Genomic DNA, 139,320 nt, shown 5'->3' with positions numbered 1-139,320 from the left:
CACCAGGCCTCCCCTCCGGGGACGCCCACCGCAGGTAAGGGGGACCCAAACGCAGGGGCATGCGAGCCGGAGCTCTGGTGGGGAGGTGAGAACTAGGGCTGGAACCCACGCGGAGGAGCAACTCTGCAAGCCAGCGGGGAGCGCCTCGTCCCTCAGCTCACACCGGGACAGGGGGACGGGTTGAGACGGGCGTGGGGGGACAGGAGCTGCGGGGGAAGGGTGGTGGCGCTCCCCCATACTGCCGGGCGGGTGGGCACTGGGTGCTTGGCCTCCAAGTCAGCTGGCCAGGGGGAGGGGGTGAGCAGGGGCAGCCCCCAGCCCCGGGGGACCTGTTGTCGGGGTTTCTCCGCTCAGGAGGCCTGGCAGCCGGCCAGGTATTGATCCTGGTCTATTTCCAGCCTTTCCCCAGCCCCCTTTGTTGTGTCTGCGGATCCTCCTCGGGTTACCCTAACCGTGCTTGGTCACTGCCTCTCCTCTGTTGGGGTTGGGGGGAGGAGGCCCTTGTACATCATTCTCCCCAGGGCTTCTCCAGGGCTTAGAAGAGGGAGGGGGGGTGTCTCGTACCCCCGAGGTGCTCACCTACAGCTCTGCGGGAAGCCGCAGTCTCTCACACCCACCCACAGACACCCAGCACACGCACGCACGCAGCGCTGGGGGAGAGAGAGGCTTCTCCTGGAACAGGCTCCCCACAAAGTTTTACTCACCCCCCAGGATCCGAGCTGCCGCAGCAGCCTCCCCTCTGCCTCTCCTGTGCCCTCTCCAGCAGGCGGGGCCCATGGGCGCAGAGGCCTAGCCGGGGCATGTGCCTTCGTGAAGTGTGAATGGGGGCAGGAGCCTCAGCCAGAGACCACCTGGGACCACCCTTGTGCTCCACTTAAGCTGCCCCATCAGTTCAGGCTTGGGGAAGACAGGGTCAGGGCCAGGCTCTCGGCAGCTCCTTGCAGGGGTCTCCAAAGCCAGGACCCTGTCCTCTGAAGGTGGCCTTGAGGCCTACTTGGCTGAGAGCTTCCTTTTCTTCCCTGCCCCCACCCCAAACCCTGTCTCCCCAGAAGCAGATGCTACGGCGCTGAAGCAGCCAGAGAAACTGCTGGCAGGCCTGGACCTGGGCGGACCCCCGGGCGCCCCCAGACGCAGGGGCAGTATGCCAGTGCCCTACAAACACCAGCTGCGGCGCACCCAGGCCGTGGATGAGCTTGACTGGCCACCCCAGACCCCCTCGTCGGGCTCCTCTGACTCCCTGGGTTCAGGGGAAGCAGGTGCCGCCCCGAAGGATCGTGTCTTCAAGGTCATGCTGGTGGGCGAGAGCGGCGTGGGCAAGAGCACCCTCGCAGGCACTTTTGGCGGTCTCCAGGGAGACAGTGCTCACGAGCCAGAGAACCCAGGTATCTGAGGGGAGGCTCGCAGGGGGTGCTGCTGAAGCCTTAGAGATGGGAAGAGTTAAAGGCAGGAGCAGCCCCTTATAGCCATACCTCAGGGAAGCTTCTCCAGTGCTTCCTGGGGCGGCTTCCCTTGAGGGCAGGTTTCCCCCTTTACCCCCAGGGCACTGGGATGAGATGTCCTGCTTGTCAGGTCTCACAAACATGGGGACCTCCTAACGGGTATATTCCCATCCTCCTTATCCAACAGAGGACACCTATGAGAGACGCATCATCGTAGACCAGGAGGAAGTGACGCTGGTTGTTTATGACATCTGGGAACAGGTGAGAACTTAGATGGGACTGCATGAAAGTCCTGAGATCTGGTGGGGGCAGACAAGGGCAGAATTTGGCTAGTGGACCACTGCTTCTGCATCGATCACCTTTCACATGGGTTGTCTACGACATCGAAGGAGGGCATTACTGTGCTCGTCACACCTGCCATCCACCCAGGAGCTCTTACCTGGAGCAAAGTTAGGATCAGAATTTGACAAGGCCTAAAGATGCTAGCCAGGCTGAACATCCTAAAATTGGTGCCACCCCGATATTTTTCAGCCTGTAAAAGTTGGATGGGATATGAGAAGAGTTCCAGGTTCTGGAATAAGGAGTAGAAAAATAAGGACTTGTGACTATTTGGGGCATAAACTGTATATAGAGCAGTAAGAGGATATTACATGCACTTGAGTAGCATTGACTTTCTAACAAAGAATTGATAAGGGAAGGGTCCAAAAATTGGTACAGGATGCTTTCCTTGCATGTGCTGACCCTAGCCTGTTCGCCCAGCATCACATATGGGTCCCTAAGTTGCCCCAGGAGTGAGCCCTGAGCACTGCTGGGTATAACCAACATGTCCCTCTACACCAAAAACAAAACAAAAAAAGTGTTTAAAGAAATAGGGTGTGTTAACCTAGACTTAAGATCTTATGTCCCCAGTACTCCCTCGTGGGGCTTGCATTACTAGTGTGTGCATACACACACACACACACACACACACACACACACACACACACAACTTTGGGAATGGAGACTGAGCTGTCAGATGCAGGAAGGCTTCTCTGTCATGCTTACACTCCTAGGTCCTGACAAGCTGTGACTTTCCACCCATCTGCAGGAGGACTCAGGCGGGTGGCTGCGGGACCACTGCCTCCAGACGGGGGATGCCTTTCTCATCGTCTTCTCAGTCACTGACCGAAGAAGCTTCTCCAAAGTGCCAGAGACCCTCCTAAAACTCCGGGCTGGAAGGCCCCACCATGACCTGCCTGTCATCATTGTTGGAAACAAGAGCGATCTGGTCCGCTCCAGGGAAGTCTCCGTGGAGGGTGTGTATGAACCTCAACCTAGTACATACGTGCTTCGGGGAGCCCCTCTCCCTCGCGGCTGGCCCCAAAGCCCTTCCCAGGTACGCAAACCCAAATAGCATGTAGCCCGGGAAGCGCAGTCCCGGAGCCCGAGCCCCTGGGCGGTCCTACAACCTGCCCTGCACCTGCTTCGGGACCCCTGGTCTCAGTCGGGGGTGATTGACTTCCCACAGCCGCTTCCCGGGCGCCCGCGGGGGGCTCCCCTGCGCGCTGGCGCCTGAGCCGCTCCCTTCTTGCAGAGGGTCGCCACTTGGCCGGGACCCTGGGCTGCAAGCACATCGAGACGTCGGCCGCGCTGCACCACAACACGCATGAGCTCTTCGAGGGCGCCGTGCGCCAGATCCGGCTGCGGCGGAGCCGGGGCCGCGCGGGCGGCGCCGAGGGGCTGCGGCCGGACTCGGGCAGCCCCGAGGGCCCCGCGCCGCCCGCCCGCCGCGAGAGCCTCACCAAGAAGGCCAAGCGCTTCCTGGCCAACCTCGTGCCGCGCAACGCCAAGTTCTTCAAGCAGCGCTCCAGGTCGTGCCACGACCTCTCCGTGCTCTGAGCTGCCGTCGCCATGGCCACCGCGGTCGCCATGGTCACCACCGCGCCCTCCGCAGGCCCTTGCCCCGCCCCGCCCCCGTCTGGCTTCCTTGGTGAAGTCCAGTCTAGGAAACCAAAAACTCCCAGGGCACCCCCACCCCTCGGCAGGACCGCATGGGGCAAGGTCCCAGGCGGGGGGGACGGGTTCTGGTGGGTCAGGAAGGAAAATAATTCTGCAAGTTTTCTGGCTTGGTTTGGTTTGAATTAATTCATGCTTGATCACCTCTTCTGTAAAGAGATCTTCAAAGCGAGAGGTGAAAATGCGTTTTACAGACTCATTTACAGAGTTTCCACCTTTGTACTCTGCGCAAATATGCCTTACCTTGAAGAGATTCTTAAAGGTAAAGACATAGACACAACTTTAGTGACTTTTCCTAAAACTTTCTGGCTCTTATCTGCTGCACTTGTCCACTTTACCTTTAAGAAGTTCTTAAAGGCAAGTGCCTGCAACTGCAATTTTGGATAACTGAGTCTGTGGTTTGCCATTGCACCCCAGACACTGGCACTTCCCCTTTAAAGCTATTAAGCTTAAGGTGTGGACAGATTTCCTGCCTTCAGATGCACCAGCGGGAAGAGCTGAGCTGGGGGCACTTCCCCTTTGGGCTGTGCCCAGGTGGCCCCAGCAAGGGGGCTACCTTAATCTTTTCAATAAAGAATTTTTCTACTGCACTTGCTCATTTTGACTCTGTTCTCAAAGCACCCCACAGAAGGAATGCATGTAGATGGAAATTACAGAGAAAGCAAAGCCCAGAGGGGACCCCAGCTCTCAGGAGGTTCCAGAGCAGCCTGAGGGCTGGTGGAGTGCAAGACTAGAGGCTTCAGGTCCTTAGAAATAATGAGTCCAGCTCAGCCTTTTGCCCAGGGAAAAGAGCAGGGAGCTGCAAGCTGTGATTAAGAACATTCGTGACACTGAAAGACCAGGTCCTCAGACACCAGGAGACTGGACCTGTGCTGGTTCAAGGTGAGAGCCTCCAGGGAGGTCCGTGAGCCCATGGGGCTAGGTGAGGCTGGCCTGCCCTTTCATTGGCAGCCCTCCACCCAGCTGTCACCTGCAAAGCCCGTGTGAGAACTGAAGCTGTCAGTGCCTCCCCTGAGGACGCCCACGCTGCTGCTGCTTGCTTCACGAGTCTGAACAAAGGGAGCAGAGGCAGCAGCTCCCCTCACCAATTCTCTATCCAGCTAGCTACCTAGGCCCCCAGGGCCTGCTCCCCACCCCAGGTCCCAGCTTGGGTGCGACTGAGAGACCTGAGTCCCCTGTGCTGGTAACTAGGAAGACAGCCAAGGGGGACCTGCCCAGCATGGGTGCTTAGGAGATGGTCAATGGTCAATGAATTAGGGCTCTATCTTTAGGACTCTAACTGGTGATCCTTGTAATTACCTCCCTTGCTGCCAAAGAAACAGTTGGTTTTTTTTTTTTTTTTTTTTGGGTCACACCTGGCGATGCACAGGGGTTACTCCTGGCTCTGCACTCAGGAATTACCTCTGGCGGTGCTCAGGGGACCATATGGGATGCTGGGGTTCGAACCCGGGTCGGCCGCGTGCAAGGCAAAAGCCCTACCCGCTGTGCTATCGCTCCAGCCCCTGCTGAAGAAACAGTTTAATCCACCTGAGGTCCATCCAAGTTGGGCTTGGATTCTCTTCCTTTGCTTGATACTTAGTGGTGATGACTTCCTTTGTTGGAGGGGAGAAGGGCCCAACCCATGGAAGCTACTCCTAAATTGATGCATGGGGAGGAGGGTCATTCCCAGCAAGTGATTAGTGGATCTTGGAATGCTGGGGATGGCGCCCAGGCCCCACATGCAAAATATGCATCTCAGCTATTTTGAGTCATCTCCCCGCCATCTTAAAGGTAGTTTCATCCAGCTTTGCACTTTGAAGGTTCCTTTTCAGTTAGGATGGGGAGGAGGGTGTGAGGATGGGGGGCGGGGGGATAGTAGACGTGCATGATGGGCAGGGCCATGGCAGTGGTGGTGATAAAGAGCCACAGAAGTTAGAGAGCAGGAAACACTCTCTTCAAGTCTGGGAATCGTGAACAGAGGCAGTTTAAATCTTAAATCCAGGAAAACACTCTGGGCCCATTAAGGAACCAGATGGTTCTACAGTTGGGTTGAAACCTCAGGGACATGAAGAGGAGGGGTAAGAAAAGATGAGTATGAAAAAGAAGATTCTCAGCTTTACTGCAAAGGACCTTAAATGCCAGACAAGATTTTATGCCCAACTCTGCTTCTGGCTTTTTGCACGTGTGCCAGGGATCAAACCCAGGGTCTTACACAGGGGACGCATGCGCACTCGGTGCCCAACGAGCAGGCTGCGAAGTGAGTCACTTGTCTTCGTGGAAGTGACACAATCAGAATTGTCCTTTAGATACTGGAAGCTGGATGTGATCCATGCAGATCAGAAAAGCAGAGGCAAGGCGTAAGGGGCTGAGTTCCGACCAGCGAAGGATAATGAAGGGAGACAGCAGTGGGAGAGGAGAAGGGTCATGGGTTTGAGTCAGAGCCAATGAGACTTGGCCCTCCGAGTGGCTGGATATAGAGAAGGAAGAGTTAGAGGTGGGGAGTAGGGTTTAGGGGACTGAGAAAGGTAAAGTAATCTTTGAACATGGAGCCCTGTGTTCTCATGCTGTGTGGGGACCCGCAGATTGAAGTCTTCCAGGGACAGGGGAAGGGAGATAGTGCAGTACAGACGTGGTCCATCACCTCAAACCACACCTGGGTTTGTTTTTGTTTTTTGCTTTTTGGGTCACAGCTGGCAATGCTCAGTGGTTCCTCCTGGCTCTGCACTCAGGAGTTACTCCTGGTGGTGCTTGGGAGACTATATGGGATGTGGGGATCAAACTCGGGTCAGCTGTGTGCAAGGCAAATGCCCTACCCACTGTACTATCGCTCCAGCCCACATCTGGTTTGATTCTTGTGCAATGCTTCAAACAATTTGATCTAGGCATGAGAACAGGGATCAGTCATATCAAATTCCAAAGGGATCTGTGACCCAACTACAAATTACAAATCAGGCTGATACTACTGACTGCTACTGGGAAAAGGTGAAGGAGAGGTGGGAAAGTTTATTATTTATTTTTAATTTTGTTTTCTGAACACACCCAACAGTGCTCAGGGCTTACTCCTGGTTCTGAGCTCAGGAATCACTCCTGGTGGGACTCAAAGGAACCATATATGGTGCCAGAGATCAAATCCAGGTTGACAGCTTACGAAGTGTCTTAACTGCTATACTAGATCTATACTAGCTCTCTGGACCTTATATTTAATTGTATGTCTGTAATACCTATTGAACTCTATCAAATATAGGATTTACTGGATTCCACGGGATGTCAGAAGACCTCGTGGCCGCCCACCAACTAGATGGTCAGATTTCTTCGTCAACTCTCTGAATGAGGGACCGGAGCGATAGCACAGCGGGTAGGGCGTTTGCCTTGCACGCGGCCGACCCGGGTTCGATCCCCGGCATCCTATATGGTTCCCCCAAGCACTGCCAGGAGTAATTCCTGAGTGCAAAGCCAGGAGTAACCCCTGAACATCGCTGGGTGTGACCCCAAAAGCAAAAAAAAAAAAATCTCTGAATGAACGATTTGAGGCTCTTCCTGTACCTGGAGCGAGCAGATATCACTGGGCTGCACTAGCTCGCGACAGGGACAAATGGAGACGTTACTGGCGCCTGCTCGAGCAAATCGAAGATCAACAGGGCTACATGTGAATACCTATTGAATCTTTTGTCTTATTGGTGGGGGGTGCATCTGGAGATATTCAGGGATTATTCCTGGATAAGTGCTCAAAGGTATATCCCAGCAGAGCCCAGAGACCTTTGTGGTGCCGGAGAGAGAACTTGGGATTCCTACATGCAAAGCATGTGCTCTAGTGTTTTGAGATTTTCCTGTACCGTCCCTCCCACTGAACCTGTCACTATGGCATATCTCACCTGTCCAAAAGCTAAACTTAAGGGTACAGTGGGTAGGGCGCTTGCCTTACAAGTGGCTGATCCAGCTTCGATTCCTGAAAACCCATATGGTCCCTGAGCAATGTATAGGAATAATTCCTGAGTGCAGAGCCAGGAGGAAGCCCTGAGCATCACCCAGTATGGCCCCCAAACCAAACCAAAACAAACAAACAAAACCTAAGCTTAAAGCCTTGGTGTTACAGGGGCTGGAGCGATAGCACAGCGGGTAGGGCATTTGCCTTGCACGCGGCCGACCCGGGTTCTAATCTCAGCATCCCATATGGTCCCCTGAGCACCGCCAGGAGTGATTCCTGAGTGAAGAGCCAGGAGTAACCCCTGTGCATCACCGGGTGTGATCCAAAAAGCAAAAAAAAAAAAAAAAAAAAGCCTTGGTGTTCCAGAGGAAGAAGAGAGGCTGAAGGCCGAGGAACAGACTGCTGAGGGTGGATACGCAGCACCAAGAAGGGGAGCATGTTGTGGCTACACTTAGGGGAGGAGGATTTGGGGTCCAGAACGTAGCCAAGTCGAGCACATGTGAAGCCCGTGTTCAGTCCCTGGCCCACCTGCCTAGTGCCCCATTATCACTTGGTCTGGTCCTCACAACAGTAAAAGGAGTCCCCACTCGGGCGGAGAATTCACGGGGTAGCTCAAATGCTTGACATACCAGGTTCCATTCGTGGTACCGCGTGGTCCCTGAACAGCAGCAGGAGCACCCCACGAGCCCCAAATCAAAAGTAGCCCCCCAACACTGCTGGTGTGGCCCCAAAACCAAAAAAGAGGAGGTGTTCTTTTTTTTTTTTTTTTTTTTGCTTTTTGGGTCACACCCAGCGATGCTCAGGGGTTACTCCTGGCTTTGCACTCAGGAATTACTCCTGGCAGTGCTTGGGGGACCATATGGGATGCCGGGGATCGAACCCGAGGAGGTGTTCTTTTTAAACTTATTTTTTAATCTTTTTTTTTAAGAAATTTTATTATTTATTTTTTTGCTTTTTGGGTCACATCCGGCGTTGCACAGGGGTAACTCCCGGCTCATGCACTCAGAAATTACTCCTGGTGGTGCTCAGGGGACCATATGGGATGCTGGGAATCAAACCCGGATCATCCGCGTGCAAGGCAAATGCCCTACCCGCCATGCTATTGCTCCAGCTCCCGAGGTGTTTTACTTTTCCCCCTAGAGAAGTACCGCCGCTGGTCAAACATGGCAAGAAAGATGAGGAACGAGGCCAGCGGCGCTACATGGCAGCAGCTTCAAGTGTGCATCCGAAGATGATGAGGATGTAGAGCTTCCCCCAGGAGGGGCTCACACTCCCTGCAGGCTCGCCTCCCCCCAGCTCAGCCAGTCCCATCAGCCCAACCCATCTGTGTGTTCCCTCAGACGCCTACAGGGAAGAGCTCAGAACAGACGGAAGCTGGAGCCGTGCTCCCGCCAGATGGGGAGAGACGGGGTCTTCTCTGAGCAGCGCCCCTTCTCCGCCCAGGCCATCTGTGGCCATCAGCACAGCACCCTGACACTGGCCCACCAGCGCTCCATTTTGTGTGTGTTTGTGGGGGGGTGTGGGGGTATCTGTGACTCCTACCTCACAAGACAGGAAGCGAGGCCAGCCATGACTCAGGATCCCTCTGCTCTGCACCCCCCCTTTCCTCCAGCTTTGAGCTGGACCTTTACTTACTGATTTGTTGTGATCTGGAGGGCCACATATGGCTGTGCTCAGGAGTGATTTCTAGTGGTGTTTGGGGACCCTATATTGTTGTGCTGGGAAGGGAACTGGGGTCAGCTCTGCTCAAGGCAAGTGCCTTGCCCATTATACTATCCCTCTGGCCCCGCAGCTGGACCTTTTGACCCTGCTATGTTTAACCCTTAAATACTAGAGGGACTGGAGCGAAGTACAGCAGGTAGGGCATTGCCTCACAAGCAACTGACCTGGGTTTGGTCCCCATCAACTCATATGGTCCTCCGAGCATTGCCAGGAGTAATTCCTGAGTGTGGAGCCAGGAGGAACTCCTGAACACCAATGGGTGTGGCTCCAAAACCAAGGAAAGGAGAGTTGAGTTCTCCTCTTCTAAAAGGCTGTGAAAAATCTCAGAAGGTACCCTATCTTAACCCTCATTTGGAAAGCCTACCCAGGTAGTCATATTTTATTTCTGGCTTTGGGGGCCATACCCAGTTGTACTCTGTAACCCCTCCTCACATGGCTTGGGGGAAGACATGATGTGCCAGAGACAGAATTGGGTTGTGTGCTATTCTCTCTCCAACTCAATAGTTAAAGTAGTGTAAAGAAGTTCCAATCCTTATCATTCCAATGAAATTTTCCTAAACTTTGGGCCACTACTGGCCGTGTTCAGGGAAACCTGTGGTGTCAGGGATGGAACCCAGTCCTGCATGCAAGACATGTGCTCCAGTTGTTTGAGTGATCTCCCCAGCCCTTCCTAGGCACTTTTATTTCATCTACAATGGATTATTGTTCCTCTCAAGTAGTATAATATGCCAGTGAGGGTGATGAGCTCTATGGGGAAAACAAATTCAGATTAAGACATTATTCCTGTCTTCAAGAGGCCTCTGATTGAGCTGGAGAGATAGGCCAAGGCAGTGACAATATTACCGTGGTCAAAACAGCTGTAAACCATTAATTACACCATAACTGCACCATGTGCCCTCAAATCTGAATAGGGCCAAAGAGATGGTACAGAACATAAGCACTTGCCTTGCACACAGCTGACCTGGGTTGGATCTTAGCACCACATATGGTCACCGAGTCTATCAGGAGTGACCATGAGCACAAACCTAGGAATAAGTCCTAAGCACAGCTGGCATGGCCCCCAAACAAAAATAATTCTCATAAAGAATTCTGAGAACAGAAAAATGAAAGATATATTATTATTATTATTAATTTGGGGGCATCTGGCTGTGCTCAGGGGCTAACCTGGTTCTGTGCTCAGGAGAGACCCCTGGCAGTGTCAGGAATTGAACCATGGTTGGCTAAAGTGGCCTCATACAAGGGAAATGCCGTATTTCCTATACTATCTCTACAGCTCCAGAAAACATTATTAGAAGGGTACTGGATGATCTGTGTAGGCTACAGCAAGGTGGGGAAATAAGGAAAATATTCCTTGTGGTGAAATAGGTGAACATATGCATGGAGAAATAGTGAGCAGCCTACGTCTCAACCTGATTAAATTGAGAGAATTGTTATAGAGAAGGCAACAGAATTTGGGTTGATGGTTCAGTGACGTTGTCAAGGGGTCCAATAATGAGGTGAGAGCATCCTGCTTCTTAGGCCGTGGCCATCTTGATGACCCTCTTACAGATTTGTTGAAGGACACTTTCCACCTGTGCCAACTTTCATGGTGTTAGCTTGGGGACCTGGTACATTAGCGATGGGGCCTTGCAATTGTTTTAGGTAGGACTCGAGTCCACTAATGTCTTCAGACTTCTCTTGACACTTTTTTGAGGGGTGCTATCAGAGGATCACACCTGGCCGTGCTCAGGGCTTATGCTTGGCTCTGTGTTCAGTGGTCACTTCTGGTGGTGCTCAGAGGACCAAATATCATGCTGGGGTTTTAAGCACTGGTCAGCCGTATGAAGGCAAGCACCCTACCCTCTCTCTGCTTCTCCACCTTTCTGAACCTCATCTCTCCCAAAATGAAATGCAGACAAGGGCTGGAGAACAGTTCAAAGGGCTAAGCACTTGCTTTGCACGGGGGGGTGGGGGGGAGTCCAGGTTCAATCTTTGGTACCTCAATCTCCTCTGAGCACTCCTAGGAGCAATTCCCAAGCACCAAACAAGGAGTAGCACACCATCCCTCCCTCCATCCCAAACTCTACTGGCTGTGTCCTAAAACCAAAAATAAATAAATTGTAGAGGGGCAGAGATAGTACAGGAGGTAAGTTGCTAAGTAACAAAGATAAAAGGGAGGGGGCTCACTTTGGCTGGCTGTAGTCTCATTACAGCGTGTCAAGAATAAAACAAGGGGCTGGAGCAATAGCACAGCGGGTAGGGCGTTTGTCTTGCACGCGGCCGACCCGGGTTCGAATCCCAGCATCCCATATGGTCCCCTGAGCACCGCCAGGGGTAATTCCTGAGTGCAGAGCCAGGAGTAACCCCTGTGCATCGCCAGGTGTGACCCAAAAAGCAAAAAATAAAAAAATAAAAAATAAAATAAAAATTAGACTGGTGGTATGTGACCCAGGATCTTGTGAGCCTTGGACTTTTTTGGGGGGGGGTGGGAGACACCTGGTAGGGTAGGGCTCAGGGCTTACTCCTGCTCTGTACCCAGGGATCACTTGTAGCAGTGCATAGACTATATGGGGTGCTGAGGATTAAACCTAGATTGGCTGCATGTTAGGCGAGCACTTACTTGCTGTACTCCCCTTTTCCCCCCCGACAAATCTTGCACATATTCTAAATTGGGGATAGGAAAGAAGTCAATGGGGGCTGGAGAGATAGTATAGAGATGAGTTAAGGATCATGCCTTGCATGAAACCAACCCAGGTTTGATCCCCATCAATGAATGTGGTCCCCTGAACACTGCCAGGAGTGATCCCTGAGCACAGTGCCAAGAATAAATCCTGAGCACTGCCAGGTAGAGCCCAACCTTCCCCTCTCATCCACCCCCTCCCACTCCCACCTCAAAAATAAATAAATAAATAAATAAATAAAACCAGAAACAAAACCCCAAGGTCAATGGAATGGAGCACATGCTTTATATTTGCATGCAGGAGGCCTGGGTTTGATCCTGGCAGTACACAGTCCCATAAGCATCACTGGAAGCAAATCTGTGAACACTGAGCCAGTAGCCCCTGAAAACTTCTGGGTGTACCCCTTCCCTTCCCCTTTTAAAAAGGATGAAGTCAAATATCAAGTCAAGTAAGAACATATGTAGGCAACCAGAGGAATAGAAAGACAGCAGTAGGGAGTTTTTTTTTCTTTTTTTTTTGCTTCTTTGGGTCACACCTGGTGATGCACAGGGATTCTCCTGGCTTTGCACCCAGGAATTACTTCTGGCGGTGCTCAGGGGACCATATGGGATGCTGGGAATTGAACCCGGGTCAGCCACATGCAAGGCAAATGCCCTACCCACTGTGCTATCACTTCAGCCCTGGGAGAAGTTCCAAACCTTATCTCTACAAACCCTCTGCATGTGTGATTTCATTTAATCCTCATAATTGCTCTAGCACAGGTACCATTGTCTGAGTTAGAGAAGTGAAGTGTCACCTACGCTTACTTACTACCACGCAACTGTTTTGACAAAAGAAGAATCTAAGCCACACAGTGTTATTCCAGAATGTGTCCCTTTTGCTACAGGGTGGAGGGAGATACCCTGGCTTAGGCACAGGAAGGCAACTCCTGGTGCCACCCACTCTAAACAAACAGCCTTTATGAGGCTTGAAAGCTGACTGAAGCATCATCCTTTTGGAATACTGGTAAAAGTTCGACAGGTCTGATTTCCAAGCAAGGTCACTGTTTCCCTTTTCTGCAATCCAGCACTGACTGGCTCTTTTCCAATCTTCAAGCACCTCATCCATCTACCCTTAGCCCTCAAAAATAACTGCTTAATGGTTTTAGAGAAATTTCAGCCAACTCCTTAGGGCTCTTGAGAGCAGATCATCTGGGACAGCAAACAGAACTCATCCAACTTTTAAAACTGATCATTGATCCGATCTTTCCCTTCCTCTATCTTCCCTATGACCCAGGCTTGTTGATTTGCTTCACCTCACACTCAAAGAGATCTCATCAACCAACAGCACACTTGAGAAGCAGATCAAGCCTGGATACAGGGAGCATAAGTTGGGAGGAAGGAATGTTTGAAGTCAGAAGCTCTCTTGAGATACACAGCTTCACAGACCAGAATTCCTTTCTTGTATTCAGCTGATGACTATTGACTTCACCTGGTTGTCATGGAAACATCAGTCTCTGATGGATGGTAAGTAGCACTTCAGACAGAAAGCATCACAGGCTCCATGGCAACACCCAAGAGTAAAGCTTCCTTCCGTCTTGAAGAAATAAAAAACGGATGAGGCTGCCTCGGGAAGGGGCAGCCTTTGGAAAGCCTGGCTCTGATTCTAACAGGGAAGGAACGAATTCAACAGACAGCGAGTAAGTACAATGTGCAAAGCAATAATGAAAAAGACATATCCACGGCTGCCTCATGAGTTATAAATATCTAGGAACAGGAGTTTTAAAGGACTTTATTTATACTTATTTTCGGGAGCAAGGATGGGAAACTGGGTGACACCTATTGGTCCTCAGGGGACCATGTGGTGCTGCTGAAACCAGGTTGGCTACAGGCAAGGCAAAAAGCCTTAACTCCTGCGCTCCTTCACCTTCCTACAGAAGCAGGATAACAGCGACCAATAGGACAAAGAAAACGGAAAAGCAAAGTCAACTGCAAGTAGGAGCTTGAGTACTGCTGTTTTGGCTGTGCTTAGGGCTCTGGCTCTGCCCTCTGGGATCATTCCTGGCAGTGCTTGAGGGACTATACAAGATGCCGGGGATCAGCCACAGGCAAGTACCCTACCCACTGTACTATCATTCCCACCCCAATGGAGCTTGAGTCCTAATGGACAGGATTTTCAGGAAGAGACCGTAAGTCATAGAAGTGGAAAAATTTAGCGTCAACTGAGAACTAATGGCCAACGTTTTAAAATTTATAGGTTCTTCATTTGTAAAGATAATAAAAGGTGGGGGCTAGAGCAATAGTACAGCGGATAGAGCATTTGCCTTGCATTCGGCCAACCCAGGTTCGATTCCCAGCATCCCATATGGTCCTCTGAGCACCGCCAGCAGTGATTCCTGAATGCAGAACCAGGAGTAACCCCTGTGCATCGCCAGATGTGACCCATAAAGCCAAAAAAATAAAAAAATAAAAAAGATAATAGAACGTCTCTCTCAGAGTACTACTGTGAGAATAGTGATCAGAACAATGCCTAACATCCTGTAGATATTGCTATCATTATGCTATGTCCTACCTTACTTTTTAGAACCGGATTTCCAGGTTTTCTGCTTGGTTGTTTTTGGGTCTCCCAAGCAGTGCTCAGGAAGAAGGCTTGAGGAATCTTCTCAATGATTCTCAGTGGAAAGGGTCCAAAAATGCAATGCTGCTGTGGGCCTGCAGCAGAGTTTGAGGGTATTGTCAGTATTCAGGGGGACCATGAGGTACTGGGGATTGGACCAGGTTGGCCACACTCAAGGCAAGTGGGCCAACTACTATCTCTCTGCCCCCTGTACCTGATTCCTACCAGACTCATTCCTTAGCAGAGAAAGTAAGGAATTTTTTCCCCCAGTACTGGGGATAAAACCTAGACCTGTCTTTTACCACTTGTCACATCCCCAGACCCTTTTTAAGTTTTCAACTCATTTCCTTTTTGGGGGGGCGGGGGGCACACTGATGCTAAGGTGCTTGGAGAACCGTGCAATCGCATTGAACCCAGGCTTTCCAGACAAACACATAAACCCCCGCCCTCCCCAATTTCCTTTCATCTTAAGTACCCAATTTCCTTTCATCCTAAGTACCAGGACTAAAAGTTCAAGGTCTTCAGTTTATTGTTTTGAGGCCTTACCATGTGATGCTCAGCGGTTCCTTCTGGCTTTACTCTCAGTAATTACTCCTGACAGTTCTTGGGGGACCATACGATACCAGGCATCAAACCTGCTGTATTACGCCCCAGCCCCTCTGACCTGGTTTCTTTTGTCTAAACAAGGACCCGAGCCAGGGAGACAGCTCAAAGGATTGGAGCACGTTTTGCATGTGGGATCATAGGATTTGATTCTGGCTCCCCGCTTTAGTCCCCTGTGCATTGTTACGAGTGGCCTGAGCAGGGCCCTACAAACATGTGTGTCCAAAACAAATTGAGCCTGGAGATTGTTTACTGCCTCTCCTCTCTACTCCAAAACCCCTTATAAAAGAACGAGAGCAGGAGGCCAGTGAGCCACACAGAAGCAGACACCTTCTATGTGTGAAAGCTACAGGTACTAGATCATCTAAAGAGGGCAGGGGCGCTGAGATGGTGCAGTAGCTAGGACACGTGCCTTGCACAAGGATGACTCCAGGGGCTGGAGCGATTGCACAGCGAGTAGGGCGTTTGCCTTGCATGCAGCCAACCCGGGTTCGATTCCCAGCATCACATATAGTCCCTGAGCACCGCCAGGAGTAATTCCTGAGTGCAGAGCCAAGGGTAACCCTTGAGCATCACCGGGTGTGACCCAAAAAGAAAAAAAAAAAAAAAGGGATGACTCCAGCTTAATCCCCTGTACCACACAGCCCCTTAGCCCCCTGCCCACTGGGTGTTGTGTGGAGGTCCCTGGCACCCCCTGTATAATCCCTGGCACCAAGGGTTCATCCCAGCAGCACATCCTCAGGTCCTTACATTACACTGCACTGCCAGCCTGGCAGGCTAAGAATCACCAGGAAGGGAGGCCAAGTCCCCAGAGCACTGCTTGGGAGCTCCCCCACCCCAATAAACTAAAAATAAAAAGGGCACAGAGGGAAGGCCTGTGGCTATTAATAGTCTGGAGGAGTTCAAGACTGCCACGGGGCAGCCTGGTTCAGAGCCTCAGGATGACTAACAGGAACGGTCAGCACTGTGCTTCTCCGGATACATTAGCAGCCAAATCAATAACTCTGGGGGGCCTGGGCCAGAGCCAGATGCTCCTACCTAAAAATACTGCATCCTCCTTCCCTGCCCCCAGGTGCAGAGTGCAAACTAGGACAGGGAAGAGGTGAGGGGTGGCAGCAAAGCAAACAGCAGCAAGAGCAGGTGAGGCAAAAGCGGCCTGGAAAAGGGAGTTCTGGGTCCCAGTGGCCTTTGACCCCACAAACAGGCTTCAAGTACATAATACTTTAGGGTGAAGAACAGCCCAGGAATCTAACCTTCACTCTCTGCTTAGAAGTCTGAGAGCTGACAAATTAAAACCTAACAGCAATTATCCGTATTTTTAGCATGACAATAAACTCTTAACATCCTGTTGCCATAGAAACCAGTGAAGTGATGGAGCCCCACAGAGCCCGGCCCCCGAAACCTCAGGCCTTCTGGGTTGGTCTCAAGTTGGCAAGCCAGGCACTGGCCCATGACTTGCTCCAAGCCCTACAAAGTCAGCAGAAGAAGGTGTGCCGCTCCTCGAGCAGGGCTGCTCTCCCAGCTCAATGGAATTCACGGCTGGACTGTCCCTGCACAGAGTCCTGTGGGAAGGCAAAGCTGAGGGAACAGACAGGGAAGGGGTCACGGTACATAATGCCCACAACTCTTCCAGATACAGGCCCAGGCAAGCAGAGGAGGGCGGGCAGGGCAGAACGCACCTTTTAGGTAGTTCAGAGGGATAATGGTGAAGAAAGGGGAAGTCTGGGAGGTCCCTCTGGCCCTTTACTGCTCGGGATCACCAAATACCCCAAGGGAAGGTGCATAATGTGCCACTGTCACACTGCCCTCTGCTGGAAAGACATTTGTCTTCAGGCAGAAACAGCTCAGGAGTCTGATCAGGGGGAAAGAAGTTAGAGACTAGGGTCAGAGACTGAGTAGGGGTTAAGGCATCTGTTTTGCCTGGGCTGCAACCATTTGAATGCTAGCACCACTGTGAATGCCGGCACTGCTATGATTTCCTGCCACCTCAGATGTGGCCCCTGAGCAAAGAGCAAGGTGTGGGCTCCCACAGAAAGAAGAAAAAATGGAGATGATGGGACCCAGAGCATTAATTATAATGCAGACAGACGGAACACCACCCGCGTGAGCCTTTGTTCATTTTCCTTCCTACAGAAGGAAGCTAAGACAAAAGTGAAATAAAGAGAGCACATGGCATTACAAATATTTTATATCCCTAGAATCATTCATGGTTTTGGCTCAGAAGTTGACATCAGACAGACACACCAACCGACTGAGACCACACACATATGGACAGCAGCCACTACGGCAGGGGGGCTGCCCTTTGTACGAAGTTCATATATACTATGTACACAGTCACAAGGGTATAAAATCCAGTGAGAAGGGCTCACATGTACTCAGGTAGGGGACAGGTACAGCTTTAAACAACTAGGGCTGAACCCACGGTAGAGGCACATGGGAAGTGGTGGAAAGAGTAGTCGCTTCCCCTCCATCTTCCCTCTTGGACCAAAGGAACGACTATGCAAAGGAAGAAGGGCGATATTGGAAAGGTATTCCACCTTTCGCTAAACTCCTGAGTGCCCCTGAAACACCAAAAATGCCTGGCAGGACAGCTCATTTCCACACCTCCCAGCAAGGTACTGAGAACCCACAGCAGTAGTTGTGGCCCCAAGCTGAGGCCTAAGGCAAGTGTCACAATACATGTCCACGCTACCTTCCAGGGCCCTTGCAGTAGCAAACCAGCACCTTCAAGGTTCACCCGTCAAACGTCAAAGCCCTCTTGGACCAGAAGTCTTAAGGGCTCATCCTTGACAGATTGTCGGGTAAAGGCAGAGAGGAGCAGGGAAGGTTGAATTAATCCTTCCATTAAGCCAGACACAAAGCGACAGCCTATTCCATGTCCTCATAGATTCTGTTTTCTTTGACGAGTGGCTTTGTTCAGTAGAGTCCACTTCCAGTGAAGTCACAGGGAAGAGTTCTTCTTGGTGCCTAAAAATGGCCCCAATTCCCACAGAGTCAATGTCCACACCTGCAAATGGCTTGGTCCACAAAATGGAGAAAGGGCCTTGGAAGGGTAGATTTGGAGAAAGAACTGGCAGGGCCCGGAAACACGGGGAGGCAGTGCACTGCACCACTGGTTTACCTGTAGCAAGGAAAGAGATGAGTGAAAAGCCAAAGAAAGGGGAAAAATCAAGGGCTCAAGTGAGCGGGTCCCTAAGACTCACATAGTCTGGGAGGTAAAAAGGCTGGAAAGCTGGAAGCACTGGGAAGCAATGGCCTGGGAGGCGAGGTTCAGAGCTGGACTCAGAGCTGGAACAAAGAAGAACAGTTTGTTAGTGACACAGATGGTTCGTTTCTTCCTGACCGAACTCTTTTTCCCCCTTCCCAAGTCAAGTTTACCAGTGAGAGCTGCCGGGTTCAAGGCCCCTAAGGGAACTGTTCCATTCAGTTGCAAGGCAGCGGCCTGGGCAGCGGCGGCCTGGGCAGCAGCGGCCTGGGCAGCGGCAGCCTGGGCAGCAGCGGCTGCAACTGCTGTTGTTGGCAGCTGGATTCCAGAACCTAAAAGGAAAAGAAAAGGTGGAGTTAAGTCTCAAGTGTTTTTGTTTGGGGCCACACCTGCCGGTTCTCAGGAAGTACTCCTGGCTCTGCATTCAGGGACCACTCCTGGCAGTGCTCAGGAGACTGTACAGGATGTCGACAATCAAACCCCAGTCAGCCCGGAACAAGGCAAGTGCCCTACATGCTGTACTATTGCCCCAGCCAAAAGTCACAAGTCTTAATCTAAATTCCCACCCCGTGTGCTTTTATTCTGCAGAGAAACTCTACCTTCTGCCAGTTTGGCCATGAGCTGCATACGTCCATTGGCTGAACCCAGATCCAGCTCCTGGTCTCCATCAGGGAAACTGATGTCTGTGCTGCCGTCTGATCGCTCAGTCACATGGCCAACCTTCATTGGTCGGCCAGCAAGTTCAAAACCATTCAACTGCTCCAGGGCCCGCCGGGCGCACTCAGCATCAGCAAACTACAAGAAACGCAGGCAACATCAGTCACTTCCCGATGTCACATCTCAGATATGCTGGCAAAGTCCTGCTCACATTCCCTAGTTCTCTTATTCTAAACTGCATGCTCACTGGAGTTCAAGCGCTTCTTTCCCCGGTAATGTGGCCTATAACCCCCATGTTCCCAAAATGATTCTACGAAAAGGGCATTTTCCAACAGATTCAATGGCAGTTTTTGAGCTTTCAACTCCACAAAGAACTTAACAATGCAAATAAAATTCTATCAGGGACTAGAGAGATCGTAGAGGGGCTGAGATGCATGTGGCCAACCCTGGTCCAATCTCCAGCACCACATGGTCCTCCAAGCACTGCCAGCTGGAGCCCTGGCTGTCCCTGACTACCACGAGGGTAGCCCAGGTAGTCCACAGAACCACAGGCCCCAGTAGATACACCACACGTTCAGGCCCTCTAGCTGAGCAGCCAGCCCAGCTGGTCAGAATCTCTGGGAGGAAGGCGTCCCTGGGTCTCCTGGGCACACGCTCAATAGTCTATTTATGGACCCGAGCCTGACAGAGTATTTAACAAATGGACACAGAAAATGGAAGTGAGACAGACAGAGAATAAAGACTCCTGGGCTTTTCCTTTAACTCTTTGATTCATATATTTTGGTTTTAGGGCCATACCTGGCAATATTCAGGGGTTACTCCTCGCTCCACAATCAGGAATCTCTCCTGGTGGTGCTCAGAGGACCACATGAGATACCAGGAATCGAAACCAGATCTGCTGTACTAGCACTCTGGCCTCATAACTCATTTAGCTAGTAAATTTTAGTTCTCACTTAACATTTAGGAATCGGGTAGGGGGAGTGGGGAGGAAGGGTACGGGCACACCACAGTGACAGCACAGGGGGCAGAGTGCTCATCTTGCACACGGCCAAGCCAGGTTTGATCCCGGTATCCCATATGGTCCCCCAACACTGCCAGGAGTTAATTCCTGAGAGCAGAGCAGGAGTAACCAAAGCACTGTAGGATGTGCCTTAAAAATAAACAAATAAATATTTAGGAATCAGGGCCAGATACAAAAGCTCAACAGGGGGCTGGAGTGATAGCACAGCGGGTAGGGCGTATGCCTTGCACGCGGCCGACCCGGGTTCGAATCCCAGCATCCCATATGGTCCCCTGAGCACTGCCAGGGGTAATTCCTGAGTGCATAAACCAGGAATGACCCCTGTGCATTGCCTGGTGTGACCCAAAAAGCAAAAACAAAAACAAAACAAAAAAAAACCCCAAAAGCTCAACAGTATGAATTATGCTTTACATGCTGGCAGCCTGGTTCAATTCATGGTCCCCATAGTCCCCAAGCACTGCTTGGAACAAGCCTCAAGAATAGCAGAGGGAGTAGCCCCTGAATACTAGTGGGAATGGCTCCCAAACTAGGACTCTTAGGGACAGAAAAATGCTAAAGGGTCAGAGTGCATCCTTTGCATGGGGACTCTTAGTTTAATCCCTGGCACCACTTGGCTCCCAGAATGGGTGAGGGCCCCCTACCAAAAAAAAAAAGAATCAGGAATCCCGAATTCCAGAACCAATCCTCCAGAATAACCGTATTTGCCGTATTTGGGTTTGAGAACAAGAGTGCAGTCCACACCCACACAGAAACAGAGATGCTTAGTGACCAGAAGGCCTCTATTCTCAACCAACCCTGTTTTGGATTATTTGGGGGGCCCACACCCACTGGTACTCAGGGCGTTTCCAGCTCTGGGCTCAGAGGACCAGGTGGTACCAGTGGTACCAGGGATCAAACCCAGGTCTCCTGTATGTGCTCAGTCTGTTGAGCTCTCTCCACACGCCCCCCACTTCTAACAAACATAACAGAGCGGGAATCAAACTCAGGCCTCACTGCCAAGTCCCCCCCGCGCCTATCCTCCAGCCCCTCCGCAGCAACACTAGCAGCAGCCTGGCATAGAATGCTCACTGCCTGCTGTTTACGGGTCATGGGTGTTGACCTAAAGGTGCCACAGAAGGCTTTCTGCACCTAAATCACACAGGGAGCTGAGAAGATACCTGTCACCAGGGACAGCACAGCTGGCTTTGTTTACTGAGTATTACTTGCTCCAGGGCCTGGCACATGGTACTGATAGTTCCCAGGCAGGTGATTGAAGTGGTCTGTGTTTAATGGATGCTTCTAAGGTGAACAATTCGGTGGTACAACATTATCTATCTCCCCTCTGCCTTGCGGGCAATTGTGAAGGCGCAGGTTGAGCCCAGAAATACCAGCTCCTATCAAGGCTTTGTGGCTAGAAGCCAACCCTCAGTCTGGAGATACATGGGGTTAGAAGATCCAGTCATGGGAAGTGGAAACAATTTTGCCAGCATGTCACAGAGAGGTGACACCAGTCTGCTATTAGATGGCCTCCCAACAGTGACCTTTTTTTTTTTTTTGAGGGTTTGGTGGCTGGGCCTACTTGGCTATGTTCAGAGGTCATTTGACTGGTGCTCAGGGAACCAAACTTAGGTCTTTTGCATATGGAGCATATACTTATACTTAGCCCTTTGAGCTACCTCTGACCTTAACGGAGATATTTAAATATATTTCTCAAAAAGAAAACATTTCGACTGAAGTAATGCTACCTTCCCCATCTATATTATGAAAATATACCAATTCCACAAATCATGGCTCAGGGATCACTTTTTTTTTGGGGGGGGGGGTCACACCTGGCAATGCACAGGGGTTACTCCTGGCTCTGAACTCAGGAATTACTCCTGGTGGTGCTCAGGGGACTATATGGGATGCTGGGAATCGAAACCGGGCCAGCCGCGTGGTGGAAGGCAAACGCCCTACCCGCTGTGCACCGCTCCAGCCCTCAAGGATCACTCTTGATGGACTTAGGGGACCCTAGGGGGAGCCAAATACTGAACCAGAATCGGCTGCAAGGCAAGCACCTTGCCTGCTGTACTACCCCTCCCCCCAGCTCCCTAAGTGGCACGTTTCCTACTGAATAACAGTCCTCATGTTCGCAAAGACGTGATCTTAAGTATGGTACTCAGCTCGGGACAGGTTAATCCAATTCAGGTACCAATGCTTACAGTAATTTAGACAGTTCCAAAAAGGGAAGGAGGAAGTTAAGATGTAAAAATCACACAAGCAGAGCCAAGGATGCTCAAGAGGCAGAGCAGATGTCTTGCATGTGTGAGCATACAGATTCAATCCCTGGTACCAAATGACACCACTAGGTGTGGTCTCTGGTGGCAACAGCAGCACAACGGGAATCAGAGGAAAAAAACCAAAGGAAAAAAATTTCTTTACAAAATGTTGTTTTTGGTTTTGGGCCAAACTTGTCTGTGCTCAGGGCTTCCTGACTCTGCACTCAAGAATCACTCCTGGTGGTGCTCGGGGAACATACGGGATGCCGGGATTGAATCCAGGTCAGCCACATGGAAGGCAAGCACCCTACCCAGTGTGCTCTCTCTCTGGCCCTCCAAACTAAAATCTGAAAGTGTAAGAGTAGGCACTCACCGTAATGAAACCATAACCTTTAGAGCGACCTGTATCTGAATCCTTCATCAGGACAATGTTATCAATCTGTAGGAAAAAGAGAAATAAGGTACTCGTAAATCTGCAACTTTGATCTTTCCTACCTAGCTTTTTTTTTCTTTTTTGGTCACACCCGGCAATGCACAGGGTTACTCCTGACGGTGCTCAGGGGACCATATGGGATGCTGGGATTCGAAGCTGGGTCGGCTATGTGCAAGGCAAACACCCTACCCACTGTGCTATCACTACAGCCCCCTTTCCGACCTAGCTTTTAACATCTCTAACTTTCTAGTCAATATTATCATTTGAAAGAACTTTGTTTTGGGCCACACTTGATGATACTCAGGCACACTCCTGGCTCTGCTCTCAACAATCACTCCTGGTGGTGCTTAGAGACCATATGGGGTGCCAGGGATCGAACCCAGATCAGTCATGTGTAAGGTAAGTGACCTACCTGCTGTACTATCACTCCGCTCCCATTTTTCTAACTTATGATTACTTACACACTGTGTTTGATTTCACTCTGTCTCACTCCACTGTCTACTAAGCAGAACAACGAAGTGATGGGAGACATATATGTACAGCTTGGACCCTATACCTGCTACAGCCTAAGTGGTTCAATCTGATCCAACACTCAGGCCGCCCAGTTTTTTCAATTTCTTTGGCAATTTCCCTATTTTCTACTCACTTTTCCAAAGGGCTCAAAGATGCCCCGGAGCATGTCCTCTGTGATGTTGAAATGCAAAGAGCCCACACAGAGGCGTGTTGGTCCACCACTGCCCTTCTGCAAGTTGTTGGCCATAGCTGCCAGCCGGTTTTTCTCAGCCTGGAAAGCAGGAAATGATGCGTCATGCCCCCTATGCCTCCTACCCTCCACTCCTTTTTTTCAGGTCAACTTAACCTGCTCACCTGTGAGGCCTGTACAATGATTGGGACTCCTAAAAGCCGCTGCCCAGTCAGTCCAATGGCCAGGGGCACAGACTGAATTTCACAGAATTCCACATAGGCAATACCCTTTGATCGACGCGAGTTCCGATCAGAGATGATACGTACATCACGAACCTACTCAGGGCAAAAAGAAAACCCCAAGTTAGGCATAAAAAGGGATGGACAGAAAACAGGATACAGGGCTGGAGCGATAGTACACTAACGCAAGGGTGTTTGCCTTGCATGCAGTCAAGCCGGGGATTGGTCAAGCTGGGTTCAGTTTGATCCCCAGCATCCCATACGGTCCCCCAGGCACTAGCAGGAGTAATTCCTGAGTGCAGAGCTGGGTGTAACCCAAAAAGCCAAAATAAACAAAAATAAAATAACCGGGATACTTAGAAAAAACCAAAAGGGTAAAGGCCCCTAGGCAGGGAGATTTACCTTGCCAACAGCAGAGAAAAAGTCCTCCAGGTCCCGAGGGCGAATGCGGGCAGCTAACTGCATACAGAAGACTGTGCGGGCATCACGTTCCTCAGGACTAAGATTATCAACTGGCTCCCTAAAAGAGTTGAATCTGTTGAGATTCACATGATCCCATACCCGACCAATTTTCTGCAGCAACTATCCTCAATACTGGCATTAATTCATACTTCAAATTTCCCCGAAAAAAGAATTATCAACTCACCTGATGGGACTTTTCTCTCGGAAATGAGGACTCTTACTGTGCCCGAACCTACGCCTATAGAACAGAAACAATGAAAAATGATGTCACCCAATTTTATTCACACTGGTCCAATACTAGGTCTTCTCTCAAAAGAAAAACATCCCAGAACGTCATCATACATGTAAATTTAAAAGAAATAATTGTTGTGGGGCCTGGAGCCACTCCCAGCAGTAACTGGGGTATATAAAGCCTTTTTTTTTCTTTTTTTTTACTTTTTGGGTCACACCGGCGATGCACAGGGGTCACTCCTGGCTCTGCACTCAGGAATTACTCCTGGTGGTGCTCAGGGGACCATATGGGATGCTGGGAATCGAATCCGGGTCGGCCGCGTGCAAGGCAAATGCCCTACCCGCTGTGCTATCGCTCCAGCCCCTGTAAAGCCTTTTTTAAAAAATCGTTATTATTCCTGGAAGGTGCTGAGAATCTAAACCAGGGCCACGAAAGACAGCCTCTTGCTTGCTCCCAGCACCTGTATCCTAAACACCACCCCTCCAGAAGCTGGGGTCTCTGGCATATCCCAACTGGTCATAACTACCTTCAGAGGCAAGATATTTAACGTACTCATTGTCTGAAAGGTAATGTGAGCCAGGAAGATGAATCAAGCATAAGAAGTCCTGGTTTGAGTCCCAGCATCACATAGTGTCCAGAGCACTACCAGGTGTGGCCCCAAAATCAATATGAAAGTAATACCCAGGGGCAAGCGGTGGACTCCGGTAGCGCACACGATCTTCACGTCGACGGTCCCGGCTTCGAGACTCACTCCTATGTCGCCGGTCCCAGCTCCTGCTACGGTGTCGCCGCTGCCGATCTCTGCTTCGGCTCCGACTATTTCTCCGCCGATGCCGATCTCGGTCTCTGCTACGGCTACAGATGAAAACGAATATTAGTCTATTAGAGAATAAATATACCTCTGCCTCAATGTTCAACTTTCCTTGGTATCTTTCCATGTATCATGATTCTCTGGGCTGGAGCAATAGCACAGTGGCTAGGGCGTTTGCCTCGCACACAGCCGACCTGGGTTCGATTCCTCCGCCCCTCTTGGAGAGCCCGACAAGCTACCAAGAGTATCTCGCCCGCTCGGCAGAGCCTGGCAAGCTACCCGTGGCATATTTGACATGCCAAAAACAGTAACGGGGGCTGGAGTGATAGCACAGCAGGTAGGGCGTTTGCCTTGCACACAGCCGACCTGGGTTCAGTTCCCAGCATCCCATATGGTCCCCTGAGCACCTCCAAGGGTAATTCCTGAGTGCAGAGCCAGGAGTGACCCCTGTGCATCACTGGGTGTGGCCCCCCCCAAAAAAAACAGTAACAAAAAGTCTCACAATGGAAATGTTACTGGTGCCTGCTCGAGCAAATCAATGAGCAACGGGATGACAGTGACAGTGACAATATATGGTTCTCCAAGTCCAACAGTGCTCAGAATTACTGACCTGCGCTTTCTGTCCTTGCTTTTACTATGGCTCCGACTCCTTTTTTTCCTGTGAAAGAATGCAAATTCTCATTACTGAGAAGATTTCACAAGGAAAAGAAAAATAATAAGGCCAGCGTGAAACAGAAAACCCTAGTAAACCAAAACCCAGAAGATCATTTAGCAGTAGTTCACAACATTACACAACTCCTTACATACAGCTCTGAACACTGTCAGGCACCTAAAGTGACCACTGCCATTGCCCAGAAACTGCTGGTGTTCCCAAGTCAGGGGACCACTCTTTTATTCAACTGAAATATAATGATGCAAGGACTGACCCACAAATCTACAGTGGAGAGCTAGACAATCACTGCTAGGTCACATTTATCCCCAAGATGCAGAGGAGCCATTACTGAAAAGTCAGCAGCCCCGTGAACAAGCAGCCCCTGTTCTGGCTGCTTCTCCAACAGACACAGGTGTTGGCCTTGCCCAAGCTGCCAAGCCAGTCTCTGTGCCATACTCACTTGCTTGCCTCCCCACTGGTACTGCTTCCACTGGTACCACTGCCTCCGTTGCTGGTGCTGCTGGTGCTGCCCGTGGCACTGGAGGTATTGCTAGCACCCTCCTTTTTCATCTCTTTCCTTTGCTGCTCATCCTGAAGGGATCACCAAGAAAGTTGGGTAAAGAAAGAACAATGGAAAAGAAGAAAGCTCATGAGATAAAAACTCTCAATTATCGAGCCTATTTCTCAGCCCCTAACAAAGGGAATAGAGAAAAGGAAGAAACTACCTAAAGACAAGAAATCCAAGAAACATATTTTAATGCTTGAACTTCAGCTATTAGAGGCTTTCCCTTTGAAGCCGTCCATGTTCTCTTTTAAGTATGCATCTTTCCCCTCACGCTTCTAAAGGTAAATAATGTCTTTCAATAAAAATTCTTTTACGGGGCTGGTGCAATAGTACAGCAGGTAGGGCGTTTGCCTTGCACACGGCTGACCTGGATTTGATCCCCAGCATCCCATATGGTCCCCCCGAGCACTGCCAGGAGTAATTCCTGAGTGCAGAGTCAGGAGTAACCCCTGTGCATCGCCAAGTGTGACCCCCCCAAAAAAAAAAAAGCTATTTTACTTAAAACAAAAAAATACAATCTTAACTACCAGAACTATCAGTTCCACTGACATTTACTATCCAGGAGAATGAGACTAGAGTTAGGTCTGAAGTACACAGACTATGTACAGTGTAACTGACAGCTATGAGCAAGGCACTGATTCTCTCCCACCAGCAAATTATATGCCTACTCACTTGTACCCCACTCCATCTAAAAGTAATGTCCTTATTAGCACAAGCCTCTAGAAAAGCTTACTAAAAGAATATGCATGCCGGGGCCAGAATGACAGCACAGCGGGTAGGGCATTTGCCTGGCAGCAGCCAACCCAGGTTCAATCCCCGGCATCCCATATGGTCCCCCAAGCACCGCCAGGAGTAATTCCTGAGTGCAAAGCCAGGAGTAACCCCTTGAGCATCGCTAGGTATGACCCAAAAAGCAAAAAAAAAAAAAAAAGGGAACAAGCATGCCTTTTTTGAGTATATTAAAAAAAAAAACACAGCAGGAAAAGGATTTAAAAAATGTTGAGGGGCTGGAGACACAATACAGTGGGTAGGATGTTTGCCTTGCATCCGGGTTCAATCGCCAGCATTCAGTATGGTTCCCCGAGCACCATTAGGAGTAATTCTTTTTTTTTTTTTTGGGGGGGTCACACCCGGCGATGCACAAGGGTCACTCCTGGTTGGGCACTCTAGCACCGCCAGGAGTAATTCAAGTGTAGAGCCAGGAATAACCCCTAAGCGTCACTGGGTATGACCCAACAAGCAAAAAAAATAAGTTGAGGCCCAGAGAAAACAGTACAGGTGCTAGCCCTTCACGCAGCTGACAAAGGTTTTTGGTACATATGATCCTCAAGCCCTGCCAGGAGTGATCCCAGAACTCAGAAACAGGAGTAAGCTCTGAGCACTGCTGAATGTAGCTTAAACAGAACCAGAAATGTTGAAACTGATAATCCACAACTGCTTTTGCTTACTAAATCAATTCCAGGAGTAAGATGGTGAATATTACCTCTTCCTTTTTATAGGGAGCCTCCAACATGGCCTCAATCACTATATCGAAGTCATCAGACGCCATTGTGACAAATCTGAGGAGAGGAGAATACATTAAGAATCCTTCTGAGGGGCTAGAATGATAGCACAGCGATTAGGGCATTTGCCTTGCATGCGGACGACCCAGGTTCAATTCCCAGCATCCCATATGGTCCCCTGAGCACCACGAGGCGTAATTCCTGAGTGCAGAGCCAGGAGTAACCCCTGTGCATTGCTGGGTATGACCCAAAATGAAAAAAAAAAAAAATCCTTCCGAATCCCACAATCCCTTCCATTTCTTCCCTTCCATTTCTAAGAAACAGACTTCAAACTACATAGTTCTTCTTTCTCAAACTCCAAAGGGACCTTACCAACTGTTAAGGTTTGATTTCTATTTGCAACTTACAAATCTAAACTAGTTCTGTTCTGTAGCTTAGCAAAAATTAAGGATCCAGAAGGAAAGTTGTAGGATAACATGGGGTCTGTCCTTTTAGCCTTGCCTTAGGGAACATAGTTTACCTTAAAGCAATGTCCTTTCTGTATGGACACAGGAAGACAATATGGTGCTTGTAACTTGGGAGCTGATTGACTCCAATAATATTTACTCCTGGGCATCTGCTTTCCTAGCACCCCAAAAGCAGGATCCCGACGAGGGACAGGACGGATCCAGGGCAAGCGGTGAGTTATGTGCTACCCTGGCATCAAAATGGGCCAGGCCAAAGCGCCCCAATACTCAACTAAAAGTTGAGGGCATGATCATGGACAATGCTGTCATGATCCAAAAGTAACGACGAGATTAGGACCCTGCTGGGGTTAGGAAGACTAACTTAGCCTGAGGACTGTGGTCTGTATTATACAGTGAATGTCCTCAGGAAGAACCAAACTTTAAGGTTATAATCTCTTACTGTGCTCATATAGAATGACATTGCTAGAAATATTAGAAGTAGATTTACTAGACTATTTAAGTAGTTTACTAGCTCACACCCTGATACACCCTTGTTTGGACCCCCACCCTTGAGTGGATCTCCTTAGATTAGATTTCCTTAGATGAGATTTTGTTAATCTCCTCGAGAAATGGTTTTATCCTTCTTTGTTAATGTTAAACCCACCTTTGTGTCACCACCCTATGTAATTTGCTATATAAACTAAGACTGTGGGGCACTGAGGGGAGATAGAAGAGACGGGGAGAGAAAGAAGACAAGGGGGACAGAGACAGAAGGGGCAGAAGAAGACAGAGGAAGAAGACACAAGACACAGAAGACGCAGAGAGACAGACGCAGAGGAAGATCCAGAGAGAGATCCAGAACCGGGAGAGAAGCAGAGAGAGAGAATGAAATAAACTGATCGAGCAAACAGTTTGGCCTTCTTCCTTCGCCTGCCTCATCATCGCCATCAACCTCCCCCAGGGTGGGGAAGCAGCGTGAGGCTACTGAACGCGGTCAGCGGAGAGAGAGAGCCCCGCTTGGGCCTCCTTTTTTCTTTTGTGTTTTTACACAGAAAGTGATTTCCTAGATAGATAAAGACAAAATAAAATTCAATCCATGTCCTATAAAAAAGAAAACCAGGAGCTGGAGAAACCACAGCAGGTAGGGCACTTATCTTGTACATGGCCAACCCCGGTTTGATTCCTCACATCCCTTATGGTCCCCTGAATAGGGATAAGAGTACTTCCTAAGCACAAAGACAGGAGTAACCCCTGAGCACACCAGATATGGCCCCAAAACAGAAACAAAGGGGCTGGAGCGATAGCACAGTGGGTAGGGCATCTGCCTTGCATACCACTGTCCTGGGTTCGATCCCCAGCATCCCATATGGTCCCCTGAGTGCAAAGCCAGGAGTAACCCCTGTGCATTGCCGGGTGTGACCCAAAAAGCAAAAAAAAAAAAAAAAACAGAAACAAAAAAGCTGGGCATCAGAGAAATGACAAAGGGTAGGCACATATGCTTTGCATGGAGAGAGCCCCTAATCCAATCCCTAGCGCAAGAGACCCCCCCAGTACCATGGGAGTGATCCTTGAGAACTGCATCAGAAGTAACCCGCAGCACCACTAGCTGTATCTCCAAGGCTTGCTAGAACATGTGAGGGAGACGGAGAGGATTGGGTCTCAAAATTTATGATTACTTGAAAATGACTTTCAGGAAACCACTATTATAATTATATAACAGAACTAGACATTCTTATTTATCTTTGGGTCTCCCCAGTGGTGCTCAGGGGCCACTCCTGCAGCAGCAGCCTGGCAGTGCGCCATATGGTCCAGTGATACAGTGTTTCTAGGGCCCAGCAATGCCAGGGGCAGAGATCTTAAGATACAGGCACACATTCTTTTAAAAGAACAAGCTGCTGACTGAAAACAGGAGCGAGACAAAGGAGCATATGAATAATGCAGACCTGCAACACTGGGGAGAACCGACACTTCCAATCCAAACACCAATAATTAGGGACTTCCTCATTAAGCCTCTTATAATATCAACTAAAGACTGGTCTTCAACCACCAATCCAAGGTTGGTGCAGGTCCTCAGGGATAAAACGGTGGGAAAGTTGGGGCGAGGAAAACAGCTCAAAGGACCAGAGCACATGCCTTGCAGACAGGAGCCCCAGGTTCAATCCCTGGCATCACCAGATGCAACTCCAAGCACCACTGTGGGAGCACCCCCCAAAAAAAACTGAAAAATCACTTAACACTTTAGGTAACTCAAAAAGATTTTGCTTTGAAAAGGCTTAGAGCTGGAGATAACTATGCAGAAGGCCTGAACACTGCTGGGAGCCACCCTGGGGTACAAAGCCAGGAGTAGCTCCCACCCCTCTCTCTGTACCATTGGGTGTAACCCCCAAACAACAAAACAGTCAGGCTTAACCAAGCCCTCTCTGAGGGCTTTCTGTTCAAGCAAGCAGGTAAGACTTCTCACCTCCCCCAGTTCTTATATCTAGCAACTGTTCTTTCCAAGTCTGTCCAAAACACTTCCCTTATAAAATAGGAGAAACCAAACAAATCAATGATAAATAATTTAAAAAATTATTGATCTGAAAAATTATCAATATACCCAACATGGATGAGTCTCAAAATAATTATGCTGAGTAAAAAAATACCTGAAACCACCACCAGCAAACACCGCCCCTCAAAAAAACAGGAATATACTTTATTGTAGGATAACATAGCCTCAGGTAGTTTAGGTTTATTGGGTTACTCCCGTCAAGGTGCTCCCATTCCTCTTTGTTTATTTTAGCTTCTTTCTTAGTGTTCTGTTGACTTGTAAATACTGTTTTTCTCTTCTCCTTGAGTCCTTTGCATAGTTTATTCAGAACCATGTCCTTTTTGTTTGGACACAGGAAGACTTAGCAAATACTATGCTTTTATAACCTGGGAGTCACTTGACTCTACATGATATTTTCCTCCTGGGCATCTGTTCTCTCAAGGTGGGAGAGAGAAGTAGGAGGAGAGACAGAGAAGCCAGAGAGGCTGCAGTTGATCCAGAGAGAGGCCGGAGCTGGGAGTGCGGGAGATGAGAAAGATGGAAGATTGAATAAACGGTAACTAATCAGCAACCAGCTTGGTCCTCATTCTTCCTTCGCCTGTCCTTGACCACCGGCCGTCCCGATCCAGTCCACACACTGCGGTTCCAGAGCACCGAACGCGGGTGGTGAGACAGAGCTGCCCGGAGAGCCTGAGAGTGCACGCGCCCCTCGGCGTGCTTTAGTTTTTTACACTTTATGATTCTTTTTACATAGAATCCTAAAAAAAATGTAATCTAATCCATAATGATAGAAAGCTGATGAGCATTTGTCTAGGGAAAGGAGTATGTGAGGTGGTGTGAAGGGGAAGAATTAGAAGAGGGAAACGACAGGTAATTGAAAGGATTTCTATAGAGAAGGCGCATCACTATCAACTTTTTTTTTTTTTTTTTTTTGCTTTTTGGGTCATACCCGGCGATGCACAGGGGTTACTCCTGGCTCTGCACTCAGGAATTACCCCTGGCCATGCTCAGGGGACCATATGGGACGCTGGGATTAGAACCCGGGTCGGCCGCGTGCAAGGCAAACGCCCTACCCGCTGTGCTATCTCTCCAGCCCCATCACTATCAACTTTTGACACCAATGAGATCTGTCCTCCTTAAAGCAGTTAATGTACGATCCATTACTGCTATTTGTCTTCCAAACCAGACTGTTTTGGTAATAAAAATAACAATATTTACAAGTACGATTTGTAGTACCTACTGCTATGAGACACTATGCTAAGCGTATTACTGACATAGGATTCTTTGAAAGATAAAGAAACAAGAAAAATTACTTGGAGGCTGAGGGAATGCTTTGAATGCGTGAGGCCTGCGTCTGACCCAGAGCACTGCATGGTTCAGAGCCAGCAGGATATGGTTCCCCACCCCACCCCGCAAAAAAAAAAATCACTTAGAGTCAAATTCAAGAATTAAAATCATGGCCTGAAGAAATGGTATGAGTCAGTGCTTGCCGTGCATGTGGCCGACCCGGGCTTGCTCCCCACTGTCCTGTATCTCCAAGCACTGCCAGTAGTAATTCTTGATCCCAGAGCAAGGAATAACCCAGCATCGAAGGTGTGCCCCCAAAACAAAACAAACAAAAAATACAAGTCAGCTGTATCAAAACCACAAAACCAAAGAATTTGGTTTCTTAACACCTTACAATTTTAACTAGCAACGCAAGGTAGCATATGCTATAGGGAGATTTTTAATCCAATGCACAAATGAAAGAACTGAGACTTAGAGAACTGCCTAAAGCAAAAAAGTTCTAATGGAGGGGGATGGAGCGATCCTCCAGTAGGTTTAAGGTGCTTGTCTTCAGAGCTCACCCAGATACAGCCTCTAGCATCCCATATGATCCCCAGCACACATCCCCAACAGTGATTCCTGAGCCCTAAGTACCACCTACTGTGACCCAAAAAGCAGGGGAAAAAAATTAAGTTCTGATGGGTGACAAATTCATAGTATAGCAGGAGAGCAGGTATGATGCTCGCCTTGCACACATCAACCCAGGTTCCATTCCAGGCACCACATATGGTCCTCCAAGCTCCACCAGGAGTGTATCCCTGAGCACCCCCTGGAGTGACCCCCAAACACACAAAAAAGTTCTAATGGAGAAGCAGAGGTCTTCTGATTCTTAAATGTGAGTTTATCAGGTTATAGCACTCATGTGGTTTATAGCTTAATCACAATGAGAACTTAGTAAAGCACCCAGGAAAACCCAGATGTCTTTGATGGGGCTAAGGATGGAGGCAACATACCCAGCAGTGCTAGGGAGTACTCCTGGAAACATATTCAGATGTCACTCCTGATGACGTGGAGGGTTACAGATTACCTGGGATTTAACCAGCGTCTGCAGAACTCAAGGAGAGTACCTTACTTGCAATATTATCTCTCCAGCTCCAATGTCTATTGCTAAGTATACATCCATCCAGAGGTTAATACAAAGATAAAGTTTACCGAGGGATCAGTAAACTACTGGACTATTATGCACAGTTCCCTGATGTAAGGGATGTACACTGTATGCTTTATAGAGTTTGGAAACCGGGGGCCATAGAGATAGTACAGATGTAGGTACTTGCCTTGCACGTGGCAAATACAGTCATGGCACCAAATATAGTCATGGAGCCCTGCCAGGTGTGATTCCTGAGCACTGAGTCAAGAGTAAGCCCTGAGCACCAAGGGGTGTGTTCCAAAATAAATAAAGATTCCCAAAACTGCACTAACTGCAATGTACACTTAACATAAGCTAGCTGACATAAAGAAACGGGGAAATTAGGTCCTAGGAAGAGAAAGTTTGTCTTTCTTCTGGGCAAATTAAGCACCCTACCAATTGCACTATCTCTATCTCCCTACCCCTAACAATTCTCTTAACTAGCGATGCCTTTTCCTCTTGAAACAAAGACACCTGAAAACTGAAGTCGCCACAAAAACCCACCTCCAGCCTCCAATTTTCAGACTCGGAAACTGAGTGAGTCGACTTCGGCAGACAACACAGAACAGGAATCAGCCAGGTCTTTCCTGGCGACTCTCAATGGTTTTCAACTTGGCCGCTTTCGAACTCTCCCAGTCCTCACTGGGGGCCGGGGGCCGGGGGCCCTGCGCTCTAGGCACGAGGGCACTCCCAGCTTCAGTCGATCGAGCCACTGGGGCGCACAACCGTAGCAGCGCCCGCGCCCCACCCGGGCCCGAGAGCACTGCGGGGAGGGGAGGGGCAAAGGGAGCGAGAGGCGCCGCGGCCGTGCCTCCACTGCTCCCCACCCCGGCGCAGTGACCAGACGCGGGAGCCCCGGGGCCAGGCGTGCGTAAGCCATACAAGCTGGTCCCAGACAAACGCGGTCCCGGGAAGAAGCGCCTCTGCGAGCCCCGCACAAGGTGCTTCCAGGGCTGGGCCGGCGGCCGGGCCCGGGCAGGGACTCACGCCGAGATGCTCCCGGCGTCTCCGGGGCCAAAGAAGATGCAGGAAACTCGGAAGTCAAATCGGTGAACACCGATCCCCCGGCGCCCACCTCCCTCCATCTCTATCTCTGAGCAGCGGCTGGAGCGGGGGGTGGGGGGAACACTGAAAACGCACCCTACGTGCCCCGGAGGCCGGCGAGGGGCTGAGACCCTCCCAACCCACCCCCCTCCCCGTCCCCCAAGTAAGGACTCCCTTCAGCGTGGCGGCTGGACCGAGCTCGGTCCTGGGAAGCTGGACACAAGGGTCTCCACGGGGAAAGGACGCGCCACAAGGGCGCCAATCTCGTAAACCCGGCGGACACTTTCGAATCAAAGCAGACAAAAATTTCTTTTAATTCTCAAAGTTTGCTTGAGCAGGCTCTTGACGCCAGATCCACTGGTGACGTCAGGGGGAGGCGCCGTGCGGTCACGTCACGCAGCGGTGACGTCGCGGGGGACCAGGTTTCGGGGTTGCTCACCAGTTCCGGGTCCCCGCAGGGGGATCCCGGTAGTCTCCGTTCCTTTGCGTGTGTTGGGGGGGCGCGACGTACGGCTCTTCTCCGGAGTCTCGGCAGTAAAAGCGGCCACCGCAAACGGAGCTAATCCAGCCCGCGCAAAATGGCGGCAGCTGTGCTGTCTTCCAGAACTTTCCTCAATCTGCGCAGGCGCCGAAACATTCAGGCGCTGGAACCCAGCTCCCAGGTTTCGCGGCAACAGTGCGAAGTGCCGAGTTTCATTGGCTAATATACCAAGCATGGGCGGAGCCAGGCGCAAAGGTCTCTTAGCAACTGCCAACTTCCCACTGATTGGCTAGCGTCTACGAGACTCCGGAAGAATGGAAAGGCCTGTGATGGGCGCGCGTCTCTGTCATTGGCTAAGTAGATTGAGGAAGGCGGGGGAACCGGGCCGAGAATGAGAAGGCGGGACCTTCCTACTCCGCTCGGCGCTTCGGTTGGCCAGGCCGAGCCCATAGGCGGAGCCAACAAGGCCGTCCCAGCTTCCTTCGTTTGCATAGGGAATCTCGTCGGGTCGGCCTTGGGGTAGCGTCCTGGAGAGCCAGTGTTTGCTCCCAGTGGGAGAGCTTGGCTCCGTGGGCCTCTTCTGAGCGACCCAGTCTACCTCCTCCTTCCACCCTCTCCAGAGCTTGGCACCTGGAAAACCAAGTCACATCTCTAGATGTTTTCTCTCACGCACCACTGACTGGTCCACTGACTGGACATCTTTAGTTTGAATCAGTGCCCCATATTCCTTTTAACCAGAAAAGCACTTGACGTCCACTGCAACGTTCCAAGGGCTTCCAGAAGCCAGAGAGATTTCAGCAGCCTAATACAGCCAAATATAGTTGATAAGGAGAGAGCTGGACTCAGGGCCTGTGTTGCAGTCATTGGCTGATTACCAATTTTGTCACTGCTCTAATTTCAAATTCCTCCATTATAGTGAGAGATGAACTAAATGACGTATTAATTTTTTATTTTTGCTTTTTGGGTCAACCTGGTGATGCACAGGGGTTACTCCTGGCTCATGCACTCAGAAATTACTCCTGGCAGTGCTCAGGGGACCATATGGGATGCTGGGAATAGAACCCCGGTTGGCTGCAAGCTAGGCAAACTCCCTACCCGCTGTGCTATCGCTCCAGCCCCTGACGTATTAATTTTTGTTTGGTTTTGGGGGCCACACCCGGCGGTGCTCAGGACTTACTCCTGGCTCTGCACTCAGGATCAATCATATGGGGTTCCGGGGATCAAACCCTGGTCAGCTGCATGCCCTACCTTTTGTACTACCATTACAGACCCAATAAATATTTCATTAAAACTTCAAACTAGTCCTGTTATTTTATTGAATTCAGATAGGTGGCCTGCTGGAGAGACCATACAGTGGGTAAGGCATTTGCCTTGCCTGAGACTGACCTTGGTTGTATCCCTATCCTCAGCAGCCTTTATCGTCTCCTGAATACAGAGCCAGGAGTAAACGCTAAGAACCAATGGGTGTGGCAATAAATAAATAAAATCGGTGGCTTCCTGCTGGAGATACCTGTGTGGCTTCCAGATTCTCTCCTAACTGGTAACAAAGAAGCTGGCAGTTCTGTAGCTCAGCAAGTGGAAGAGAAGCTGGCTTTACTCACTAACCAACTTTTCCCCCATGACTACAAACAGATGCTTCATCCCAGATAACAGATCTCAACGGACAAGGCCTCTCTAACTCAAGACAGCATCCAGAGTTCCAGATTTATCATAAGCTGCCTACATAGATTAGGTTTCTTTGAGTCTTGACTATGGCACAAGTCTGAATATATCTAAATTTAAATAAGGTGTGGGGAAGCAGAGCGGGCAGCAGGACTGGAGTAGGAAAGGTCATATTAACCTCACTTTATTTGTATTTCCTTCCGCACAAAACCTTCAAAACAGAACAGAGATGGGCAGGGAAAGGGAAAAATTTTGTCAATCCACGTGTTTTCAGGGCCATTCCAGGGAGTGCTGAATGCCTGTCGAGTAGCTTCAGATGCAGCACTAATTCCTCATGCCCCGGCCTGATGTCTTCACAGATTGGTGCCTTGACCTTGAAAGTAAGTCTCATCCTTTGTCCACCTTGATGTAAGGCAGAAAAGCTCCTCTCTGATGTGCAAGGGGAACCACAGACCCAGATGTATTGCACCTTCTGTGTTATGGGAGCAGAACCTGAAGCTGCTACCAAGGCTTGAGACTTTTGCAGGCTAGAGGCCGATGGTGTACGAGCGGCCTGTGGGGTTGTGAATAGCAGAACAGACTGGTGCTGTCACAGCCCACTCATACCACACCTTCTTGGAGTTGCTGCATCGCCAGAAACGTACACAGATGGTCTGACCCTCCCGCACAGTTATCGGTTGCTGTAGAAGAAAAATGGGTAGGTTTAGGGTAGGCTGTGCGTTATATTATAATTAATTATAATATTCATTAATAATGAATTATGTGTGACAAAATAATCCTATTTACAAAATAATCCTGTTTATAAGCACCCTAAGGGCCAAAGGCTCAATGGACCGAAGTACACGCTTTACAGGCCCAGGTTCAACTTTTGGGGGGGAGGGGGCTGAGCCATAGTGACCATGGATGACTCCTGTCTGTGTTGTCCACCCGGGTTTGCAAGGTAAACGCCCTAACCACTGTACTATCTCTCTGGCCCCCCAGGTTTGATTTAATCCCAGCACCTTTATGGTCCCCCCAGTACCACAGGTATGATCCAAAAATGAAACAAAACGTAAAAACACCCTTAGGTAGACTTCCACAGTGACACATTGAGGACAGTAGTGCTGAGTGTTTGGGGTGCAGGGAGCAAGGTTCCTCACTGGAACATCTTGCTTAAGCAAGAGAGCAAACCTGCTTTACATCCTAGCCCAGAATTTCCAATTTCCCCTCTCATTCTTAGGTCTGCTAAATTCTCAGGGCCTCAGTTTCAGTCTGAACAGCAGTTTAAGGAGACCTGATGATAGATAAGTTAGCTAGGTAAAGAAATGAGCAAATATTGGGGCTGGAGCAATAGCACAGCGGGTAGGGTGTTTGCCTTGCACGCGGTCGACCCAGGTTCAATTCCCAGCATCCCATATGGTCCCCTAAGCACCGCCAGGGGTAATTCCTGAGTGCAGAGCCAGGTGTAACCCCTGTGCATCGCTGGGTGTGACCCAAAAAGAAAAAAAAAAGAAATGAGCAAATACTTTTCCAAGCAAATAAAAAGGGTGTAAAAGCATAAGGCAGGAAAGAAGTTGAGACTTCAGTTTTTTGTTTTTTTTTGGGTTACACCCGGCAATGCACAGGGGTTACTCCTGGCTCTGCACTCAGGAATCACTCCTGGCGGTGCTCAGGGGACCATCTGGGATGCTGGGAATCGAACCCGGGTCGGCCACGTGCAAGGCAAACGCCCTACCCGCTGTGCTATTGCTCCAGCCCCGAGAGACTTCAGTTTTTATTTTTTGGGTTTGGGGGCCACACCCAGCTGTCCCCAAGGACTGTACCTGGCTTGATGCTCAGTGTCCAGCACCAAAGTTATCAAATATCAAATATATGAGTTATCAAAAGAGGGTCCAGGAGCTGGAGCAACAGTATAGCAGGGTAGAGTGTTTGCCTTGCATGCAGCCAACCCAGGTTTGAACCCTGGCACTCCATATAGTTGGTCTCCTGAGTACTGCTAGGAGTAATTCCTGAGTGCAGAGCCAGGAGTAACCCCTAAGCACTGCTGTGTATGGCCCAAAAACAAAAAAAAAGAAGATTCATCAGCCTTAGCAATGTAAATAGCAGGACAGTAGGTGAAAAGACAGCTAAAATTAGATCATACCAAATTGTTTAAGCAATAGGCTGAATTCTTTTTTGGTTTGGGCCACATGTGGCAATACTCAGGGACTGCACAAGGGTGCGAAGAATTGAACCAGAGATGGCCATATGGAAGGCAAGCACCTTATCCCCTGTACTAACCCTCCAGCACAATAGTTAGGATTTTACCCTCTATCATCAGAGCAGTGATAGGGTATTGAGGGTGTTTGCTTGATTTGTGGGTCTGGTGTAAAACCCAGAAGTGCTCAATGGCTATTCCAAGAGATGCTCTGGGGATCACGCAACCCTTTGGATCAAATCTAGGACTTCTGTGTGCAATGCACATGTTCCAGCTTTGTGCCACCTCCCAAAGCTCAGCATTGAAGGATTTTAAGGAGGAGAGAGAGATGAACAGATTTGAGTTTTCCAAAGCTGACTCTTGCATCAGGTAGAGTAGAGAGAAGATGCAGATAAGATGAAGTCAAGACGAAGGCTAAAGCATATAGCAAGTATCCCAAGATCCACAACAAGAATCCACCTACATGGGGGCTGGAGCGATAGCACAGCGGGCAGGGCGTTTGCCTTGCACTCGGGTGACCCAGGTTTAATTCCCAGCACCCCATATAGTCTCCCAGCACCGCCTGGAGTAATTCCTGAGTGCAGAGCCAAGAGTAACCCCTGTGCACTGCTGGGTGTGACCCAAAAAGAAAAAAAAAAAGAATCCACCTACACATACTCGAGGACAACAGAACACAGGGCATAAGCAAGAATCAACCCAGGAGAAGGGAGAACACTAATGGCCCAAGTTACTCCCTCAACCACTAAGTGTTTAAGGTAATTCCTACCTTAATGGGGAAGAGGATGGGAAACCATGAGAACATCCCAGGAGAGTGAGTCTCTGGACGGATGCCTGTGGAGACAAAGGAAAGAAAGAAGCTGAGGTCCCATACCACGGTGGTTCTAGAATCCTAAGTTAAGGAGTTTCTCCCGTGAACGCAAAAACAGGTACTCCAAGAACCCCTCGTTCTCTGACTGCTAGGACTCTAGGAGAAATAGTGGTACGCTGCCCAGGTAGCACAGTCACACGGGTGCCCAGGTAGCACCCTGGATACTTACTCAGAGTGATGTCTTGGTACAGCACAGTTTCAAAGTAGCCGGCAAAGCCATGCAGTACTGTATTCACCTCCACAGGAAATTCCAAGGTACAGTAGCGATTGTTATCAATCACAGGATCTGTCAGGGAAGGTAGTAGGGGTGATGAGGGCCCAGAAGCACCAGACAACTTGGGAAGCACCAGACAACTTGGGAAAGTATGAGCAAGAACCAGGAAGGGAAGCCCAGACAGGGTAGACCCCAGATGGCCAGGGACTGGGAGGGCAAGTTCTCGAGCCTCCAGATGGAGGCCAGCCATGCAGGAACCCACCTTTGTTGGGGTGGCTGAAGGTGAAACAGGGCTGGGGCGCAGAGAGCTGGTGAAAGTTGTGCAGCCGAACCACATAAGGCATCTCAAACTGGGCCTGTCACAAGAGAGGGGAGAGCAGAGCTTGCAAAGGTGGGCAAGGTACCTCCTTCCTCGGGGACAGGAGCTCAAGCCACAGGAAAAGAAACATTTTCCTTTTTGCTTCCAGCACCTTCCCATACATTCAACTCCTCCATCTCCTCCCCTTCTTCTGTGGTGAGGTTCACAGAGAATAAGAAAAGGGCTCAGAGAGCAGGGTCCTCCAGAAGAGAGGGGTTCTTTACCTCAGGGTCACGGTCCTTTTCCCGACAGGCTCGAACCTCATTGTACAGCTTGGAGGAGGAGATGGGAGCCAAAAAGGAGGTATATTCCCCAGGGATGCTCACACCGTCATCTGCAGGTCAGAGCAGACAGGTCACGTTGGTTCCCAGGGGACGGAGTGCTATGTCTATATTAACCGAAGGCTCCAACTCCCTCATCAAAACAGACCAAGACACCTCCATGTTGCCCTTCCCAAGCCAACCTACACCCAAGTCCTGTTATGGGGATTCCATTTTGTGATTCCTTTACAGTCACACAAGATTCAATTTGTGGAAGGAGGGACCAAAGCGATAGTACAGTAGGGAGGGCATTTGACGGTTAATACTTCTCCCTTACTCAGTACACTCCTAGCTGGACACACCTTTTAGGAAGTGCTGGGCTCCATCCAGGCATTCAGGTGACAGTTCATTATCAGCAAAGGAGCCCAGGAGCTCACTGACAATGATGTCTGCTTTCTCTGGAGCCACCCATTCCCGCATGTCCGAGGAGACTACTGTCACTTGGCTTCCCCATTCCTCAAACTGCCAGTTCTCCAGCCTAAGGTAGATAGGATGCAAATGAAGATACTTGGAAGAAAAACTGGCCCTGGGGACAAATTTTCCAATGAGGAGGTTGCCACTCACGTCACCACAGCATTTGGGTTCTTCTCCACAGCATAGAGCTTTATCCGCCGGTCAGCCTGCTTGGCTGCCCGCAGGGAAGCATTCACCAGAGGGCCCCGACCTGCCCCCAGCACCATAAGCACCCTAAGACAGAATGGGGACGAGTCAGAGGGACCAGGCATCTAGAGAAGGTGGCACACTAAGCCTAGGGTTGCGGGGAGAGCACTCACTGGACGTTGGTGTCTTTCTCTTCATCTGGCACTCGGTCTAACAGACACTTATAGATAGCCTGGGAGGGGGCATGGGCAGAAAAGACCTGGTGTGATCCCAACCCCGGGCCACCCCACCTGATGCTAGACCCAGTGTGCGATCCATACTGTACCTGCTGGTATTGAGAGTATTTGATGGGGTCCTTCTCAAACACCTCATATGTCTGAGATTCCAGATTGTCCATCAGTGGCTGAAAAATGAGAAAAAAGTCAAAGCACAGGGCCAAGGAGCAGGCGCAAAGGGCCCGAGCACATGCTTTGTCTGCAGGAGCCCCAGGTTGGATGCCCGGCACGACCTGGTCCCCTGAGCACAACTGAAAGTAGCCCCTAGCACATCCTAGGGTGTGCTCCACGCTCTTCCCCGAAAAGGAAAGTACATAAGCCACTTTTTTTTTTTTTTTGCTTTTTGGGTCACACCTGGCGATGCACAGGGGTTACTCCTGGCTCTGCACTCAGGAATTACCCCTGACGCTGCTCAGGGGACCATATGGGATGCTGGGATTTGAACCTGGGTTGGCCGAGTGCAAGGCAAACGCCCTACCCGCTGTGCTATCTCTCCAGCCCCCATAAGCCACTTTTTAATGAGGAACTGTACTAGGATACCAAAACCTTCCCACAATCTCTTGAATTCTGGTGAACATTAGGGTCCTGTTCTCAAAAGACAACTCTAGCTGCCCCCGCCCCACCACCCCAACTTCTTTCCTCTCAGTGCGCTTCAGACCCACCTGGAGAGGGGACTGCAGATAGTCTTCATAGCCTTTGGCAAATAGCTCATAGGCATTGGGTGGAGGGCGGTTCTGGCTCAAGTATTCCAAGTACTGGAGGTAGGAACAGAACTCCTTCTCTGAGTGGTGGTTGGTGCCTGTAATGATGAACTGCACCTCCAACTGTAAGAAGTCAAACCACAGATACAATCCTTGAACAGGGATACTAAAGGTCTTTGAGAAGGAGTCCTAGAGTAAAATCCATCCAAGCACCAGCCCTAATGTTAACTAAAGCAGGAAAAGGCTGCAATGATTTTTTTAATTAGTGAATCACCATGAGGTACAGTTACAAATTTACGAATTTTCTTGTTTGCATTTCAGTCATACAGTGATTGTTTAACCATCCCTCCACCAGTGCCCATTCTCTTCCACCAGTGTTTCCAGTATCCCTCCCTCCCCGCCATTCCCCCACCACCACTAGGCCTCTGGGGCAGGGCATTCCCTTTTGTTCTCTCTCCTTTTGGGTGTTGTAGTTTGCAAAAGAGGTATTGAGTGGCCATCATGTTCGGTCTTTAATCTACTTTTGGCACGCATCTTTCAACCCGAATGGGTCCTCCCAACATCCTCTACTTGGTGTTTCCTTCTCTATCTCAGCTGCCTTTTCCCCAGCATGTGAGGCCAGTTTCCAAAAGCAAGCTAGTTTTCATTGAACTAATTTAGAAAGATGTAAGAGGAAAGGAAGCAAAAGTGTGAGTTCAAGAGAATACGCAGGCTTCTCCAGAGTGGAAAGGGACAGGCAAAGAAACATAAACAAATAAGCAAGATACATGTTCAAGGAAGGACACAGGCTTGAGGAACAAACCAAGGCTTCAGTGAATTTACAAAGCCCTTTCATGCAACATGAACATTATCTTGGCTATAAGGGTGCCATAGGTCTTTAGTTTAATTTTGTTTTGGGGGGGTCTGGGGGGGGGCAACACCACACCTGGCAGAGCTGAGGACTTACTCCTGGCTCTGCACTTAGGGATCACTACTGGTAAGGCTTGGGGAACCATAAAGGGTGCCAGGAATCAAACTGATCTGCTACATGCAAGGAAAAGCACCCTACCCACCGTACTATCACTCCTGCCCCTTCTTTTTAACTTCTTTAATTGGAGGGCCAACCCCAGCAAATGCTCAGATGTTACTCCTGGCTCTACACTGAGAAATTACTCCTGTCAGTCCCATACAAGGCAAACTGCCTTATCTGCAGTACTATTTCTTGGCCCCCTAATTTTTTAAATGAAGCCTTCAGCAAAGTTCTTTTGAAATGTTTCCATGGTTCCTGCTGCCATTTGTCTTTTCATTCTCAAGATCCCCAACTGATTGAAATTACTCTCCAGAAGCCAAAGAGTCAATTTCACAAGAAAAAAGTATAACAGGTGAGACAAGCAAGAGGCTTAACTGGAGTATTGTTGGAACTCATCCATCACCCACCTTGAGGAGCCGGAAGATCAGTCTCTGGTGCATTTTGGAAAGAACTGGAAATCCCTTCTTATTGGTCAGGAAAATGCTGGTGGGGAGAATAGCTGCTTTGATGGGCTCCCCAAGCCAACGATCAATGACGTGATTAGATGGAAGGTCTGCCCCAATTTCAAGAGCTACAAAGCGGAGAAAGAAAGATTTGTCAATTATTGCTAGACAAGAAATCTTGCTTTGTTTCTGTGCAGGATCAGTTTACTCCTTAGGGCTGGAGCAATTGTACAGCGGGTGAGGCGCTTGCCTTGCATGTGGTCCCTGGCATCCCATATGATCCCCCATGCACTGCCAGGAGTAATTCCTCAGTGCAGAGCCAGGAGTAACCCCTGAGCATCAAAAGGTGCTGACCTCCCAAAGAAACAGAAAACACAGTATCTGTTTTCTCCTAAGGCAAGGCAGTCTTTGGCAGAGAGAAAAGAATAAAACAGCTAAGTGTGCATCAAACTCCTGATTATTATTCAGAGGAAGGACAGCTACACCAGGATCCTTGTGTACTTACCTACTGCAATCCGTTTGCTGTAGTCACACAAAGTCCGGAAGTTATGCCACCTGCCCAGAAGCAAATACAGAAAAATGAAGTCCTATGACTTACTAATTACCATAGTTCAAGGGGGTCCTCCTAAAGGTTCCACTAAGTCCTCTCATCTTACCCTTTACCCTAAGGCAGCACAAAAGGAGACATACCACATCCATGTCTTTTCCTCTCCACTGTACTCCTCTGTGTGTGTAGTTGGTGCGTTCTCAATTATATCATCTCTCAGGTCCTCTGGTGCCACTAATGGTACCCGCATCCAAAACTGCACAAGGACAAGCACTCGACTTAACACTGGGTCCAGAACATACACTTCTCCCAACTAAGATTCTGGGCAAGGGATGTAGCTGAAGAGTACAGCACACACTATACATGCAAGAGGCTCTATTTGAATCCAAGCACCAAAAATAAAACGAACAAAATCTTTTGAGGCAAACTGCAAATCCCTGTATATGATTTTCTGAATCTGTGATTATCTGAATATGTACATGTGTCCTCTGTCCCTCTCGAAGAGCCCGGCAAGCTATCCATGGCATATTCGATATGCCAAAACCAGTAACAAGTCTCACAATGGAGACGTTACTGGTGCCTGCTCGAGCTAATCAATGAGCAATGGTTGACAGTGCTACAGTGCAGTGCAGTTCATGTGTATCTTGTACAAACCCTTTTGTAAATGTCTGCCTAGGCCTCGATTTCGATTAGTAAATGTCTAGAAGTAATCCCACATAAATTCTCTAACACTCAACTTACCACTTTCAGACAGGCAATAAAAACATTTCATCCCTGCCAAATGTACCTTTACTGAATGGTTTGGAACAAGAAGACACTTAGTACAAACTACCGTCCTATATAGAAGGAAAGGAAGCTGTCAGCCATACCATAGAGGAGTGGTGACCAGTGTGGATGTGGTTGGTTAACACCCTGGCGAGGTTTGTGTTATCTTCTTGATTTAGGGGCAGCAGGAAAGCAGGAAGACCCAAATATGCCCCAAAATTCAGCTCCTGTAACATGGCCTGCAATGAAGATCAAGAAGAAATGGTCAAGGGGCTGGAGCAATAGCACAGCAGGTAGGGAGTTTGCCTTACACATGGCCAATCCAGGTTTGATCCCCGACATCCCATATGGTCCCCCAGCACCGCCAGGAGTATTCCTGAGTGAAGAGCCAGGAGTAAACCTTGAGCATCACTGGGTATGGCCCAAAAAGAAAAAAAAAAAAAGAAGAAATGGTCAAGAGGTAGCAATATAAGAAACTTTAACTCCATTATTTCAAAAAAATTGGAGGTGGGGTGGTAGTTGGGGGGCCTCACACCCTGCAGTGTTCATGTGCTCAGGTAGGGCTCATGCATCCCGTTGGGACTGGGGATCAGTTGCAGCGCTAGGAATCAAACCTGGGTTGGCTGCCATGAAAAGCAAGCGTCCTGCCCACTGTACTATTGCTCTGGTCCCCCTCAAATTTACTTAAGTTATAGGAGACAGAAACTATTCTTTGACCCACTGTAGCTACAAGTCGGACAGAAAGATGCCAGGAAGAGGTCAAAATGTCATACCGCCTCAGAGTTCCTGCGGATCTTCTCCACTTTCGAGTCTGGACGAATCCACGGAGATAACTTTCCCACAATCAGCGTGTTCCAGTCTGCAATCCAGAGGGCAAGAAAGACAAAGACTGAATGAGGTTTAGCACTCTGTCTACTCATTCAATCTCTAGCTTTTAGCAGGGAATAAAAGAGACACAGGACAAAAAGAAAAATCTTTTCATATGGAGTATGGGGATGTCCGATGTAGACTGGGAAATACAGGTAAGTTAGGAGCAGACTCCTAATCCCAAGGAGCAAACAATATTCACAAGTCAAGAAAGAAGGTGAAGAAGGGCACTGATAAAGCAAAAGTCACTACTGCGTAGTAATTCAGGGGCACATCCGATGGTCCCTACCCCTTCCTGACAGCAGTAGGTCTGATCGAGTCTGGGGGCCCGGCCGATTCTTAGCAGGCTCCTGAGTGAACTCCCTCTTGAATCGCGGGTGGAAGACAGGCATGCAGAGGAAGTCAAACCTACAACCGTGACAGACCCAAAAATCATCAAGTACTGACAGCAGCAGTGCTCAGAGATCCAGGCCACAAGATGAAGCTCCCTCGATTCTGCACCATCCTTTCAGCTGCTACCCAACCGGATGGGATACTTCTCTCTTCCCCTACATGGAGCCTCGACTTCATCCCCCCGAAATACCGGCATGGCAAAGATGAGCTGCAAATCCTCACTGGGCAGGATTCTTTCTACTCTGCTGTTACTGGGCGGTCCAGGACTGTCCCAGTCTGTCTCCCGCCTGAGGCTTACTCTCCGCTGCCCCGACACCTCCTCCCACTCTCACACAATAGCTCGCTCTCCAGGGCCCTGGAGTTCTGAAGGTTCCCCCCGTCCTTTTTTTGTTCCACTTTTCCTGACAACTCCCACCAACTTTCGGGTTCCGTGACGACACGCCGCAGTTAAGTTTTCCCTCCGTATGTTTCAGGGCCCGAGGCTTCTGCCCACCCAGTAAGTCATGATTCCTCCTGCCCTCATCTTACACACTCGGCTCCTCTCACCCCTGCCTCACCGAGATGACTCGTCTGCCCCCCCTTTTTTTTTTGTCCCCAAGTTCGGACCCCGCTTTCCGCTCGCAGAGCTGCGGGCCCTCACCCCTGCTTGGCCACAGCCCCCAATGTGTCAGCTATTTCGGGGACGCAATTCAGGTCCCTCCCGCTGGACACGCGGCTCCCACCGGCAGCTCCGACCGCCATAGCCGCCATCTTTTCCCTCGCGCCGTCCACGCCGGGATTCCTTGCAACCAGCAGCCAATCACAAAGCCAGATAAAAAGCCCCCAGAAGGCGGGACGAGTTGCTCTGACAACCAGCGCGTCCTCCACGGCTCCCGAGCCCGAGGCGGAGGAGGTGAGGAGTGGCTCTTCCCGCCAATCCGCGGACGGAAAGGTGACGTAGCGCGAGGCCCCGCGAGATCCACCAATCGGCGCCCGGCTCCCTGCGAACTTTGGTCTCCCATGATGCCTCGTGGATTGGTGGAGGCGCGTACGGGGACTACACGTCCCATGAAACCCTGCAGTACGAGCTTGAAGTGTCGTCGTTGAGACCAGCGTAATTGTCTCAGGGCCAGTGGCGCAATGGATAACGCGTCTGACTACGGATCAGAAGATTCCAGGTTCGACTCCTGGCTGGCTCGGTGGGACCAGTGACTCTTTATTGCACCCCTGCGTATGTCTGTACTAGGGCGATTGGTAGCAGTTTAATTTTTATGGTCTGGGTTCACTTTTCAACTTTCTTCGTTATTCTCTCGCCACCCGTTTTTGCCCCCAGTTTGGGTTTAGCCTCTGACTTTTGCAAGATTTCCCGCTTTCTAAATTTAAAGTGATTGTTGTATCACTGTGAAGCTCTCCTGGAACCTGAAAAAAGTGATCTTAAGGCCTTCATAGGTCGTTATTTTTCTCCCCAGTAAATTGTAACAATGAGCCACGTGATTGTAAATGGGCTACGTGAACAGTGCCCAGCTAAAGACACTCACACGCTCTCCAGGAATCTCCAAGAAGGGCTTTGAGGATGAGGCAGTGGGCTCGAAAGTTAGGGAGCAGCTGGCTGGGAGTCTGCGTCCTTTTTTCTGACTAACTGCTGGAAGGACCCAGGAAGGAGAAGATGGAGAAGCCCCGAGCAGGTGGAGGCCCGAGCAGGGATGAAGGACGCGGTGCAAGGCCGCAGCTCGGGGCACTGGCAGAGCGGAGGGACCGAGTCAATGGCAGGCGCAGGAGACAGGGAAGGTGGGAGTGAGGGGCGCGACGCCACGCTGGCGGGTGCCCGGACCCTTGGCATCTGTCTCTAGGGATAACGGGGGAGGAACGCGCCAAGAATCCCAACCTGGGAGTGCCGGGGTGGGCCTCCAGGGGGCGCCGTGAAACAGCGAGTTGCAGGAACGGTTGCCTGCTGGACAGGACCGGGCAATCCTGCAGACTGAAGGGGCTAGCCCGCCCGTGGGGCTCCGAGAGAAGGAGGGGGGAGGTAAGGTCAACGGAGCCCGGGCTCTAAGGGAAGTGCCCTAAAAGGAGGGGAGAAAGTCTTCACGCAAAAGAACCAAGAAAATACCCATGTAGACGAAAAGCGCTGGAGGTACTTTCCTACCAACTTAATCCTCATTTCATTCCTGCAGGTATTATTTACTACTATACTACTACTACTGGATCATTATTTATAGCAGTTTTAGATTTACAAAAAAAAAAAAAAGCCCTGAGCGGAGAGGGACCGAGTATCCATATGCCTCCTGGTATATATAAATATAGTGCATATGAAACAATTCATCAATCAATATTGATACACCATTACTAATTTTATGCTAATTTTAAAACATAGCTTATTTAGATTTATTTAGATTTTCTTAGTTTTTACGTAATGTCTTTTACCTACTATTTGCAGTGTGATTCCATCGGGACTGAGGTGTTGGTAGAATAGCAGAGCACTTGCCTGCGTTCAATTTCTGGCTCCACAAATAAAGAAAAGCACCAACCAGGGGTTGGAGCAACAGTACAGTGGGTAGGGCTCCTGCCTTGCACTCTGGCAACCCGGGTTTCATACCCAAACCCCGGTGCCACATATGGTTCCCTTACCCCTGCCAGGAGTGGTGCCTCAGCACAAAGCCCGAAGTAAGCCCTGCAGCTGTGGCCCCCAAACCAAACCAAACCAAAATCCAGCTATCATCTCTCCCTGGGCTCTTTTTTTGATTGTTTTATTTTGGAGCCATACCCAGCATGGTACTCAGGGCCTATTCCTGACTCTGTACTCAGGATTCACTCCTGGTGGGCTCCAGGGACCTTATGGGATGTCAGGGATCAATCTAGGGTCATCTATGTGCAAGGCAAACGCCCTACCTGCTATAACTATCTCCCCAGATCCTCCTGGGCTTTTCTTGAGTGAGTTCCTTAGATGTTTCTTGCACCTGGCAATTTTCAGGGGTTATTCCTGGCTCTAAACTCAGGAATTACTCCTGGTGGTGCTGGGGGACCATATGGAATGCTGGGGACTGAACCCAGGTAGACCACGTGCAAGGCAAGTATCCTACCCGCTGTACTATTATTCCAGCCCCTCAGCTTAGCTTTTGATATCTATGTTGAACTTGAGCACTTGGCAGAAGTAGCGTTTTTCAGGCCTTCACTATGAGTTACTGCTCCCTACCACCTCCCCAGCCCTGTACTCTTTGGAGGTCACTACATTCACCCCACCCTTCAGGAGTGTGGAATTATACTCCCCTCCTTTGTGGTGTCTCTACAATGTATTGGGGTTCCTTCCTGCAAGTGTTTGGATAGGCGCCTGTCCACAGGAAGTAGGTAAGTACTTGGCCACGTTTCGCTGAAGAAACCCGCTGTCCTCTGCCCCAGCTGTGTCCAACCAAACTCCATTCACAGAAGACTTATGAGATGTTGCTCCTTCTTCGGAAGCTAATTATCTGGGTTGTGAACCATCTGTGCTCCTGGCATCTTCCCCCGATGTCAAGCTGGTGGCTGCTCTGCTAGTTGTTAACCACCCATTCATGGGTGAGAGGAAGAGAGAAGCTCTCAGAGGCTAATGTCAGTTTACAAGCGTATAAAATACATTTTTTAAATGTTTGTGTAAAAAGAATCCTAAAATTCCTGACTGACCTTAAAGTAAGTTTGAAAGGGATGAATTTCATTAGTGTGGGGTTATTTTTTGGTATGTGTGTTGTAGGTTGGTTTTGTTTCTGGTTTTTGGGGAGATCACAACTGGCAGTACTGGGGCCAGGGCTCAGTGTTTAGCTCCTAGAAGTGCTCAGTACTGGGGACTAAACAGGATAAATGGAGTGGAAGCTGGATGATGGGGGTCTGCAGCCCTTTGACCTATTTTTCTGGCCTGTTGGGGTTTTTTCATTTTATTTGTTTTGTTGTTGTTGTTGCTTTGCTTTTTGTGCCACATCCGGCAATGCTCAGGGGTTACTCCTGGCTCTGCACTCGGAGTAGTTTCACACGGCCAACCCAGGTTCGATTTCCAGCATCCCATATGGTCCCCTGAGCACTGCCAGGAGTAATTCCTGAGTACAGAGCCAGGAATAACCCCTGTGCAACGCTGGGTGTGACCCCCCTAAAAAAAAAAGCCCCCCAAAAAATTACTCCTGGCAGTGCTCAGGAGACCATATGGGATGCCAGGGGTTGAACCTGGGTCAGCCATGTGCAAGGCAAACGCCCTACCTGCTGTACTATGGCTCCAGCCCGTAACTTGTTCATTTTTAATTCGTAATGACCTCTGCTTTGTGGTATGCAGATGCTGAGCAGTTCCTGGTAATTCCTCACTAAAATTGCTCCTGTCTATCCTGCAGCACTTTCCTACAACCTAAAAAAATCAATGTTGGGCTCAGTAGGTGGGAGACCCAGGTTCTCAGGAGCACCAGGCTGGCAGCAGCTCGGAACACCCCTGGACATTGCCCCAAAATAAACAAACTGAAATTAGCATGTAGAAGGTCTGTCCACATGAAAAGAGCTGTGCACAAGCAGAAAGGGAAGGAATGAAAAAGGAATAGAATAGTGAGCGAAGTGGACACTGGTGGAGGGCATGGTACTGAAGTGATTCATGCCAGATAGCCTTCTATTAACAGTATTGTAAACCACAGTGCCTAGACTAAAATTTAAGTAAATAAATAAAATCAGCAAACATTTATGTTTAAAAAAAAAAAGGACTAGAGAATGTAGTAAAGAGCATGGTTGCAAACAAAGTGGCTGCAGTCTGTCTTTTGTTCTTCCTTCTGCGCTCAATCACCATTGTAGGTCTGCACTGGATTTAGGCGTTCACTTGGCTGAAGATAGAATGAAGACAGGAGAACAAGGACTCCCTGAGAAATAATGTTACTTTCTCCAACATAAGCCAGAGACCAGTAAGCCCTAGGAGGTCTTTTTTTTCTCCTTTTTTTTTTGATTTTTGGGTCATACCTGGCCATGCTCAGGAATTACTCCTGGGTCTGTACTCAAGAATCACTCCTGGGGGTGCTCTGGGGACCATATGGGATGCCAGGGATCAAACCCTGGTCAGCAACGGGCAAGGCAAATACCCTACCTGCTGTGCTATTGCTCCGACCCCAGGAGGTCTATTTTTCTGGAGGGAAGGAGGATCCATGCCCAGACGAACCTGCCATTGGTCCCTCCAGCATTCTGCACCTGCAGGCCCAGTTCTTCTCTCTGGTCCTGTTTTATGTCCTTGTTTAAACATCTGCAGCCTAATGTGAGCCCTCCTGTCATCGCTGGACATGCTCCCCTCCTGACACTCACCTCCCTCCCCAGGACCACCTTCACTCACCTCTGTGCCTGCGCAGCCAGCCGCACTCTCTCTCCTACACCGGAATAACAGCCTGTTTGACCCTCCTACTGCTCCAAATTGCTTCTTCACAATCAAGGCTGTCCTCTAGCTACAAAAGTGGCAGAGTTACTGAGGCAAAATAATCTACGCCGATTTGCATTCTCTTCCTTGTCATCTCTATTATACGGTATTTATCTGTCAGAATGAATAGAAAGTAGAATCTGTCCTGGAACATAGAAAAAAGATGGAAAACTACCCAATTTGTTTATGAAGCCAGAATATACATAATATCAAAATCTGTCAGAAGTAGCTTTTCCCCACCACCACCAAATCTATTGACCAAACTCACTTATGAATATTAATGTAAGAATACAAAAATATTTCAGATTGACACATGAAACTAAAGAGTACAAGGGGGTTGGGGACGGAGAGATAATACAGCGGATAAGGCGCTTGCCCTGCATGCACCCAACCTGGGTTCGATCCCATATGATCCCTCAAGCATGACAGAAGTGATTCCTGAGTATAGAGCCAGAAGTAACCACTAAGCATCACCAACTGTGGCCCAAACCCCCCACCACCACCACCACCAAAAAAAGGAGCACAGGGGGACTTGAGAGGTAGTACAGTAGGACCAGGTTTGATCTCCAGCTTCTCATATGGTCCCCTGAGCCCTGTCAGGACTGATTCTTGATCACAGAGCCAGAAGAAACTCCTGAGCATCACCAGATGTGGCCCAAAAAACAAAACAACAAAAAAAATTAAAGAGTATATTACCATAATTATTACATACCACAACAAATTGGGGGTTATCCCAAGAGTTAATCCAAGGTATTATAAATTTTATATAATAGATTTTTTAAATAAGCTAATTAGGGGTTGGAGATATGGTACAGTAGGTAAGGTACTTGCCTTGCATACAGCTAACCCAGGTTCAATCCCAGCATCCCGTATGATCCCCTGAGCACTACCAGTAGTAACCCCTGAGTGCTGAGCCAGGAGTAAGTATAAATCCTAAGTGCCATTGGGCATGGCCCAGCACCGCCCCAAATTTTTGATAAGAGGCTGGAGAGATAATCCATCAGTAGAGTGGGGGCTTGCCTTGCACATGTTGAAAAATTCTATCCTCGTACCACATATGGTTTCCTGAATGATCTCTGAGTGCAGTGCTATGAGTAAGCCTTGAAAACTGCTGGGTAGGGGCTGGAGCAATAGCACAGCAAGTAGGGTGCTTGCCTTGCATGCGGCTGACCTGGGTTCGATTCCCAGCATCCCATATGGTCCCCCTGAGCACTGCCAGGAGTAATTCCTGAGTGAAGAGCCAGGAGTAACCCCTGTGCATCGCCAGGTGTGACCCAAAAAGCAAAAAACAAAGCAAAAAAAAAACTGCTGGGTATAGCTCAAAAACAAAAAAAAAAACATAAAATACATAAATAAAAATAAACCAATCAACATTTGATCATTTTAGTAGTTATAAGTCAATTCCATTTTTTTAAATTCCATTTTTATAAATGTTTATAATAGTCATAATAATGTATATATCTGAAGTATCTTTACAATTTATGCAAAGATAAGATAAAAACAAGAATGTCTAGTCTCATCACTAAGCTATTTAATATTATTCTGAAAAATCCAATACAGTAAGTCTGGAAATTTAAAGAAAAAAGGAGGCAATAACTTTTGGGAAAAGACAGACAAATTCATCAATGTTTGCAGATGATATGATTGTATACCTAGAAAATCTATGAGAATCAATTTTAAAGTTAAGATAATTAATAATAGAATTTGGAGAAGTCACTTGATACAGGGCAAATATGAAACAAATCTGTAGTCTTCTAGATACTAATAATCAGTTAGAAGACATAATTAATAAAAATATCACAATAACATGATTCTTAGGATCATGGCCTGGGTCATAGATATGACTCAACCGTGGACTCATATCACATGGCCCCCCAGCACCGCCAAGAATGACCCCAAGCACCAACGAGTAAGATCCAAAACCAGACAGATTTATAGCCTGAAAACCAGAGGGCAACATATCAGAACTCTGTTCATTCATTTGTTGACCATGAGAACTGGAGCCCTCTGGCCTCAGTTTCCCCTGAAGGAAATGGGCCTGTAATTGTTTCTGTTCATGAAGCTGGTTTGCAGAGCAGATTAGTAACTATAGTAAAGTATTTACAGCCTACCCTGCACACAGCAAGACTTCCTCATACACGAGCTGTTTTGATTAGCAGTTTCCCTATTCACAGGAATAACTTCACCACCCCCCAAAACACTTAATCATAGTGAAGACTGGGGGAGCGGACTCAAAGGACTGGAACACAGCTTTGCGTGCTGGAGCCCAAGGTTTGGTACTCCAAGCAATCTCTGACCTTTGAGCACTGAGCTGGGAATAATCCTTGAGCATTGCCAATGTATGACCCCCAAACAAGAATGCAACCCAAAAAATAAGAGTACAGGGCCAGGGGATAGTACAGCGGGTAGGGCATTTGCCTTGCATGCAGCTGATCTGGGTGTGAGCACTGCATTCCTGAATGCAGAGCCAGGAGTAACCCTTGAGCATTGCCTTGGGTGTGACCCAAAAGGCCGAGAGAGAGAGAGAGAGAGAGAGAGAGAGAGAGAGAGAGAGAGAGAGAGAGAATAAAGTACAAGAGCTAAACCAGTAGCTCAGAAACAAACCAGCTGTGTGTGTGTACAGTAAATGATTAAATACCTGACTTAGTGATTAGTGATAATAGTAATTTCTAACCTTTATTGAGCTCATTGAGCTCAAGTTTGTTTTAGGGTCAGTGAACAAGATACCCTGTGAGGTAGATACTGGCTTCTCTATGGGTGAATAAGTTAAGTCTTAGAGAGGCTAAGTGGTTTACTTCTCTAAGAAGGTCTAGATGAGGTACAAACCTAGGTCAACTGACTCTACAGCCTTTGATATTAACCTTAAAACATTCATCTCTAATTTCCCTTCTAGAAAGCTCTCCCAGACAGTCTTCACAAACTAGGACAAAGGTTAATTAAGAGAAATGCTTAGTATTGCAATTTTTTAATGACGAGAAAAAAATGTAAAACAACAAGTTGGCTGTCTATAGGGATATGGTTAAATAAATCATCCATGTAATGAAATCTTAAGCAGCCATTAAAATCAATGTTGTCAGAGAAAATTTAATCATATGGAGAAATGCTTATGATATGCCGTTAAGTGACACATTACAAATTGTACGTGCAGAATGACCTCAATGTGTGTAAGGGGGGTGGGGGGAGCAGAGAACAGTATTTTTCTAGAATTATGCTTTATTCTATAATATAGAAAACTTCCTTGCTTCTTTCTTTATAGGGGTTACCCCTAACAGTGGCCAGGTACGGGCCACTCTGACAATCAGTGACGGCTCAGTGCTAAACCTGGCAGGGGACCATGCAGTGCCAGGGATCAAACTCAGGGCTGCACTCGTGCAAAGGATGTGCTCTACCATTTCAGCCTATCTCCCTAGCCCAGAATTTGTGGGGAGTGGCGGGGGCCTCCCAAGCGATGCTCAGCAGACCTTGGGTACCCTCCTAGTGATCTCAGTCAACTGGGCCTGGTTCTATGTGAGGGTCAGGCCGGGAGAGGCTGCTGAGATGCTGCTACGGGGCTGGGGATTCCCTTGCACACAGTGATGCTGGGGACCATGTGGTGCCAGGGACTGAATGTGTGTAAGAACTGTGAGCTGATCTCCCTGTTTGTTTTGCTCCTTCCTTTAAAGTCTGGCCTTCTGTTTGTTTGTTTTTCCCCCGGGCACTGCCAGGAGTGGTTCCTGAGTGCAGAGCCAGGAGTAACCCCTGAGCATTGCTGGGTGTGACCCAAAAAAAAAAAAAAAAATCACTGTGTCACTCTCATCCTGTTGTTCATTGATTTGCTCAAGCGGGCACCAGTAACATTTCCATTCATCCCTGTCACGTGCTAGTGTAGCTCAATGGCGTATTGGGGGCTCTTTCAGGGTCAGGGGAATGAGGACTGTCATTGTTACTATTTTTGGCATATCGAGTATGCCATGGGTAGCTTGCCTGGCTCTGCCGTGCGGGTGGGATACTCTCACTGATACATACATATTAGTACATAATAATACATACATAATAATAATATAATTATGTATATAATAATACAGAATACATACATAATATATACATGTTAGATACATACACTAACTATGTATCTAATATAATGAAAACATTGTCAAGACACTCAAAAATCTTTGTTCACTACATGATCAAAAGTGGCTGTATGGGGAATCTGACAAACAACAAGGGTAAAATCATACTTCAATTAAATGGAAGACCCAGAGTAAGATTCCAGTTGTGATTTCCAATTCACTGGTTTTTCTTTTACAATCTTGTTTTCCATAATATGGTCTAAGGGCCTTGGGGGCTCCTTCCTGAGACCCTCCTAGGAGGTTCATGAGGACTCCTACATGTCTTTGTGAAGGCAGATTTCCTTTATTCCAAGGCTACAGATAACTCCCAAACGCCAGGGCTGTGGAGAGCTCAACAGGCTGGAGCGCAAGCATCGCATGCAGGAGACTCCAGAGATCGCTGCCCCTCCTCCAGGAACACTATGCCACCCCCCCACCCCCACGAAGCTCTGCCAGATGTGACCTGAAAACCAAAAACCAAAAGAGTCTTCTTGTACTAAGCCAGACATTAAGGAGATTTGCAAAGTAGATGTGTCATGTTTTTTTGTTTTGATAAATATGGTTATTTTATTTGGTGGTGCCAGGGATTGAACCTCACAGGTCAAGCAAATGCATCACCACCCAAAGGATGCTCAAGGGTCCCAGGGCCACTTCCGGTGACACCCAGCCAGCAGTGGTTCTGTTCTAGGATGCCATGCTGCAGTGCCTGAGAGCACCATGGCCACCCAGGGGCTCAGGGCCTCCAGTGCCGCACCTCAAAACATTTGATGCTTTGGGGGTCATGTGATGCTGAGTCATACATATGCAAATTATGAGCCCCTGCCTTTTTTTTCTTTTTGGGTCACACCCGGCAATGCACAGGGGGTGCTCAGGGGACCATATGGGATGCTGGGAATTGAACCCGGGTCACAAATGCCCTACCCGCTGTGCTATCACTCCAGCCCCCCCACCTGCATTTTTTTTTTTTTTTTGCTTTTTGGGTCACACCTGGCGATGCACAGGGGTTACTCCTGGCTATGCACTCAGGAATCACCCCTGGCCGTGCTCAGGGGACCATATGGGATGCTGGGATTTGAACCCGGGTCGGCCGCGTGCAAGGCAAACGCCCTACCCGCTGTGCTATCTCTCCAGCCCCCCCACCTGCATTTTTAAGGAGGGTTTTGAGCCACATCAAACATCGTTCAGGGGCTACTCTCAGCTCTGCTCAGGGGACCATACAGTGTCAGGGATTGAGCAAGAGTTGTCTGCTCAATCTTAACACCTTAACCTTTGTACTATCTCTCAACCCCTGTTTTAAGCTTTTTGATGGAAAATAAATTGAGTTTATTTAAGATTATGAATGTAGACTATTAGATATATGATCTCAATATGTAAATATTAAATCATATTTTAAAATCAAATTTAGATAACCTGATCTTTGCTTTGATCTAATAAGCACAAATATTGGGAGTAGGAACATAGCTTAAACCAGAGCACTTGCCTGGCATATGTGAGGCCTGGGTTCAATATCTGGTACTACTCACACACCCACACCCACACTCACATGCACGCACACACACACAGTCATCCTCACAAGTAAGTTTATTCTGTTATATTAATTTCTCCAAAGCAAAGCCCAGAGGGGGCTGGAGTGATAGCACAGCAGGGAGGGCATTTGCCTTGCACACGGCCGACCTGGGTTCGATTCCCAGTATCCCATATGGTCCCCTGAGCACCGCCAGGGGTAATTCCTGAAGTAACCCCTGTGCATCGCCGGGTGTGACCCAAAAAGTGGGAAAAAAAAAAGCCCAGAGAGATTGCTCAAAGAGCTGGGGTGCATGCTTTGCACGCTGAGAGGCCAGGGTTGGATCCCCAGCACCACATGGTCTCTGAAGCACCTTGCGGAAGTAGCTCCTAAGCACTGCTGAGTTTGGCCCCTAAATAAAAACAAAACAAACATCAAGTAGTTGTCATTGAATATATTCAGAGCTTTGATACTTCATGTTGGGAAAGGATTCAAGAAACATTCATGTGGGGCTGGAGAGATAGTACAGTGGGTAGGGTGTTTGTCTTACATGTGTCTGACCCAGCTCTGATCCCTGACATATGGTTCCCAGGGTGCTGCCAGGAGGAATTCCTGAGTGCAGAGCAGGAGTAACCCCTGAGCTGGGTGTGACCAAAAAAACAAACAAACAAACAAAAAGGAAAAAGAAACATGGTCCTGAGTCTGGAGTCCCACTAAGAATGGTCCCTGAGTGCACCACCAGGAGTAAGCCTGAGATAGTGATAGTGGGGTGATTCAAAAATCAAAAAGGGAAAAAAAGAGGGGCTGAAGTGATAGTAGAGCAGGTAGAGCGTTTGCCTTGCACGGGATTTGCCTTGAATGTGGCCAACCTGGGTTCAATCCTTGGCATCCCATATGGTCCCCTGAGCACTGCCAGGAGTAATTCCTGAGTGCAGAGCTAGGAGTAACTCCTGAGCATCGCTAGATATGACCAAAAAGAAAAAAAAAAAGAGAGAGAGAAAAAAAAAAGTAGGAAAGGAAGGAAGGAAGGAAGGAAGGAAGGAAGGAAGGAAGGAAGGAAGGAAGGAAGGAAAGAAGGAAGGAAGGAAGGAAGGAAGGAAGGAAGGAAGGAAGGAAGGAAGGAAGGAAGGAAGGAAGGAAAGAAAAACATTCATGTTTAATAATATTAAAAGAATATTTTTTTCTGGAGCTAGAGAGGCAACAGGCTGGAGTACAAGTTTTGTTTTCCATGTGGGAGATCTGGGTTCAATCCTTGGTACTACATGGTCCCTGAACAGTGCCAAGTGCAACCCCTAAGTTCTGAGCCTGAAAAAAAAATTTTTGTTTTTTCTTATTTCCTTTAGAAAAGACCATTTATAGCGTCTCAATTTTTAAACTTCAGGGATACGGATGCAGGTGAGCAGAAGAACGCTTTTCATGCATGTGAAGCACCTGGGTTCAATCCCTGGAACTGCACCAGAAGGAAAAAAGAGGTAAAATAAATTTTAATGTAAGGGCCAAGGGATGATGCAAAGAACTTGAATACACACTTGGCATATTGGAGTCCTAGATTCAATCTCCAGCACCACATGTTCTCCTGAGAACCAGCAGAAGTGGCCCCCAGCACTGAAGCAGTAATTACCCCTGACTGTGTTCCCCACCCCCTCCGCCTCCGCCTAAAGCATTGCTATTAAAGGAATTCCTTTAATAGCAATAGGAGGAGGGAAATAAATAAAGGAATCCTGAGCCAGAAGCAGTTGAGGCCACATGCTTTACCACTGCTGCCCGCCAGGAGCCGCTGACAGTTACGGACAGGATTCAGAATACTTCCCGGTGTCGTGAGGGCAGGCTACTCTGCGTGACCAGTACTTGAAGAATTTGTGACAGGGTGCTGGAAGGATTTAAGTGAACCCTTCTCTACCTACAACAGTAATGGAGAACCCAACTACTTTGAGTAGAACTTTGGAGATGAAGGAATTATTAAAAATTGCTGTTATTCCGATGACTTTCCCCTTCTCTTTGTTGCAGTGAGTAGGCATTGCACAAGCTTGATTGTATATTCACTGAGAATCAAGTGCTTCAGTTATTTGATTGTTTATTTGGGGGCCATACCCGGTGGTGCACAGTGATTGCTCCTAGTTCAGTGCTCAGGGTACCATATGGGGTGCTGGGGATAAAAACCTGGTCATCAATCATGTACCGGGCAAGTGCCCTACCAGCTGCACAATCTCTCCATCATGTTGCTGAAATGCTTTTATAAAGCTTTTTCATTTGTTTGGTTTAGATTTGGGTTTTTGGGCCACACCCTACAATGCCCAGGGGTTGATTACTCCTGGCTCTGCACTCAGGAATCACTCCTGGAGTGCTCTGGGGACCATATGGGATGCCAGGGATTGAACCCAGGTTGGCCACGTTCAAGGTAAATGCCCTACCTGCTATACTATTGCTCTGGCCCCCCACAGAGCATTTTTTTTTTTGGTTTACATCATAAAGATTTTTTTTTCTTTCCAGGTGGGGGCAGGGCGGGAGGGTGCCTTCCAGGCAGTGTTTAGCGGGGACTAGGGCCACTCACAGCAATACTCAGTTCACCAGACTGGCCCATTCAATGCTTGAACCCAGTGGTGTGTTGCTACTCAGGTCCAGAGATAACAGGGGCCACTAGGCTCACCCCAGTGCTGCTCAGGGATTACCAGGGCTATACCCCGCAATACTCATGGGAACGATGCAGTGCTGAGGATGGAACTCAGGTCCCTCTCAGATCCCTGTGTATACAAGGCATGATCCTTCCCTGCCCTCTCCCCCCTCTCCCACTCTACCCCATCTCCCTAAGTCATAAAGATTTTTTTTGGGGGGGGGGTGGTCACACCTGGCGATGCACAGGGGTTACTCCTGGCTCTGCACTCAGGAATTATTCCTGGCAGTGCTCAGGGGACCATATGGGATGCTGGGAATCGAACCCAGGTCGGCTGCATGCAAGGCAAACACCCTACCCATTGTGCTGTTGCTCCAGCCCCAAGATTGTTTTTTGTTTGTTTGTTTTGTTTTGTTTTAAGTAGTTTGTGCAGCACTGTTGTGGGCAAATGTTCTATTTTATTTATTTATTTTTTTTTTAGGCCTTTAGAAACACAAAAAGCAGCAAGTAGTCCCTTCTTGGGCTGTTTCGGGAAGCGGATCTGGGAACCACTGCCTCAGAAGTCATTTTGCTTTCTCAGGCAGTTGGAAATCTAAACATTTCTCAGACTCCCGCTCTCTAGAGTCTTGACTGAGGCCATGAGCTATTTTTCTCAAGTTTTGGTCATTTAAGATGAAGATTTTCCTTGGTGCTACATTTGCTCATTCATAACTCTGAACCTTCACACACTGCTCCTTCCCTTTCCTCTCTGTTGCTTTTTCTGACATTCTATTCCAAACTCCCTTCTATCAAGTAAAAATCAAATCTGACTTCCCTGCCTTCTAACTCCTAATTCATTTCTCTTGGTTTATAACCGCATTTATCTACACGTCCTGTTACTTTATGTTTATTGACTCTTTTTTTGTGTATGTGCCATTGCCTTGATGTTACAAATACTGAAAACACAGTACCTTTTTCTTTATTATTATTATTTCAAGTGCTGAAATCTGGCATGGTTCAAGATGGGCACCTAATTAAATGAGGAAATGCTGAATGTCATAATAAATATCAGGAAGAGCCATTTTGAGATTCTTGGTGATCATTTCCTATGGTACTAATTACAAAGGGGAAATGTGTCTCTTTATGCAGCAGTCTGCATGCAGCTACTGCCTCAACCAAGCAATCAAACTCGGCATAATGAACAGTGAGACCGTCTGACCCGGCGCAGCAAGAGTGATGGATGTCAACTACACAATGCCATCTATTATGTATTCTTCACAAAAATGTTTAACCCAAATCTAACAAAACCTATGGACCTATGTCCGTCCAGTTTAGAGGAAATGGAGCCTTTTAGGAATTCCAACTTTTTACAAAGATGTCAATGTTGTGGATATCTGCATTAAAACAGTAACCACTATCTCCCCGGCCCTTCTGAGCCAATTTATAGTAAGTTACAGCTATGAGATTTCATTCTCTAAATACTTAAATAAATGGGGTCACACAGATAAGTCAATGGGATGAACACCTGAATTGCATAGGAGAGACCCAGGTTTGATCCCTGGCACTTGTATGGTCCCCCTTGCACTACTAAAGGTCACCCTCAAGCAGAGCTGGGAGTAGTCCCTAAACATTGCTGAGTGTAGTAATAATAATAATAAATGGTCTGGAGAGCTGGAAAGATGCCTCTAAGGGCTAAACGGAGTCTGATCTCCATTATCCTGTGGCCCCCAATTCCTGGCCTGGTGGCCCCTGCTGGACGTGAGCACGGAGTCAACAGCCCTGGGAGGGGCTGGAGCGATAGCACAGCGGGTAGGGCGTTTGCTTTGCACGCGGCTGACCGGGTTCGATTCCCAGCATCCCATATGGTCCCCTGAGCACCGCCAGGAGTAATTCCTGAGTGCAGAGCCAGGAATAACCCCTGTGCATTGCCAGGTGTGACCCAAAAAGCAAAAAATAAATAAATAGAGTAGTCACTTTGGGGCTGGAGTCATAGCATAGCAGGTAGGGCGTTTGCCTTGCACGCGGCCGACCCGGGTTCAAATCCCAGCATCCCATATGGTCCCCTGAGCAACGCCAGGAGTAATTCCTGAGTGCAGAGCCAGGAGTAACCCCTGTGCATCGCCGGGTGTGACCCAAAAACCAAAAAAAAAAAAAAACAAAAAAAAAACAAACAGCCCTGGGAACATTACTGAGAGTGGTCCCTGGACCTTAGAGCCCTGCTTGGGAAGCCAGCCCCTCCAAAAGATGAATCTGGGTCACACTTCAGTCCTACATACAAACATTAATTCAAATGTATTAAAGATCAGAAGCCAGAGCTGGAGAGATAGTAAAAGGGTTAAGGTGCTTGTCTTACATGCAGCTGAGCCTGGTTTGACCAAGCCCTGAGCACATATGGTTCCCCAAGCCCCATTAGGAGTGATTCTGGAGCACAGAGCCAAGAGTAAGCCCTGAGCACAGCTGTGTATGGACCCCCTGTCCCTCTTTCCCTGCCACAAAAAAAAAAAAAAGATTCAGGGACTGAGGATGTGACTCAGTGGTAAAGTGCATGTCTTGAGTGGAAGAGACCTGAGTTCAATCCCCAATGTTGAAAACGTTACATAAACATAATTTTTAACAAATTCACGGTTCAGGGACTGCAGAGATTGTAAAGCAGGTAAGGCATTTGCAAACGACCAATTAGGGTTGGACCCCAGGCATTCCATATGGTTCCCTGATATTTGAACACTTCCTGGAGTAATTCATGAGTGAAGAAGAGCCAGGAATCACACCTGAGCATTGCTGGGTGTGGCTGAGCATTTTTTTTTTTTTTTTTTTTGCTTTTTGGGTCACACCTGGCAATGCACAGGGGTTACTCCTGGCTCTTCACTCAGGAATTACCCCTGGCGGTGCTCAGGGGACCATATGGGGTGCTGGGATTAGAACCCGGGTCGGCCGCATGCAAGGCAAACGCCATACCGGCTGTGCTATCGCTCCAGCCCCTGGCTGAGCATTTTTGAGTGTGGCCCAAAACCCATAAATAAGTAAATGGTTCAGGGGCTGGAGAGATAGTACAGCAGGTAGGGCACTTGCATTGTACAAGGCACTCCTGGGTTTGACCCCTGGCACCTTACATGGTCCTCCAAGTCCATCAGGAGTGATCCCTGAGTGCAGAGACAGGAGTAATTCCTGAGCACTGCTAGATATATTCCCCCCCTCAAAAAAAAAAGTTTTTATTACTGCATCTATAACAGAGGGGAAAAGTAAGAAGAGAGAAAAAAGCAAAATTATACTAATTGTTCAATCTAAGGTTACAAGCACACTGGGGCTTGTGGTGCTATTAACTTTTCCGTAACTTTGGAAAACTTTCCCCAGAACATTTGTAGATTTAAAAAAAAAAACAAAACTATAAAATTAAGCAGTACTGCTGAATATTTCCATAAACAAACACTATTCATTATTGGTTCATTTTGTGTGGGCCAATGCTAATTTTCCCTAGTAATTAATCTGAGACCATCATTATTTCATCTCAGCAGAAGAAAGCTTAAAGTTCGTCTTCTTGGAAGGTGTCTGGACAGTGGAGCAAGTCCCTCTTAACTAAGAGTGGCGGTGTTTTGCTTCCACACCCCAGGCCCTCACTGAGTCCCTCACTGACACCAGCCAGGGTCCTGCCTCTTTCTAAACGAGTAGACAGTGGAACTCGGCTCCTCTGCGCCATCCCCTCTCACCCACTGCTTTCAGACAAAGGCACCCTAAAGCCCCACCGGGGCAATCAGGAGTACAAGTGGCTTGTGTTGGTCCTGAAATAGAGCCGAGTGCCAAGCTCCATTGTCATAACTGCCCCACTGACAGCACAGTGGCACAACAGCCGCCTCTGCCCTTAGTTTCTACTTCTCATCTGGGGAGGACTTTTTCCAAAGCAAGTCCAGACGGCACAGACTGCATCCACTTCTACCCTTTAAGATTCCTGAGTCCCCAAGTATGCAGGCCGGTACTTCTACCTCAACCCTTGGCACGAGCATTACAGCTCTGTCTCTCTGCAGCCACTCAATCCTCCTCCTTACCCACAGAGCTTTCAATGTTCTTTCTCTGTCACCAGTGAAAGGAAAATGACAAGGGCTAGAGCAATAGTGCAGCAGGCAGGGTGCTTGCCTTTCACATGACTAACCCAGGTTTGATCCCTGGCATTCCATTTGGTCCCCCGAGACCCACCAGAAGGGATCCCTGTGTGCAGAGCCAGGAGTAAGCCCGGGGCACCACTGGGTGTGCTAAAAAAAAAAAAACACAAAACTAAAATGATAAGACACAGAAACATCATTTTATTCTTTATCCGAGAAATAATCGACTATGACGGGGCAACCACTGACAATTTGTTCCATATAAAACTACATCATCTGGCTGTATTGTTCAGAAGAGAAAAAGCAAATTTTAGTTCACTGTGAAAATTGAAGAAAAATCAAGAAGGTACTAAACGCTTGCCGCGTTTCATACACGGCCGCCCACACGTTCTCCAGTGAAGGTGGCCTCAGACAGAGGTGGTCCCGTTACAGGAAGAGGAACAGGTGCCTCCCCTGGCTGCTCCGTGCTCAGCGGCAGGCCCTGTTGAACTCCTGAAGTGCCCAGCGCCTGTTCTCCGTTGTCTGCTTGAGCTGTGTGTACTCTTTCACCAGCCTGTCAAACTCCTCCCCAAGGACCTCATAGGTGTTCAGGACCTGTCGGGACTTCTCCATGTCCTGCTCCTGTAGGCAAATGGCCCCCTCCAAACGGTCCCTAAAAGCCCAGGCACAGAAGGTCTACCATGAGGATCTGGCTCCTCCCCAAGCAGAGAAGAGGAACGTGTTAAACTGAGCCAGTCGGGAGATGCAGCAATAGTACAGCGGAGAGAGCACCTGCTTTGCATGTGAGCACCTCGGGTTTGGTCCCTGGCACCCAATATGGTTCCCCGAGCTCACCAGGAGTGATCCCTGAGTGCAGAGCCAGGAGTAAGCCCTGAGCACCATGGGTGTGCCTCCCGCCCTCCCCACTACCTGGAAAAAAAAAAGGGGGCCAGTCTGCAGAGCACAGGAACTGGCTTGGAATAATTGTACCAGGCTTCACAATTCTCACCTAATGAGACGATGAACTTCCACTTTCTCAGCAGTGTAAGTGTCAGACAAAATCTTTAGCATCTCCATCCTGACAGAGAGAAGAAGGAAATGTCCAGCTGAGAATCTCCATAGAAGCAGTTAGTATTGAGGCACTGTGCCTGCCCACATCAGGGTGGACACTACTTTGGGGAGAAGAAACATGACCATGCTGACCCTTGAAAAATCGCTATTTCTGGAGGCTCTGAATGAAATATCCAGGAAGAGAAAGTTAGCTCAAGTGGCAGAAAGTATGTCTAGCAGGCTCAGTCCCAAGCACAATGTCCCCAGCCCCACCTCCAAGCATGGCCAGATGTGACCCTGGTAGCTGCCAAGCACCTCTGGGGGTGGACTCTATATAAAATAAATAGGGGTAAGACATAGCTCCTCGGCTGAGTGCACATTTTGCACACAGGAGCCCCCGGTTTGATCCTGGGTACCACATGGTCCCCCAAGCACTGCCAGAAGCAACCCTGAAGCACCGAGCAGCAAGTAGCCCCCAAGCACTACTTGATGTATCTCCAAACCATTTAAGTAAATATTGAGTGGGATGGAGCTCAACACTACAGCACATGCCTTGCATGTGTAAGGCCCTAGATCTGATCCCCAGCATTAGAAAAACATTTTTTTTTTAAAAAAAGGTAAAATAAAAGACCCTGAAGGCTTTCTGAATGATCTAAAGGCCATACTGCTACATGACCTTTACTGAACACCCATAAGGACCTGGCAGATGGAGAGAAAGAAGGTGGGAAGGTGGGAAGGGGGCTCCCGGGCTAGAATGTGGAACCCGGCTCGGAGGGCTTGAATACACAGGGAGCCTCAGGGTCAGTCCCCTGCACAGACTGCCCCAGTGCACTGCCACATGAGGCTCTCAAACCAAAGACCCCCCCCATCAAATGAGGCAATGGCGGGGCGGGGGGAGGGGGGAGTCTTCGGAGGGGAGTTAGATCTACGTGAGACATGAGATAGCGTCCCTTGGGTCCAGAAGTCAGCGCTCACCTCAGCTTGAGCACCATGGCACTGCACTTGATCTCCAGGTACTGGGCGTTGACACGGTCTAGCTCAGACTGCGCCTGTAGCCGGTGCTCCTGAAGTAGCCTCTGCAGCAAGGCCAGGCAGCGGAGAAGCACCTGGGGCAGCCCCAAGCGGAGAAGAGCACAGGAAGATGGGGTGAACAACGGCAAAGAGGGCCAGGCAGATCCAAAACCCAGGCCCTCCCCAGGCGCCCCTGCCTGGCACACCTGCGAGTAGGCAGCACTCCTCTTCTCCAGCAGCACCTGCAGCTCCTGCTGCTGGCTCCGCCCGTCCTCGTACTGCTGCTTCTCACCTGCCAGGACCTCGGCCAGCTTCCACACCTTGGCTGCCTTCAGCGTCTCACTGTCTGAATCTGGGCAAAGACACAGAACACTGGACCAAAGAGCCCGTCAGTGCCCCTAGCCAGCGTGGAGCTGAGGGGATTCTGTCTTCTGCCAGGTTTCCTGCCTACAGCTTGTCAGAGATGGCCCAATTCTCATAACGAAGTCCTCTTCACTCTTACCTTGAATTCCATTTTGCTCTTTAATGTGTTTATAAATTATATTATTAAAGTGAAGCAAGATCTTACTTTTTTTTTTCTTTCTGGGTCAAACCCGGCAATGCTTAGGGGTTATTCCTAGCTCTGCACTCCGGAATTACTCCTGGCAGTGCTTGAGGGACCATATGGAATGCCAGGGATCGAACCTAGTGGGTCACGTGCGAGGAAAGCACCCTACCAGCTGTACTATCGCTCTGGTCACCAAAGCAAAATAGCTTCATTAAAGGAAACTTGCTTAGAAAGATGTGAGAGAGGGGCTGGAGTGATAGCACAGCGGGTAGGGTGTTTGCCTTGGATACAGCCAACCCGGGTTTGAATTCCAGCAGCCCATAGGGTCCCCTGAGCACCGCCAGGAGTAATTCCTGAGTGCAGAGCCTGAAGAAACCCCCAAGCATTGCCGGGGAAAGGAAGGAAAGAAGGAAGGAAGGAAGGAAGGAAGGAAGGAAGGAAGGAAGGAAGGAAGGAAGGAAGGAAGGAAGGAAGGAGAGGAAGGAGAGGAAGGAAGGAAGGAAGGAAGGAAGGAAGGAAGGAAGGAAGGAAGGAAGGAAGGAAGGAAGGAAGGAAGGAAGGAAGGAAGGAAGGAAGGAAGGAAGGAAGGAAGGAAGGAAGGAAGGAAGGAAGGCCGGAGAGATTGAACAACAGGTAAAGTACTTGCCTTGTATTTGGCCAACGTGGGTTGGATCTCCCAGTATCCCATATATGGTCCCCTGAGCACCACCAGGAGTGATCCTGGGTGCAGAGCCAGGAATAACCCCTGAACAGCACTGGGTGCAGCCCAAAACCAAACCAAAAAGAGTGAGAGGAGAGAAAGAGAGGGAATTCCTGTTCACAAGACAGCATAGGCTTCTCCAGAGTGGAAAAAAAAAAAAAAGCAAAGAGACAGAGACAAACAGGCGAGATACGTGTTTAAGAAAGAACACAGGCTTGAAGAGCAAGCCTGGTCCTTCATTATTAAATCACGGGAATAAAGATAAGTGGGATTCTATTAGCCTAAACTCTTCACTATTCCATCTGACTCTCCTGAGACAACCTTATCCTTCCCTGCAGCAACGGGACAATCCCACCTGGTACCCCGCTGATTAAAGCATCCTGACGAAATTCACTGCTTTTTTCCTGCCAGCAAGGAAACAAAGAGCATCGCATCACTCAGGCTCTCCAGCTTTGGCTCCAAATCTAAAAATCCAAATTCTTTGGGGCTGGAATGATAGTACAGCGGGTAGGGCACTTACCTTGCATGTGGCCAACCCAGGTTCAATCCCTGGCAGCCCATATGGTCCCCCAAGCAACACCAGGAGTAATTCCTGAGTGCAGAAGCAGGAGTAAATTCTGAGCACAGCAGGGTGTGGCCCAAAAATGAAAAAAATAAATAAAATAAAATAAAATAAAACTCAAAGTACTTTTTTCTCAGAACAGGCTGGGCACACAGTAGGTCAGCTGCGAATAAAAGACCTCGAGAGCTGCCCTCACCTGCACTGGGGTTGTGGTAGCAGAGCAAAGTGAAGCATTTCTTCTTGAGCTGTTCCTCCACTTCAAGCAGAAGCTGAGCTCTCATCCACGAGAAATTCTACAGCCGCAGCCAAGAGAGATACAAACGAACCCTTAGGACAGGAAGATCCAGGGCCAAGAGATGGTTCAGGGGTTAAGGCGCTCGCCTTGTACATGCTGATCCTGGTTTAGTCCCCAGCACTACTTGAGATCCTCCGAACCCCACCAGGCATGAGCAAAGAGCCCAAAGTTGCCCCTGAGTACTACTGGGTTGTGGCCAAAATGCCCCTCTTCCCTGAATAAAGAACCAGAAAATAGTCAATGAATGCATGATGACCACAATTTCAGTGATAGCCAAAGAAAATGCACCCAGGGGCCAGAGCAATAGTACAGTGGATAGGACATTTGCCTTGCACACAGCCAACTGGGTTCAATCCCACATCCCATTTGGTGCCCTGAGCACCGCCAGGAGTGATTCTTGAGTGCAGAGCCAGGAATACCTTCTGAGCATCACCAGGAGTGACCCAAAAAGAAAAAAACCAACCAAACAAACAAACATTGGAACTAATTATAAAAGAGCAAAGATGGACATGACATTATACTACTATCTGTGTGTGTTACTTCTCTCATTTTGGGTTTCAGGGCCATACCTGGCAGTACTCAGGGTCGACTCCCCATTCATTGCTTAGGGGACAAAGAGGAACTGATAGGAAAAGGAGACAGACTCCCGGCCTTCTACATGCAAAGAATACACAACAGCCCCTTTGAACTGTCTCTCCAGCTCCTCAGTGTAGTTTGTAACAGTAAAAATGTGTAAATAATCTTATTTATTTATTTATTTATTTTGCTTTTTGGGTCACACCCAGCGATACTCAGGGGTCACTCCTGGCTCTGCACTCAGGAATTACCCCTGGCCGTGCTCAGGGGACATATGGGATGCTGGAATCGAACCCGGGTCAGCCGCATGCAAGGCAAACGCAATAGCTCCAGCCCCTAAATAATCTTAATATCAACAAGGGTAAGTGAATCACACCATGTCCATATAATAGAATCCTAGTGGTGATTTAAAGTAAGATGTTTCAATACCGAATGCTTTAGGAGAAATCATCTAATTCTATTATTTTGTTTTTCTTTTTGAGTCACACCCGGAGATGCACAGGGGTCACTCCTGGCTCTACACTCAGGAAGCACCCTGGTGGTGCTCTGGAAACTTTACGGGATGCTGGGAATCGAACCTGGGTCTGCCACGTGCAAGGCAAAATGCCCTACCCGCTGTGCTATTGCTCTAGCCCCAAAACTTCTAATTTTAGGTTTATTGACTTAAAAAGAAGTCCAAAGCGTATTAAGCAAAAATACATCACCCTTTCTATACACTATGAGGGTGTGTATCATTATTCCAAGCTGGATATGGTAATATGTCTGTATGTAGTAAATTTGAGTATAAACACCATAAATGCATATAATTTTTACAAAAGCAATAAAGCTTTTTTGGGGGGATGTGGGGAATGAGGCAGGGCCAGGGGTGGTTTCAGGCTAACTGGGCTCAGGGGATCTGTGGTGCCAGGGACTGAACCTGGGTCAGCTGAGGACAAGGCAAACAAAAGCAACAAAGCTTAACCAAAAAAGCCTCAACACATGGGCAGATTCATCTACGCACATATGCATAAACACATGAGCGCACACAGGCGGGCCCACCTCTGAGGGGGGCGTGAGCTCCAGCAGGTCTGCTCTCTGCAATCCGAGCAGGGGCGGCCTCTCCTTCTCCTGGCTCGGGTCTAGGAGTCGGGTCAGTTCCGTTACAAGCAGCCTTTGCTCAAGGACTTCATGAAACTGAGACAAAATAAAAAATCAGAGGTCACCATGCAACTCCTCACACTCCATTCTTCACACATTCGCAGTGTCTTCAGCCATGTCATCCCCTTCAGGTGACCTCTCAGCTGTCAGTGCCCTCTCCCGGCAAGTCTCTCCCAAACCCTGACAACCCACCACCGCCTTCCGCGACGACTTGGGTTGGGACGACCATAACCGGAACTGAAGCGCCCATTCCCCTGGATCAGAGAATCAGAGCTGGCCTGACGAGGCCTCACCTTTCTGTCCTCGGAAGTAAAATGTGTGTCTTGTGACTTCACATAATAGTCTACCAGCAGCTCTTGAACGACTCTCTGTAAAATCTCAGACCGCAGCCACGCCGTCTTATGCAGTCGAAGTTCCTTCCATGCCTAGCAAACAAAACAAATCCCAGGGGAGAATTCACCTCACCCTCTCTCGTGCTCTCATTCTCCTTCTGCCTGTGCCAGCCCTCTCCCCAGGGCCTTACCTGAGCCTGCTCCTTGGCGAGGGTGAGGCTGAGGCCACTCTCATCCACGTGCTGTGAGAGCCCCAGCAGCAGTTTGCTGAAGTGTGGGTTCTGTAACAGGTCCTCTTCACTCAGGTTACAAGGAGGAAGCTGTTTGCTGCACACTTGAGGGCACATCCCCCATGGGGGACAAAAAGGGAAAAGGAGGTATGGACCCTTACTTTATAGAACAGAGCTTTTTTTTTTTTTTTCTTTTTGGGTCACACCTGGCAATGCACAGGGGTTACTCCTGGCTCTGCACTCAGGAATCACCCCTGGTGGTGCTCAGAGGCCCATATGGGATGCTAGGAATTGAACCCGGGTCGGCCGCATGCAGGCAAATGCCCTACCTGCTGTGCTATCGCTCCAGCCCCAAGCTTTTTTTTTTCTTTTAACCCTCACATTTCCAAAAGAACCTTAAGTTTTTGGTTGAGATGCTTAATCTACTGGAAAAATATGTATCTTTAATATTTAAAAATGAACTCTATAGCTGATATTCAAAGTAATGAGTATCTGTATTACAGAAGAGGCTATAGGATCTGGGATGTGGTAGAATGTATGCCTTGCATGTGTGAGGTTTGATTCACCAGCAGCACACGAATCACGAAATCCCGTTGATTGTCGAATTTCTCGAGCGGTCTCAGTAACCTCTCCTTCGTGCTATCCCTGAGATTTTTGAAGCCTCTCTCTACTCAGCCTTCCCAACGATGCCGCATTGGAGGCTCTTTCAGGGTCAGGGGAATGAGATCCAGCTTGTTACTGGCTTTGGCATATAAATACACCATGGGAAGCTTTCGAGGCTCTCCCAGAGTTTCTGAGGAAACTCTCAGTAACTTGCTAGTTTTTCCCAGAGGGAGAAGTAGGTTATAACATATAACCACAAAAATAAATAAAAATATGTGGCTGACTGGGGGGCCGGAGTGATAGTACAATAGTTAGGGTGTTTGCCTTGTGTGTGGCTGACCCGGCATCACATATGGTCCCCTGAGCACAGCCAAGAGTAATTCTTGAGTGCAGATGACTCAAAAAACAAAACAAAAAACAAACAAAAGTGACTGGAGAGAGTACAGAAGGTAAAGTGCTTGCCTTGCATGCAGTCAACCGATTTCTATCTCTGGCACTGCATATGGTCCCCAGAGCACTGCCAAGAGTGATTCCTGTGGGGCTGGAGCAATAGCACAGCGGGTAGGGCGTTTGCCTTGCACAAGGCCGACCCGGGTTCGATTCCCAGCATCCCATATGGTCCCCTGAGCACCGCCAGGGGTGATTCCTGAGTGCAGAGCCAGGAGTAACCTCTGTGCATTGCCGGGTGTGACCCAAAAAGCAGAAAAAAAAAAAAGAGTGATTCCTGAGTGCAGAGCCAAGAGTAACCTCTGAGCACTGCTGGGTGTGGCCCCAAAACTAAATAAATAAAAATTAAAAGGAAGAGGTGGATAGAGAGATAGCTCAATAGGATGAGTGTATGCTTTGCATGCAGGAAGCACAGGTTCAATTCCTGGCCTCCCATCACACACACACACACACACACACATAGGCCAAGAGCACATGAGCTTGCCCAAAGCTCCCAATTCTGATCCCCAGCACCACACTACATGCCTTCCCCACTCCAACACTGCCTAGTACAGCCCTGGTGGTCCTGACATCACTGGGTGCACTCCTAATGGCCACCAGTACCCCTTCACCTCAGATCTGATGGGCTCTACCTCTGCACTGCCAGGTCTGAAACCCCGCTAGAAACCCTGCCCAGAAGAAAAGAATATGGGATGAGGCTGAAGCAACAGTATAACAGGCAGGGCGTTTGCTTTGCATGCAGCTGACCTTGGTTCAGTCCCCAGCATCCTATACAGTCCCCTGTTCACCACCGGGGGGATTCCTGAGACCACAGCCAGGAGCAAACCCTGAGTACCACCGGGTATGGACCCCAAAATAAACAAAAAAATGGAACCCTTCAGTAGGAATCACCACAGTATCCAGAATGCCTCCTTAGTATCATCATAAGATACCAGAGTTCCTGAGGGAAGGAGGGAAAAACATACACAAAGTGGCAACTTCAGATGCACTCTCTAGTTGCATACACAGAGAAAGTGTACCCCTAACAGAAGAACAAAATGTTCTCATTCTGTAAGAACAAAATGAACTGGCCAGGGTCAGGGATGTGGCTCAGCAGTGAACTCGCTTTATGAGCACGAGACCTGGTTTCATCCCCAGCACTGAAAAAAAAAAGAAAGAAAGAAAGAAATTTTGGGGCTGGAGCAATAGCACAGCGGGTAGGGCATTTGCCTTGCACGTGGCCGACCCGGGTTCTATTCCCAGCATCCCATATGGTCCCCTGAGCACCGCCAAGGGTAATTCCTGAGTGCAGAGCCAGGAGTAACCCCTGAGCATCGCTGGGTGTGACCCAAAAAGAAAAAAAAAAAAAAGAAAGAAAGAAATTTTTTTCAGAATAAGCCAAATTCTCCTTATTATAAACAGAATCAAGTAAACCCATGCTGATGCAGAAGATACATTAAAAAAAGTAAGGGCAAACTGGGATTCTCTGGGTATTTCATATACTTGGGGAACTTTCTTTTCATCTCTTTTTCTATGTGCATTATTAGGCTGAGGTCTTGCTTTCGCTACACAAACAAAAATTTACATTTGTTAAACTATGATAAAAGTCCTTTTTGTTTTGTTTGATTGAGGTCCATGCCTCAGAAGTGTTTGAGCGCTATTACCCTATCTCCAGTGCCCAAGACAGTCCTTTTATAGAAAAAAGATACTGCTTTATTTGTCCCTAACGCTGACGGAGCAGTATGAAATGGCCAAAATAAAGGAGATGCCTATAATTTTCTCCCCCACTTTAATTACTGTGGGGGCCACTCTTGGTGCATGCCAGAGACTGAATCCAAGGCCTCACATACAAGTCATGTGCTCTACCACTTGAACCAGATTCCCAGTCCTAAAAGATCAAGTTCTTGAATGATTCAAGATACAGAAAGGGTTTCTGGTATGAAAAGAGTTCAAGATAAGGAAGTATTCAAGATATGGAAGGAGCTGAGATTTTGGAGACAAGATAGCAGGAACCTTCAGTGGGGGATGCTGGTTACCCTTATCTTCAGGCCTGGGAATCTCTTGAGTTTTCAGTACACAGTGTACAGACAGATACCAAACAGAAGTCTGTGCTATTTTTCCAATGAAAGAGTGCTTAAGACACTTCATACACAGAGTCAGATAGATAGCACAGCAGCTAAAGTGCTTGCCTTGCATGTAGTCAACCAATTCGATGTGGGGCACCAAATATAGTACCCTGAACACTGCCAGAAGTGGCCCCTGAGCCCCATCAAATGTGTCCCTAAACCCATCCCACCAAAAAAAGAATCTTCACATAGAGCCAGAGAGATAATACAGAAGTTAAGGTACATGATTTTCATGCCCTGCATACAACTTCCTGAGCATCATGGAAGGTGGCCTAGGTAATCTGGGCACTGCCTGAGCAGCCCGGCAACCAAGGACCCTTGATTGAAGTGCCAGCCAATTGGCCGAGAATCTCCAGAAGGGGCCCACGGGCCTCCAGACAGCACTTGGGGGCTTTCCTCAAAAAAATATTAAACTTCATTGGGTCAGAGATGTGGCTCAGCTGTAGAGCACTTGCCTTGCATGTGATACCTGGCGTTTGTTCTTTAATAAGACACACACACACTCCACATATATACACCCTTTCACCTATTCTCCAGAAAGCTTCTGTGAAAAATCACACTAGTGAACATTCTAATATTTTTTTGTTTTGTTTTTAGGCCACACCTGAAGGTGCTCATGGATCATTCCTAGAGGGGCTCAGCGGACCATACAGGGTGCAGGGGACTGTGCCTGGGTTGGCCACATGCAAAGCAAATACCCTTCCCACTGTAGTATGGCTCCAGCCCCACGGTGAGTGTTCTCAATCCTTTTTTTATCATAGAAGGCTAGAATCCCGATTAGATTTCATCAGATCTCTTTCCAATAGCCACCCTTACCTTGTTGAAGTATTTCCATCCCTTCCCCAGGCAGGCAGAAATCCCCAGATGCCATTTATTTTCTTGAGTCTTATCTGTGGACCAAATGAAAGAAAGCAAAATGATGGAAACATTTTGGGACCAGAGCAATAATACAGCGAGTAGGGTGTTATTTGCCTTGCTTTTTCTTTTTGTTTTTTGAGCCATAGCAGTAACTCCTGATGCTGCTTGGGGACCCATATGGGATGCTGGAGATAGAACCAAGGTTGGCCACATGCAAGGCAAGCACCCTAACCACTGTACTGTCTCTCCAGGCCCCTTATTTGCCTTGCATGCAGCTAACTTTGGTTCAATACCTGGCACCCCATATGGTTCCCTGAGTCTGAATCCCACCAGGAGTAATTCTTGAGCCAGAGCCAGATGTAAGCCCTGAGCACCACCTGGTGTGGCCCAAAACCAAGCAATGAGCCATCCAGCCCATTTGGCCAGGTTTGAGGGAAGGATCCCCAGGCCCTCTGAACACTGCTTAGGAGCCCTCCCTCTTCTCCTAAGTAAAAATATTTCTGTTGTTTACAAGCTGGGGACAAACCTCAGGCATTATTCCCCCTACAGGAAGGAAATATGTCACACATCCTGGGTTGGGTAAGATCTTCATTTGTTTATGGGCTAGGCCCTGGATCTGTGCTCTGGGATCACACCTGGAGGGCTCAGAGGACCATACGGGGTGCCAGGGATTGACTCTAGGTTGGCCATGTTCAAGATAAGCACTCTCCTCACTGTACTATCTTTTCTGCCCACCTAGATTTTCATACATGTATTATGGGTCGACTTACTAGTGGCAAAACACTTTGCATTCCAAGCATATGAATGTTTTCACTTGTTCCAAGATATCTAAAATGAAGCTGCCTGGGCCGGAGCGATAGCACAGCAGGTAGGGCGTTTGCTTTGCATGCAGCCGACCCGGGTTCGATCCCCGGCATCCCATATGGTCCCCCAAGCACCGCCAGGAGTAATTCCTGAGTGCAGAGCCAGGAGTAACCCCTGAGCATCGCTGGGTGTGGCCCAAAAAGCAAAAAATAAATAAATTAATTAAATTAAATGAAGCTGCCTGGGGGGGGAACCAGGATTTTACAAGTGACTAATTTAAACAGAACACTGCTTGCCACCCCCTACCCCCTTCCTCCCATGCATAAACTAAGTTAAAACCAAGCTGTTGCGGGGCTGGAGTGATAGCACAGCGGGTAGGGCGTTTGCCTTGCACGCGGCCGACCCGGGTTCGATTCCCAGCATCCCATATGGTCCCCTGAGCACCGCCAGGGGTAATTCCTGAGTGCAGAGCCAGGAGTGACCCTTGTGCATCGCCAGGTGTGACCCAAAAAAAAAAAGCAAAAAAAAACAAACAAAAAAAAAAAAAAAAAACCAAGCTGTTGCTTCACAGTTATGAATGAACTGGGGAAAGGGGGTTAAAATGAAAATCTGTCCCCGCACCCCTCCCCAAAGTTTAACTATCAAATTCCCCAATCGCTTCTTGTGTTTCTTGTCCTTTCATCTTAGATCTGTTGGTAGTTTTTTTTTCTTTTTGGGTCACACCCTGCGATGCTCAGGTGCACTCAGGGAATTACTCCTGGGGGTGCTCAGGGGACCATATGGCATGCTGGGAATCGAACCCAGGTCGGCCACGTGCAAAGCAAACGTTCTACCCGCTGTGCTATTGCTCCAGTCCTGTTGGTAGTTTTTGATCATTAACTCTAGAATCATTCCCTCAGGAGTAACAAATCATTCCACACTTCAACAATGACTGGTTTTCACCTAACAGCATTTTGTCAGGAGCACCTGGCAGAAAGAGCCCCAGAGGTTAGCGACAGAAGAGTAACCTAACGGAGTTAAAACCGCTGAAGTCCCGGCTGGAGCTGTCTGGGTTTCCAGCCAGAACAGAGCGCAGTGTAGAGCACAGAATGACATCAACACCAAGGGGCAGTAAAAGACGGGCCCAGCTCAGACTGGAGAGACAAAAATTCTCCCTTGACATCATTTTCCACCTATGCTGCGGCACCCTCTCCTCTCGTGAGGTCTATCAAAGGGCAGCTGAGCCTCCAGGAGCCCAGCAGACAAGGAAGGTTATTAGGATTTAACAATTCATGTTCACAGAACATTTGGTTCACTCCTCCGTTTGATGAGTAACATCAAAGTAACTACTCATTTGTTTTGTAACATGGTCTACAGGGGACGGAGTGGAGGAGTCAGAACCACGGGACTCGATTTGCTGATCATCTCCTAGGGCCTTGGGTGTGAATTCCAGGGACTTGCTATTTTGGTGCCAAACTTATTTTGCTACCTGCGAAACTGAGATAAGGATTCTTGCCTTGGACGAGGCATTAAGAATTAATAGCACCATCGACATGTCAACACAAGGCACCATTTAGCGCAGCCCGGTTTGTTTTTTTTTCTACAGTTCGCTTTATCACGGGTCTAAGCGTGCAAGTGAGTCTGGCAGGTAAATTTCGCAGACGGAAACGAGGACCGACCCGCGTCTCAGAAAAAAGTCACTCTCCAGGCGAACTGCACGTTTAGGTTTTTGAAAGGTGCCGTGTGCTTTTTTATTTTTTCCTCTTTACCCTTTTCAAAAGTGTGAGCGGGGTGGCAATCCAGCTCAGCTCTGCCCCCTCCGCACTCAGACGTGTTAAAACGCGGCTACGCGGGACCCAACCATTTAAACGTTCTGACTCAGGCGTCTTTTAAATTCCTCGGAGCTGTCTTTACACGCTGCGCTGGACGTTAAATTGATTTTACAGGTATTTTCACAAGATGTGACCCTGACAGGGCCCGAGATGAATCAAAATGCGGAGCGGGCTCCCGGCGCCGCCGCCTTCCCCCTCAGTCTCGGCGGCCAAGGATCCCCCAAGGGCGAGGGCGGCCGCCCGGCCCCCGCCCGCGCCCCTCCCCCGCGCCGCGCCGCCCGCCGCCCCCTCGGAAGCAAACCTGCACACACGCAACACACGAGCGCACGGCGGCCCGGCAGCGCCTGCACCCGGGGCCCCGTCGCGCCCGCGCTCCGGAACGTCTCACCCGGCCCGCCGCAAGGGGCGGGGGGGAAACAGACGCGGCGGGACCGCGCGGGAAGGTCCGGCCTGGGCGCCCGGCGGACGCGCGGGAAGGGGCGTGGTCAAGATGGGCGTGGTCCCGAAGTGGGCGTGGTCTTGGTGGTGGGCGTGGCTTTCCCGGGGCGTGGTCGAGCTAGAGGCGGGAACGCGGGCCCCGCCCCTCGCCGCCCGCGTTTCGGGAGATTCCGAGTCCCCGGCTGCGGGGAGGAGGGACGGGGGTGGGGGGTTGCGGAATATGGCAAAACGTTGGGAAAATGGAAATAATTCCCGATTTTTTAATTGGGGGGCCTCCGATGAGGCAGGCACCGTGCTGAAAGTTTTTATTTGCCCAAGTCACTGTCCTACCCATTGTTGCACCGCGTGGGAAAACTGGGGCGCAAAGGCAAAAAGTGGCTCCCAGGTATAAAACCTGCGGCGCCAGTGGCCGTCCGCGCTCCCCCGCCCAGCCTGCCTGCCCGGTGGTCCCAGAGGGCACGGCCCCCGCGCAGCCTCACCTCTATTTTGTCTGCGCGGCCAATCTGGAGCTGGGGCCCAGGGCGTCGCAGTGGAATCTGAGGAACAAGCCCTAGCAAGCAGGAAAGAAGGGGAAAGAGCCTCTTCCTCCGACGGGCAAGAAAGCCCTGCCCAAAGGCACCCTGCAGACAGTGCCACACGTTTTTAGCTGGGATGACCTGCTCACCTCCACGGAGCTGGATGTCTCACATTTGCCCTGCAGACCTATATTCTTACTCCGATTTCTAAGTCTATACTCTCTGACCCGTATTCTAATCCGGTGTGGGCTGCAGACTCCATGGACTAGGGGGCTCCCTGCCAGGAGACTGCATGGAGAGTCTTTTGGGGTTGTTTTATTTAGGGGGAAGGATGTTTAGGGGCTACTCCTGACTCTTTGCTCTGGTTTTCACCCTAAACCCTTGTACAATCTTTTTTGCCCTAGTTCTAGTCATCAAATCTTCCTTTCAAGGTGGTAAACTAGCTTTTTTGGGGAGGCCAGACGTAGAGGTGCTAGGGATTACTCCTGGTGGGGCTCAGGGGACCACATAGGGTGCCAGGATCAAACCCCCATCAGCCTCATGCAAGGCAAGGGCCTTACCAGCTTTACTATCTCTCACTCCTTTCCCCTTTTTCAAAGCTCTGTTTTAACCCCACTCCTGTCCTCTTGAAAATTCTATAATCAGGCCAGAGAGATAGTACAGTGGAGAAGGCACTTTGCCTTGCAAGCAGCTGTTTGGCATCCCTATGTCCCCCTGCATGCAGCCGACCTGGGCTCGATTCCCAGCATCCTATATGGTCCCCCGAGCACCTCCAGGAGTAATTCCTGAGTGCATCAGCCAGGAGTAACCCCTGAGCATCGCTAGGTGTGACCCAAAAAGAAAGAAAGTAAAAAAAGTAATCCCTGAGCTTCACTGGATATAACCCAAACCTCGCCCCAAATGTTCACTAGAATCTAGTTAGCTAAATTATTTTTTAAAAATACTTGATGGGGAGACCAGAGTGATAATACCGCAGCTAAGGCCTTTGCCTTACATGTAGCCAACCGGGGTTTGATCCCTAGGATCCCATATGGTTCCCTAAGCACCCCCAGGAGTGATCCCTGAGTGCAGAGCCAGGAATTACCCTTGAGCACCACTGAGTGTGAGCCAAAAACCAAAATAAATAAATAAAGATGCCTTGTGCTAAGTCAATGCACTAATATCAAATCTGTGTCAGAGAACTGGGGTGTTAGGAAAGGAGCCTCACAGCTAAGTGCGCCGGGAGCTGGAAAAATAGCTTTTTCTTTAGCACAAACTAGAGATTATAGAGAAGAATTCAATGTGAGCCAGTGCAGAAATTTTATGTCCCTGGTCATCTCATCAGCTGCCACCTTTCATGCTTACAATGAAAGTGCTGTCATTTTTTAAGGCTTTTAAAAATCATTTATGCTTCCTCAGTTCTGTAGTGCAGCATCATTAAATACCAGGCATAATATCCCTAACAAACAGCACTGGGAACAAAATAGCAAGCATGCTTTGGTGACTCAGAGCTTATCAGAAATCTACTGAAATTTTCTGTCTCGGATTTGTCAAGTTTTCTACTGTGGTACTACAAAGCTTTCACTAAACAGCTTTAAACCGCCCCAGGGGAAGTGGATTCAAGGGGGCCTAGGCATAAGGGAGAAGAGGCACTGAAAGAAAGAAGAATGTGGATTAGAGACAACCTTCCTAGGCAATTGTCTGTTCCTGCTCAGTCTCAGACAAACTGTGACCTTGAGCTTCAGGTCCCTTATCTGTCAAAGGGAAGCATTAACATATTTCTAGCTCCTCCAATCTCACCTTGTTGATGTAATGATCAAATGAGATAATGGCTGAGAATGGACTTTGGAAAGACTATCAAAGTGAGGTGTTTTTAAATTGACACTTATTAAGTACTTATTAAATATCTCTGGATAGACACAAAGATAAAGATGACCCAGTCCTGAAGAATTTCATAATCTAGTTGAGAAGACATGAACATGAGAAGTAAGTCATATAAACAAGAAAGTATATATAAAAGAAAGTTTAGATTATTATGCTAAAGAAACTTGAGATCTATAGAGTTTTCTGGAAGAATTCACAGAAAACACAGATAAATGAAATAAGTCTTATTTGGATGGACCCCAAAGGAGAGAAAATTGGGGTCGGAGTGATAGTACAATGGGGAGGGCTTTTGTTAGCCTTGCACACAGACACCAGGTTTGATCTGGCATCCCATATGGTCCCCCAAGCACTGCCTGGAATTATTCCTGAGTGCAGAGCCAGGAGTAGTAACCCTTGAGCATCGCTGGGTGTGATTCAAACCCCTCCCTACCAAAAAAAGGAGAAAAAAATTGTGTTGTTTAAAATGGATTAAACAGGGCCAAGGAGAATATAGTGGGTAAGGTGCTTGCTATACATTTGACTTGAGTTCTGTACCCATCACCTCATGTGGTCCCCCAAGCTCCACTAACAGTGACCTCTGAGTGCAGGAGTAAGAACTGCTGCTGGGTTCAACCCAGAAAATAAAAACAAAAAGGAGTAAACAAGGCTGAGAGAGGCTGAGAGAACAGTACAAGATTTAAGGTGGCATTTGCCTTGCACACAACTGACCCCAGTTTGATATTGGTACCCCAGTTCTGCATATGGTACCCCAGAGGGTGGACAGGAGTAGCCCCTGAGTGCAGAGCCGGGAGTGGCTCTGAGTACTGCCTTGTGTGCCATTCCCCACACCCTGGCCCCACACACACACACACACACACACACACACACACACACACACACACACTGCAGCAAAGTGCTAGAAAAAAAAAGATTTTACAATAAAACACCATCTGGTGTCCTTGCAAGAGAGAATTACAAGAGAGGCCTTAGAAATCATTCTTTTTCTCTCTTCTCCTCTGCTTTTTTTTTTTCTTTTTGGGTCAGACCCCGTGATACACAGGGGTTACTCCTGGCGGTGCTCAAGGGACCATATCTGATGCTGGGAATCGAACCTGGGTCGGCCGCGTTCAAGGCAAACGCCCTGCCTGCTGTGCTATTACTCCATCCCCCTCCTCTCCTTTTTATCACCTTTTGCCTCCCTTTTTTTCCCCTGGGTTAAAAATTTTAGTGTGGGGGAGGGCAGCGGCAGCAATGCACAGGGATTACTCCTGGCTCTGCACTCAGGAATTACCCCTGGCAGTGCTCAGGGGACCATATGGGATGCTGGGAATCGAACCCGGGTCAGCCGCATGCAAGGCAAATGCCCTGCTCCCTGTGCTATCGCTCCAGCCCTAACAAGTGGTCAACATGGGTTTGAGCCCTGGCATCTTATATGATCCTCTGAGCACTGCCAGAACAATTCTGGAGTGCAGAGCCAGGAGTAACACTTGAGCATCACCAGGTGTGGCCTAAGAAAAAAATTAGGGCCAAAAGAGATAGTACAGGGGGTAGGGCATTTGCCTTGCCTTGCACACAGCCAGCCCCATATTTAATCCCTGCAATCCCATTGGTCCCCTGGGCCCACCAGGAGTGACCCCTGAGTGCAGAGCCAGGAGTAAGGCCTGAGCACTACTGGGTGTGGACCCAAAACAAAACAAAACAAAATGAAACTAAATCTTCCTTTAAAAAAAAAATTATCCTGCAGAGAACTAAACATGGGCAGGGAAAATCTAGGGAAAGAGGCAAGTGGAATGTTTCAGCTGGAAGGAATTGGGTGTGCTAAATCTAGTGGAGGAACAGAGAGACCAATTGCTTCAGGCTTAGGAGTATGAGCTGATTGCAACATGGTGAGCTGTCAGCTATGAAGAGAGAAGCACTCTGGGATTGGGATTGGAAGCATATAGCTTCTATTTCTAAACATATGTGTATTAAGACATGTGTATTAAGACATATTTGAAACATACAATTCAGGGACTGGAGTCATAGTACAGCTGATTAGGCACTTGCCTTGCATGCAGTCGAACAGGTTTCAATCCCCAGCATCCTGTATGGTCCCCTGAGTCCACCAGGAGTGATTCCTGAGTGCAGAGCCAGGAGTAACCCCTAAGCATCACTGGGTGTGGCCCAAAAAAACAAAAACAAAAAGGAAAAAACAGTTCAACTCAGGGGCTGGAGCAATAGTAAAATAGGTTAGATACTTTCCTTGTATGTAGCCAACTGAGTTTAATCCCCCAGCTCCTTATATGGTCCCCCAAGTTCCACCAAGAGTGCACTTGAGTGCAGGGCTGGGTGTGGCCTCAAAACAAAATAAACGAACAATTCAGGGCCAGAGAAATAGTACAGTGGGTAAAGTGCTTGCCTAAGATGTGCAAGTCCTAGGCACCCCAATTCCAGGAGTCCCCTAAGTCCCACCAAGAGTGATCCCTAAGCACCAAGCCAGGAGTAAGCCCTGAGCACTACAGGGTAAGGATAAAAAAAAAAACAAGAGAGGGGCTGGGGCGATAGCACAGCGGGTAGGGCGTTTGCCTTGCACGTGGCCGACCCAGCATCCCATATGGTCCCCTGAGCACCGCCAGGAGTAATTCCTGAGCGCAGAGCCAGGAATAACCCCTGTGCATCGCCAGGTGTGACCCAAAAAGCAAAAAGAGAGAGAGAGAGAGAGAGAGAGAGAGAGAGAGAGAGAGAGATAATATGTACAATTCAGAGTTTCAAATTAATCAGACATCTGTAAAGCCACCTCAAAAAACAGGATAGTGAATATATGCCTGACCCCTAAGAGTGTCTTATGTTCCTTGTCTGAGCTACACCCAGTCACACTCCCTGGCTCCATGCCCAGGGGACCATGGGTTGCCAGGGGTCAAACCCAGGCTTCTCACATGCAGAGCATGTACTCAGCCTAATAATTCTTCTCTCTGATCCTTGCTAACCACTGGTGATAGACTTCTGGTCATTATAGCCTGGTTTGCTCTTTCTGGAATTCCATATAAATGGAATAAAATTAAACATATTACTTTTGGTCTGGCATCTTTCACTTAGCATAGTTAATCTTGAGATTTTGTATATGTTGCTAATATCAGGAACTCATGTTTTTAGTTTATGTCCTTATTGCTGAGAGATAATCCTTTTTTTTGCTTTTTGGGTCACATCCAGTGATGCTCAGGGGTTATTCCTGGCTCTGCATTCATGAATTACTCCTGGCTGTGCTTAGGAGACCATATGGCATGCCAGGAATTGAGCCTGGGTCCACTGCATGCATGGAAAATACCCGACCCGCTGTACTCTAGCCCCCTTTTATTTAATTTTTGAGATAAAGATAATATTCTTTAAAACTTTGAGATTGGAGCGATAGCGCAGCGGGTAAGGTGTTTGCCTTGTACCTGGCCGACCTGGGTTCGATGTCCAGCACCCCATACGGTCCCCCGAGCACTACTAAGGGGAATTCCTGAGTGCATGAGCCAGGAGTAACCCCTGTGCATCGCCAAGTGTAACCCAAAAAGAAAGAAAAAAAATAACCCTTTAATTTGCTTGGGTTTGCATTTTAGGGAGGTGCTCCTAGCAAGATTCTAAGATGCCTATTTCAGCGTTTGGCATGTAGAGGAACTTGAAAGAAGAGATTTCTGACCACCCTTCAGTGCTAATACCTTATATAGTTTTGTTTGTTCTGTGGAATGCTTGGCCTTTATAGGCCTGTCTCTTCATCAGTGTTGTTCATCTCACCTTCTGCTATGCCATATGCAAAATACAGTCACTCACTTAAATGTTCTTTAATGATAACGCCAAGAACATGCTCAAATATTCCTGAGCTAAACTCCTACAGGGAGTTGGAGGGGGGTGTAGAAAGATAAATTAGATACAACTTCTGCCCACACCCTAGCTCTACTCTTTGAAGGCATTGTTCTTGATCAAGTATTCAAAAAAAGTCATGTAGACTTTTTTAAGTTTATAAATGTAAACTGGAGTCTGAGAAAGGTCCATTCAGACTTGGGCGTTGCTGTGTTGCATTGTTTCAAGTTAGTGAGAAGACTAGAGATTCGCTTGGACATTTGTGAGAACTTTTGTGCTCATGGGAACTGCCTCCCCCACACGCTAGCCTGGAAACAAAATGATGCTCCAGAGGTGAAGATTCCAGGGCAGTGGTACCCTGCTGGTCAAACTAAGAAAAACTTTTGAGCAGATAGTGTTCTAGCACTGAAAAACTGGGGTTGAAATAACTAAATTAAAAAATTCCAAAGCAAAGATGTTAAAAGAGCTGTTGGAACTTGGAAGTCTAACTAAACGACTGTTTAGAAACGTTTTGAAAAAATAAGCCACACCTCTATGTAAGTAGCTGAAATAAGTAGCAGGAATATATTATGGTATTATAAATCCAGAAACTTGTTTCAGGAATAAAAAGAAACCATACAGGCACTCAAGAGATTTTAGAGTTATTTTTGAGGTTCACTCGAAAATGAAGGTATTCAGAGCCACAAACTGTTGATGATTAGGCTAGAAAATTTCATGCGTATTGTAAGTCCATGATTTCAGAAGAAAACAAGTGGATAAAGAAAATATGTAATCAACCTATGACATCAAATGAAAAGTTTAGACTGAATGTTCATAATGTGCCATTTAAGTAATTGCTTAACCCTTCCAAGGGTATTTCAGACCCAACCCCTTTGCAGTTTCAAAGGTTGCCTGTCTGTTGATGGAAACTTTTGTTATACAAACCAGTAAGGGAATCTGGTTTTACTTTGAAACACTCTGTGAATTAATATATAAACAAAGCCTGATAGGACATTTTGGATCTCAAAGGAAAACTGAGCGATTTGGCTCAAAAATGGAACAGATTGAAATAATATGTACTAAAGAAATGAGACAGTAAAAGAAACTGATTCAGAAGAAGGCTAGTATCGTTCTAAAAAGCTAGACATGCACGAAGCAGGGCATGTACAGTTCTTGTTATAACTGATTTGAATGAATGGCAGTAATGCAACAAACATGTACCAGACTGATCAAACAATTTCTCTGGGATTGATTTTATTATTTGGGAGAAAGGTTATTTGTGGTATCAGGGATAGAAATGGGGTCACCACATACAAACGCAAGCACCTTTTGTTGTTTGGGGCTTCTCCTGACAGTGCTCAGGACTTACTCGTGGCCCTGAGGACCATTCCTGGCAGGGCTTGGGGGACCATATGGGGTGCCAGGTCAGCCACATGCAAGGCAAGTTGCCTTATGCATTGTACTGATGCTCCAGCCCCAAAGCAAGCATCATAATCCTTGTACTGTCTCTCTGGTCCCTGTCCTTAATATTTTTTTAACTTTTATTTATGGGGTGAGTAGTGGCCATGACTGGCAGTGCTCAGGGGCTGTTCCTGCTTCTGAGCTATGTAGTGCCAGGGATTGAACAAGGGTTGCTCGGTCTCATGCAAGGGAAGTATCTTGCCCCTGCCCCCGTGCTATCTCTCTGGCACCCTTCCCCTAGATTTTAAACTGATGGTAGGGTAATAGGGTGGGAGAGATAGTGCAGGGGATAAGGTGCAGCCTTGCATCTGGCTGACCCCAGCTCAATCAGCAGCAGCAAATATGATTCCCCAAGCACTGCCAGGAGTAACCCCTAGGTACAGAGCCTGAAAAACCCCTGAGTACTAGTGAGTATACCCCCCCCATCACATTGATTGAGGTGACATTGATGTTTTGTTTTGATGGTCTTGTTTGTTTTGTGTTTTTGAACCACACCCATTGCTACTCTGAGGCTACTCCATTAGTACTAAGGAATCATGTAAGAGATCATGTGCTGAAAGATATAGTACACTGTCTTTCAGGCGATGCTCAGGGGTTACTCCTGACTCTGCACCCAGGAATTAATCCTGGAGGTGCTTGGAGGACCTTATGGCATGCCGGGGATTGAACCCAGGTTGGCCACGTGCAAGGCAAAAAACACCCTACTGTCACTCTGGCCCACAGTGACTCTGTCTATATTGAGCTGCACATGGATGAGATTTTTCTACTTAAAACACTGTCAAGGGGCTAACGAGATAGAACAGCAGGTAGGGCACTTGCCTTGCATGCAGCCAACCCAGTTTGGTCTCATATGGTCCCCTAAGTACTATTAGAAGTGACCTCTGAGCACAGAGCCATGAGTAAGCCCCGAGCACAGCTGAGTATGGCACATACAACCTCTCCCACAAACCACCCTCCAAAAATAACCAGAGCCCAAAACTGTATCAGTCAGGGCTGGATAGTACAACTGCTAGGGCACTTGCCTTGCATACAGTCAACCCAAGTCTGATCCCCGGCATTCCATATGGTTCTCTGAGCACTGCCAGGAGTAATTCCTGAGTATAGAGTCAGGAGTAACTCCTGAGAATTGGCAGGTGTGGTCCAAAACACGGGGGGAAAATACTGTATAAGGGGCTGGAAAGGGTAAGGCACTTGCCTTGAATGTAGCTGACACAAGTTTGATCCCTGGCACCCTGTATGGTCCCTGAGTACCACCAGCATGATCCCTGAGCACAGAGCCGAGAGACATCCCTGGGTATTGCTGAAAACCAGGAAAAAAAAGAAAAGAAAAGAAAAGAAAAGAAATTACAGGCTATAGGCCAATACATGTTCTCACCACTCAGAGATCACCACTGTAATACCTCAGTGCATAACCTTTCACAACTTCCCCACTAAAAATAGACATTTCCCTCTATACATAGCTCTCTATATAACTCTATATATAGCTTTGGAACTGGATTTTTGTTCATGGCTTTTTTTTTTGCTTTTTTTTTGGGGGGGTCACACCCAGTGATGCACAGGAGTTACTCCTGGCTCTGCACTCAGGAATCACCCCTGGTGGTTCTTGGGGACCATATGGGATGCTGGGAATCGAACCCGGGTCAGCCGTGTGCAAGGCAAACGCCCTACCGCTGAGCTATCGCTCCAGCCCCAGTGTTCATGGCTTTTTTGAAGCGGGGGGTGGGGGGGGTGTTAGGCCACACCTAGCAGTGATCAGTGGCTACTTCCAATCCAGTGCTCAGAGGTCACTCCTGGTGGTACTCAAGGGACCAGGGACCCAACCCAGACCTCCAGCATACAAAATATGTTCTCAACCCATTGAGCCATCTCTCTGGCCCTATAGCAATGTAGGAAAAACAGAACCATGCATAGAATTATTATTATCATGTTATTTATTTATTTTGCTTTTTGGGTCACAGCCGGCGACACTCAGGGGTTACTCCTGGCTCTGCATCTCAGGAATTACTCCTGGCAGTGCTCGGGGGACTATATGGGATGCTGGGAATCAAACCCCGGTCAGCTGCATGCAAGGCAAATGCCCTACCCTCTGTGCTATTGCTTATTGCTCCAGCCCCCTATTATTGTGTTATATTATATAGTCTTTCTGATTTGGCAGTTTTGACTCTGTGTGTGTGTGTGTGTGTGTGTGTGTTAAAACAGTTTTACCTAGAAAATAAGAGAAGATAGTAGAGTGGGTAGGGCATTCGCCTTGCATGCAGCTGACCCAGATTTGATCCCCAGCACCCTGTACGGTTTCCCAAGCCCACCAGAGGTGATCCCTGAGTGTAGGGCCAAAAGTAAACCCTGAAAACAGCTGAGTGTGTCCCTCTGTCCCCCAAAATAAGAAAGAAAAAGAAAAAGAAAATAAGGGAGAGGAGGGAGCCCTATAAATTAGAAAAAAGGAATTGCATACCACAAGTTGATATGTAGGCAATTTTAAAATGGAATGTGCTGTTTTGACCTTTTTGTTTTATTTGTTTTGGGACTACACCTAACAGTGCTGAGAGGCTACTTTGACAGAGGCTCAGGGGTCACTCCTGACAGTGCTCAGCAGATCATTCCATATTGGGACTTGAACCCAGGCCTGCTATATACAGAGTATGTGCTCTCACCCATTGGGCTTTCTCTAGGCCCAGTTTTGACCTTATTGTTTATTTCGTTCTTTTGGCCATTCCCTACAATTCTCAGCAATTCCTCCTGGCTCTGCACTCAGCGGCAGTACTTGGAAGACCATATTGGATGCTAGGGATCAAAAACGGGTCATCTGCATGCAGACACCCTATCTGCTATGCTATCTATCATTCCAGCCCTTATTTGTTTGCTTGTTTGATTTTTTAGGGCCATGCCTCGAGGTGCTCAGGGCTCACTCCTGGCAGAGCTAGGGGGACGATATGGGGTGTTAGGGATGGAACCCAGATCAACCATGTGCAAAGCAAGCACTCTACCTGCTGTACTATCACGTTAGCCCCCAGTCTTTGGGGGCCTTTGACTTTTAAAGAAAGGATCCTGACAGCTGTCTTACCCATTTGTATTTCTGGCCTCAAGACTGTCCTAATGGGGGTCGGAGTGATAGTACAGCAGGTAGGGCGTTTGCCTTGCACACAGCTGACCTGGGTTCTATCCTCAGCATCTCATATAGTCCCCCAAGCACTGCCAGGAATAATTTCTAAGTGCAGAGTCAGGAGTAACCCCGGAGCACTGAGAGGTACGGCCCAAATAAAAGACTGTTCTAATGGTGTCTCTTCATAAGGTAAGAATACTCAGCTGGGGGTTGGAGTGATAATACAGCGTGTGGGACAATTGCTTTGCACGAAGCTGACCCAGGTTTGATCCCCAGCATCCCATGTGGGTCCTTGAGCACCACCAGAAATAATTCCTGAGTTCAGAGCCAGGAATTGAGCATTGCTGGGTGTGGCCCCAAAACAAAAAACAAGCAAAAAGAATGTCCCCTGGGCCAGAGAGTGATTGGAGTTAAGGAGCTTGCCTTGCACATGCTGACCCTGGTTTGATCCCCAGCACCATCTAGGGTTCTATCCACAAACCATTTTCACCTGTTTTTTAAAACACCAGTCATTTTTACTGAAATTGATCATTTTATGAAGTTCACAGAATGCTGGTTTATTTTTCAATTCTTTCATTTTTTTTCTTTCTTCTAGATCATTTTTTTCTACATTTTCTATTCTTCTCCCTTCAAATAGTGTTCTTTTTTTTTTGCTTTTTGGGTCACACCCAGCGATGCTCAGGGGTTACTCCTGGCTTTGCACTCAGGAATTACTCCTGGCAGTGCTTGGGGGACCATATGGGATGCCGGGGATCGAACCCGGGTCGGCCGCGTGCAAGGCAAACGCCCTACCCGCCTGTGCTATCGTTCCAGCCCCTCAAATAGTGTTCTAATTAGTACTACTGAAAATAACTCCTGGAGGGGCTGGAGCGATAGCTTAGCGGGTAGGGCTTTTGCCTTGCACGCGGCCAAACTGAGTTCGATTCCCAGCATCCCATATAGTCCCCTGAGCACAGCCAGGGGCAATTCCTGAGTGCAGAGCCAGGAGTAACCCTTGTGCACCGCCAGGTGTGACCCAAAAAGAAAAAAAAAAATACCGGAGGGCCTGGAGTGATAGCACAGCGGGTAGGGCTTTTGCCTTGCATGCAGCCGATCCGGGTTCGATTCCCAGAATCCCATATGGTCCCCCGAACACTGGCAGGAGAAATTCCTGAGTGCAGAGCCAGGAGTAACCCTTGAGCATCTCTGGGTGTGATCCAAAAAGCAAAAAAGAAAGCAAGAAAGGAAGGAAGGAAGGAAGGAAGGAAGGAAGGAAGGAAGGAAGGAAGGAAGGAAGGAAGGAAGGAAGGAAGGAAGGAAGGAAGGAAGGAAGGAAGGAAGGAAGAAAAGAAAAGAAAAACTCTCCAGCTCTCCCAGGAGGAAGAGTGGAATAGTCGAGTGTAAGGCACTTGCCTTGCATGTGGCTAACCCCACTTTGATCTGCAGCACTGTACATGATCCTCTGAGCACTACCAGGGGTCTGAGCTCTGTGAAGTATAGCCAAAATGATCCTGTTTCAGCCCCTGGCACTACGTGGTCCCCCTAAGCATTTCCTGGTATGGGCCTGGAGATCCCCACCCATCCCCTACCCCACTGGGGTGTGGTAATTCCTGGCACTGTAGAGCCCAATAAGCACCATATCCTCAGGCCCTCACATAGAACCACCAACCTGGTTGACTGAGAGGGGTTCTTGGGCCTTTTGAGCACTACTTGGGGGGATCCCCCCCAAAAAAATACAATTTTCATGGCCCAAATCGAATGCAGTTGCGGGCAGGTTGCAACCTAAGGACTGTTCCCTTCTCATCTAACAATCTAAGTCAGGCGAAGCCTCACCTGTCAGTTGTGTTTTTCACATTAGGTCTTTTGTTTATGATACACAATTACTTTGCACTTGTTGACATGTTGCTTGTAATCTTCTCAAGGCATTTTATGTGTGTATTTGTCTCTCTGGCTAGACTGTGACCTCCTCAAGGGCAGAAACTCTCCTGCAGAATATTTTCTTTGCTTCTCCAATGTGATTTTCAAGGCACCTGGGTGACTGCTAATTCTCATTAACAATAAAAACTAGTAAAGAGGGGGCTAGGCGGGGGTGCTGGAGTGATAGCACAGCGGGTAGGGCGTTTGCCTTGCACATGGCCGACCCGGGTTCAATTCCCAGCATCCCATATGGTCCCCTGAGTACCATATGGGAGGCTCTGCACTCAGGGATCACACCGCCAGGAGTGATCCCTGAGTGCAGAGCCAGGAGTAACCCCTGGGCATCGCCGGGTGTGACCCAAAAAGCAAAAAAGGAAAAAAAGGAGGGGGCTGGAGTGATAGTACACTGAGTAGAGCATTTGCCTTGCACGTAGTCAACCTGGGTTCAATCCCTAGTGCTACATATGGTCTCCTGAGCAACGCCAGGAGTGATCCCTGAGCACAAAGCCAGGAGTAAGCCCTGAACACTGCCAGGTGTGGCCCCCAAACAAACAAAAGCACTAGTAAAAAGCCAAAAGCTTTCATTATCGTCTTGTGTTCCTAGAATTTTCCCTCATCATCTATCACAATTTCATGGAAAGTTTACTGAGCTCCCCCCCGACACCACCCCCTGCCCCAGCCTCTCTGTGACTGGGAGTAGGAGGGAATGAATAGGGAGGAAAAGGCAAAATAAGATCTTTAGGGGTCAGAGACAGAGAGACTACGGGGTTAAGATGCTTGCTTTTTTTTTTTTTTGCTTTTTTTGGGTCACACCCAGCGATGCTCAGGTTTACTCCTGGCTTTGCACTCAGGAATTACTCCTGGCGGTGCTTGGGGGACCATATGGGATGCCGGGGATGGAACCCGGGTTGGCCGCATGCAAGGCAAAAGCCCTACCCGCTGTGCTATCGCTCCAACCCAAGATGCTTGCTTTTCATGTGGTCAACCTCGGTTTGATTCCCAGTGCTACATGGTCCTGGTGTATCCCCAGAATGATCCCCAAACACAGATCTGGGATCCCTGAGCACAAAGTTGGGAGTAGCCCCTGAGAACCACCGGGCCAGGTGGTGGCTCAAAAACTCAAAATAAAGTAAGGTTTTTATTAGTCTTCAAATGGTGGAAAGTCATAACCTTAGTCCCATTATTGCTCCTGCTATTTCTTCATGCAGTAAAATGAGGTGGCTGAGTTATCTTTCAAATTATAGTTTGCTTCTAACTCTCCAGCGTCTAAGTTTTGCTAGCCTTTTAGTAGATATTCATCCTAAACCGTTTTTCCCTGCTCGGATGGCAGCTTGTGCCCTTCATTATCCTTTCTCAGCATAGGAGAAATAATACCCAGGGTGAACAGGACTAGTCTCTGTGGACTCTCCGACCACCACGATCGGACACCAAAAAAATAAAACATCCTGGAGACCACTTACTCCTATTTCTAAGGTCAGCCCTTAGTCCTATATGGCCACGGTCAAGTGTGGATGTTCCAAGGGCCCCACACAACAAGTCACATGGCAGGGGCCCAGTCTGCGTCATTCTTGTTGACACAGGAGAGGACGGCAAGGCCTGGGCTTTGCCAGTCCTGTGTCCTTGTGGTGGAGCCTTGCCGTTAGGGCTTTGCATGATGCCAGCTGACTTTGAGGTAGGGCATCCTCTGAAAATCAAAACTGGGACAAAACCCTGGAGATACCTGCCTGGCATATGTGTGTGAGACCCTTGACTTGTGTCCTGATACAACTGAAGTGATAGCGCAGCGGGTAGGGCGTTTGCTTTGCATATAGCCGACCTGGGTTTGATTCCTCTGTCCCTCTCGGAGAGCCTGGCAAGCTACTGAGAGTATCTTGCACACACAGCAGAGCTTGACAAGCTACCTGTGGCGTATTCAATATGCCAAAAACAGTAACAATAAATCTCACAATGGAGACATTACTGGGGCCCACTCGAACAACAATGAACAATGGGACAACAGTGCTACAACCACACACACACACACACACACACACACACACACACACAGAGTAAAAGTGCTTTAGCTCACATTTGGTTTTTGGCAGTACCAGAAATCAAACCCAGGGCCTCATATATGCAAGGAGTTATGCATATATGCAAGGTATTCCTACCAGTGTCTCACATCCCCGACCTCACCTGTTTTTCTTTTTCTTTTTTTTTTCTTTTTGGGTCACACCCGGCGATGCACAGGGGTTATTCCTGGCTCATGCACTCAGGAATTACTCCTGGTGCTCAGGGGACCATATGGAATGCTGGGAATCGAACCTGGGTTGGCTGCATGCAAGGCAAACACCCTACCCGCTGTGTTATTGCTCCAGCCCGTTTTTCCTTTTTCAATTATTTCTCTCCTTTTCATTTTCTTTCCCTCTTTCATTCCTTTTTTTTGAAAAAAATAGGGTTACACCCCTTAGCGCTGGTGATGTGGTGATATAGTAGGGGTTGAATGATGGGCCTTGCCTAAGCTTTACCACTTGACCTATCTTCATGGCCCCTTATTCCCTTGTTTTTTTTTTCCCTCCCCCTTCTTTATAGGCATAGTCCAGTCTCAATTGTAGGGACTGGAGGGTATTTCATATGGGCAATATGTACATAGTACTATATACACTTATCTTGCATATAGCTGACTTAGATTCAATCTCTGGTGCCAATCTCTGAGCACAGGACCAGCCCTGAGCACTGCTGGGTATGGCTCAAAAGACAAAAATAAAAGATCGTATAAAGGGACTGGAGTAATAGTACAGTGGGTAGGACTGAATGTGGCTGACCTGGGTTCAATCCCTGGCATCCCATGTGGCCCCCAGCACACTGCCAGGACCTGCATTCCTGAGTGCAGAGTCAGGAGTAAACCCTTAGCATTGTTGAGTGTGGCTCCAAAACCAAAAGAATCAAAATAAAGATAGGAGAGATACAGTCTCCTCCATGGATTTACAGCCTTGATATCATGAGAAGGTGGAGTTGCCTTCTCAGAGGACAGTCTGGTAGTGCATGGAACAGTCTTTCCCTGACCTTGAGAGCTTCAGGTGACGAAGAAAGAAAGGCAGGTCTCTAAGGAGTCAGGCAGAGAGCCACCACTAGTCACTCGCTTCATAACTCACTTTTGGGCCTGTAGCACACTGGGTTGGCCCAGCAAATAGTGGTGTGTGCTGTTAAAGCCTGCCCTTTCCCTGTGACTCTCATTTACAGACACAAAGTCAGTCTACCCGTCATCCTTCCACTGTCATTTTTCTCCATCTCAGGACTAGTGGCTAAGATGAAAATCTGGGGGCAGGCTGGCTAAATGAGACCCACCTGTGGCTATATCCTTGGAAGCACCTCATGGATCTCCCATTCACTGTATCACTATCATCCCGTTGTTCATCAATTTACTCGAGCGGGCACCAGTAAAGTCTCTATTCCTCCCAGCCCTGAGATTTTAGCAGCCTCTCCTTACTCGTCTTTCCCAACAATTGGAGGCTTTTTCAGGATAAGGGGAATGAGAGCCATCATTACTATTTTTGGCATATCGAATACGCCATGGGTAGCTTGCCAGGCTCTGCCCGTGTGGGCGGGATACTCTTGGTAGCTTGATGGATAGGGAGGGTTCTCACAGCCTGGCGTGGAGTCCTGGATCTCCCATTATCAACCGTAAATACTAAATAAAGCAACTAAGGAAGAGAAGTTTTCCCCTAAACGGGAACGGGGAAATGCTTGCCCTGCAGTGTATAGTGGGGTCTCTCAGATTAAAGTGGGGTGTGAGGGCTGCTTTTCTGCCCTGGCCTGTCTGTTTTCCCAGAACCTATACATAGGGCTTGATTTTCCTCAGAAAGGGAGAGAGAAGTCTCAGTGGCAAGCAAAGAGTCTTGGGAGAGTCCCAGGGCTGGGACAGCTGAGCACATACCTAGAAGGGAGCCAGCCAGCCAGTACCAGATGGAGGCCAAAATCAGAGAAAGCTGAAGGGCTGAGTGATAGAATGGAAAGGACTCTCAAGAGTGGAAGGCAGAACTGAAGGGATGGGTGAGTAAAATTTATTCATGCTGACCTGGATTCCTCAAGCCAGGACATCCTACTAAAGTCATTGTATTTACTTGCTGAACAGTAGCTATTTAGGGGTTGGGAGATGGCTCAAAGGGTTGGGGTGCACACTTTGCATATGGGAGGCCTCGATTGACACCCCTCTCCCCCACCCCACACCACACACATGGTCCTGAGCACTGCCAGGTATGGCCCCAAAACAAAAAAGAGAATAATTGGAGCTGGAAAGATAGTACAGCAGCTATGACACTTGCCTTGCACCCGGCAAACCTGGGTTGGAACCCTGTCATTCCATATGGTCCCCTGAACACAGACAGGACGATTCCTGCGATTCCTGCGTGCAGAGCCTGGAGTAACCTGATCATCACTGGGTGTGGCCCCCAAACAAACAAAAACAGGAATCAATTTTCAAAAGCAGCTACCCTACCCCATTGGTGCTCAAACATTGTATGCCTGAAACCCAATCATGAAGAACTATAATTTCAGTAACTAAAAAAAAATAATAATTAAAGAAAAAAAGAAAAAAGCAAACCCTTGTGTGCCAGAGAATGCAAATAGCAGGGCACTTACCTTCACACAGCTAACCTGGGTTCAGTCCCTGGTACCCGTTATGGTTCCCCGAGCCCTTTGGGAGTGACCCCTGAGCTCAGAGTCAAGAGTCAGCCCCGAGCAAGCCAGGATAGTACCCCCAAACCCAAAAAGAATTAGAAGAAACTCCAGCTATCAAACAGGCAATATATCTGGTTTCAAGAAACCAGATTTCAGGATATTTATCCTTAAAAGAAAAAGCGCATCTGTCTCTTTGGTCCTCAGCAGTATGAATCTGAATGCTCACTTTTACACATATTCCCTGAGGCCACTTCTGTGTGATTCCCAGTGACTGGAAGGAGTCACCCCTAAATGTAGAATTCATTCTCAGAAGCTATCAGTTTCAGCATGAAACTCTGTGACACAGTGACAGAGAACGAAGACTAAGGATCAAAGATAATCAAATTAACTCGGCGAAAACCAACTCACCTAGACACAATCTAAATATTTATCAAATCTGCAGCATTTAAAAGATTTAGCAGATTCACCCTTTCATTTTTGTTGCCATTGTCTGAATAACCTTTGTTAGTCATCGACTGACTATTCCACATGTCTTGTTTAGAGTATTTTGGCATTTTAATAGTAGGAATGTAGAAGTTAGATGAAAGCATAAAAGTCACATTGAGCTCCATTATATTTTCCAAGACATTTACTTTGTAAAAGAATATTGGAGTAAAAAACAAGAGAGAGAGAAAAAAAAGATACACAGAATATCTGTACCAATCATATTTATTGCTAGGAACTTTAAACTTTTTTAAAAAAGTGTTTGAAAAGTAAATAACATAGAAAAAGATATCCACAAAGGCAGGAGAAGCAATCTCATCATTTACAAAGTGCTGCAAATTTGATAAATTTATGTTGCTGATAATTCAGAAATATTCTTCGATGGATAGATATAAATCCTTGAAATACCCAAAGCATGACAAAAACAAAACAAAACAAAACAAAAATAAGGTCATCTAAATGGATAGAAGAACAACCAAAAAAGGAATGAAGCATTTGGCAATGGGTCATTAAGGGAACTAAACTTATAAGCAAATGAATTTTCCACAGTGAATTGTTATAAGGGATCTAGTGTTGGGTGAAGTAATTGCAGCCAAACTGCCCCAAACCAGCTCGCTGTGATCCCTGTCGGTCCCTGGCCCTGGGGAGCTACACGGGATTCGGTGCTCGATACCTCTGTGGTGCCAGACCTAGCACTGGTGCGGGAGAGCCAGGTGTCAGGGTGCTGCCACCTGAGACGGAGTGTGAGTGCGAGTGTATGCGTGAGTGTGCCCAGGCGGCTCTCCCCTCACAGCAGGCGCAGTGCTCGCAGACTGCCCACCCGGAGACCCACTCCTCACTTGCCCCATCTGAGAAGAGGGACCAAGTACAGGCACCCACCTCCCTCCTAGGCCCACTTGAGTCCCTGAGAAACAGATCATGTAGGCAGGTAGGCAGAGACCCCCCCTCCCATCACCGAGCTGAGGGGCACACAACAGCCCTCCCAATCCACAGAGAGAGGCAACCAAGAAATAACTCACTTAGGGGCCAGAGAGCTGGCTCAGTGGGGCTGGAGTCACATGCTTTGCATGCTGGAGGCCCTGATTCAACCTGGGGGGCGGGGGGTGGGTGGGTACAGCCTGGTCTCCCAAACACAGTGGGGAATCTCCTCCAAGCATCTCCGGGTGTGACCCCTGAGCACCAGTGGGAGTGGCCCAAAAATCAGGGGGAAAAAAAAAAAAGAAATGACACATTTAATAAGGTCCAGAGTTTCCACCACTTCATCCAGATACAGAGATAAGTTACCGGTGTCAGAACCTCGCTGACCCTGCATGCCTGATGCCGGACGTGGGGCCCAAGGGTGAGGAGCACCCACACTTTCCTCTCTGCTGTAATCCAGACCCCGAATACTGCTTGACTCGCGCGCACAAGGATGCCGGACAGTCTAGAATCAGCACCCCAGGAGGCGCTGGGCCCTGCCTGTGTGCGCCTGCCCTGCACGACACGGGGAGATGGCCGGACACTTCGCCCCGGCCACTGCGCGCTCCTCCTCCACAGTCCATTTGGAATGTCATGATCTTTGGGTCTCTGGCCCCTGGGGGCTCCCCAGAGGACTCCTCCGCCAGGCCCGCAGCACCTTCCTCGCCTGGCTCCTGGGAAAGGCCCCCCCGGCCAGAGGGGTTTGTCAAGGGTGGCGACAGCAGCTACGAGGACTGCAGTTCAGATATAGTTGGTTGGGGGCTGTCGGGCACTGAGCCGCTGCATGTGGCAGCCGTGGCAAAGCAAGTGCCCGTCCAGAGGGAAGCAGCAGCAGCCCTCCTCGTCGCTCAGCTGCATCCGGCAGTCCTAGGGAAGGAGGACACCCAGTTCATCCCAGCACGGGTGCCCTGGATACAGGGGGGTGGGGGGGCCTTGGGAGTCTGCCCAGTAAATGCCAACCCCTAAGAGGTGACTGGAAGAAAGAAAGGGCAGAAGGAGGAGGGGGGTGGGGGTGGTTGGGGAACTGACTCCCAGAAAAAAAAACAGAGAAAATGCCTCTCCTGGGCGCCAGGTGTCGCTGCGGCAGCAGAAATAACAAGGCAGCTCCCCACCGCCCGTAGGTCACCAACAGCTCCTAGCTGGAGTCTAGCCTGCCGGGAAGGCAGACTCAAGAAGGACGGACCAAAGAGCCCGACAGACAGACTGGAGACAGGTTTGAGCACTCCCTGCCTTTCCACGGCCCCCGACCGCCCCCTCCTAAAGACACAGCCCCGGAGGCCTGGCCCAACACTCACCTCACAGTGGTAGCACTCGAAGTGGTAATCTCGGTCCATAGAAATCACCCTCACAATGTCCTCAGAGCCCTGAAATGTAATGTAAGGGCCCCATGGAGAGGAACACCGCAGGACACCCCCAGGCCCTGCCTCCCCACGGAGCAGCTCCCATGGAAAACTCCAGAGCCTCCCCACGGCTCTGAGATGACCTTTGCAAATCCCACTGGAGCCTTCCCGTTCCCGGCCGTCCACAGGGGCCCTGCTGGCAGGGAAGTGAAGGGGCCGATCAGTGGAGCAGGCTCGGCTCCGGACCCGGGGGCATGAGAAGGCACTAGCCTCACGGGCTTCTCTCTCCGACACCTCCCTGATACACCAGCAAAATTCTTGTTTAATTATCTTTCTTCTGTGTTTGAGGCCACACTTGGGAACACTCAGAGGCTACGCCTGGCTTGGTGCTCCAGGCCCTTGCCAGGAGTGTTTGGGGAACTGCAGGATTGGGCCAGGGCCTCCTGCCTGCGAAACGTGTGCTTTGCCCAGTAAGCTACTTCTCCTGCCCACCAGCATGAGTCATTTCCACCCCATTTCTACCAGCCCGAGGGATTCTTCCCCACCTTTTCCCAGGCCCTACATTTGGGATCTGGTGATCTTAACCCCAAAGAAAGTGTCCCCCTCTGGAACGGACAGAGGAGAGGGAGCGGGGGCCCCCGGAGGCTGTCAGACATGTCCGGGCCCGGATGCTGAGGTCAGGGTAGTGACCCCGAGAGCGGAGTCACACGGGAATCTGCAGAGCACATTCCTCAGCAGCCCTGCTTCCCGGGGAGGACAGTCCCCTCCCCAGAGGCATGCCACTGGATGCCCTGCAGAGACCAGACATACTGACCTCGGAGGGGAGGATGGGCTGGCCGCATGCCGCACACTTGGGGGCGTAATTCCTACAAGAGAGAGGGCAGAGATGAAGCAGAGGTTGGGTCCCCTGCCCCCCGCCCAGTCCTGCCCTGCACACTCACTTGTGGTAGTCGGTGACGCAGTACACCTGGTTGGAGAAGTCCACGGTGAAGGGGATGCCATCCAGGCACTTGTTGCAGACGACACACCGGAAGCAGCCTGGGTGGTAGGACTTCCCCATGGCCTGGAGGATCTGGCTCAAGGCACCAGGAGGATCAGTTTCCCTCAGCCCTGGCTCTCCAGTAGCTTCTGGTATTACTGGCTGCCCCCACTGTCCCCTCCCCCGACCCTAACGACCTCCCCTCCAGCCCTTCTCCCCACCATACTAGTAATCTGAGGTGACTGAGCAGAAACTCTGAACAAGATCGCAGAAGCATCCAGTCCAGTGCTGCTCAGACGGGTCTCAAATTAGGGCTATCTGGGGAGCTTGCCAGGCACCCAGGCCCTCCCCCATTCCCTGCCCCTCCCCCCCCGCCCCGAGCCACTGTCCCACCGGAAGTATGCTTCAATCTCTGGCCATGACCCAGACATGGGTATTTTTGGTCCTTCTTCTCAAGTGATCGACTAGGCTGCCAGGACTGAGAACCACCAAACTAATGCAATCCCCCTTCTTTTAGTAAAGAACACGGAGTTCCAACTGATTGCAGGCAGAAGCAGGAAAGGGACAGGGACTAAGACCCAGAGCCTCACACTCCTAGCTCGGCTCAGCCGAGGCTCTGACTGCAGATCACAGGGGCCTGTGGGTAGCAGGGAGGGGGAGTCTAGAGGGAAGCCACTGGGGACGGACGGTGGCCAGGGAGGAACAGGGTGGAAGTGAATCACCTGACCCTGGCTTTCCTCCCCACACCTTCTCTCTACACCTACCGAGTCCCCAGGCCCGGCCCTGAGCCTCCCAGACTCTGCTGAAGACCCTTGGCTCACTCACCTTCTCTAAAATCAAGTGACCACAGACACAGCACTTCTCAGCTGCCTCCTGAAACCCTGAAAACTGGAGAGAGAAACACGACCACGGGCGCCGTTACAAACTGAGAGTGAGCCCTGATGGGTGGAATCCCAAAGGGCCACTGAGAGTTCGAACGCGCACGCACACACACACACACACATGACCAGCGCAGCCCCAGGAGCCTCACTCACCAGATAGTCTTCCTCACAGTACACGGAGCCGTGGACGCTGTAGAAAGCCTTGCAGCGCAGAGTTCTCCCTAGGAGCAGCAGAGAAGGGCTGAGGTTGACCCCGGAGCCAGGCCCAAGGCTTCCCCCGCTCTGGGGCCGCTGCGCCCCAGTGATGCATGCTGTATTTAAGTCTGGGCCTTGGTACGCGCCTGTCCTCCCCCTGCTGTCTGTTCTTCCTCACAAAATCCATCTGATGTCATTTCAATCCACTTTCAGAATCTGCTCTGGTTGCTTTCCTGCCAACTTCCTTCTCCTCTCCTCCCTTGCCCTGCTCCTCGGTTCCTGCCCTGACCATTCCCCGTGCCCACCCCCGCCCCGCCAGCCTTCCTCACAAGGGCCTAGGCCGGAGCCTCCTGGGGAAGCAGAGTCAACCCGAGGCTGGAGGACATGGTCCAGGAGCTCTGAACAAGGTGCTGTGCTCGGTCACAGAGACCAGCAGCACATTGTCACCGGCCTTACCCTCGGGGGCCTTTCAAGCGAGGAGCGGCTGCCGGAGCGTGGCAATCCTGCTCTCCTAGCCGGCTCTGGCCCCTGCCAGGGCTCGGACATTCAGAGTAACCACGAGGGACAGAGTCAGTCTCCTTCCCACTGTACATGCGTCCCAAAGTCTGGAGGCTCTGGGGTGAGCAGACATGGCCGGCCCTGCCCCCACCCCCAGAACCCACCCTGGCTGCTGTGGGGAGGGAACAGGGCGGGGGACAGCAGGCTTCCTACCACGGCCTCCGTGCATCAAAATCTCCACTTCTCCCTCTGCCCAGTGGTTTAGAAAAGCTGACTCAGACACTCATGAGACCCAGGGGCACGGAGAGGGCAAGAGACACCCTCAGGAGCGGCCCTGGGACGCGAGGCAGGAAGAACAGACAGGGAAACCCAGAGAGCAGAGGCAGGCGCAGGGGCTGGGGGGCTGGAGTCAGACAGGCCGAGAGAGGAGATTAAAGGTTTAGCAGACGAATCAGAGTGGGTGAGCAGTGGGGACAGGGGACAGCAGGCCAGGGAAGGGCTAGGGCGTTGAGGGCGAGGGGAGCACCCCCCCACACACAGGCGGGCCTCCTGAGCTAACAGAGCAGCGGGCATTCCTGCGGCGTGATGTCATCAGCTTGGCATGGCCTGGTGGCCTGCACTCTAGCGAGGTGGCTGAACTCTGACCAGCCAAGAGAAAACCCCCCTCTCCGCCCCCCCATGGCTCCCCACTCCCCCAGCCCACCCCGCCCTTCCCACATTCCAGCCTTTCACTGTCGCCCCAGGCAACTTGCTGCCCAAGACCAAACCCCACCAAGGAGAGGCCGGAGGGCCGGGCTGGAGTCCAGGCAGGGCAGACAGGGAGGCAGAAGAAAGAGGGAGGCAGAGAGGGGCGGAAAGAGGCCGGAGAGGAGGAGGAGCGGGACGGCAGCCAGCAGACCCTCCGTGGGGCAGGGAGGCAAGGAGAGGCCAGAGGTGACTGCACAGAGGCACGGTGGGGACATGTCGGGGAGCCGGGAGTGTGTGGAGATATAAAGGGGGAGAGCGGGGAGTGATGAGTGTTTGTGTGCGAGAGGGTGTGTAAGTGTGTGAATGGGAGAGCCTGTGAAGGTGTACAGGAGGGTTGTGAGTGTGTGAATGAGAGTGTAAATGTGGGAGAGTGTGTGTATGAAAGTGTGTGAAGATACAGGGGAGGGCCTATGAAGGTGAGAATGGAAGAGATGGAAGAGAGTGTGTGTGTGTGTGTGTGTGTGTGTGTGTGCGTGCGCGCGCAGTGTTTAGATGTGTTTGTGTGAATATGTGTGAGAAGGTGTGTGAGAGTATGTGTTTATGTGAGTGTGTGTGTGAAGGTGTATGGGTGTGTCTGTGTTAGTATGTGTTACAGGGTGTGTGAGAGTATGTGCTTGTGTGCATGTGTGTGTGAAGGTATATGGGTGTGTTTGTGTATGTGTCAGAGTGTGTTTATGTATGTGTTAGAGGGTGTGTGAGAACGTGTGTTTGTGTGAGTGTGAAGACATATAGGTGTGTGTGTGAGAAAGAGGGTGTGTGAGTGTGAGTGTGAGTGTGTGTGTATATGTGAGGGGGCACACTCACCACAGGAGCAGCAGACAAAGCACTGGGTGTGGTATAGGCTGTCCAGGGCCTGGCAGGCGTTGCTCTGCCCGTAGATGCCTTTGTTGCACTTGATACAGGTGCCTGAGGGGAGAGATGAGGCTGTCAGCATCACACCCCACTCCCCAGCTCAAAACCAGGGATTCCGGATCTCTCAGGACCACCAGTCCCAGCCTGCCTTTAATGGGTTCCCTTAGGGGAAGGACGAGAGGGGAAGGAGAAATAGGCTGGAGTGAGTAAAGTCTTGGCCGGGCAGATCCATTCTTGTTTACTAACTCATCGACAGAGAATATTTTCTGAGCATCTATTTTGTGCTTGGCAAAAATTACGGAGTGCGATACTGTGGACAGTCAGAGAAAGTCAGAGATCTGTTCTCTGGCCTGGGTCGCTGAGCTTCTGGTGGAGAGAAAGGCCTGGCCAGGCAGGGTCTGCAAGCCCCCTGGCACTGTGTGGGAACAGACAGATGCCAATCCAGCTGGAGGGGGGGCCCCACAGGCCAGGGTGTGAGTGACTGCAGCCTCAGTTCCAACAGTGGCTTCCGAGGACTGACCAGAAGAGAGGGTGGCCCAGTAGGGAGTGTGTGAGCCTGACTCCTGGGGGGGTGCTGGGGGTTCGCTGCCGGGAAGTGCAGGGTGCATTCCAGGATTGAGGTGGGGTGGGGGGATGTTGCAGAACCCCTTGGTGCCTTCCTGCCATCCTCTGCCAGGCCAGGCCAGGCGCAGCACTTCCCCCCCACAAACACACCTGGCTCCTGCACTCTCCTTTCCTGGGTGTGTTCTTCCCTCCCTCCACTCCCCAATTCCAGGCCCATGAGTGAGGGCCAGGGCCTGTCTTTAGGGAGCAGATCCCAACGGGCCCGCCTCACCCGGCCCACCACTCCCCCTCGGCACGCTGCCATGCTGCCTGCCTGTTGGGGCCCATCCCGGTCTCTGCCCAGGGGCTCGGGAGCCCGTGCAGCAGCTGCAGCGCCTGATGGGCCCGGGCCTGTTCTGCTCCCACCCTCTGGCAGCTGGCAAGGCTGCAGCTGAGGAAGAGGCCCCCACAAGGGGCAGGGGCGGGAGGGGGGCACCCCCAGGCTGGGGTGCTGTCAGGGGGCAAACCCACCTCAGACAGGTCCCTCACTGGGGTCAAAAATGTGGCCTCCTGCGGGAGGGGAGCTGGCCAGAGGGCCCTGCTGGAGCCCTGCACTTTATGGGAAGACAAGATCAAACTGCTAAGGCGTGTCTGCCTCACCTCCTCTAACCCGGCAAATCCACACCTAGGCGCTTCCTGCCATTTTATTGCACCCCCCTGAGCGCCTTCCTTTTGGCTCTGGGGGTTTAGATAAAAGACAAACAACCACTTCTCCTGGGCCTCCAGAGGAAGCTGCTAAAAAAGGGCCCTGGCACTTGGTCTCCCTTGACCCAAGTGTCACCTGCTCTGGGCTTTCCTCGCTGGGGCAGGGGGGCTGGAGAGGACCCCCAAAGCCCTTCCAGCCGGCCTCTACCCTAGGCACTTCCCCCAGAGCCTTCCTTTGATTGTCCCTCTTCCCACTCACATTTCCAGCTGCAGAGGTCTGGGGCGGGGGTGGTGGTGTCAGGACAGGAACTGGGGAGAGAGGTGTGAAGGAGGGGCTTGGAAAACTGAAGGGGCCCACAGGTGAGGCTGTGCTGAGCACCCCCCCCCCCGTTTTCCACCCTCTCTATCTCAGTCAGAGGAACCTTTTCCTAGTGAAGGGGGCTGTGGGGTGTCTTGGTTCAAAACTGATACAAGCCCCCCCTGCCTGCAGCCGAGCCCTCCCACGAAAGCGTCTTAAAGCCAAGCACGTGGGGTTTACTACGACCAGGTCTCCTGGACAGGCGCCCAACAGAAGGGGCTACTCGGGGCGGAGTTCAGGCAGGTGACCCGCACCAACTGAATGTCATTTCTCACAGCTACACAGTCGTTATCCATTGCAGGGTGTGGGGCGCGGGTAGGGGGACGGTGACCCAGCGGTCAGTGGCGTCTGCCCCGACTTCCCGAGGATGCGGTGCCAGGGGCGGGCACTCCCGTGCTTCTGACATCGGCGGCGGGGTCCCTGTTTCTCGTCCTCGGGCGCTTCACCACCCCCCACCCGGTTTCCCAGGCCGTGGCCGCCGCCCCGCGCGTGTTAGGAAGCGCCCCCGCACCCCACCCCCGAGCCCCCCTCCGCCCTGCGCCGCGCTGCGGCCCCGCCCGCGGGCACCTGGAGCGCCCGGGCAGGAGCCGGCACGCACGCGGCGCGCCCGCCGCCCCCCCACCCGCGCATTCCCCGAATTCCTGCGGGCGGAGCCTGGGCCCCGGTGGGGGCGCGGCGCGCACGAGCCTGCAGGGGCACCGCCGCCACGGGGTGGGGGGGTGGCGGGTGGGGGATGCTCTCACGGCCCCGCTTGGGCCCCTCCCTAAGAAGGCTCCTCACGGCGGAGAGCCGAGGCTCTGGAGCTTGGGGCATGGGGATTCCCGGGGCTGGGGGTGGGGGGTTCCAGTTCACCGGAAAGAGGCGCCCTCGGTCCCCCGGACACCCCGGGCAATAGGAAAGCCCCCCTTGCCCCCTTTCCAGCGCCCCCCGCGTCTCCGCCGCGCACCTCCGAGCGCCTGCGCTTCGGGCCGTCGGGGCCCGGGGGGCAGCGGACCGCAGCGGTCCTGCCCACCCGTCTCACTCACCGAAATAGTCCTCTCTGGCCTCCGGCTCCCGCATCCGCACCCGGCTGGCCTCGGGCACGAACGCCCCCGGCGGCTCCTCGAGACCCGACGGCTCGATCCCGGACAGCTCCCCGCGGGCGCCGGCTTCTCGCGCCCCCGTGGCCGCCGTCAGGCGCAGCAACGCCGACAGCTCGTCCTGGTAGCGGGCGCCCGCGGCGCAGTCCCCGTAGCCGGTCACCGAGTGTCGCCCGGGTTGCGCCCCTCGTCTCTCCAAAGGCCCTGCCGCTCCCACTCCGGCCCCGGCCAGCGCGCCGGGGCTGCCCAGGGCGGGCGGGTACGAGTGGCGGCTCTCCTGGCAGCCGAAGCCCGCGGGCCGATGCGCGCACAGTCTGTCCAGGGCCGCGTGCAGCTCGGGATAGGCGGACGGGACCCCTCCAGGGGAATAGCCGGCCGGAGCCCCCGCCAGCGGTGGGCCGAACAGGCACGGGCCGGCGGGCAGGGGGCTGCCGTGGCGCTGGTCGTAGCCCATGCTGATGCCGCTGGTCCGATTGCTGCAGGGCCGGCTGCCTCCCGCGCCCCCGGCCCCCGCCCCGTCCAGCAGCAGGCTGCCCCGCGGGCTGGACGGCTTGCTCGCGTCGCTGGCCGAGCTGCTGGCAAAACTGGAGCGGGGGCTCAAGGCGGGGGCTGAGGTCTCCAGCCGAAAGTCGGGGGGCAGTGACTGAGGTAGCGGCAGGGCCCGGGTGGGAGGCGGCCCCCCGGGGAAGGAGCCTTCGTAGCGCGGCGCCTCGAAGGAGCCGCGCGGGTTCCGCTCCGCGTCTAGGGGGCCTTGCTCGCGGGCTGGTTCCAGCGGCTCATCCCCGGCTCCCCCGGTAGCTCCACGGGGCCCCGATTTCCTAGGTGCCCCCAACCCACCGTGGCGCCCCTTGCCCGGCCCGGGGGTCCCGTCAGACCCAGACCGGCTCGATTCACCCTTCCTGCGGCCGAACTTGGCGCTGCCGGAGTCCGAGAGCCTTAACTTCTCAAACAGGCGGCTGGCTTTCTCTCCTAAACGCTCCATGCCCGCGCGCCAGGGGCCCGCAGCGCCCTCCCCTCCCGGCGCTCGCGTCCCGCTCCCGGCCGTCCGGCTCCCGGGTCCCCAGGGGCACTGGGTGGGCACAGGGGGTTAGAGGGCAGCCCGGATGCCCGGCGCCAGGAATCCCACAGCATCCCCCGGCGGCAGAGGCTGCGTCCCCCTGCGCACCAGGGGCCCAGCGGGGCTGGGAAGGCCCACGGCCACGGCTGTCGGGCCCGCAGGTCCGCGTCCACGCGCCCGCCCGCCCGCTCGGCCCGCTCGCGGCCCCCGCCCCCTCGCCCCGCACTCAGCAGCGACCCAACTTCTCTCCCAAACTTTTGTCTGCCCGGCCGGATCTACTTTCCCGGAGGGGCGGAGCGCCGGGCGCGGGGCGGAGCGGATGGGGGGGGGGGCTGCGTAGGGATCTGGTGCGGCGGTTGGGGTGCCCGCGGGGCTCCCCGTCCTGGAGCTGGGGGACCCGCGCACTGAAAGCCAGAGGAAAGCTCCTGGGCACTGTGGGCCCCTGCAACCCTAGCACTGGAGAACTGGGATCGGGAGACGTAGGGGAACGGGGGGCGGGACTCTTTGTTTGCAGCTGGAATGCGCGGAGGGGCACGTTGGAATGCCGTGCAGTTGCCTGCAGGTCCTGCGCAAACACCGAGACTTTGTTCCCAGTGTGGGGACTGCGGCCGAGATGCCGAGTGGCTGATAGTAGGAATGGGCGAGGCTGGCAGGGAGAGACGGGAGAGGGTGAGAAGCGCGCACGTAAAGAGCCCCGAGGGGCGAGGTGGTTTGGGGACCTGGGGGGAAGGGAGGCGAACAGGTAGCGCAAGGGTGAGCGGATTAGGGGAGGTGGGTGGCACGGTCCTGGAAGACGACAAAAGTGGAAAAGGCGAATGTGTGCAAACCCTAGAGAGGAGGGACAGAAGCTGCAGCAGCAGGACGAGGCCACTTTCTGAAGCCCAAGCTCTGTGATGGGAAGGGGTGGTGTCTAAGTGAAAGGGAGGGAATGGTTTGGGATTGAGATCCACGTTCAGGGAAGGACCGATGGAGGGATGGACAGATACCCCCTGGTGTTGGGAAAGGAGATTTTTAGCCAGTATTTCAGGTGACCAGTATTTCAGGACAGAGGGCCTGGTTGTAACGCTAAGGAACTATCTCCCCCTCAGGAGATGAGTGATACGAAATAACAACTTGGAGGAGCGGGGGAGAAATGTCCTTTAGAGAAGATAGCAAATGCAAATGATCAGAGTAGAAAAGGGAAAGAGGCCGATATTGGCCATACTGGAAGGATCAAGCAAGAAGAAGAAAAAGAAAGTGAAGCTGAGCAAGCTTATTAAATAACAGCCAACTGATGCTCACTCAGACTAGCACCTTGAGGGGCAAGAGGCTGAGGAAGCAGGAAACAGAAAGAAAATGACTCCTTTGTACTTGGATAGTAAATGAGTATGAAAATTATATGCAGGCAAGCCATGCCTACTACTTTCTTCTCAACATTTTGAACATCTTCTATCATATCACGGTAGCCTTAGGGGATAGGGAAGGAAGGGAGGTTAATATCTTTGGGGAAATTAATTTGGCACAAACTACTTGGCTTCTTTGTCCTCACTGCATTGTCTTCCTGACCTCATCTCTCCTGTGGATCAGCTTCTGTTTCCCCCTTCAGGCCTAAGGCTTCTATCAGACGGGAAGCAGGGAGGACTGCAAGCATTAGTAAGGGAGGAAAGCGATCAGGTTGCATCCAGAATCTGCTGGAAACCACATCTTCGAATTAGCCTTAGACTCTTCTCTGGGGCTGGAGTGATTGCACAGGGGTTAAGGCACTTACTTGGCTTGTAAGCAGTCATCCAGGATTTGATCTTCAGCATCCTATATGGTCCCCCAACTACCACAAGGAGTAATTCCTGAGTGTAGAGCCAGGAGTAAGCCCTGAGCATCACTAGGTGCGGCTCAAACATGAGGATTAAAAAAAAAAAAAAAAAAAGACTCTTCCCTTCCTGTCTCCAGATGGAGACCCTGGCTTCTTCCTCCTAATTACTTACACTCCAGATAGCCACACAGCTTCTAATGTGTAGAAGCTTTACTCATCCGCAGTGAGGTGGAGAGTTAAATTTTTTGGGGTGAGGGGGCACACTCGAAGATTCTCAGGGGACCATATGGCTGCCAGGATCAAATCTGGGTTGGCTGCATGCAAAGTAAGTGTCCTATCTTCTGTGCCATGGCTCCGATCCCAAGAGGGTTAAATCTTTTTTTTTTTTCTTTTAGCTTTTTGGGTTGCACCCAGCAATGCTCAGGGGTTACTCCTGGCTCTGCACTCAGGAATTCCTCCTGCCGGTGCTCAGGGGACCATATGGATGCTGGGAATCGAACCGGGTTGGCTGCGTGCAAGGCAAATGCCCTACCTGATGTGCTATCGCTCCAGCCCCAAGGCTTAAATCTTTAACCCTCTTTTAGTTGAGGTCACTAAGGAGGGCCCTAGTAGAGTCAGAGATGGGCTCATTTGGAGTCAGTAACCAGTGTCTGAGGCCACATCTATTAGGAGGAGTGCTCGTAGCATTGCAGTCTGAGCTGGGGTCTCCACTCCCCACATCAGTCCCTTGTCTGTGACATGGTTGACCTCTAAACCCAAATCTATGTCCCCTTAGATTTAAAATTCAGCTGATCGGCTTAAGGAATGGTTGGGAAAATGGAGACTGGTAGAGGAAAGGTGACAGTAGTGGTGGGATTGGTGTTAGAACTGAATGCCTGTAACAACTCATCATGAACAACTTGGTAAACCACGGTTAAATAAAGTGTGTGTGGGGGAAACAAATGAAGTTCAGCTGATGACTATCATCTCTGCTTGGTTGTCTGAAGCACTCACATGTAAAACACCCTGCTCGGACTTCATCATTCCGAGTCAGTGACCCCACTGGGCTGCCTAAACCGGATACCTGCTCGTCAACCATCCTTCCTTAACCTCAAATCCAACGCGGTCCTCCCTGTTCTCCCTGAACAGCTCTCAGGCCTGACTCTCCTCATGGTCTCTAAGGATAGCAGGCCCCATCTTCTCTCTCCTGAGACACTGCAAAATCTTCACTCCAATGCATCTTATTCGGAGGGCAAGCGGTTCTTCAAAAACAAAACATCATCTTGTTTCCTTGTCTCAAGCCTTTCAGTAGGTGGTGTGGCTCAGAAGAACAGCAAATGAGTCACAGTCAAGGTCCTGGGCTTGATCCCAGCACCGCAAAATAGAATAATAATAAAACCTTTTTGCTGCCCTTGAAATAAAGTTTATTCTCTACATAACGTTTCTCTACCTCTATAGTCTCATCCCTTCCCCTAAAGTGCTTTGCAATACAATTGTGCATTGTGTTCTCACTCAACTCTGAGGGTATTTTTTGGGGGGGAGGGGACGTGCCACACCCAGTGATGCTCAGGGCTTATTCCTGGCTCTGCACTCAGGGATCACTCCTAACTTGCTCAGGGAGCCATATGGGGTGCTGAGGATTGAATCCATGCCAGTCATGTGCAAAGGAAGTGCCCTACCCCCTGTACTATCACTCTGGCTCCTCATCTCTGGACTTTTTTTTTTTGCTTTCTGGGTCACACCCCAGCAATCCTCAGGGGTTATTCCTGGCTCTGCACTCAGGAATTACTCCTGGTGGTGCTCAGGGGACCATATGGGATGCTTCGAATCGAACCCAGGTTGGCCACATGCAAGGCAAACACCCTACCTGCTGTGCTATTGCTCCAGCCCTCATCTCTGGACTTTTATACTTGCTGTTGCCCATGTATAGAATGCTCACCTGACTTCCCTTTCCTACTTGTTTGTTAACCCTTCCCCACCTGTCAGGTATCACTTTCTTTTTGTTTGGGGGCTACATCCAGTGGTGCTCAGGGATCACTCCTGGTGCTTGGGGGTCAAAATGCAGTGCTGGGGATCAGCCTCATACAAGACAAGCAGTTTAGCCCCTGTACTCTTTCTGGCTTTCAGGTTTTACTTTGGTTTTTCAGGCATCATTTTCAACACTGCTCTCTCCAGGGAACCTTTCCAGACCACCAGGGTAGGTTAGTAAGCCCTGCTGGAGCTCGCACAGTAAGTAGTGGTTCCCTAGCTGCACCCACCATCACCCCAATCCCAAGTCATTTCACTGCCTACTTAACTGCCTGGCTCCTTGACTCAAGAATAACACCTCTTCCCACAGTAGAACTGATTAGAACTGAGTAGAACTGATCAATATCCATTGCACCTAGCTATGGTGACTCTGATATCTAGCAAGCAATTAGTATTTGTTTTAGGAATGAAATAGGAAGTCAGTTTCACTTATCAATCCAGTATGTGGTGTGCGTGAGTGCGTGCATGAGTGCGTGCGTGTGCTCACAAAGCTCTTCCGCCTCACAGTACAGTTTGGCTAAGCAGAACTTAGAGCTGCAAAGCTCTGCATATGGCGTGGTCACATGGTAGGAGAGCCACTTCAGGTGAGATGTGGGAACTCTATGCCTTAATTTCCTTCATGTGTAATACAGAAACAATAAAATCTGCCTTATGTAATTCAATAAACAATAGCGATTATTTTTCTAGACCCTCCCAATTCCCACATCGGGATGGAGCCTGCTTTCTGCCCTGAAGAACTGAGCCCGTCACCAAACTGCCCGCCAGGTGGCAGTGTTATCCTGGGCTGCACCTCAGCGGCGGCCACTGCAGAACAAGACCCACAGTCACGGGCAAGCAGAAGGTATCACCAAGGCTGCTTCCCTAGAGCTTTTTATGAAACTGGGGGAAAAAAGGCCAAATTCAGAGACCAGAGCATGTGTTTAAAAGGCCTCCTGCTTCTTAGACTCATCTTCTTCCTTTTCTCATGTCAGGCTCCTCTGAGGCACTGTTTATTTATTTATTTTTTGCTTTTTGGGTCACACCCAGCAATGCACAGGGGTCACTCCTGGCTCATGCACTCAGGAGTCACCCCTGGCGGTGCTCAGGGAACCATATGGGATGCTGGGATTTAAACCCGGGTCGGCCATGTGCAAGGCAAATGCCCTACCCGCTGTGCTATCACTCCAGCCCTGGCACTGTTTATTCTTAAGAATAAGAAGCATTTTCTGGTTTGTCATTCACAGCAGGGGGAGTTTTCTCTCTTCCAGATAAATCCTTTATTTTCTCCTTTTTTTTTTTTTCAAATCCCCCTTTCATCCCACCAGCACTGCCGGCTCCCACCTGCATGGGGTATGAGGAGAGGCAGAGCTCCTTTCTCAGACCACAGCAGCCACCATGTGAGGCCAGGACGGCACGCCACTGGGTGGGGTCACAGGTCTCACTCGTCCTTCTCCACCTTGATTTCAATGAAGGAGTTCAAGTCGGGACAGCAGGTTTTGTGGGGGGAGTCAAAAGATGGGGAGATGGGTACGTTCTCTTCACCTCCCTCATCTTCTTCTTCTTGGAAATTAGGATTATAGAGTTCTGGTGGGAGAAGCTGGGCCTCAGCCGAAGGCAGTCGGTCTGAGGGAGGCCCGTACACGCGGTTGGCCTTCGTGCCGTGTTTCGAGTTGGCGTCCAGGTGGTAGCAGAGCTCTGTGAGGCGCTGGGCCCGGAATCGGGGCGGCCGCGCCACCCACACTCCTGGCTCATTCAGACTGTCCTCCTCGTCCGACATCAGCTCTTCCGTCACGTCCTTCCACAGGCGCTGGTCCTCGGGTCCGAAATGCCTCATGATACTGGACCGGTTGGCAAAGAGCTTGGATAGGAGAGAGATTGGGACAAGAAACAATCCAGGGGTTAGGTCTGAGGCAAGGGCTTAGGTGGGAGGAAAGCTGTGTAAAGTCTGTGCTGAGAGAGCCCAGACTCCAAGTCCTGAAACCCGCCCACCCACCTCTTCCTCCTCCCGCTTCTCTGCTATGTTCCTAGCTTGTAACCTTATTTTCGGATGGCATATGCTTTGGCCCTGGTACTATGGGTTCCCAGGGCTAGGAGTGTGGATTGTTCTTATCCTTCCTGGCGGAGCCCAAAGAGTGGGGCTATGGGGACCACCTTGGTGCACACGGTGGAATAAGAGACTGAGCTCACAGCTCTCACTGACCCTTAATCTTTTTTGTTTGTTTTGGGGCCATACCCAGAGGTGCTCAGGGATCATATGTAGTTCTGGGGATAGAACTTGGGTCCACTTTGTGCAAGGCAAATGCTACCCAGTGTACCGCCCCAGAGGTGTTTAGGACTTACTCCTGACTCCATACTCAGGGATCATTCCTGGCAGTACTCAGGGGACCCTATGGGGTACTGGGGATCGAACTGTGTACACTGCAAGCGCCCAAGTACCCACTCTACTACAAGCCTGCCCTCTCCCCATAACTCAACCATCTTCCAACCCTTTCATGTCAGAATCCTATACCATGGGACTGTCAAGATCACCCCAGTACAGCACAAGGGTTCAAATTTCAACACCTTTAGGGAGAGAGCTCAATGGGCTAAGCATGGGCTTTGCACGCTGAAGGTCTGGATTCAACCCCCAGAACGGCATTGGTCCCCCAAGCACTCTTGGGAGCATCCCTCAGCACTGAGCTGAGAGTAACTCTGGAGCACCACACACGGTAGTCTCCCAGACAAGAATTAAATTACAAAAGAAAATAAAGTTTTTTTAAAAAAAAAAATAAAGCCAGGCCGGAGTGACAGCACAGCAGGTAGGGTACCTGCCTCGCACACAGCAGACCCAGTTCAACCCGCAGCATCCCCTGGTGTGCTGAGCACCGCCAGGAGTGATTCCTGAGTGCAGCGTCAGGAGTACTCTCTAAGCATCACTAGGTGTGGTCCAAATAGTAAAAAGAAAAAAAGTAAACCCCAGAGGAGAGAGAGAGAGTGCAGGTCAGGGCACTTGCTTGCAGACCCAACACTGCAGGCCCAAGCAGCAACCACATCCTCTGGCCCGTGCACAGAACTGTCCGCCTGGTCAGTCGAGAATTGTTGGCAGGACCTCACTGGTCCCCTAAGCACTGCTTAGGGGGGGTTCTCCCCCATTCCTCCCCACCCCCACCCCCCAAAAAAAATCCAAAACCAAATTCCAGGCCTTATACTTCCCAGACAAGTACTTTAAACCAGGCAGCTGACTCTGGCCCTGAGGTTTAGAGTTCAGCATCCAGAAAGGAAAGTCTAGAAACCTACCCGGTATCTGCGACTTCGAAGTTTCTTCTCCTCTTTTTCCTTTAGGCCTTTAAAGGGGTTCAGGGAGTTGCGGTACTCACGCCTCTTGGTAAGGAAGTAGGCGACACAGGCTCCTGGGTGGGAGGGTAAGAATCACTATTTAGATGACAGGCTTTCTGGGTACCCATTACCCACCAACAATGTTCACTCCCCTTTGGCCTGGCTCTCTTTATTCACCTGTCTCCAATTCTTTCTTCCATATCCTTGCCTCTGTAACTGCTCCCCTCCCAGTTAATCCTACCCCTTTCTACTCTGTTAATACTGAATTACAAGTATCAGAAGCTTGACTTCCTTCCTCCCTTTCCTTCCTTCCTTCCTTCCTTCCTTCCTTCCTTCCTTCCTTCCTTCCTTCCTTCCTTCCTTCCTTCCTTCCTTCCTTCCTTCCTTATGTTCCTTCCTTCCTTCTTCTTTTTTTTTTTTTTTTTTGGTTTTTGGGTCACACCTGGCGATGCACAGGGTTACTCCTGGCTCTGCACTCAGGAATTACTCCTGGAAGTGCTCAGGGGACCATATGGGATGCTGGGATTTGAACCCCGGTTGGCCGCGTGCAAGGCAAACGCTCTACCCGCTATGCTATCACTCCAGCCCCTCCTTCCTTCCTTCTTATGTTCCTTCCTTCCTTTTATCTTTCCCTCCTTCCTTCCTTCCTTATGGTGCAAGGCTCAAATCCAGGGCCTTACACATGCAAGACAAGTATTTTACCATTGAGCAACATTCCTGGCCCAACAGAAACTTTATCAGTGCTTCAGAGTGTGCTACATATAGTCATCACTGTCATCCCGTTGCTCATCAATTTGATCGAGCAGGCATCAGTAACGTCTCCATTGTGAGACTTGTTACGGTTTTTGGCATATTGAATACACCACAGGTAGCTTGCCAGGCTCTGCCGTGTGGGTGGGATACTCTTGGTAGCTTGCCGGGCTCTCTGAGAGGGACGGAGGAATCAAACCTGCTCAGCCGCGTGCAAGGCAAATGCCCATATGGCAGCAGGGAAAAGAGTAGAAATGAAGGATCTAATATTTTGGCACAAAAGGGCAGCTTGTATTAGTATTCTGACCTTCTTTTCAGAATACCCTAGATGCAGGCTCTGAAGGAACGTCACATGTGATACTATCCTAGCCTTTCCCCCTCCCATTTCCATTTTGGATCTGAGTAGGGAAATAAAAGCCAATTAGAGATAATCCTGATAATCCTGTGACTACAGTAGGTGAAAACAGCCAAAAGATTTTTTTTTTTAAGTGCACTATTTTCAAAACCACCTAAATCATCATTATTCCTCCCCTGTGGCCAAGAGCAGGGAGCGGAGAAAGGCTGTGATGGGAGCTGGCTTCGTTTTCTCACCTTTCAGCTCCTTATCAGTGTAATTGTGGGGACTGGTCACCAGCTCCTGCTTGAGCTTCTCCAGAAGGAACTTCACTACTGAAATATTCCAAGAGGACTTGATGCTGACGCAAAGAGGAAAAAAGTGAATAAAGGCGGTCAACATTTAAAGAGCGAGACAAACAGATTCCCAGCACTAATCATCTCGGCAGGAATTCCTCCATGGCCTATGAGAAGACATGAGGGGCGGCCTGAGATCAGTGTCTTGACAGCCCCCTCTGCTTCCTTCTCTTAGGTAAGGTCCCTCGGGATCCGGCCATACCTTTCAGACCCATTGAATCGCTTGTCATTGGTGATGTGGTTATGCACATTGTGGACCAATTTCTAGGGGGGAAAAAAACAAACACAGAATCAAGCCAGGAGTGGAGAAGAGGGAACCTGCCTAGGCCTGACCGAACTGCCTGAGCTATGCCCCAAGAACCTAGCACCATTCCTATCAATCACCTTTCTTGGCCAGAGAGATGAGCCAAGTCAGTGTTTCTAAGGGGGGACTCCCCGTTAATCATGTCACGTCAAGGTTCCAGAATCATTCCTACTTTTACTTGTGTTTCTGGAGATTATGATCACCGGTGAAGAGAGTCTCAAACATATTCCTAAAAGCAAGGGCATATCTAACAGCAAAACAGGTACACGCCAGGGCTTGTGCAAGGGGACATTTAGTGAAGGTCTTAACATTTTCTTTATAATATAGCTACTTTTCTTTCTCTTGTTTTTTTAGTGCCTGGGATCAAACCCTGGCACTAAAGCTACATCCCCTATATTTCTTTTAGTATAAAAATATCCTCCAAAATTTTCTGTCACTGAGCTACATCCCCTATATTTCTTTTAATATAAAAATATCCTCCAAAATTTTCTCGTGACATCGATGACATACATATGTGTGTGTGTATGTGTATTACTTTGCACATTACCACAAATCTCAGGGTTACTTACACCTTTGGGGGTCTGAAAAACACACCCCTAAAACAGAAATATGAAGGAAAAAGCACCTTAGAGTCTCTGGTCCTCCCTCCTGTTCATGTGGTCTAACAGATTGTCAACCTTGCTGACAACCCTTTAACAATGATTCTCACAAGGTTTAGTGAGTTCTGTGGTGCTGGGGATTCAACCCATGGCCACACACATACAAAGTATGTCATTTATCACTGAGCCCCATCCTTGGCTTCTCACTAGTTTTTGCATCAGCTTTTCCTACTGCTAAACCGCGCCAACTGTTCTAAAAGTTACTGAGGCTGGAGAGATAGTAAGTACAGAGGTTAAGGCACTTGCTGACCTTAATTAGAATCCTGGCACCATGTATGACCTCTCCGAGCACTGCCAGGAGTGGTGACCCCTGAGCAAAGAGCCAGAAGTAAGCCCTGAGGACTGCCAGGTGTGGCCCATACCCGCCTGCCCTGCTCCCAATAAAAGTGTCCCTCTGCAGGGCCAGAGCGATAGTACAACAGGTAGGGTGCCTGCCTTGCATAAATCAACCTGGGTTCATCCTCAGCACCTCAAACGGTGCCCCAAGCCCCACCAGGAGTTATCCCTGAGCATAGAGCCAGGAGTGACCCCTGACCACCACATCAGATGTGGCCCAAAAAAGAAAAAAAAAATAGATTTTTCATTTGTCTGATTTTTAAACACTGTGTTTCCTAAAACTGTTACTGGTATGGTTTTGTTGTTTTCTTTTTCTTTTTGGGTCACACCCGACAATGCACAGGGGTTACTCCTGGCTCTGCACTCAGGAACCACCCCTGGCGGTGCTCAGGGGACCGATATGGGATGCTGGGAATCGAACCCGGGTCAGCTACGTGCAAGGCAAATGCCCTACCTGATGTGCTATTGCTCCAGCCCCTGGTATGTTTCTTGCACAAAATTTCCAGCACCATTTTGATCATTTCATACCTGAAATATTTGAAGGCAGTTTTTGTGCACCCCTAAGTGCTCTCCCATCTAAACAACGTGTCCTTCAGGCACCCCTCAGGGGGTTCCAGGCTCCTCACAGAACTGAAGGGAGCTCTGGTCTATCAGGGTCCCTCAAACAAAGTGAGACCTGGGATGGGCCTGATTATCAGCTGGGGTTGGCCAAAGGGAGCATTATACCTCCTAGAGAAACTGGGAGTGGAACCCAAGATGATGTAATGTTTCTTAGCAGTCCTGTCCCAATCCCAATGTCACACTGTTAATACACATGTGAATATGTAGTCCATTTAAATCCATTTTTCACATGAATTACTACGGGCACTGTGCTTCCTTGAACTTTAATTCGGGAGTTTACGTTTTTTCCCGATTATAGATATATTTGTTGTTTCTGACTTTATTTTCAGCTCAAGTTCCCTCAGTCACCAGAAGTTGTCCAGCCTCAAATTGATGGACTCAGACTCGTATTAAGACTTCATCTTCAAAAATCCCCAAATCGACCTTACTCCAATTTCCACCTACCACCATGGCTGACTGAGACTAACCCTATAATGTCGGAAAGTAAGCTTTTCTGATGGGTCTCCACTCTATAAAAAGGACCATTATTATTGTAGCTTCATATTTTATAATTGCTATATTACCTCTGAGAAGTCCAAACTAAAGGAATTACAGTAGAAAGGTTATTGTTCCAGAAAGAATTTGAGTTACAGGGAAAATTTAATAGGAGGTGGGGGGGTGTGAGTGGGGAGACAGGCACAGCTTCCAATTCAAGTGCCTCTGGAGAGATCTGCTGATAAAAATCAAACTGGGCTTGAAGTAGACAGGGAAAATACTCTGGACAATAATAAGTGTTAAGACTGTAAAGGCTGCTGGCTCACCTACCTCCTGAGCGAGCTAAAAATAACTAGACTTCCCCAATGGATAGCTAGAATCAGCAGCATTCCAAGAAATGAAGAGTTTCAGTTTGATCCTTTTGGATCCCAGCTGTAATCCACAGAGGCCTCAGCAGACTGAAGGGCCTCTCAGATTCCTTCCCAGGGCTAAAGGTTGGGTAGTGAAGATCTGCAATGATCCCTCTTCCTCTCAATCCACCGTCAGTTACATGAACATTTTAAACCTTTCTCAGCCCGAACAGCACAATTATCTGCCGGATCCACCACCTCTCCCAAGGTTAGGAGGAACCCGGTCTCCACATGCGACCTCTCACTAAAGTCGGTAAGCAGGAGAGCAATGAAACTGATGAAAAATCTTGATTTTTATGCAAATTATGTTTGCTACCCTGCAGTCATGATTTAAACACTATGATGTTGTAGATATATGTTCTAGGTATATGTCTCAATGAAAGTTAGAAACAAGTTGGCACCGATTACGAATGGTGTCTCCCTTCCTAAGGAAACAAAGAATCCTTCGATGAAAATCCCTCATTTTTTAAAAAAGGAGAGTAAGAGCAGGATCTCTTGGAAAAACAGAAAAGAAAAAGAAAAAAATTAGGGCTGGAGCGATAGCACAGCGGGTAGGGCATTTGCCTTGCACACAGCTGACCCAGGTTCGATCCCCAGCATCCCATATGGTCCCCCAAGCAATGCCAGGAGTAATTCCTGAGTGCAAAGCCAGGAGTAACCCCTGTGCATCACCGGGTATGACCCAAAAGCAAAAAACAAAACAAAACAAAAAAAAAACTAAGTAAAGAATGAATAAGGCTGTAGAGAGAATTCAATAGGCTGAGCACATGCTTGGTGCGCAGGAGGCCCAGGTTTGATCCCTGGCACCATATGGTCCCCTGAGCACCACTGGGGCATATAGTCGGAGGGAGTAACCCCCAGCACTGCAGAGAGTGGCCTCCCCCAAATAAATAAGAGATAAAAGACAGAGAATTAAGGGCTAAGGCATGTGCCCAAGCCCACTTCAATCCCTAGTATGTCATATGGTCCCCGGGTACTTCCAGGAATGATCCCTGAGCGCAGGTCCAGGATTAGCCCCCAAGTGCCTCTAGGTGTGACCACCATAAAAGGGCATATATAAGGTAATCAGTTGACTTAAATATTTACTTAGACTGTAACAAAAACAGTGGGAAGCTGGAGAGATAGTACAGGAGGGGAGGCACTTGCCTTGCATCATGCCAACCCCAGTTCTATCCCCAGCACCACATATAGTTCCCTGAGCACCACCAGGCTTTGGTTTTAGGATGCAACCAGTGGTGCTCAGGAGTATGTCCCCAAAACTAAAACTGTACCACCAAAAACTATGGTACGATGATATTTAGATGATTAAACTCTCAAGTGACTTCATTCACTATATAGCCTGATGATAAATTTAGGTTAAATCCTCAAGTGACTTAATTGATGTAAGCCATTATCTAGAGAATAGAAACCTATAGCATTTATATAAACATTGTTTGGATAAAATACACCCCCATGGTTATCAGAAAGTTATTACCAAGCACCAAGTTGATTTTTTTTTTCTTTTTGGGTCATACCCAGCGATGCTCAGGGATTACTCCTGGCTCTGCACTCAGGAATTACTCCTGGCAGTGCTTGGGGGACCCTATGGGATGCCAGGTATTGAACCCAGATCGGCCGTGTGCAAGACAAACACCCTATCCACTGTATAGGTGAAACACCCTATCACTCCGGCTCCCGCACCAAGTTGATTTGAGGAACTATGACCCCCTTCAGTGAGGATCTCTCACATTATGAACATTGTAGGCTAATGACTGGTGGGGTTTGGGAGGATTCTGTGCTTAGGATGTTCAGTGATGTCCCAACAGTTTCAAGCCACTTGAAGGTTTCTGACAACTGGTTTAGGCCAATACTTTTCTGGTCTAAAACTTTTGGGATCACTGATGTCTCTAAATCTTAGAAACTGAGCTGAGGGTCTTGGTGCATCTTTGGGGATTGGTCTGCCTCCGGACAACCTGACTTTATTTCCAGGGTACCTGGGAAACTGGCTAATAAACTCACTGTTTCCTTAGCACCCCAGGTAGTCAGTCTGCTCAGTCCTTCCAAGATCTTCCAGTCAGGATTATCAGACAAGTGAGGGATGGGGTCTAACTCCCTTCTCTTTAAAAGGAAGATACCAGTCTATGTGGAAAAATCTAGAAGCAGTTCCCCTGAGCGCAAAGCGACTTCCTTCTCCTTCTAGGTCTATGAAATAATCTGTTACCCCACTCCGCACCCCTCCCACTCCAGCAGGACTCAGAGAATTCTATTCACTCAACACTGGAAATTCAAATCAACCCGCACTCCACTCATCCCTCCAGATCAATGATAAGCCTCTTTTTTGGGGGTGGGGGGGGCAACCCAGCAATGCTCAGGGGTTACTCCTGGCTCTGTGCTCAGGAATTACTCCTGGCAGCGCTCAGGGGACCCTATGAGATGCAGAGGACTGAACCTCAGTTGGCTGCATGCAAGGCAAACCCAAGCCGCTGTGCTCTCGCTACAGCCCCCTTTTGAGAAACTGATAGAAACTGGGTTCACTCACAGACAGTACGAGATCCCGCTTGCGCCTGGCGTTCTTCTGCCCACTCACTCTGTTCCTGCAGGGGGACATGGCGAACCCGAGAGAGTGTCTCAGGTCCCCGGGTGCCCCAGGGCCTGACTCTTCCAAGGCACCGTCCAGCACAGCAGCAGCAGTGAGCATGTCCTCGGGGCGAGGCACCACCAGCTTGGCGCCATTTTCGGGCCCCGTCTCTGAGGTGGCCCGCTGGATGGCCAGCTGGGTGGCCGGCGAGAGCTGCTTGGCATAAGCAGGGACCAGCACTCGCTGCACTGTGCCCTCAGAGGCCACATAGTCATCCACCAACTGAGAATGTAAAAGAGAACAGCCCATTAGCCTCGCCAGGCTGAGGGGAACACCAACCATCATTCTTCGGCTAAAGGCCGTAAGCAGCGCAGAGAGCAGGGGGGGGATCTCTCGAAGTCTCTAGAGGCCGGTGGCTTGTTTAACCTGAGTCTCCTGAGGGAGTCTGGTAAACACTTTGTGTGCACAGGGTTCCTCATGTCGGACGCTTATCCTCAGGAGTGATTACAAGGACAAGGCCTGTTTCTGATGCTCTGTTTATGAGAAGTCGTTTACGGTTTGCTCTCGGGTATAAGAAATGTAGCCAGGTAAGTGTTTTGTCTGAAAGGATTAGGGGAGGAAGCGATGAGAAGGAAAACCGGGCAAGAGAAAGAACAAGAAAATCCAAGGGTAGTGTAGTAAGCAACAGTGGAGAGGTGCCAATGGGAGAAAAATAGGGGACTAAGGAGAGAGATCCAGTCAGGGAGCCTCTAGGGAGGTCAGCACTGCCCGCTGCCCCCTGCCTCTGCGGGCCAGCCCAGCGCCCTCTCACCTTGATCCCAGCCCACCCTGCTCAACCATCAGCTCTGACATCCACTTTGCCTGCCTGTGCCCTCACTCAAGGACATACAGAACAGGGGAAGGAAGGTGGGAGGAAGAGAGAGAGAAGGAAGGTGGGGGTGGGGTTCTGCAGCGAAGAAAACAAAACAGTGAAAGTGGGAAAGAAAAAACACACACACACATATATAGACACACACACACACACACACACACACACACACAGAAGCGGGGGAGGAGACTGAGATTTATAGACCTGCGAGCTGCTTTCTGCGCTGTGAAATCTAATTCCATCCTGTCGGCTTGGAAGCCTTCCCTGCCTGAAAGAACCACAGCTCAGGGCACTGCTATGCCCTGGCACCCTACTGCCTCCCTCCATCGCACTTGCTCCTCTGCCACCCTGGACCACCCCGTCCTGGCCTGCACAGTCTGGGGGACCAACAGTGACATGATCCACTCAGCGGTTGGCTGCAGGGGCCTGGGGAGGCCACACGTTCATTTCTCAGGCTCAGCAGATGGCAAGAAGATACTCCTTGCAGGAACTTAACTCTGGGGTGGGGTGACCCCTGCCCCCTCTGCTCATCACTAGGTGTCTGGCCCTGGCACAGAGAGGACAGAGGGAGGCCGACAGACCTCCCGCCGGCTCTCAAGTGCCAATGTATCTGGTAGTTCCCCATCCCTAGGATCTCTCTCATTGCTCCATCTCCTTTCCATAATTCCATGTGCAATGTTCGGCAGTTTTTCACTCACTCAGGATGTTCCTGCTCACATGGCCCTGAGCAGAAAGGAACTGAAATAGCACAGTGGATTTCTAAGTCTTTTCCTGCTCGCAAAATCTGCTAAGGCCGAGTCCCTCTTCCTGCCTCCATGTCCCTCTCTTACTTGTGACCCCACTGTTCATTCCCTCTCCTCCCTGTCTCCTTCCCTCTCCATCCCTCCCACTCTCCTTCCTGTTCTCACTCTCCCTCCCTTATACATGCTCTTGCCATTGAGAGTCACCTTCCTCCGGGGCCTTTTCTCCTCCCTCAACCCTTCACTCCTGCTGGCCTCCATCCCTCCCTACACCTGCCTTCTGTCATCTTTCTCTGCTCCCTCTCACCTCACCCTTCCCTGTCCCTCCGCACCTCTGTCTGTCTCCCCGACACCCCCCATCTCTCTGTGCTGAGTTCCTCTTGGCAAGCAGAGGGCCCGTGATCAAATATGAATGAGCCGTCTGTGCACAGCAGGCGCTCTCGCCAGGAGAGGCAGAGCCCATGGTGCACGGAGGCAGCTGCGGAGGAGAAGGTGCTGTGCAGAGCGCGGGCGAGGGCGGGAAGGGCCCCCTCTGCCTCTGGCTGCGCACCTCAGAAAGGCCCTCCTGCCAACGGGGCTGACAATGCCAGCAGAAAACCGGGGTGCCTGCTCTGCCCGAGGCTCCAGGAAACTTGAGACTGTTCTGATTTCTCACAAATGCAACCAAAAGAGAGCTTTTTGGGAAGGGAGGAGGGAAGCGAGAGGAGACAGGAAGGCCAGGAACCACATGGGGCAGCTGGACACTGCTCTGGGCGCGCAGCGTAGTACTCACAGAATTGAGCAGTGGGGGTCCGTCGCTGGCAGCCAGAGGGCACCCAGGGAGACGCAGGTCCCTCTGGGCACCGGGGAAGCCCAGAGGTCCTGGCCCTACGGCTGAGGCTGCCCCCAGCTGCCTCAGCTCCTCGATGACCACCTGGACGCCGCTGCCCACACTGTCACACTCCTCCTCCACCGTGGACGCGGCCTTGCAGGGAGCCCCGGGGCTCTCCTTGAGCGGCCCGGGCTCGTCCAGCGGGGATCCATGGTGGGCCCGCTCGTCCCCCTCTTCCTCGGGGGCCGGAGCTTTCCCTTGCTTCAGCTCCCCCACTTCCTCCTGGAGTCTTTTCAACAGTTCGTTGTTGGCCTTGGCCAGACCCAGAGCGGCCTCGGCCAGGCCCACGGCCTTGTCCACGCGCTGGTAGATGATGTGCAGCAGCTGCTCGGAGCTCTGCACGGCGAGGCCGTGTCCCGTGACGGTGATGGGGGTGCCGCCCGGGGGGTTCCCGCCCTGCGACCCCGAGCTGCCCCCGCTGCTGGCCTCGCTCTTGCAAGCACAGCAACAGCACCGGGCCTCGCTGCCGCTGGGCGGGGAGAAGAGGATGGTAGCGCTGAAGGACATGGCTGGGGAGCGCCTGCAGAATGCCGAGACAGGGGTCCTGCTGCTGCTGGATGGCTCCTACGGGGGTCCTCCCCCGCCTGGGCGTCTGGAGTTGGGCGGCAAGCGCTGGTCTGGCTCCCTCACTGGCTTTCTCATGGACGGTGACCACAGGAGCTGGTCAGGGCCAGCAGACGGGCAGGTAGTGAGGGAGCAGGCGGTCCATGGCGGTCTCCCCTCAACCTGCAGGTCCTGCGCCTCCCCAGCACGGCGTGTGGCGAGTGTCACACTCACCCGACTGGAAGCGTGGGTGCCTTTCTGATGAGCAGTCTCAGAGGGCAGAGGGCATTCTCCCTGCCCCCAAGCACGGAACACCCCACCAACGCGGAGACGGGACCCTCAAAACACCCGTCGGCATCTGGAAAGATCAGAAGATTAAGGAAGAAAATGTAGATATCGCTGCCTTTACTGTCAATCACACTATTGCATCTTACGTCCTTGACATCACTCTTGTTTGTTTTGCTGTGTTGTCTGTGGGCCACACCTGGCGGGGCTCAGCACTTACTCCTGGCTCTGCACTCACAGTTCGCCTATGGTGGGGCTCAGGGGACCGAAAGGGGTGCACAGTGCAAGGCCAAAGCCTGGCCCGCTGTAGTATCGCTCCTATTCCTCTCTAGCAATTCTTTAATGAGTTCAGAACACTTCGCTTAGGTTATCTCATGCACACAACAGTTCTAAGAAACACTTATCACTCAGGTCCAGAGAAGAGAATACAGAAAAGTTATCTATCTTTTTCAAGGTCGGAGGAAGACAGTAGATTCCATTCATTGCTACTTTCAATCTAGTGTTTAATCTTTTTTTCCTTTTGACTGATACCACTTTTTGTTGGCCTAAAGAACCGTGGTTCCACCCTCTCTATAATTTCCATGCAGATGCAGTCAAAGGAATACAGCGCTCACTGCTGCCTTCCACGTGTCACCAGTCTCTGTTCCATCAGGAAGGTTCAGGATGGAGAGGGAAAGGAAATGAAATGCTGGGTGGGAGGCCTGAACTTTGGTGAGTTGGGGCTGCACGAACCCCTTGCTCGCTACATTCTGCACCTGGGTCGCCATCTCTGCTGGGAATTCTCTAGCTGGCAACCCAGAGAATCACCTCTGGGCCCTCATCTCCACTCTCAGTCTCCCTGAGGGTGGAGCCAGGCGCAACAGGAATGTCAAAATAGCTGTGTGCTGCCACTTTGTCCACATGGCCAGAATCCAAAAAAGGAAAGGACAGAACACCAGTGGCCAACCAAACTGCTTCTTTTGAATCACTGTAATTAAGCAACCAAACTACTCCAGGGGGAGGAGGGAAGAGGGGTGGGAAGGTTGGTTTATATAACTTCCTATTGTCATTTTCTAAATGATACTTGATTAAAGAAAAAAGGATCCTTCTGCCTGCAGCTCTGTAAGTGACAAACTCCTAAGTGTGTTTATAATTTCCTCAAGAGATAGGTTTCTATCTTATTCTGTAAATTATATCCTAATACCACAATTAAAAGGAGAAAAGAATTTCCTATATATTGAGATTGGGGTGCGTGCGTGAGTGTGTGTTTTTTTAAACCAGCAATCCCATTTCAGAAACAGACAATATCAATGCCTCTAAGGTGCTGAAACATAAATCTGACAATGCACTTTAATTACATTTGGTTATTAAAGAATCGTCTTTAATTTGCTCTTTCTATCCTTATATCTAAGAAATGTTTTTTTTGTGTGTGCTAGATACTCACTTCTTGCAGGAACTTAACTCAAATCCATTTACAGCTTCTCTGTCATTAGAGTCACTGGAAGGCACGGCTAAACCTCAAACTAAAGGTTAAAGCCAAATTAAAACTAAAGGTTAAAGGAAAGCACGAAGCGATTCCTATGTCAATTTATGAATGAATCATTTAAATATCATTTTCCTTCCTAAATAAGGGTCTATACTGCTCCTGCGGGGTTTTAATTTCTCTCTTCCTCCTCCCTCTCTCCCTCTCGCTCTCTCTCTCTTAATGGACATCATGCAAGGAGTTTAGCTTGAAATAGGGATATTGTGAGAAAAACCAAAACAACAGTATTTTGTAGAGAGTGATACACAAACGCTTGCCAGCTGAGCTCAATATCTGCAAACCCAGAAATGAAGAGGCATCGGTTTGATCCCCTGCACTGCAGGCAACCCTCTGAACACCACCAGGAATGATTCCTGAGCACAGAGCCAAGAGCACCATGGGGTGTAGTTCAAACCTCTCATTTGAATAAATGAATAAATACAAGGGCCAAAGAGAGAGTACAGGGGTTAAGCCATGTGCCTCGCTTGCAGCCAACCCCATTTGGAATCCCTAGCACCAGTACCACCTGTGGGGTCCCTAGAGCACTGCCAGATGTTACTCCTGAACACAGAACCAGAAATAGTTCCTGAATACCACTGGGTGTGGCCCAACCCCATCTCCTCAGGAGAAAAATAAATGCATCCAATTGGGATACAGGCTAAGTATCCTTTTGGGTACCAACTACTGCAGTCAGCCTATTCACTACTCTTCCCTACAAAGGCCTTTAGACCTGCCAGTTGTTTCAGTCGAAAATAGCAGTGAATCAGAAGTGGGGAAGAGTGGGGCTCAGAGGGGCTTCTCATTCTGCTGAAACACTTAGTAGCTACATGTACTTGGGCAGTTTATTCACTTATCTCAGTCACATTTGTTTTTGTGCGACTCCTTGGGGGACCACATGGGATTTCAGGGATCAAAACTAGGGTTGGCAGCTTGCAAGGCCAAGTGTCCTACCAGCTGTACAATCTCTCTAATTCTGTGCCCCAATGTTCTGATCTCTGTCTTTGAACATTCTTGAGACAATTCTACATATGTAAAGCACCTACAGAAGACTGGCACACAGATAATGTACTCAAAAAAAACAATTGAATGCTATTACGATTAATCCTGAAAACTTTCTTTCATTCACCCCAATTTCTTGAAGAAAACAACAATGGCTGAAATAGAACTTAGGGCACTCCCCCCCACATTTAATATCAGATTTCCAAGAAATAATAAATTCAAGACTACAAGAAAACATGTAGAGATACAAAATTAAAAAAAAAAAAAAGAAGACCAAACACAACAACCACCTTCTATGATGAAAATTAGACAGGAACTAAGAAAACAGTGTTTGCAACTGACTGAGTTATCATAACCTGTCTGTGAACTAAGGATAATATTTAACCCTGCTAGTTTTTTTTTTTTTTGGGGGGGGGTCACACCCAGCAATGCACAGGGGTTACTCCTGGCTCTGCACTCAGGAATTACTCCCGGCGGTGCTTGAGGGACCATATGGGATGCTGGGAATCGAACCCACTGTGCTATCACTCCAGTCCCAAACCCTGCTAGTTTTTAATGCAAAGCATATTTCACTATTGTGAGTTCGCTTTGCTCCTCAATTTCTTTCTGCTTTGTGCTACATCCATTTATTTATTTATTTATTTATTTTTTAATGCTACATCCATTTTAGAGCATCACATTCAGGGCCAGAAAGATAGCTCAGATTTAGCACATACTTTGCATGCAGGATCCCCATTACTATATTGTTCCCAGGAATGACTCCCCAAGCACACAGAAGCTGCAGTGCACTGCTGGATGTCACAAAAAAAAAATTGAAAATAAAAATAGAATGTCACATTCATTTCACCACAAACAGATGTTTTCTTTTTTTTGCTTTTTGGGTCACACCTGGCGATGCTCAGGGGTTACTCCTGGCTCATGCATTCAGGAATTCCTCCCGGCGGTGCTTGGGGGACCATATGGGATGCTGGAAGTTGAACCTGGGTCAGCCGAATGCACAGCAAACGCCCTACCTGCCGTGCTATCACTCCAGCCGCAAGCAGATGTTTTCTTAAATTATTCTTTTGATTAAAACTGTGAAGTGGACAGTTCAGTGGACAAGAATATTTTTTTTTGTTTTTTATGGACATTATCGCCTTTTTGTGTATTTTATTTGCTTGTTTGGTTTTTGTTTGGAGGCCACCTCCGGCAGTACTCAGGGCTTATTCCTAGCTCTGTGCTAAGGGATCACTCTGGGCAGGGCTCAGGGGAACATATACTGTGTTCCCTATATGTATTGAACTTAGGTCAGACGCATGTAAGGCAAACATCCTACCTCACGGTCCTATCAGTCCAGCTCATGGACATTATTGTTGACAAGATGCCAGCCTCCCATTGTCCACAACAATTCTAAAACAACAATTCTTTTTTTTTTCTTTTGGGGTCACACCTGGCGATGCACAGGGGTTACTCCTGGCTCTGCACTCAGGAATTACCCCTGGCCGTGCTCAGGGGACCATATGGGATGCTGGGATTTGAACCCGGGTCAGCCGAGTGCAAGGCAAACGCCCTACCCCCTGTGCTATCTCTCCAGCTCCTAAAACAACAATTCTAAAACATCGAAATAAAAGGACACAGAAGCTAGAGTCCACAGAAACAAAGAAATATTATTTCACCTTATATTTACCTAAGCATAACAACTTAAATGGTAGATGTGATTAAAAAACAAAACTGATTTTATAAGCTACATATGTCCCCAGTAAAAAAAAAGGTGAACAAGTTTTTTTTTTCCCTTAAAGTTTTCTAAAAATTCTTTATGTGTCAGGCCACGCTTCAGAATGAGTCACCAAAATGGATTGCCACCTCTAAGTACTCAAACAAAAAGAAGACAAAGTTCCTACATGCTAGAAGCTTACAGTGTGCGTAAGAATGGAATGTCTAAAGAACAAAGCAAAATAAACACAAGTGCCTAAAAATATTGTATAGATTGAAAAATTCCTGAGGTGTTAGTTCAAAGTCAAGAAAAATCAACAAAATGAAATCATATGAAAAGGGGGTTGTGTAGAAGAAAAACTTCTAATTGAGTCTTGAGTAACATATAAGATAAAGTTATAGGATAGCTTTTAAAAAAAAGCATGCAAAAACAAACAGTACAGGAATGACAGGGTCCCTATGAAAGGCGAGAGCAAAGGAACTTATCCCAGGATACAAAGAGTTGAGAAAGGACTTTAAAAACCAAGTTAAGAAAACTTTTGGTAAAAAAATCTACAAATCTTTTTATATAAAGAACAATAGAGAAGGGGGCCAGGGATGTAGATCTGATGAGTGCTCGCCTTGCTTGTATGAGACCCAAGGCTCAGTCAATCCTTGGCACTAAATGGTCCCCAGAGCACCACTGGGTGTGGCCCCAAAACCAAAAAAAAAAAAAAAAAAGGGAATAAGTTATTGTGTTTTCTGTCCAACTACTCAACTCTGCCAATATAGCACAAAACAGCCTCAGACAATAGGCAAACAAATGAGCACAGCTAAATCCCACTAAAACTGTACAGGGTCAAGGAGAGCTCACAGGCTGACACACCTGTCTTGCATACAGGAGCCCTGGGTTCCACCTCTGGCACTGTATGCTCCCCTGAGCACCATTTGGGATAATCCCCAAAGACTGAGTCATGATTACCCCGAGTACTGCTGAGGTAGCCCACAAACAAAAACCACATAATCAAAAACTTGATGTATAGGCTTTGGATGTAGCTTAGTGGTAAAGGACTTGCCTTGCAAGTGTGAGGCCCTGGACTTAATCCCAAGCACTTCTTAAAAATTCAAAACAATACAAAATAGCAGTGAAAGGTCAAAATCCCCATAACTTTATTTATGGGCACATTAACGGAACAAAATATTACATTGATTATCTATATTAAAACATCATTCTAGGGGCTGAAGCAATAGCACAGCAGATAGGGCACCTGCCTTGTGCTTGGCCAACCCGGGTTCAAGTCCTGGCATCTCATATGGTCCCCCAAGCACTGCCGGGAGCAATTCCTGAGTGCAGAGCCAGGAGTAAGTCCTGAGCATCACTGAGTCTGGTCCATAAACAAAACAAACAAAATTATAAAACATTATTTTTTTTTGCTTTTTTGGGTCACACCTGGCGATGCACAGGGGTTACCCCTGGCTCTGCACTCAGGAATTAACTCCTGGTGATGCTCAGGGGACCATTTGGGACGCTGGGAATCGAACCCGGGTCGGCCGCGTGCAAGGCAAAGGCCCTACCCGCTGTGCTATCGCTCCAGCCCCTAAAACATCATTCTTGGGGCTGAGTAGATACAACATGGCTAAGGCACTTGCTCTACATGTGGCCAACAGGAGGTTAATCCCCAGCACCACAGATGGTCCCTTAAATATTGCCAGAAGTAAACCCTAAACACAACACAACCATATGTAGCCTCAAAAACAAAAGAAAAGTATGAGCACTGCAGGATGTGGCCCCAAACCTAACAACAAGGCTGAATGCATATGCTTTGAATGCTGAAGGCCCTGGTTCAATCCCCGGCACCACATGGTCCCCTGAGCACAAGCAGGAGTGGCCTCTACCCCCCAGAAACAAAAGGGACAATTTTGTGATTACTGGGCCAGGTTTATAGCTAAGAGATAGAATACATGTTTTGTGTATCACACATTTGAGGCCCTGGGTTCCATCCCCAGCAAAAAAATTATAACCTTAGAGGTCATCTAGGACCACTGACAGAATGACAGAAATGAGGAGGTTGAGAGGAGGCAGCTGCGTGTCAGAGAAGATGTGCATTTATTTCTCACGTCAACCGATGACAGCATCTCTAAATGGAATGTCCTGAAAAAGACTGGCTAGGGCTGACAAACAAAAACAAGAGGACAGTCAAGCTGGAATGAGGGTTTAGCAAAAGTGAATATGCTCCTTAAGAAGTAGTATGGGGGCTGGGGATCTGGCTCCAGTGTTCGAGCCCAGGCTTCGAGTGCACTAAGACCAGAGTCCAGAGTTTTATCCCATATACCACATACCCCCCTACTCCCCACCCCATCTCAAGCACTACCAGGACTGAGGCTAAAACAATAGCCCCAGACTGCTAACTTGTTTTAAAACCATGTTTTTGTTCATGTTTTTTGTTCAAGAAACAAAAGAACAGGAGGGGGCCAGGGACCTAGCTCAGAGGTAGTGCACTGGCCCTGGTAGTGCACGTGTGAGGCTCTTGGGTTCAAACCTCAGCCTGGCAAAAACAAAAAAGCTGGACCAGAGAGATAAAATAAAAGGTTAAGGCACTTGCCTAGCTTGTTCATTTGCTGGCACTGTATATGGTCCCCAAGCACTGCCATGAGTGATCCCTGAATGCACATAGCTAACCAGATTTAAACCCCAGCAAACCAAATGCCCCACCCCCCCAATCCTGCCAAGAGTGATCCCTGAGTGCAGAGCCAGGAATAAGCTCTAAGGACCACCAGGTGTGCCCCCCCCCAACCCCAGCAAAAACAAACTAAGATTGACTAAAAAAAAAACATGCCTAATTACAAAACATCATCAACTTTTGGAACTGAACAATAAAACCATTTTCAGTCTTATGATGCGTTGCCTACACAAACAATGGAAGTTGTAGGACTTAGCGGGTATAAATGTATGTTTGGGGTCATTTCAATATTGGCATAATTTTAATACATGCGAATGAAGAAAGATCGAAAGAAGGAAAGAAAAAGAACGAAAGAAAAAGAGAGGCAGGAAGGAAGAAAAGAATGAGAGAAAGAAATGCATCTTTTTTAGACAGACAGTTCAGGGTGAGACTGTCCATAATCTTAACTATCCCTTTCCTCCCAAGTCATATGATTTTTTAAGAACTAAATATATCATACTCTTGGCAGCTCCCTTGCTAGCTTTCTACCTTTTCTGAGTTTGAATTTTCTGCATGACTGAGTTCACCTCCAAAATATGAAAAATAAAAAGTTTTCTCACTATTTAATAGATGTGTATGATATAGTATCACTGGGATGATATATGTTTTTATAAGAGACCCGTAACTCATGCAGGGTCACGCTAGCAATGGGCTCCCTGAAATGTGACTGCTGAAAGCACAGCGATTCAGACCATAATCTTCACTTTCACAAAAAGAGAAAAGGAAAGTGGCTGCCGGAAGCCCCTGGTCAGCCCTGAATATCCAGGAGCCCGTGCAGGACAGCTCAGGAGGACTTCTCAATCCTGGTCTGAGAAACAAGCTCAGACCAGGTGAACACACCACAGATAACAATTTTCTTTTCCGTTTGGGGGTCATATAGGCGTTGCGGGGGTTACTCTCCACTCAGTGCTCCGTAGATCAGGCAGTGCCAGCACCTATCTGAGGTTCCCACACACAAAATGCGCCCGCTTCAACCCTTATGCCATCCCCCGGGCCCGCTTTACTATTTTTATATTGTTTTGGTTTGGAGGCTACACCCAGCGGTGCTCAGGGCTTACTCCTTGCTCCTCAGGCTCAGGGGACCGAACCCAGGTCAGCCGTATGCAGGGAAAGCGCCTACCCGCAATACCGGTCTCTTCAACTACTTTTCCTACTTGACTTTTTAATTTTTTCCCCCGTTTTCCTACTTTTTAAAGACTGACCCAAGTCACCATCTGCAATTAAAGACCTTGTTTTTAGACAAAAAGAGGTGTGTGTGTGGCGGGGGGGGGGGGGGAGAGGCAGACCCCCCAAGGGCAGAAAGAGGTCCTAAACTGCATTGTCAAAGTGCAAGCGGTTTAAAAGCATGGACACAGCCTTCTAAATACACACTTGCTAAAAACGCGACTTGCTAGGACGAAACGTTGCGGGTGTAGGTTTACATCTAGGCGTGCCTCGCTCGCAAAGAACTTTTCCTAAACTGCTGGGGAAACTGAAGGAGCCCCCCCACCCCCACCCTCACCCCGAGCTTAGCTGCTCAAGCGTCAGACGCCAAAGACAGCAAGCTGGGCACCGGGAGTCGGCACCGGCAGGGCCCCCTCGATGGCGCAGGGGACACAGGGCTCCGCAAGACCCTCGAAGCCGCCCGGGAACACCGGCCGGGGAGCACCCTTCAAGGGTGTGCCCTGGAGGTTCCGGGGTGGAAAGGGGAGATCCCGGAGGGCGCGGCACGGTCGAGCAGGCCTGCCGCGGGGCCCGCTACGTGCCACACAGACATACTCCTGCGGTGCGGGAGCTCCCGCCGCACTGCAGCCGCGGGGTGTTCCACCGCGTGTGCCCCGCGCCGCCGCGCCGGCTGACTCAGCGGCAGGGAGGGCGCGCGGGGGGCCTGAGACGAGCGGCACCGGCCCGTGTACCCCGGCGGCGCGCGCACAAGGGCAGGCACCGCCCCCCGCGCGTCCTATCTCTCGGGGATTGGCGGCCGGACGACGGGGAGGGAGCAGGGCTTGGGACGCTATTGGCTGAAATCCACAGTCACTCAATTAGCAGGGAGGGGAGGGGCCTCTTCAGGGAGGAACACGACCGCGAGGCTTTTTCAAGGCCGCCAGGCGCCATCTTTAGCTTGCTTTTCTGTTGTTGTTGCAGTTCGCTCGGTTTTCAGTTCCCCGCTGTTGACAAAGCGGCGTGTACACGATTATAAGCACAAGAGGCCACAAGAAGGTTTCGTACGTTTGCTGGCGGGCGGCTTTGAGTTCCCGCAGGCCCTGATTCCATACCTTTCAGCTGCCACTAGCACAATTGCAGTTCCCCTCTTCAGAGAAGTGGCATCTCGGGGGTCCACTCAGATTCCCAGGAAAAGCCAACTGAATTTAGGCTTAATTTTGCGTTGGCAGGACGGCCACGCCAGCGACATACTCGCGGGAGGTTTTCTCTGGCTTATCTGTCTACCTATATAATAAATGAGTGCAAGGATCTTGGGCACATGAACCCTGGTAAAAAAAAATGGAATAAGTCGGGCGCAGAGACGGCACCGCTCTGGGAAGAGCGCTCCCTTCTCTGAAACACTGAGCTAACACAGATGAAGGCGCTTCCCGTGCAGGTGCTGCTCTGCAGCGAGGCGGAAAGGGACTGGGGTGAGACGCCCGTCCCGAGTCACCCGCACTGCCGCCATCACGGAGGTCGCTGGCACCCGGCCGTCCCGGAGCCACGCAGGTTCCAACTTGTGGAGGGAGCGATCCACACCTAAGGCAGCACTGGCTCAGCACCCGTCTACCTGCATTGTATGGGAGTAAGGACACTCGCTAGGGGCAGGAAGGCCAGCAGCCTACTTGATGATTAATTTCTGGGCCTTTACAAAATAATTTCAAACCCCCTTGTTTAGGCGTCTAGCTACTGCCCTGGCAGGACCCTAGCTGAGGAATGGAAATGAATTATCATCATCATGCAGAGGTCTTATTGTTGTAATGAAATTTGAACTCTGCAGTAATTCCTTTTTTTAAATCTCCTGCTTGCTACTTTTCTTAACGACATTCCAGTTTCTCCCTCATCACCCCATCTACTTCCTGCGCTTTCAGTCCAGCAAACATTTCAATCTATTTCCCAGTGATTCTTAGTAGGAGATAATAGTACAATGCTGAAATGCGACTACTACTCAAACAGGGGGTCGCTGAGCTTTGAGCCTGGGTCCTCTAGTTCACGGACCTTTCTCTATGACGCTCCAAAACTGCCGCATGACAACTAAAATGCATTTCTTCCCCTTCCAGTTTATTATTTGCTTTTTGCACCCCTTGGTCCCTCCCCCATCACCACCACCAAGAACAGTTTTTGAGAAATGGATTTAACTAGATTATTGTCCTCTTTGCCAGTTGCAGAACTTTTCAAACAAATCCCAACCTAGTACAAACGACCATTTTCTCAATAAAAATGCCAAGGTAGAACTTCCCCTCTAAATTACACCCCAACCAAACCAGACATAAAGGCCAAAATATACACAGCTGTACATAGAAACATGAGACAATTTTTAAAAATAAATAAATAAAAACCACTTAGGCAAAACAGGAAAGAAGGCTTTGAACCACAGATTTTTAAAACTTGCCTACTCTCAGTTGCCACATGGACCGTATAGTCCCCTGGCAATGAATTATTCACACACAGGATCCTTTAGAAGTGAAGAAAAGTACAGCACAAGCACACAGAACAAAAGAACCAAAGTACGCAAGGCACCGGATTTCTTCTAAACTCTCATTTGCACATGAAACTGTTTGGAACACGTTGGGGATCACAAGGGAAAAACAAATTCACATCCTGTCGCTTACTTGGTCCACATCAAAACGACGGTTAATTGCTTTTGAAAACAAAACCTGATATGGTACATATACACACACTGTACACACACATACACAAAGACCAGAACCTCCAGAGAAACCTTGACGAAAATCTTTGCTTCCAGAAACACACACGAAACTAATCTAAGACACACTGCAAGGGCTTTTTACCCGCCTCCCTCCCCAGGGAAAATGAGTGTCTCCGGTAGAACCTCCAAACATTTTTAACCTTCTGGCCTGGGACAACTGCCACCTTCAAGCCACTTGGTTGGGTTTCGGGAGGGAAGGGTGTGTAAAACGCACGCAAACAGCTTTGCGAGGGAGTCTCAAAGATCGCTTCCTTCCACGGTGCCCGTGGCGGATATTCACTCAGGAGAGATAGAAACTTCCCAAGCAGCTACCTTTTAAAATAGCCCTCGACCACAAAAATTCACCAGTTCTTAAAATGGGATCGCAAAAAGAAAAAGAAAAAAAAATACACCTCTATACATCTAGCTTTCAGGAAACTGTTGTACACGGCCATCCGGGCCGCTCAATTTCTTGGTATGTTTAAAACCTTGACCAGGAAAAAAAAAAAAAAAGAAAGAGGAAGGAGAAGACAGAAAAAGAAACGGGGAGGGGAGGGGAAAAGCGCACATCCCCCTTAGCCACAGTTTCCTCACCCCAGCACGGCTACAGATCTCAATTTTTAAAAATTTTTTTGGAAGACACACACAAGATTAAGGAGGAAAAAAATGGAAAAAGGATACCCGAAGGTCGTATGGCTCTTTGTATTCGTGTGTGTGCAAAAAGGAGGACGCGCGGCGCCGCAGCCGGCAAACCCCGCCCCGCCCCGGACGCCCGCCCCGATTGGCCGCCGCCGGCCGCGGGCCGCCCCGCCCGCGAGCACACGCGCCGCGCCCGAGGCTCGGGCCCCGGGGGGCCCCTGGGGGCCGCCCGACGCCCGACCGGACTCGGCCCCGCGTGCTCGCTCGCCCCGCCCGCTCTTCTCCCGGTCCCTAGGTGTTTTCCCTCGGCGAAAAGAGGAGGCCCCAGACACCACCCCAGTATATAAATAACACAGTGAGCGAGTTCCGTCCGACAGTTTGCTCAACTTGGTTAATTAGTAAAATTCTGAAGCCGGCTTAAGCATCAAGGACTAGGTGCGTGAGCCCCAGCTCGTGATTTTCCAGGTGGAGTGTCTCTGGGTCACGTCTGCTGCCCAACACGCCCGCCTTTTAAATAAACACGCACGGAGGGGACGCTACGGGACATGTTTCAGGTGAAAGTAGTTTTACACTTTGGGGCTTGTTTGCTGAGCATGAGTCACAATTTTCCTCTTTGGACTAAGAATATGCTCTCAAGGGCTCTAAAAGGGTTCCCCTTTTCCATTTGAAACCTAGTTTGATCACACTTGAATTTTACAGGATTTTGGTGTGTTTCAGACTTTCGGGGACCACAACTGAGGATGCTGGGGACTTACTCCTGGCCCTGTGCTCAGGGGTGGTACAAAGGAATTCCAGGGTCATGCAAGACAAATGTCTTAACCCCTCTGCTATCTCTCTCACCCCAGTTACACAGGAATGTTTTTGGGGGTGGGAAGGTCACACATCCAGAGATTCTCAGGGCTTGGTCCTGGCTCTGCACTCAGGAATTATGAGTGCTCAGGGGACCATATGGGATGCCTAGGTTTTAATACAGGTGGGGTACTGCAAATGCCCTACCCACTCACTGTACTATTGTTGCTCAGGCCCCTACATATGAATTTTGTTTATTTAGTTAGTTTTTTGAGTCATACCCAGCAATATTCAGGGGTTATTCCTGGCTCTACACTCAGGAATTGCTCCTTTCGGTGTTCAGGGGGACCAAATGAGTTGCTGAGGATCGGATCAGCTGTGTGCAAGGCAAACCACCCAACCCACTATACTAACGCTCCAGCCCCACCTATATATGAATTTTTAATCACTCACCCCTAGCCCTTCAGCTATTTTTCCTCCATCCTCTCCTCATATACAGATATTATTCTTTGGTCAAAGGATCACTCAGGGGTCACTCCTTGTCCTCAGGGAATAATGTCTGTCTCCTCTGGTCAGCCAGTTCAGATCCTACTTCAGTTCAGCCCACACTGTTTGACCACTTCCTTGCTCTTCCAGGGTGGGGGCGGGAACACCGAGCTCCACATTGCCAGGCCTAACCCTACTTCCTTCCCTCTTACTAGCATGCAGTGCTTGGTTTCACATATAAGTAACTTCACACTAGTAAATGGTCTAAACCGTATTTTAGATTACAGCCAAGAATTCATGTCTTTTTTTTTTTTTTTTTTTTTAGTCAAGAACTATTTTGTTTTGTGGTGCAGGAATTTAACCCAGGTCTCATCATGCATGCAAGGTATGTGCTTGCCATTGAGCGACATCTCTGGTAAAGAAATGGGAGTGTGTGTGTGGGGGGAGGGTGCAGAGTGATAGTATAGCAAGTAACGCGTTTGCCTTGAACACCGCTTAGATCCACAGCACCCCATATGGTCCCCTGAGCCCAACCAGAAGTGAGTCCTGAGCACTGCTAGGTGTGGCCCACAAGCAAAAAAAGAACTGTTGCTGGGTTTTTTCACTTTTGGTGCTACATCAGGAAGTGCTCAGAGGCTATTTCTTCTCTAGTGCTTGGAGTGACTCCTAGGTGATGTGCCCAGGAACTGTTCTGCTGGGGCCTAAGCAATAATGCAGTGGGTTGGGGGCTTGCTTTGAATGTTGTGGGTCAGTGACTCAATCCCCAGTACCATAGCGATGCTCAGAAGTGATCCCCGAGGACTGCTGGATGTGCCCCCACAGAAAGAAAAGAACTACTCTGCCTTTTCCCTCTTTTTACAGCAGCTGATGTAATTGTGCTCAGTAATTGTGCTCAGTAAGCAATGAGGAAATACATTTAATAACTAAATGAGGGAAATTGGGCCTGGAGAGAGAGTACAGCTGGTAAGACACTTATTTTACATGTGGTCAAACCAGGGTTCAATCCCCAGCACCACAAAAGGTCCCCTGGGCACTGCTAAAAGTGACCCCTGAGCATAGAGCCAGGGGTAAGCCCTGCGCACCCTCTGGTGTGTCCACCACATCCCCATTTTTTTTGTTTTTGGCCATACCTGGTTGTGCTCAGGGATCACTTCTGGGAGGCTCAGGGACTATATGGGATGACGGGGATTGATCCTGGGTCAGTCAAGTGCAAGGTGAAAGTCTTGCACTTGTACCCCTTGTACCATTACCCTGCCCCATCATTTTTTTTTTGAATGAGAAAGATTTTTTTAATGCATTTTTTTTGAATGAGAAAGATTTTCCCCCCTAGTTAACTACTTGGTCACACTGGTTCAACAGCACAGTTCTTAAAAATACTGTCCAATTTCCAGTTGATACAAGGGCCCGAAAGATTGCTCCATAGCTGGAAGCCTGCCTCATGAGCAGAGGGGAGAAGGCAGCTAGAATAGAGAAGGGATCACTAAGAAAATGATGACTGGAGGAATCGGTCAGGATGGGAGATGCATGCTGAAAGTAGATAATGGACCAAACATGATAAATTCTCAGTATCTGTATTGTAAACCATAATGTCCAAAAGTAGAGAGAGAGTATGGGGAATATTGTCTGCCATGGAGGCAGGCGGAGGGTGGGAAAGGGGGGGGGGTATACCCGGGATATTGGTGGTGGGGAATGTGCACTGGTGGAGGGATGGGTGTTTGATCATTGTGTGATTGTAACCCAAACATGAACGCTTATAACTGTCTCACAGTGATTCAATAAAATGAAAAAAAAAAATACTGTCGAATTTCATCCTCACAACACCCAACAAGACAAATGACCCGAACACTTTCAAAATATCAATATAATGGAGCTACACACTAAGGTGGGAGAACAGTTTCAAATTAAAGGACAAGAAAGAGGCAAGAAGAGCTAAATGCTAAGTGTGATCCTTGATTGGCTCTGGGCCTGGGAAAAAAAGCCTATAATAGATATTAGCAAGATAATTGGGGGAAATTGAACGTGATAACTGAAACATAGGAAATGAGATAATTTGTTTGTACTCGTATTAGAAGGGCAGATGAGCAGCACCTCCATTTCATGAAAAACAAAGGGTCAGAGTGGACTTACTACAAGGCCCCACAGCTAACAGTTGGCAAATCTGAACCCCCCAAGCCAGCTATTTTATCAGCCCCCCAGTGTCCACCTCTGGCTCTCAAGGTTCAAGGTTGCAGTAGAAAGGCCTGCTGGCTCCCCTGTTTTCGTTATCCAAGCAGCATGCAGGCTTTTACCTGAAAATGAGTTGACATTCTTTTTTTTTTTTTTTTGCTTTTTGAGTCACACTCGGCGATGCACAGGGGTTACTCTTGGCTTTGCACTCAGGAATTCCTCCTGGCGGTGCTCAGGGGACCATATGGGATGCTGGGAATCGAACCCGGGTCAGCCACATGCAAGGCAAACGCCCTACCCGCTGTACAATCACTCCAGCCTCCCAGCTCCATCTTCGGCTGCTCCCCACCACACCCTCTGTGTCCATGGATGTTGTGATGGGAGACAGGGGGCATGTGGCACACACACTGGGTTGTGGTGAGCCCACAGTCAGTTAGGGGTGCTTCCTTAGGTTTCAAGACATCCTTGGCCACACTAGGGCTGGCTTGCATCCTTCAGTTGTGTTATTCTCTCGTATAGTGGTTGTATGAGAATCTCAGAGAGCTCACCGGGGTCACACTCTCAGCCAAGTGATATTGTATATAGATGATGACTGAGCTTACTAGGATGTCACAGTCTTTTTCATTCCAGATCTCACACATGTTTGACTCAAATTACAGTGGGAAATTGCTTGCGATGCCAGGAATTCTCGACAGCAGAGCTGTGTTAGCCAGAGTTGTCTAAAGGAGACCTGGGTGTTCAATCCCCAACACTGACTGCATGGCACACACACACACACACACACACACACACACACACACACACACACATTCCCAGCACCACCAGCAGTGACCCCTGAGCCCTGAGCCGAGAATAATCTCTAAGTCAATCGTGGCACAAAAAAAACCAAATAAAGAAAAGAGCAGAGACTCTAGGATTGTGCTTGGTGCGTGCAGGAGCCCTCAGGGATGGGACTCCTGCTTGCAAACGCAGGACTTAAACTTCTGAGCATTAGTCTCTGCCTCCCTAAGGATTGTAGATTTTCTGGTGCTTTTCCCACACACACAACATGCTTTCTATCAAAAACCAATGGCTGGGGGGCTGGAGCAATAGCACAGTGGGTAGGGCGTTTGCCTTGCACGAGACCAACCTGGGTTCGATCCCCAGCATCCCATATGGTCCCCTGAGCACCGCCAGGAGTAATTCCTGGGTGCAGGGCCAGGAGTAACCCCTGCGCATTGCCGGGTGTGACCCCAAAAAAAAAGCAAAAAAAAAAAACAATGGCTGGGGCTGGAGAGATAGTACAGTGGGTTAGGTGCTTGCCATATCCTGGCACTCCATGTGGTTCCATGAACCCTGCCAGGAGTGGGCCTTAAATACAGAGCTAGCAGCAGGCCCTGAGCACTGTCAGGCGTGCCTCCCCCCCAATAAAGGTGTTTTGTTTTTTTTTTTTTGCTTTTGCTTTTTGGGTCACACTCAGGGATGCACAGGGGTTACTCCTGGCTCTGCACTCAGGAACTACCCCTGGTGGTGCTCAGGGGACCATATGGGATGCTGGGAATCAAACCCAGGTCCGCCGTGTGCAAGGCAAACGCCCTACCCACTGTGCTATCGCTCCAGCCCTAAAAAGGTGTTGTTGTTGTTTTTTTTTTATCTATGGGTTTTCTTTTGGCTATAATGTCTTTATTGCTGAGAGATAAAGAAATAATACTCTTTTGTTTTGCTTTCTGGAGTAACACCCAGTGATGCTCAGAGGTTACTCCTGGCTCTGCACTCAGGAATTACTCCTGGCAGTGCCTAGGGGTCCAACCCTATGGGATGCCAGAGACCGAACCTGGGTCAGACACCAGCAAGGCAAATTCTCTACCCGCTGTACTATTGCTCTCACCCCCATCCCCAACAGAATTGTTAACAGTTTTTTTTCTGTATCTTTGCAGTGCTAGGGACCAGACTTAAAAGACCTCACACTTGCCAAGCAAGTGCTCTATCACCAAGCCACATCCCTCGCCTGACAATGATTATTATAACTATTTACTGAGGGTTTACTTGCTTCAAGGCACTCTTATTTAATCAATTCTATGAGATGAACACTATTATACTCTCCTCTTTCGGATGAGAAAATAGACTGAGAGGAAAGGTGACTTACCTCAAGGCCACTCAGCTCATTAAAATAGGGGAGTCGGAACCTGAATCCGGGGCTACTGGGCTGCTGACTCTTTCCCATTCAGTACCCTGCCTTGATGGAAAGCCACCCTGCCTCGCTCTGTTACCATCCTGCTGTCTTGTTCTGAGTCCCTGAAAGATAAACTGATCATCAATAGGCAGCTGTAACCTCCATGAGCACCCCCTGGGGTATGTTCTCATCTATCTCTTTATTTTGCTTTGATTGTCTTGGGGCCAGGCCTGCAGGGGGGTGAGGGCTACTCCCAGCTCTAAGCTTGGGGA

The 139,320-nt window shown here is 49.5% G+C and overlaps 6 protein-coding genes and 1 non-coding gene across 13 annotated transcripts in view; 2 read left to right on the top strand and 5 right to left on the bottom strand.

Moving 5' to 3' along the window:
• The window catches only part of REM2 (RRAD and GEM like GTPase 2), a 4,184-nt gene extending 160 nt beyond the window's left edge, over positions 1-4,024 (top strand). The window contains exons 1-5 of one of the 2 annotated variants that reach the window (XM_055131946.1): positions 1-34; positions 1,053-1,382; positions 1,627-1,700; positions 2,527-2,734; positions 3,013-4,024. The exon at positions 1-34 is cut by the window's left edge and continues 160 nt beyond it. In XM_055131946.1, coding sequence (XP_054987921.1) covers positions 1-34; positions 1,053-1,382; positions 1,627-1,700; positions 2,527-2,734; positions 3,013-3,317 — 951 coding nt within the window. In that variant the 3' untranslated portion in view covers positions 3,318-4,024. Of the gene's footprint in view, positions 35-1,049; positions 1,383-1,626; positions 1,701-2,526; positions 2,735-3,012 lie in introns of both variants that reach the window. The other variant, XM_004609481.2, reaches the window with a different exon arrangement.
• A 13,064-nt stretch (positions 4,025-17,088) lies between these two features.
• RBM23 (RNA binding motif protein 23) lies at positions 17,089-34,748 on the bottom strand. 2 transcript variants are annotated; one of them, XM_055131487.1, is made up of 14 exons: positions 34,528-34,747; positions 27,601-27,676; positions 26,013-26,143; positions 25,511-25,558; positions 24,771-24,944; positions 24,042-24,095; positions 23,798-23,915; positions 23,339-23,491; positions 23,118-23,255; positions 22,412-22,477; positions 18,723-18,918; positions 18,297-18,455; positions 18,122-18,206; positions 17,089-18,039 (listed from the first exon to the last, which is right to left on the bottom strand). In XM_055131487.1, the coding sequence occupies exons 2-14, from the start codon at positions 27,664-27,666 to the stop codon at positions 18,036-18,038; spliced, it is 1,392 nt and encodes a 463-aa protein (XP_054987462.1). In that variant the 5' UTR covers positions 27,667-27,676; positions 34,528-34,747; the 3' UTR covers positions 17,089-18,035. The 2 variants fall into 2 exon arrangements, with proteins under 2 accessions (XP_054987462.1, XP_054987463.1); XM_055131488.1 differs by lacking the exon at positions 17,089-18,039 and having other exon boundaries at positions 18,118-18,206; positions 34,528-34,748.
• A 1,637-nt stretch (positions 34,749-36,385) lies between these two features.
• PRMT5 (protein arginine methyltransferase 5) lies at positions 36,386-46,563 on the bottom strand. The gene is made up of 17 exons (XM_004609475.3): positions 46,408-46,563; positions 45,664-45,782; positions 45,281-45,366; positions 44,612-44,746; positions 43,886-43,998; positions 43,701-43,750; positions 43,160-43,323; positions 41,705-41,866; positions 41,093-41,170; positions 40,941-40,999; positions 40,732-40,854; positions 40,470-40,645; positions 40,072-40,181; positions 39,752-39,845; positions 39,445-39,561; positions 39,174-39,238; positions 36,386-36,911 (listed from the first exon to the last, which is right to left on the bottom strand). Exons 1-17 carry the CDS (start codon positions 46,515-46,517, stop codon positions 36,759-36,761), a joined length of 1,914 nt encoding a protein of 637 aa, XP_004609532.1. The 5' UTR covers positions 46,518-46,563; the 3' UTR covers positions 36,386-36,758.
• A 309-nt stretch (positions 46,564-46,872) lies between these two features.
• On the top strand, positions 46,873-46,945 carry TRNAR-ACG (transfer RNA arginine (anticodon ACG)). Its single transcript has one exon. It is a non-coding gene; the product is annotated as a tRNA-Arg (tRNA).
• Positions 46,946-63,604: 16,659 nt separating this feature from the next.
• Positions 63,605-76,929, bottom strand: HAUS4 (HAUS augmin like complex subunit 4). Its single transcript, XM_004609688.2, has 10 exons — positions 76,772-76,929; positions 73,814-73,887; positions 69,804-69,946; positions 69,574-69,705; positions 69,182-69,316; positions 67,469-67,565; positions 65,670-65,815; positions 65,428-65,558; positions 64,412-64,480; positions 63,605-64,075 (listed from the first exon to the last, which is right to left on the bottom strand). The coding sequence occupies exons 2-10, from the start codon at positions 73,866-73,868 to the stop codon at positions 63,892-63,894; spliced, it is 1,092 nt and encodes a 363-aa protein (XP_004609745.2). The 5' UTR covers positions 73,869-73,887; positions 76,772-76,929; the 3' UTR covers positions 63,605-63,891.
• Positions 76,930-94,872: 17,943 nt separating this feature from the next.
• Positions 94,873-105,069, bottom strand: AJUBA (ajuba LIM protein). The gene is made up of 8 exons (XM_004609474.2): positions 103,746-105,069; positions 101,067-101,168; positions 98,976-99,043; positions 98,767-98,829; positions 97,904-98,034; positions 97,777-97,828; positions 96,918-96,986; positions 94,873-96,489 (listed from the first exon to the last, which is right to left on the bottom strand). Exons 1-8 carry the CDS (start codon positions 104,779-104,781, stop codon positions 96,364-96,366), a joined length of 1,647 nt encoding a protein of 548 aa, XP_004609531.1. The 5' UTR covers positions 104,782-105,069; the 3' UTR covers positions 94,873-96,363.
• A 4,785-nt stretch (positions 105,070-109,854) lies between these two features.
• C3H14orf93 (chromosome 3 C14orf93 homolog) lies at positions 109,855-133,569 on the bottom strand. Of its 5 annotated transcripts, XM_055132023.1 has the most exons (8): positions 133,498-133,569; positions 122,004-122,127; positions 121,128-121,886; positions 118,709-119,029; positions 113,589-113,650; positions 113,288-113,391; positions 111,908-112,020; positions 109,855-110,489 (listed from the first exon to the last, which is right to left on the bottom strand). In XM_055132023.1, the coding sequence occupies exons 3-8, from the start codon at positions 121,731-121,733 to the stop codon at positions 110,070-110,072; spliced, it is 1,626 nt and encodes a 541-aa protein (XP_054987998.1). In that variant the 5' UTR covers positions 121,734-121,886; positions 122,004-122,127; positions 133,498-133,569; the 3' UTR covers positions 109,855-110,069. The 5 variants fall into 5 exon arrangements, with proteins under 5 accessions (XP_054987998.1, XP_004609530.2, XP_054987995.1 ...); XM_004609473.2 differs by having other exon boundaries at positions 121,128-122,127; XM_055132020.1 differs by having other exon boundaries at positions 121,128-122,127; positions 133,150-133,521.
• Between the last annotated feature and the right edge of the window lie 5,751 nt (positions 133,570-139,320).

The sequence above is a fragment of the Sorex araneus genome, chromosome 3 (assembly GCF_027595985.1).
Source record: "Sorex araneus isolate mSorAra2 chromosome 3, mSorAra2.pri, whole genome shotgun sequence".
Taxonomy (NCBI): Eukaryota; Metazoa; Chordata; class Mammalia; order Eulipotyphla; family Soricidae; genus Sorex; species Sorex araneus.
This window is presented reverse-complemented; position numbering and strand designations above follow the sequence as displayed.

What these genes read in the sequence shown, in the direction of transcription:
- RBM23 (XM_055131488.1), bottom strand. Translation starts at nt 27,666, where the DNA reads ATGGCGTCTGATGACTTCGATATAGTGATTGAGGCCATGTTGGAGGCT. An exon ending in TCTTTGAGCCCTTTGGAAAA is followed by an intron (nt 22,478 to 23,117) that starts GTGAGTAGAAAA and finishes TTTTTCCTACAG; the next exon opens with ATTGATAACATTGTCCTGAT. An exon ending in GAACCCGGCAGCTCTCACTG is followed by an intron (nt 18,207 to 18,296) that starts GTAAACTTGACT and finishes TCTTTGTTCCAG; the next exon opens with CTCTGAGTCCAGCTCTGAAC.
- HAUS4 (XM_004609688.2), bottom strand. Translation starts at nt 73,868, where the DNA reads ATGGCATCTGGGGATTTCTGCCTGCCTGGGGAAGGGATGGAAATACTT. An exon ending in GATGGAAATACTTCAACAAG is followed by an intron (nt 69,947 to 73,813) that starts GTAAGGGTGGCT and finishes TGTGCCCTCAAG; the next exon opens with TGTGCAGCAAACAGCTTCCT. An exon ending in CTACCACAACCCCAGTGCAG is followed by an intron (nt 65,816 to 67,468) that starts GTGAGGGCAGCT and finishes GTCTTTGCCCAG; the next exon opens with ATTCAGACAGTGAGACGCTG.
- AJUBA (XM_004609474.2), bottom strand. Translation starts at nt 104,781, where the DNA reads ATGGAGCGTTTAGGAGAGAAAGCCAGCCGCCTGTTTGAGAAGTTAAGG. An exon ending in GGCCAGAGAGGACTATTTCG is followed by an intron (nt 101,169 to 103,745) that starts GTGAGTGAGACG and finishes CTCTCCCCTCAG; the next exon opens with GCACCTGTATCAAGTGCAAC. An exon ending in TCGAGTGCTACCACTGTGAG is followed by an intron (nt 96,490 to 96,917) that starts GTGAGTGTTGGG and finishes CTCCTTCCCTAG; the next exon opens with GACTGCCGGATGCAGCTGAG.
- C3H14orf93 (XM_004609473.2), bottom strand. Translation starts at nt 121,733, where the DNA reads ATGTCCTTCAGCGCTACCATCCTCTTCTCCCCGCCCAGCGGCAGCGAG. An exon ending in CGATTCAATGGGTCTGAAAG is followed by an intron (nt 113,392 to 113,588) that starts GTATGGCCGGAT and finishes TCTTTGCGTCAG; the next exon opens with CATCAAGTCCTCTTGGAATA. An exon ending in CACTGATAAGGAGCTGAAAG is followed by an intron (nt 112,021 to 113,287) that starts GTGAGAAAACGA and finishes CCTCCCACCCAG; the next exon opens with GAGCCTGTGTCGCCTACTTC.
- PRMT5 (XM_004609475.3), bottom strand. Translation starts at nt 46,517, where the DNA reads ATGGCGGCTATGGCGGTCGGAGCTGCCGGTGGGAGCCGCGTGTCCAGC. An exon ending in ATCTGCAGTCCCCTCTCCAG is followed by an intron (nt 41,171 to 41,704) that starts GTGGGTCTGAAG and finishes CTCATTTTTCAG; the next exon opens with CCACTGATGGACAATCTGGA. An exon ending in GTACCAAGACATCACTCTGA is followed by an intron (nt 39,239 to 39,444) that starts GTAAGTATCCAG and finishes TTGTCTCCACAG; the next exon opens with GCATCCGTCCAGAGACTCAC.